The 135,004-nt window shown below is 54.6% G+C and overlaps 8 protein-coding genes across 27 annotated transcripts in view; 1 reads left to right on the top strand and 7 right to left on the bottom strand.

The window, feature by feature from the left end:
• SLC50A1 (solute carrier family 50 member 1) overlaps window positions 1–834 on the bottom strand; it is a 2,265-nt gene extending 1,431 nt beyond the window's left edge. Inside the window, 3 exon segments of the mRNA XM_069575972.1 lie at window positions 8–131; window positions 283–360; window positions 669–834. Of these exon segments, the coding sequence (XP_069432073.1) occupies window positions 8–131; window positions 283–360; window positions 669–748 (282 nt within the window). The 5' untranslated portion in view covers window positions 749–834.
• A 978-nt stretch (window positions 835–1,812) lies between these two features.
• Window positions 1,813–9,954, bottom strand: EFNA1 (ephrin A1). Its single transcript, XM_069575987.1, has 5 exons — window positions 8,205–9,954; window positions 4,195–4,490; window positions 3,119–3,184; window positions 2,902–2,952; window positions 1,813–2,726 (listed from the first exon to the last, which is right to left on the bottom strand). Exons 1-5 carry the CDS (start codon window positions 8,294–8,296, stop codon window positions 2,614–2,616), a joined length of 618 nt encoding a protein of 205 aa, XP_069432088.1. The 5' UTR covers window positions 8,297–9,954; the 3' UTR covers window positions 1,813–2,613.
• Window positions 9,955–47,781: 37,827 nt separating this feature from the next.
• Window positions 47,782–56,568, bottom strand: EFNA3 (ephrin A3). 2 transcript variants are annotated; one of them, XM_069575890.1, is made up of 5 exons: window positions 56,338–56,559; window positions 49,910–50,223; window positions 49,383–49,448; window positions 49,119–49,196; window positions 47,782–48,904 (listed from the first exon to the last, which is right to left on the bottom strand). In XM_069575890.1, exons 1-5 carry the CDS (start codon window positions 56,463–56,465, stop codon window positions 48,774–48,776), a joined length of 717 nt encoding a protein of 238 aa, XP_069431991.1. In that variant the 5' UTR covers window positions 56,466–56,559; the 3' UTR covers window positions 47,782–48,773. The 2 variants fall into 2 exon arrangements, with proteins under 2 accessions (XP_069431991.1, XP_069431998.1); XM_069575897.1 differs by lacking the exon at window positions 49,119–49,196 and having other exon boundaries at window positions 56,338–56,568.
• Window positions 56,569–65,603: 9,035 nt separating this feature from the next.
• EFNA4 (ephrin A4) lies at window positions 65,604–69,774 on the bottom strand. 2 transcript variants are annotated; one of them, XM_069575908.1, is made up of 4 exons: window positions 69,545–69,774; window positions 67,135–67,430; window positions 66,678–66,746; window positions 65,604–66,299 (listed from the first exon to the last, which is right to left on the bottom strand). In XM_069575908.1, the coding sequence occupies exons 1-4, from the start codon at window positions 69,655–69,657 to the stop codon at window positions 66,163–66,165; spliced, it is 615 nt and encodes a 204-aa protein (XP_069432009.1). In that variant the 5' UTR covers window positions 69,658–69,774; the 3' UTR covers window positions 65,604–66,162. The 2 variants fall into 2 exon arrangements, with proteins under 2 accessions (XP_069432009.1, XP_069432016.1); XM_069575915.1 differs by having other exon boundaries at window positions 66,678–66,743; window positions 69,545–69,740.
• Window positions 69,775–71,194: 1,420 nt separating this feature from the next.
• ADAM15 (ADAM metallopeptidase domain 15) lies at window positions 71,195–81,419 on the bottom strand. 12 transcript variants are annotated; one of them, XR_011254277.1, is made up of 23 exons: window positions 81,203–81,408; window positions 79,909–80,015; window positions 79,210–79,286; window positions 78,701–78,779; window positions 78,450–78,526; window positions 78,165–78,357; window positions 77,312–77,377; window positions 77,161–77,229; window positions 76,917–77,086; window positions 76,689–76,773; window positions 76,110–76,258; window positions 75,859–76,033; window positions 75,525–75,617; window positions 75,091–75,395; window positions 74,803–75,004; window positions 74,470–74,547; window positions 73,934–74,006; window positions 73,655–73,793; window positions 73,209–73,278; window positions 72,836–72,930; window positions 72,038–72,109; window positions 71,675–71,799; window positions 71,195–71,515 (listed from the first exon to the last, which is right to left on the bottom strand). XR_011254277.1 is itself a non-coding variant. In XM_069575797.1 (23 exons), exons 1-23 carry the CDS (start codon window positions 81,279–81,281, stop codon window positions 71,473–71,475), a joined length of 2,601 nt encoding a protein of 866 aa, XP_069431898.1. In that variant the 5' UTR covers window positions 81,282–81,419; the 3' UTR covers window positions 71,195–71,472. The 12 variants fall into 12 exon arrangements, 11 of the variants coding, with proteins under 11 accessions (XP_069431898.1, XP_069431975.1, XP_069431878.1 ...); XM_069575797.1 differs by lacking the exon at window positions 72,836–72,930 and adding an exon at window positions 72,516–72,590 and having other exon boundaries at window positions 81,203–81,419; XM_069575874.1 differs by lacking the exon at window positions 72,836–72,930 and adding an exon at window positions 72,516–72,590 and having other exon boundaries at window positions 71,919–72,109; window positions 81,203–81,413.
• Window positions 81,420–81,762: 343 nt separating this feature from the next.
• DCST1 (DC-STAMP domain containing 1) lies at window positions 81,763–97,534 on the bottom strand. The gene is made up of 16 exons (XM_069575930.1): window positions 97,477–97,534; window positions 97,011–97,136; window positions 96,868–96,942; window positions 92,077–92,205; window positions 91,588–91,727; window positions 90,629–90,842; window positions 90,399–90,542; window positions 89,621–89,742; window positions 89,092–89,249; window positions 86,961–87,060; window positions 86,739–86,834; window positions 86,471–86,597; window positions 85,746–85,862; window positions 85,112–85,254; window positions 84,884–84,997; window positions 81,763–82,079 (listed from the first exon to the last, which is right to left on the bottom strand). The coding sequence occupies exons 1-16, from the start codon at window positions 97,532–97,534 to the stop codon at window positions 81,828–81,830; spliced, it is 2,115 nt and encodes a 704-aa protein (XP_069432031.1). The 3' UTR covers window positions 81,763–81,827.
• A 307-nt stretch (window positions 97,535–97,841) lies between these two features.
• On the top strand, window positions 97,842–112,429 carry DCST2 (DC-STAMP domain containing 2). The gene is made up of 15 exons (XM_069583319.1): window positions 97,842–98,109; window positions 98,278–98,448; window positions 98,726–98,827; window positions 99,065–99,262; window positions 99,817–99,882; window positions 100,372–100,585; window positions 100,762–100,919; window positions 101,659–101,823; window positions 102,896–103,063; window positions 103,196–103,296; window positions 104,217–104,347; window positions 108,610–108,737; window positions 109,085–109,178; window positions 109,283–109,423; window positions 112,266–112,429. Exons 1-15 carry the CDS (start codon window positions 97,842–97,844, stop codon window positions 112,309–112,311), a joined length of 2,151 nt encoding a protein of 716 aa, XP_069439420.1. The 3' UTR covers window positions 112,312–112,429.
• A 42-nt stretch (window positions 112,430–112,471) lies between these two features.
• On the bottom strand, window positions 112,472–128,317 carry ZBTB7B (zinc finger and BTB domain containing 7B). Of its 7 annotated transcripts, XM_069575624.1 has the most exons (6): window positions 128,212–128,248; window positions 127,936–128,036; window positions 124,306–124,405; window positions 121,818–121,857; window positions 115,116–116,275; window positions 112,472–114,765 (listed from the first exon to the last, which is right to left on the bottom strand). In XM_069575624.1, the coding sequence occupies exons 5-6, from the start codon at window positions 116,267–116,269 to the stop codon at window positions 114,300–114,302; spliced, it is 1,620 nt and encodes a 539-aa protein (XP_069431725.1). In that variant the 5' UTR covers window positions 116,270–116,275; window positions 121,818–121,857; window positions 124,306–124,405; window positions 127,936–128,036; window positions 128,212–128,248; the 3' UTR covers window positions 112,472–114,299. The 7 variants fall into 7 exon arrangements, with proteins under 7 accessions (XP_069431725.1, XP_069431686.1, XP_069431707.1 ...); XM_069575585.1 differs by lacking the exon at window positions 124,306–124,405 and having other exon boundaries at window positions 128,212–128,261; XM_069575606.1 differs by lacking the exons at window positions 121,818–121,857; window positions 124,306–124,405 and having other exon boundaries at window positions 128,195–128,317.
• Window positions 128,318–135,004: the final 6,687 nt, after the last annotated feature.

Raw genomic sequence — 135,004 nt, 5'->3', positions numbered from 1 at the left:
CCTCTACCTTCCGATGGCAGTAGTGCAGATACACCAAGATATACAGAGTCTGAAGCACAGCACCCACGGCGTTGACGACGATTAGCGTCCAGTTTCCCTTCAAGGCCCCATAACTCAGCCAACTCAGGTTGCTGCAGGGTGCAGGGGAGGGACATTGTCCCGCGGGGTTGAGTGTGAACGGGGTGGGGGGGGGGACCCAAGGGGCCTCGTCCACATTCCTCCTCACCCCTCCCCAGCCTCCCTCAGACAGCCTTCCCCCCAGCAGGCATCGCCCCCGCTCACTTGACATCCGTGGTGAGAAAGGGCAGGAACTGGACACTGTCCACGCTCCGGGTCATCCGCATGTGCTTGAGGTCCGAGCTGTAACGGGGCCCCGAAGGCAGGGGGGAGAGGTGGAAAGGGAGAGCCAGGCTGCTGGGGAGTCGAAATCCCCGATGCCTGTCATCCTTTCCGGGCAACCGCAGATCCCCAGCCCTACCCTCAACTCCCTGGCCTTCTCTCTCAGGTCAAATGACCAGCCTTGCCCTTGTACCCCGTTCCCCTCGACCCGATTCCACTTTGATCCTAGGTTCCAGATGTAACCTGACAGAGCGGCCACGTCTCTGTCCCCTCTCTCTCCTTTCCTGACTTCCTGGTCCTGCCCCAGCCCAGCCCCTCCGCTCTCTCACAGGCCGGTGGAGAACATGCCGAGGGTGAAGAGCACGCAAGCTCCAGAAAGAAGCGAGTCGGCCAATCCGCCCGCCTCCATCCCTCCCCGAGTCGCAGATCCCGCTCTCCGCGCCCGGGGCCAGCGAGCAGGATCCGGAGCCCCAGACGCCGGAGCCCCGCCCCTTCGCGCCCCTGGCTCCGCCCCTGCGCGCTCGGCGGTCCCCCCGGAAACTGAACCGGAACCTGGCCCACCCCTAGAACGTCAAGCTCGAGCTCAGGCCCCGCCTCTCCGCGGGCCTGTCCCGACCCTGCGCCGCGTTTAGGGTCTTCACGTTGCTATTTTCCGTAAGGCCCCTTTCCTAAGGCTCCGCGGATTTGTCCTGGCATCCGCGGCTCCGCACTCTCTGCTTACTCCTTGGATCACCTAGACCCCTAGCCTCAACTCTTTCCCCCTGGCCAGCGGGCCCACGTGGTAGAACTGAAACGAAAGCTTGCTAGGCAGACTTCAACATGCTTCCGATGCAGGGCCCTAGCTCACAGCTTCAGGTTGGCCCGAGTTTGGGAGACTTTTCCCCGTTTTGCTGAAGCCTGTTTCCGGTTTCTTCCCTAAATAACTGGAACTGCCAGGAATCACTGAGTCTTTGTGAAATGCCCTCCCCCTGCAGCCAACACTGCCAACTTTCTGTGACTTGGCGAATCCACTGGCCAAATGTATCACTGACACCCCCCACCCCCCCGCCCCAGTCCAACCAGCTTGCTGCTGGGAACTTTCCCTCCCAGCCTCCCACACGTCTTTGCTGGTGGGGCTGTGAGGCGGGCCGCATGCCTCAGCTGGCGTTCCAAGCGGCTGCCTTGACTCACCCAACAGCGTGAGTACCTGAAGAGTAAGTATGCCGAAGCCCAGCGCTGAGAGGGTGGGAGTAGGGCAGCGGTTGGACAGAAGGAACTTCCAGAGTGGGGTGCAGCCTGGAACTGCTGTAGGGAGCACTCCTGTCCTAGACAAACCTCAGAGGAGGAAACACTCACCCTTATGGGCTGGTGAAAGGCATTATTTCTAGAGAGAGGAAAAAGACTTCAAACCCCCTTGCTACTGATATAGTGCAGAGCCTGGCAAGCAGCAGGACTCAATGGTCATAAATTAGGAAGGAGGGGCAGAAAATCATGTCCAAAAAAACAAACACATTCCTTTATTTTGAGACAAAGAACACTGTATAAAAAAAAACTCCAGTTGTAGAAATCAGCATAGACACACATCAAGTTCATATACATTCCGTACTTGTGGGCCCTGCCCTTCAGGCTACAGACTAGGCATAGACTCTGCACATGGGCACTGCCCTTACAGTTACACTCTTAAGAACAGGTTGGCACAGCCCCCCTGCTGGTGCAGCTCTGCGGAGTGATGTCCCAGGATGAGAGAGGATGCAGTGTCTGACTACAGACCTCCCTGTGGCAGCTCCACAGAGGCAAGTCCTGGGGGAGATGCTGGGTCAACCCAAGCAAGCATGCTGCTTCTCCTGTTCCTGGCTCCCAAGCAGGAAACTGTCTCTTGCTCTTCCTTCAGAGCCATCCTGGCTCTCCATAGAAGGGGCATCTTTGCCAAGCTCAGTGTCCATCTTGTGACCCCCAAGCCCTTTCCAGTTCGGCTCCCACGGTGCCCTTAGGAGGCCATGTCCGTCTAGCTTGTTTCTTTGGCTTAAGGGCAGGAACGGAGGGGAAAGGACTGTCTCCACTTCTTTGTCCATCCCTCTGATGCGGAGTGGGGAATGGCACTGTCAGGCTCTCTGACCTCCTTAGGGTTGAAACCCTAAATATCGACCCGTTTTGAGGCTGCTGGGTGGCAGCTTGAGCATGTGGTGGGAGTGGTTCCCAGGACTGGGGCCTTGGGAGGGGCCCCAGGTAGGTGAGGGAGGCCCGCCTGCCTCCTCAGCCTGGTTCCAATCCTTACAATAGATGTGGTGCACACCCTCATGGGATTTGCAGCAGCAGCAATGGCAAGAGCAGCACAGCCCAGGCTAGTGGGAAGAGGCGAGGGGCGGCGCTGTGACCGATGCTATGCAGAACCTGCACCTCCGGGTCATCTGCAAGATGAGAGGGCAAAGGCCTCCAAGGTGAGTGGCCCTACTGCTGGCACTGGCCCTCAGTCCAGCGAGGTTTCCCCTGCCCCTGCCTGGCGAAGGAGTCACTTTTTATACCCAGCCTCTTCAAGCAGACCCCCGTTTTGTGCCCCAGGCCCAATTTGCTCCAGCCACCTACCTGCTGGAAGTCTCTTCTCTTGTGCATTGGCATGGGCCTGAGGGCTGTGAGCTGAAAGATAAGGGTGGTCGTAGGTCAGGCGACTTGGTACACGCAGGAAGCAAAGGAGTGGGAGTGTTGGCTGGACTGGGCAACGGGATTTCCCAACCATCCCAGATCTTTCGACCTGGCCCAGGATAGGATGGAGAAAGAAGGCCCACAGGACCCTGACACTCACTGATTTTGCCAGCGATCATCACCTTCAGCCTCAAGCAACGGTCTTCCTGGTTGTGGATGGGCTTGGCTACAAAATAAATCCAGAGAGTTTTAAGGAAGGGAAACTTTGTTGGAAGAAAATATAATAAGTACAAATGCCTCTGGCCCTGCTTTCTTGGTCCCTACTCATTTTAATCCCTCTCTTCCCTCTGATCTTTGATTCTCACCTTCCCACTTGCCCAGAAAGTTTCTGCCCACGTTCTACCCCAAGTTCAGTCCAAATTCCCATTCTTGGGAATAACCCTTGACTTTCGAAGTGATGATAAAAAGAACACAGACACTGTCCCTTCCCCACAGTCCGTTCTCCACTCCTCCCAGCCTGAAGTTGGGGTGACCTGCACAATATGCTCCACTTCCCCAGCCACCATGTCCTTGCTCTCCCTAAGCCCCCTGATAGGGTGAGGCCTGGATCCATTCTACACAAAGTTGATCTTACAGTTCCTAAAATCTGCCCTCAGGATAAAGTCCTTAGCACTTCTTGGGTCCCCATGCCCTAACCTGTATACTTCTCCAGGCTCCTGTCTCCCCACTTCCAAGTGTCCCTCCTGCTCCAGTCAGTCTGAACCATTTGGAGTTCCCTGAGGATGTCATGCTGTCTTTGTACATGACCTCTTGTCTGCAGCTCCTCTGCTTGCCCTAAACTCTTGGGTCATCTTCCCCAGGAAGCCTTCTATGAGGTGCACCCCTCTCCCCCAGACTGGCAGGTGTTCAAGTCATTTTCTCAGGGCCCCTGAGCTCATAGCTACCATATCCCCCTGTTCTAATGGTATTAATAGATGTATGTCCCTGTCTAGATTCTGGAGGACAGAGACCCTGCAGTGTTTTATTTATCTCTGTGACGATAATGCCAAGCAGAGTGCCCAAGACACAGTAGAAGCTCACTCTGCATTTATAATGGGAATGAATAAAAATAGAATCCAGGATTGGAAGGGGCTGTCTGCTGCTTGCCTCCCCACTAAGCATGTACTGAAGTGTGTGCATCATGTCAGGTGTGTCCCCGAGTCTGTGGACCTGTGTGCTTGCCTCGCGGGTACTCACAGATGTAGTAGTAGTTGTGTCCCTCTTTGAAATCCTTGCTCAGGGTAAAACCTGTGAAGCGGTGGAACTTCTCAGACAGCTTCTCCGGGCCGTGCTTGGCTTTGGGATTCTTGCAGAACCAGCGGGCAGGGTCCTTGGGTTGGGGTTGGCACAGCTGGTATTGCTCGTGCTCCACCAGGTACAGTGTGTACTGCTCCATGGCCGCATCTGGCACAGAGTTATCCTCGTAATGAGGACAGATGATGTCCAGGTAGTCATCTATCCGCACATGCACTGTGTAGTCCTCATTCCAAAACCTGGGCATGCACAAAGGTGGAGAGAGTGGGTGGTCACTCAGAAGCCAGGCCAGAGCCTTTGAGCTTCCGAATATTTACATGACCCCTCACATTTCATCCTGGACCCTACCCCAAAGATTTCTTAAAAAGTCTTAACTCCTAGTATTTACTGATCTTGATCTCTGAAATATCTTTCCACTATCTCCAAACATTCCCCTCACCATCATTGTCTGCCACTAATCCTCTATAGCATCCACTTGGTATCTTGCAGGTACCAAAGCTCTTCCCATAACCTCCCTGATATTTACCCAAGGATGGGCTTCTAAATACTTGCTCAGCTTCCCCTTCTACCTATCAATATTTCTCCAACTCTGTTCTAGCACTTGTTCCTTTAAACGCTGTTAGACCTCAGCCTGAGACCCTCCTGGCCCATTCAGTAATCAAAATCCACGTAACCTTTTCTCTTTCCCATGCTAGTGCTTGGCACCCAACAATCTGTTTTCACTTTTCTTACTCCTCTCATTTTCCCCTTGACCCACTGACTATATCTCATATTGTTCAACTTAACTTTTCTCCCAATACCCAGGACATCCACACCCACAGATAATGCCCAGTCCTTTTAAGTTAAATTGCTTTCATCAGTTCTTCCAGTCCCCTGAAATCCCCCCCTTCTCAAATCAGTGCTCAGCTCTCCTGGTCCACTTCTCTCAAAGCACCCCAAAACCTCTCTTGTTCTTTTGTCTCCAAAAGCCATACATTCACCTCCTGTGAAATTGAAATGAGCTCTAGAGAAGGCCCTCCTTCTTCCCAAGGTGGGGCCAGCTCCCCTCCCCCAGCCCATTCCCCCCAGGCTCCACAGGCTCCAGCCTGACTGCCCACCGGCCCCTCCCCCACCCAGCTCTAGACACCTGGCTCCAGTCTGGGTGGGGTCCTAGTAGGGGGGGAAAGGGCCTCCCCACCTCCCTTTCCCAAACGGGTCAGCTTCTCCAAATCCCCCCAAGCACTGCCAGCTAGAGACTCAGCAGAGCTGGCTGCCAACTTGCTTCAAACCAAAGCCAGGGGCATGGGTGGGGGGATCGGGGCAGGGGTTAGGCCAAAAGGCCTCTGAGGTGGGCACCCACTGCCCAGTCAGCATGACCCTTAAGAGGGTCATGGCCCTACAGGAGCATGCTAGCGCATCGGCTAGGCTTACCAAGGCCCTTCCCCCACCCTGGGGAAAAGAGAGAGAGGAGCAGAGAGAGGCTTTTAAAATTCCTCTCTGGAGAGATAAACATAGAAGCCATTTCAGAACAGGTATTTCAGCTCTGGGCCTGGCGTCTTTCCTCCATTCCCGTGACGGGCACTGACTCATTCCTCATCTACCTCTGCCACCCGCCCCAGTATTCATGAGAACCTGTGAAAATTTCCCTCATCAAATGTGGTCAGCCTCCAGGACCCTCAGGATGGCCCAGTGCCCACTTCAGGCAAAGGGAGCTGACAGGTCTGAATCAGAGGGGGTGTTCCTGTCCCTGGAGTACTAAGGAGGCCAGTGCACAGTTCAGGCGGCACTGCCCTTCTTCCCACGCTGCCCCCTGCCTGGGGCCTGGAGATCCCAGGGCTGATGCCCACTGCCCTGAGTCACCCCTGCCAGCCTTGCGCCCGCCCAGCTCACTGCCACCTCATGCTTGCCCTCAGGCTGGGCTTGGCTTGGCTGCTTGTGGACTGCTCTGGGCTGCCTTCCCTTTAGTCCTGGGCATAGCAGTGTGTGTCCAGATGGACAGGGCAGAAGCTATGTTGGGTGGGAGCACCCATCACCCTCTTCCTGTGGGTACAATTGGCTCCACTTAGCACTCCTTTGACTCTTGCTCACTATCTGGGAAAGGGGGGCAGCGGCGTCAGGGAAGGCGGGGAGGGGGGGCAAGGAAGAGGCTCCTTCCTGAAAGAGAGGAAACCTGGGAGCTTGGGAACGGAAAAGGCCAGGGTCCTCCCCCTACTCACGGCTTCCTGTCCCCTCCTCCTCTTGCAGCCAACACCTGGCATGGGCATAAACAGGGACTTTGCTCCCTCCCTCTAGGACAAGATTGGGTCAAAGAAGCAAAGAACAGACCGCAAGAGGTGAGATGGGGGAGCACTGACTACAGTCCTATCAGACCCATGGGCAAGAGGGCATTGCCCCTTTGGCATGGCAGGTAGCTGTCTGTTCCTTCCCTTCCCAACAGACCCCCCACCAGGCAATGCTGCCCCAAGGTCAGAGGAAACTGGCACAATCTATTTCTCGAGGGGAGTGGGGGGTAGGCCTGCTAGGGCTGGGGGTGGCCCAGCCAAGTCGAGTGTTTTCCCCTGACCCCAAGTTGCCTAGCTCTCCTCTCCTTACTCTACCCTACCCACCTCTCCTATTTTCCCACAAATATTGTTCCCCTAACTTCAGAAAACTCAAGAACAAAGAATCCGATGGGAGCTTCTTCCTCCCGGTACCATTTGCCTCACAGCCCTAAAGCTGCCCAGGAGAAATTAACTCCTTCCTGCCCAGAGCCCTTTGTAACTCTTTTAACCCCTTCCTGTCCTCCGGAACCACCCCATGACCTCTGTCTCTCCCCTTCTTTTCAGTTTTACTACCTGAACCTCAGATACAGGTGACTCCTTCAAGCCTACCCACACACAGCATATGCCTCACTCCTGCCACCTCAGAAGACCCTTGGTTGGGGGAGGGGGGCATTCCAGGGACACCTTAAAATCAGAATAAACACTGCATTCAGGCAAGCCCAGGTCCTTCCTGAAGGGTCTTTCCAGGATTACTCTAAGAATTCTTCTTACTCCGGATGTCAAGACCTGTCAGCGTAGGTAAATGCCCAAATACATAGAGGCCTTTGTGGTGGAAGGGCTTAGAATAAGAGCCCTGAAGGTCAGAGAGAGTGCCCCTGCCAGAGACAGGAGGTGTTCAGCCTCAAAAGGACTAACAGTCTAAAGGGTGTAGAGCAACAGACAAGTTACAGCTCAGTTCAGCTCAAGCAGACAGATCTTTTACTACACAGACACTCCTAAGACATTGGAGCAGACTGATCCTCAAAAGAGCCTTCCTTACCCTTCCGGTAAGGCTTCCCCCTTTCATACGTCCAGTCTTCTCCTTTTGGTTATGGCGGGTCCAAAGCAGAGCTTGTACCCACCACCAGTGAATGAAAGGGAATGCAAACGGGCATACACTCAAGGCCGATTGACAATTGTAAGTCATATAACAGCAGGCTGTGTTGGTTTTGTCTTCCCATAATTTGGTCTGTTACACTTAGATGTAGAATATTCATGAGCTCTTACTGGGCTCCTAACTGCCTAAGGTTACTCGGAGAAGCCCCTGCGGTTATTTTGTATCCACTGTGTGCCTAGGGCGCATGTGCAGGCGTTGAAAGGTCTCTGTGGTTTTTTTGTAGCACATCAGTGAGCTCTCCTGGGTGTGTCTGGGATGGATTTTAGAGATCAGCTTGCATCCCTTTCAGCGAGGCCTCCCGTTGTTGCTCCTGTCTAACTTCCCACCTAACAGAAGTAACAGCTGTAGCAGAGGGAAGGAAAAGAGGGGCAGAGACCGTACGGTGCAAGCAGATGCGGGCAGGGCAGGTTATGGTCGAGAAGAAAATCTATGGGAGCCCTCCCGCCGCTGGTCACCTCCCCAAGACTCAGGTTAGGGGCCGGGCGGGACAGTTAACCTGGAAGGGGGGAGCGGTGCCAACCGGGCGTCCAGGCTGTCGGCCGGTGACTCGGGCTTACTTGGGGTTTGAACTGTTCCAGAAGACGGTGTGGCGGTTAGCAGCGGCCAGACTGCAGCACAGACCCAAGAGAGAGGCCCAGAGGAACTCCATAGCGCGGGGCCTGGCCAGGCCGGGCGGGGACGAGGGGCTCCTCCGAGTCTGGATTCCCGCAGGGTTTCTCGGCAGCGCAGTCAGCACGGCTCTCGCAGCTCTGGCCTCTCCGCTTCGCGACTCCGCCTTTTGGGCCGGCGCCGCCCGACACCCCGCCCCGCCCCCGCCCCGCCCGGCGCGCGGCTGCCCGGGGCCCGGGGGCTGGGGAGGTGGAGGAGGGGAGGGGAGGGCAGGGGAGAGCAGGGGGAGGGGAGCGGAGCGCGCACCTCGGCCCGGTAAATCTGCTGGGCGCTGTGTTTGCTCACTCGTGGGTCCGCGTGAAGCTTTGTGGGTCTGCGCGCGGGAGAAGGGAACGCATTCCACTTGCGGGTCTGCGAACTTGCGGGTGCTTGGCCTGGCTGGCGGCGCCGCGCGCCGATCTTGGCGGGTGCGAGGTTGTGGACAGGTCCCGCGCCTTTCCCGAGCCTTGTACGCCCGGGTTTGGGCGCCCGCGTTCCCACACTTTCCTCCTACCCACCCCCTTCCCGGACTCTCTGCTCGGCTGCCCCTCCCCACACACGAGGCTGTTTGTTTTTGTTGGGTCTGTCAATGTTGTCTTTGTTCGGGAGATTGTGTCATCGCCTAGATGCCGGGAATAAAGTGCGACCCTGTGTGTGATCAAGTGTGTAACGTGTGCGGCTAGGGCTAAGGGCGCCTCTGACCGTCAGTGCCTGTGAGAGGGAGGAACAAGGGTTCGTGGGCCCCCGAGGGGGTTCGCTCTTGTTTCTAGGGCTCCAAAGGGCACTAGTGACCTGTGGGTGTGAATGCGCGCCGACACGTGCGTACTATGCGAACAGACTTTGAATATGGACTGAGAATCTCGGCCTGAAGGGTGACAAACTGAACCACACGTGCATCTGGCATGTGTAAATACGTGTGATGGCGCGCAAGCGTGAAAGCATTTGTGAGTAGTATCACAGCCGCCTGTGGGGAAGCGTGTGAAACTTTGACGAACGTATGCTAATGTCTGTGAACAGTGTGTGAAGAGGAGGGGGAAACGTGCACTGGCGAGCTGGGGCTGCGGGCTGAAGGCCCAGAAGGGGTGTTTGTGCGCGGCGTCCCAGGCTGGGTGGCGGCTGTGTCTGGCCCAGTTTGGGCTGGGTCTTCCAGTCCATCGGGCCCCAGTATCCAACTCGGCCCTCTCCCCCCGAGCCGTGTAAACAAACCCGCTGGAATTCGCCTCTCGGGGCTTCTCTCTCCGCTGGGGTCTGCTGCCGTCTGGAGTGAGGGATTGGGGGGTGGGGTGTCTGCCTCCCAGCTCTCGGGGCGGAGAGGGCGGGCAGGTGTTTGATTAGGGGTGTGTGTGTGTGTGTGTGTGTGTGAGAGAGAGAGAGAGAGAGAGAGAGAAAGAGAGAGAGAGAGAGAGAGAGAGAATCTGGAGCTGGAGGTCCCAGTGCTGTGTGCCTGCGTGCCTTTGGCCGTTCCTGTGTGCGATTGTGTGACTGTATGCCCGCCCAGAGTTGATTTTGCGAGTCTGTGTGCACCCCTGGCCAGCCCTTCCACGCGGCTGCGCAAAGCGGGAAGCTGCAGACCCGCCCCCCCGCCGCCTCTCCCCCATTCTGCCCCTAGAAGCTCGGGCCCAGCTTCCCCAGTGCCCAAGCTGTTTCATCCTCTTCTTTTACAGGCCTGGCCACAACGCCTGTAATTACCTGGGGGCTGGGGGGGGGGGGGGAGGGGGCGGTGCCGGGACGCCGCGGCTGGTCGGGCGCTGACCCCTGCCCGGGAGGAGCCTGGCGTTGAGGGGGAGCCTGGGGTTGAGGGAGGGCCCGGGCGGGAGCGGGCCCCACCCCGCGTGGGGCTCAGGCTGCTGGAGGCCCGACTCGTTTCGATTCGTCGCGCGTAGGATAAATATTTACCCCCGCGCGGATTAGGTATTTGGCCGGGTAACCCTACGGCCAGGTCCGGGCCAGGCTTTGCGCGAGGCCCCCACCCCCTCGCACGCACCTGCCCCAGGCGACGTGCCCGGCCACGCGTTTATCCCAAGTGCAGCCACCCCTCCCGCCGGGGCCAAAGTCTACCCGCCGACCAGCCCCAGGGCAGTGCACCTCACGCGCGTTTTGCTCACTTGGGAGGACACCTGGGTGTCGTCCACTCACATGTCCCCGGCTAGATAACCCCATCCCCCTGCTCTTGTCCCGAAGGCTCCAAGTCCCACGAGGGCAGGGGTTTTTGCTTGTTCACTGCTGTATTGCCAGCGCCTGGCATAGCACCTAGCACACGTAGTAGGCGGTCAAGAAATATTTGTTGAGTAAGTGAAATCACTATTCAGTGTTACTTCTGCAAGACGTACTGCTCTGAAAAGAAACCGGAAGGGGTGATGGTGGTTCTTCAGAGAGGGTGGTCCACAACTGCCCCCTGGAGGAGACGGTTTGGGGTACATCCCCCCTCCCCAGTTTTTTTGACCGCCGGGATTTCTGGGCGGGAACGTGTGGGGTCCCTGGGCTGCGCCGCTCAGACCGGGCAGGTTCGGGCTCGCTCGGCCCAGCCCGGCGGGGCCACGTCCGTTCCCGCCCTGCCTGCGTCTAGGACTGGAGCAACTCGGGTGGAGAAGAGGTGGGGGGAAATTCTGGGCACACGAACGGAACGCGGAGCCCTCTTTCCCCAGCTTGGCACTGTCCCCAATAGTCTCTCTTAAGGCTTGGAGCTCATCACTCTTCTATTCCTGGGTTTGTGCGTACGGGGATCTTTCACGCAAACTAATGGGGCGCCTCTAGATCCTGGCTGTTGTGATGAACACCGAGGATAAGACTGCGTTTAGGATAAAACCCTTGCCCTTGGTTAATCCTTAGGCCAATAGGGGAAACAGACAAGCCACCATTTATCAACAAACTTGCTAAGTGGAAAAGCCGAGATTTCAGAGCCAAAATGCGCACTCGCGCTGCCTGGACACTTCGAGAGCCGCTGCGACACCTGGTGGACTGGGAGGAGAATTGCAGGCACTGAGCGATCCAGACCGAGACAGAAGGGACTTTGGCTCGGAGACGGACCTGCAGACCAAGACCAAGTTAGCCCAGTGCCTTCCCTCGTCGCAGCCCCCAGCCTGCCCAGGCGGGTCTAGTCTTGGTTCTTGCTTTGGGTTACCTCTCACCACAAAGTCGTGCGCCTTTGTTGGCTCTCAGCACCGCCACCCTCAGGCGAACATCTGGGCTCAGTGGCGGGGAGCTGTCTGAGGTGTCTGTCTGTCTGCCTGCCTGTCTGGGAAATTCCCCTTATGAGTCCTTTCTGGGAATTCCTCAGAGACAGATTAACTCTCTGAGTGCTCTGGGGGAGGCTTGGCCTCTGGAGGGAGGTGCTGTCCACCTATGGGGCACTGTTGGCCTGGAGGTACCATTTCCACTGTGGAACAGGCGGAGCTACTTGATTGCTACTCCCTTACTGAGCCCCCTGTGGTTTGGGGTGGGGAAGGACCAAACCACAAGGCCTTGGGGCACAGCTAACCTGGGCAGTGAGGTGATGGGGAGGGTGCAGGAAAGGTGATCCTGAGCTTGGAGCAGCCTCTGCCCAACTCCCCATATCTTTAAAAAAAAACAAAGTGTATGTTTCCCATTTTATTAGTGATATGTGCGTGTGTTTTTCAAAAGTTGAAAAAGAGGACAGGAGAATAAGAGGAGCTACCAGCCACTGTGAATATCTTCAACCCTTCCCTGCCAGCCTTTAGTCTATGAGGTTTTGCTTCTTTGTCTTTAGGAATTGTGTTAAATATGATTCACTTCTATTGTGTAATTCTTTTTCTGCCCTTTAACTTTATGACAGAAAATATTTTCAGGTATAACCTCTTTGTAAACAGTATTTTTAACCACAGCATAGTGTTCTTTGAATGATTCAGAGATTGCTGTTGTAATGGGGCAGAGTAGAGATAAATAAACACATCCCCACATTCAAGTAGTCCTCAGCCACTGAGCAATCGAGTTGACTGTTTCCTAGAACTTGCAAATAACTCTGAGGTTGACTTTCACTCAACAAGTTCTTGTGGCACATCTGCTCTGGACCAGGCTCTGAACTGGGGCTGGATCCTCAGTGGAGGACAGTCGGTGAGGGCCCTCTTCTACTGGAGCTTGCAGTTTCAGATGATACCGGGGCATAAGATTATCTGGATTTTGGAGAATTTCATGGATATGTGTGTGTGCTACGTCGCTTCAGTTGTGTCCAACTCTATACAACCCTGGATGGACTGCAGCTTTCCAGGCTCTTCTCTCCATGGGATTCTCCAGGCAAGAGCATTGGAGTGGGCTGCTGTGCCCTCCTCCAGGGGACCTTCCCAACCAAGGGATCGAACCCTTGGGAAATACTTCTGACACCGCCAAACCAAAACCAGATTCTTTCGGCTAGAACCTAATGGATCTATCTCTCCTCCACATCCAACTCAAAAGAGGGCCAAACTCTGGGAGAAGATGGAATCCTTCCCTTGGGAGTCCCCTGCAGGGAAAAGGAGGTTGGGCAGGATGGGGAGTGGGAGGGAGATGGGAGGAGTAGTGTTAAGGGCCGTAATTTCTGCCTAGAAAGCAACAGGAAGGTTTTTGTTTTTGTTTTTGTTTTAAATGCTGCCTCGTCCACCAAAAATTAATTAGTCACTTACATCAACTTCTGTACTGGGAAGTCCTGGGGGCTCTGAAACATATCTTTGTCCTAAAGGAATCTAGTCTGCTTGCAGATATATACTGAGAATATAAAATAAGGATTATAGTAGAGGTATAAATGGAACAACAGGCCGTGGGATCACAGAGGAAGGATGTTTCTTTGGGGTCAGGAGTGCTTCACAAGGAAGGGGATATATATGTTTTTTCCTCTGCCTGCCTTTGAGTCTTTGCCAGCCTGGCTGATTCTGGAGGAGATATTTGAAATGGGTTTTGAAAGATAAGTAGAAATTCACATTCAGGGATAAGGGAACAAGAAGCACAAGTAGAGAGGTGAGAGTTGTGCAGTGAATACTCTGGTATAGCTGAAATTACAGAACGGGTCTGGGGCAGCGTGGCAGGAGATGAAAGCAGAAAGTGGTTTGGGGCCATGTTGCCAAGGGCCTTAAATGCCATGCCCAGGATCGTGAGCATTATTCTGTAGTCCATAGATGCTTAAGTAGGAAACATCAGATTTGTGTTTTAGGAAAATCACTGCAGTTAACAGAATGTGGGTAGAAGAGGAAGCTCAGAGGCAGGGGTGCTGGTTAGGCCTGAGCTGCAGGAGTTTGGTGGAGTGAGGAGGGGCAGAGAGGGGAGAGCAGAGGGCAGACTAAACAGAGTTGGAGGAGCCACAGGCGGGAGATAGGGAGGAGTCTGGGATGCCCGGTGGGTGGGAGTGCCACTGACATACAGGACATGGAGGCCAGGGGCAGACCCAGGAGGGACAAATGAAGAGGAAAGCTTTGGACATTGTATCTTTAGGAGTGATTTCGGCTGCATAACAGAACGCCCAACTTCTAGCGGTTTAAACAAGAGGTTTGGGGACTTCTCTGCAGGTCCAGTGATTAGAATTTTGCGCTTTCGCTGCCATGGCCCAGATTCAATCTCTCATCCGGAAACTGAGATTTCACAAGCTGCATGGCGTGGCCAAAAATAATAATAAAAAGATGGTTTATGTTTCCCCCACACCAAATCTTTTGATGTGGGTCAGCAGCTCAACAGTGTCGTCAAAGACCCAGTGCTGTCTGCCTCTCTGCCCTGCTGTCCTCATGACTCTGGTTACGAGCTACATTCGAGCTACAGGAGCCACAGGATGAAGGCGGCGGGGGGGGGGGGGGGGGGGGGGTGGCGGCGGTGGGGAGCAAGAGAGTTTCTCTTCCTAAGGAGCTCTTTTTATCTGATAAGAAAATCTGTCCTAGCAGCTTTCTAGACAGCTTACTCTCAGGGGACAGAGCTGTGTCCATGGCTACACCAGTATCTGTGAAGGAGAAGCGACTGTTCTGAAGGGCTGGGGATGAGCCTGGGGCCCCCTCCCCCAAATGGAATCTGTTCTCTTCCCCAAAGAAACAGGGGTCTTGTTAGCCTGGGAGCAGGGATGAGCACTGAACAGTGCCTGTGCAAACGTGTTGTGTTTGAGGGGTCAGTGGAATTTCCAGGTGGAGGTGTCTAAGGGCAGCGGTGGGCGATGGGAGCCAGGAATCCTTGCCATGTGATTCTAACCGGAAAGAAATTCTTCCTTCCCAGCTACTCAGCCTGGGTTCTCTAGGGTAGAAAAGCCAGGTGAGGGTGGGCAGGAAGACATTTACCCCAGGTTTATCAGCTGATGATAAACCTCATTTCTACTCCTCTGCCCGCCTATACCTCCCTTCTCCCCAGTCTTTCACTATAACATAGTGTAAAAGCGGGAGTTTAGACACTTTTATTTCAGAGGTATTACTTTTTTCTTTCCCCAGAGGTATTATTTTTATGTAACTTTTTTTTTCTAATTATGGAACAAGTACATGATCAATGCAGAAAACTTGGAGAAGCACAAATGAAAAACAAAATCACTCATAGAAGTTAAGCCTTAGGAGCAAGCACACTTCACAGTTATTTTCCCCATGGCTCTGGAAATTTTTATGGTAAATATCTTGGAGAGGTTATAGTTTAATGCCCATGTGACAGCCAGCTTGGAACCCCTTACGTTTGTGTAACATTTTACGATCTTCCAGTGTTTTCAGCTGTGTATTTTATCACGTACTATTTCACCTTTATAGACTCCTACACATTTTGAGGCGGGCAAAGGCCATCACTGACTAGTTGAGGAAACTGAGGCTCGGAAAGATGATGGTATTCAGCATCCAGAGGGCAGGGGTAGCCTCAGTAAGGCTGGGTTCACACCACCTTATTCCTTCCCCACACCTCACTGCCCAACTGTCCTGGGTATAAAGGAAAGGCCCTGGGCCCAAAGTGCTGAATTTGCTGTGGGCAAAAGGAGGGGAGTATGTATGGAGAAGGGAAAGGAAGAAGGTGGAGAGGGACAGCTCCTTCCCTCCCCAGAGCCCTTGGGAGAGATGGGGGAGAGGGAGGTGAGAGGGGAGGGGCCTGGGTCAGGCTGATGGGATCCGTCTTCCAGGGCTGCAGCCCGCCCTGGCCTGTCCCTGCAGGCAGTAGATGTCCAGAAAATGGCTCACTTTCTACTTCGCCAAACATTTTTTGAGGTCAGGTGTTTGTTTATTAGGTACTCTGTTAGGCACTGCAGGGGCTTCCAGGGTAGCTCAGTGGTAAAGAACTCAACTGCCAATGCAGGAGACACTGAAGATGTGGGTTTGATCTCAGTCGGGAAGAGCCCCTGGAGAAGGGAATGACTAGCCCCTCCAGTATTCTTGCCTGGAGAATCCCATGGACAGAGAAGCCTGGCGGGCTACAGTCCATGGGGTGGCAAAGAGTCAGACACGACTGAGTGACTAACCACCGAGGCACTGCAGGGAAAGCTGGGTAAGGCAACCTGTGAGCAGGAGAGAGAGCAGTGCCCTCGAGAGCTGGGTCTGAGTCCTAGCTGTGGAAACTTGGAAAAGATGTTTGATGACATGGAGCCTCCATTGTTTTCATCTGTAAAATGGGGGCAAGACTGCTTTTTTTCCTTTTTAAAAAAAAAAATTATTTGGATCAAAGGAAATGACAGCTGTGAGGGGCCTGGTGCTAAGCCTGGGGGACCAGACTGTCAGTAAGGACTGGTGTGTGTTTTTCTTTACCTGGGCTGACTGGTGAGAAATGTGCTGTGAAGAAATGGGGGTGAAGAGGGGGAGCCAGGAAAGGCAAGGGGGGAGGAGTCTTAGGAACACAAATATTTGTTCTGCCAGGCAGTACTTGATAAATGCCGGAGGGACACAGCAGCCAAGAGCTCTGAGGTGCAGGGGGCAGAGGTGAATGGGGGAAAAAATCCTTTTGCGGGTTCCCCAGGTAGAGATGGTGGGCAAGGGCATTCCATGCCCAGGGAGACAGTACAGGCCTCTCTCCCCGACCTGCAGGGGCAAGGGGAAGGAGACGGGGAGTGAATCTGTCCCCTTCCCTGTTTATTGCTCCCCCGGCTCCATCTTGTCCCCTCCTTCACCCTCTTCATCCGCTGACTGTGGGTCAGTCACTGCTGGGTCCTAGGGATCCTGAGCTGGGTCTTAAAGAGGTGTAGGGATTGATGAATGATGGGAGAAAGGCACGCAGCATGGAAGGGTGACACAGCTCTGGGCTGGGCACAGGGAAGGGGGCTGGAACCGCGCGGAGAGGAGGGGCAGGCGTGGGCAAATCACGGGAATACAGGCGGAAAGTGCTAAATACCTCAGGGTGTGCTTCCCTCAGGGTGTGCTTCCGGTGCCCTCTGACCCAGTGCTGTGTGACTGAAGAAAGAGCTGCTCACGTGGGTGTGAGTCCCCGTGTCAGGAGGCGTCTGGACAGACATCCTGAAGGAGGCCCTGTGGCGGTGTGGCTCATAGGGAAACTGCTTTTAACTGGACTGAGGGCAGTCCAGACTGGGCTGGAGCAGGCAAACCAGTATGGCCTCAGAGACAAGCGGAGGGAGGGGGTTGTGTTTCCTTGGGGAATCCACCCTAGCCTGAGGGAAGGCAGAGAGAGAGGGGAGGTTTGGAGACCTGGGAGTGGATAGTGGGCAGGGTGCCCTGGGAATAATATCAGCTCGCGTTTATGAACATGTTTTCCATCCCAGGCTCATTGGAAGCACTTTGCGTACATTAAACCCTTACACCTCGCAATCATCATAAGAAATCAGGAGTATTATCATCCCTTCATTTTACAAATGAGCGAAGTGAAAGCACAGAGAAGTTCCTAACTTCCCCAGGTCACACAGCTAGTAAGTGGCGAAGCGAGAATCTGAAACAAGGCAATCGGGCTGGTGGATCCTGATTTAACCACTGCAACATACTATCCCACTGTTTCTAGAGAGAGGCCACTAGTGCAGCCCACTGGGGGCACAGACCACTCTGGAAATTATCTCTGCATGACATAGCAGCTGTTTGGAGGAGGCAGAAAGACAAGAGTTGTTAGTTCAGCATGTGCAGCCCAGGTGGGAGGCAGGGCCATGAAAGTCTCCAGATAAAATCCTTGCTCTCCCAGTCTTTTCTGTTAGAGCTCAGTCAATCAGATGCTGCAACCCAGGGTTCTTGCTATGTCTAAAGGAAGGGCCCAGAGATGTGGGGAGTTAGAATTCATTTCTTCTTAGACCCTTCCTTTGATCCTGGCTGTAGTTCTCTACGTTGGGCTGCCCCATGTGCTTTGATCCCTGCCCATCTCCCAAGGTAGGTTCCCAGCCTTTCCGGCCACTGTGTGAACTACTGGAATTCCTTCCAATAAATCATTTTTTCTGCTTTAAGTAGTCAGTTTCTGTCACTGGCAAGCCAGAACCTGGATGGGTACAGAGCGAGTTGCTGATGATAACAAGGTCTAAAGCCTGGGAGACTAGAAGGATCATTTGCAGATGTATACTTTGGGAGATGCTCTGTTTCAGGAGGTTAAGTTTAAAGTGCTTGGAAAAACCTGGATATTGGATTGAGAAGTTTTTACTAGGGACTGAGCCTGAGGACAGTGCTTTGAGCTAAAAGTGTGGTGATGAAGCAGAGGATTAGGGTTTGAAGCCCTGGAATTGATGTGAGACAGTGGAGAGCTAACTTGAACAGTGCCTGCAGGGAGCCAGGCAGGAATCATGAAAGACTGAGGGAGCCCAGGTGTATTTGTCAGGAAGGCCAAATGCAGGCTTCAGGCGAGCATCCCATCACCGTAGTCATCCCCGAAGGAGAACGTCTTTAATGTTTCAGTAAGAGCCCAAAGAGAACTCGCATTGTCTCCATTGGATCACATTCCCATCCCCAGACCAATCCCAGTGGCTGGGGGCTACTGTACTGTGGCAGGCTGGGACAGGCTGGGACAGGCTCGAGACACTGGCTGGCTAACAGACCTGGGAGGTGGACTGAGGATGAAACAGGGGGTCCCACAGGAAAACTGGGCTTCTGTTCCCAGAAGGGAAAATGGATGCTGGGCAAGCACACAAGCAGATTTCCTCAAGAGGAGCTTGGTAGCTTGAGAGGTTTTCAGAATGGAGGGAAGGCTCTTTTTTGAATGGAGAAATCTGGGCCCGGTTATAGATAAAGAGAAGAAAACTGTTGGAGAGGGCCTGGAAATACATTGTGGAAACTGAATAAGCAGGCCCCAGGAAGGATGTGTGGGGATGGGGTTCAGGAGGGAGGGTAGGATTTTGTCTTGGCCAAGGGAGGAACAGCTATTTGTGAGTGGGGGCAGGTAGGGAGATGACAGTGGGAAGAGGCTGAGAGGTTTTGGAAGAAGTTGTGAGATCCTGTTCCCAGGCCTCACCCAAGCTAAGAGCTTGGGCTTTGGAGGCTGATTCTAGAGATTCAAATTCTAACTCTGTCACTTAGTAGGATATGACCCTGGTGCCTCAGTTTCCTCTTTTAATTCAATGAGGATGATAATAACAGGGCCCACCCAAAGGATCACGGAGAGGATTAAATGAGATAATGTATGCAAAGTACTTAGAAAAGCTGGTATGTCTGGCATATGGAAAAACCTCAGGATTAGCTATTATGATGGTAATTATTATGATTTTTATTACAGAGGGCTCACAGTGACAGTAATGAATTCCAACACAACTGGCTCTGGCTCCTACCTGCTGACATTGGACCTCCAGCCCCCTGCTAAGTCCCCCTCAAATATTGCTGATGGTGCCCACGGGGCGCTGCATGTGGGCTCGTCACCGTGTCTGTGCACGCCGCGCTGCAGATGTCCTGCTGGGTGCAGGGCTTTGCTACCTTAGGGTGTGGGGCGGCGGGCATCTCCCTGTCCTCTCCAGTGTCACCTCCATCAGGGGATGGGGAAGGTCCCTGAGAAAGGCCCCTGGCGTTTCCACATGATGTTGTTTGGTGAGTCAGTTCTTCACTTTTCATTCCGCAACTACTTCAGTGTATGAGGCCCGACAGGCTTCCCTGGGGCTAGGCTGAGGATGGTTGGCATATTTACCACCTTGCCATACGCCTCTCTGAGGACAGCAGCTTTGCCACAGAGCCTTTGGGGCGCTTGTTCAGCCCCTCCAGCAAGGGCCCTCCTGTGAGGTGTTCTTTCCCAGCTGCTTGGTGATTGCCAGCCCCAGGGCACACACAAGGCTCTTGGTGAGTGACCTGCTGCAGCCCCTCCTGCCACAGCAGCCCAGCCCAGCCCCTCAGCAGAAAGCTCAGGCAAAGAGATCTGCCCCAGGCCAGGGCAACCAAGGATAACAGTGAGGGGGCCGAGGACACAGCTGTCAATCCCCAGCTCCAGGCAGAGCTGGACCCCTGGCAAGGTGGGTGGGGGGTGGGCCCTCTCTCCAATTCTATGCTCAGCTTCATCACCAAAGGCCTGGAATCAACCCCGAGGCACCAAAGGCCCTTTGTTGTTGTTGTTCAGTCACTAAGTGTCTATGTCAGAAGCACACCAGGCTTCCCTGTCCATCACTATCTTCCTTATCAAAGCCCTTACCAAACCCAGTTATCTGTCTTCTGCCCCTACCCTTCTACTAGGCAAGGATGGACCCGAGACCTCCTCCTCCCTCCAACTAGTCTCTATCTCTTCCCACACTCCTGTTTTAAACAGAACTCTTTCCTCCTTGTCCTTCCAAAAAAGAAAAAAAACAACCCATGTGTCATTAGATGCACCTGGGTCCTCTGTAGAATTGGAGAAGGGGAGGGTGCTGGGAGGGAGGCAATGCCTGACACCACCCAGCCAGTGACAATGCCCCTCCAGAAAAGGTTAACTTTCAGCTCAGTTTAGTCCCTCAGTCATGTCCCACTCTTTGTGACCCCATGGACTGCACCCCAGGCCTCCCTGTCCATCACCAACTCCTGGAGCTTGTTCAAACTCACGTCCATTGAGTCGGTGATGCCGCCCAACCACCTCATGCTCTGTCGTCCCCTTCTCCTCCTGCCTTCAGGGTCTTTTCCAATCAATCAAGGTCTTTTCTAATTGACTTTAGAACTGGTAGGTAATCTACAGGGACAGAAAGCAGCTCAGTGGTTTCCTGGGATAGGGGCTGAGGGTGGGGCTGGGGATACTGACTGGAAGAGAGGCATGAAGGAAGTCTCTTGGGAGATAGAAATGTTCTTTATCTTGACTGGGTGGTGATTACAGGGGTGAATACATTTGTTGAGAAAGTCAATCATATGACTGTTACTGTGTGCAAATTATACTGTGTGGATAATAATAAACTGGAAAATTCTGAAAGAGATGTGAATACCAGACCACCTGACCTGCCTCTTGAGAAATCTGTATGCAGGTCAGGAAGCAGCAGTTAGAACTGGACATGGAACAACAGACTGGTTCCAAATAGGAAAAGGAGTATGTCAAGGCTGTATATTGTCACCCTGCTTATTTAACTTCTATGCAGAGTACATCATGAGAAACGCTGGGCTGGAAGAAGCACAAGCTGGAATCAAGATTGCTGGGAGAAATATCAATAACCTCAGATATGCAGATGACACCACCCTTATGGCAGAAAGTGAAGAGGAACTAAAAAGCCTCTTGATGAAAGTGAAAGAGGAGAGTGAAAAAGTTGGCCTAAAGCTCAACATTCAGAAAATGAATATCATGGCATCTGGTCCCATCACTTCATGTGAAATAGATGGGGAAACAGTGTCAGACTTTATTTTGGTGGGCTCCAAAATCACTGCAGATGGTGATTGCAGCCATGAAATTAAAAGACACTTACTCCTTGGAAGAAAAGTTATGACCAACCTAGATAGCATATTCAAAAGCAGAGACATGACTTTGTCAACTAAGGTCCGTCTAGTCAAGGCTCTGGTTTTTCCTGTGGTCATGTATGGATGTGAGAGTTGCACTGTGAAGAAGGCTGAGCACCGAAGAATTGATGCTTTTGTACCACGGTGTTGGAGAAGACTCTTGAGAGTCCCTTGGACTGCAAGGAGATCCAACCAGTCCATTTTGAAGGAGATCAGCCCTGGGATGTCGTTGGAAGGACTGATGCTAAAGCTGAAACTCCAGTACTTTGGCCACCTCATGCGAAGAGTTGACTTTTTGGAAAAGACTCTGATGCTGGGAGGGATTGGGGGCAGGAGGAGAAGGGGACGACAGAGGATGAGATGGCTGGATGGCATCACCGACTCGATGGACGTGAGTCTGAGTGAACTCCGGGAGTTGCTGATAGACAGGGAGGCCTGGCGTGCTGTGATTCCTGGGGTCGCAAAGAGTCAGACACGACTGAGCAACTGAAATGAACTGAAAGGTGATTAAAAGGGCTTCTCTGCTGGCTCAGTGGTAAAGAATCTACTTGCCAATGCAGGGGATGTTGGTTTGATCCCTGGGTTGGGACGATCTCCTGGAGAAGGAAATGGCAACCCACTCCCATATTCTTGCTGGGGTAATCCCATGGACAGAGGAACCTGGCAGGCTACAGTCCATGGGGTCGCAGAGAGTCAGACATGATTGAGTGACTGAATAAAGACAACAACAAGGGTGATTAAAAAATACAGCAGTTAACAGCCAAGTTAGCTGGAGACTCTGGTTTGTGAACCAGTGAGAGGGAAAGTGAATGAAGTAGCCAGGGGGGCTTCCTGAGGGTCTTCTGCAGATAAAGACACTGGGCCAGACGCTGGGGGGCTGAGAGGGGTTCGTCTCAGCCAGCACCCTCCAGGTGCCCCAGACTCTGCTCTGAGGTCCTCTCTGGCCGCAGCCACCCTCATTCTAGGAACTGTCCAACTCAAGGTAGGAAGCTATATCCTTGAGAAGTTTCCTCATAAGTCTACCAGGAGCCTGATTAATAGTTTTGTCCTAGGATGCTTGTGTGGCTCATGTCCTGAAAAAGGAACGCTGCTTCTGTCCCATCGGCTACTGGGGTGCCTATAAAATAAACACGACTGAAAAAGCCAGTGTTCACAGAAGACACAGATGAAATGAAAAAAAGAAAAATCAAAATAAACAAAACCCCCTACAGCCACCCTGAGCCTCACATAGAGCAAGCAAGATCCCCAAGCTGGGTGGGATGTAGAGCAGGCCTGTTTGGGGTGATATTTATACAAGGGTCTTGGTTCCTCCTTCGGGCAAGTAAAGCAAGTTGTAAAATTTGAAGGCACATTTTAAAATTGTTTAAAATCCTCCAAATGTGTTTCCTGTCTGGCACTGCGTATGGGGACTCGGTAATATGTGTGCCTGTGTGGCCTGGAGTATGTGTTAACGAGGGAGTTTAGAGGTAGTGATGCCGAGAAGCGACGAGAATCAGGGGCAAGAAAGGAGTCTGTTGTTGGTCAGGGTATGTGTTTCTCTCGATGGAATGTGTGTAAAGGGCCCAGGGACCCGGGAGGGTGGTTTAGTCTGGGAAATTAGCATCTTTTTAAAAAACCACCCTGCTTGTACATCATTAGTTAAAGGCCTGCAGGGGTAATCATGCAGGTATGTGATTTTTTTACTTCTGAAGCGAGTAGGTGTGATGATATTTGACAACATAGAATAATTAGAATGTCGCCCTACACATTCTGATCAATTAGATGACGATCAGTCCTCCTGCTCACCGTGGCCTTCTACGCTTGCTTAAGCTGTTCCCTCTGCCTGGATGCCTTCCCCAGCTGTCAGAGTCCTAGTCATCCTTCCCAGCTGGCTCGGTACCACCTCCCCGCAGTGTGAATTAATCACTCCCTCTTCTAGGCCCCCATGACATTTTGTCTTTTACAATGTTTACTTCGTTCCTTCCTTTCTGAAATTTAGCTGAATGTGTGTCCGTTCCCTGTCACGCATCCTTGGAGGGCCAGAACTGACTTGGCTCCCAGAGTCTTCCTTGCAGTCTGTGCCCAGAGTGGGCTCTCGGATAGTGTTTGTGAAATTAAGCTGCATGTTTTTTTGTTTTTTTTTTTTAAGAAGATTACTTTGCAGCAAATAAAGACCCTGCATTGACACAGAACTAATTTGGTAAAAGCCATCACACTTTAGGATATCTTTATTTCATACTCTTTGAACTTTGCCCCATTTAGAGTGTTGCTGTAATTACGCTGCATATAGAACCAGTGAAATTCAAAATCTGATTTAAAGAAAATATGGTATTAGGTTATTGTAGTTCTGATATATAACGTTTATCTTCTTAGAGAATCAATCCTTTGTTTTGGGATAGCTTTTGTGGGAGGGCAAGATGACCTGTGGTAAATTTGTCTTTATAATGAAATTTCCTGGCATCTGATTGATGAAGGATGGTGACACTCTGGCAACTGGGCACCATTCCCTGCTGTGGTTTCTGGGATGGATAACATGGAACTCAAAACTGAGAGTGGAAAAAACACTTGCTTCGTATGAATAATTGAAAGGCACCCCAAATGTATCCTGGTTAAATAGAAATGTTAAAGGGAGGGGCAATCTATAAGCCTAGCTGCTGTATTCAGCTCTCAAAAAAAAAAAAAATTACAAAAAACAAAAATTGAAGGCTCCTGACTGTTCAGAAATGAGGCTGTGTTGGAACAGAGCTGGAACAGATGCGTGGGGTGGGCTCTCTCATGAAGGTAGGTATTCACACTCTTTTTTCTTTGCTTCCTGGCTGCCCCCTGGGAGGATGTGGTGCTTGCAAAGAGACAGGTGCTTAGGAGCCAGGCAGACGGGGTGGGGGTGGGGTGGGGATTTAAGGGGTCTCAGGTCTCAGTCCTTGAGTCTTGAGTCTCAGTTCCCTCATCTGCAGCCATAATAGAATCTGCCTACAATACAGGAGACCTGGGTTTGATCCCTGAGTCAGGAAGATCCCCTGGAGGAGGGAACGGTTACCCCCTCCAGTATTCTTCCCTGGAGAATTCCATGGACAGAGGTGGGCTACAGTCCATGGGGTCACAGAGTCAGGACCGAGTGACTAACACTTTCACTTTCTTTACGAGAGTTTGGGATACTCCTGTAAATGGCTCAGCACAGCACCTGACAGGTGTAAATACATGTGCGGTAGTTCTTCCGCTTAACTTGTGGGGGTTCCCCATCCTCTTCTTCCATCCCATCTATGCCACCTTTTCTTCCAGATTAGGTTTACCAGATTTAGCAAATAAAAACGGAGCATGCCCAATTAAACTGGAATTTCAGATAAACAATGAAGAATATTTTATTATAAGTATGTCTTGTGTAATATTTGGGACATACGTACACTAAGAAAGTATTCATTGCTTATCTGAAATTCCAGTTCAACTGGGGGTTCTGTAGTTTATCTGACAACTCTATGTCAAGTTGCAATTTCCTTCACAAAGTCTTCCAGGTCAAGTTAGTAAGCCCCACCCTTTGAACTTCTGTAAACTTTCATGACTTTGATATTTGTTTGTCATCTAGGAAACAGTACCACTATTACTTATTATCCTTAATAACAGTGACCTTTTGCTGAGCATCTATAATATGTCAGGCATGTAGGGTTACACAACCTGCCAGATTAGCCCTCACACTAACCTTACATGGCTGGAATTAGCATCATCAGAGAGGCCTAAGGAGCATGAAGACCACCCAGCTGGTACACAGTGGCACCACCCTTTCAGTCCATGTGGGCAGGAATGAAGCCATGCCCATGCTGCTGCTCCCTAGGTTTATGCCAGTTCCTGGCCCACGACGGCAGCTGCCCACATTTATTGTTATGGACGGTGGTTCTCCAAAGGAGCACCAACCAGTATCAGAATTGCTTTGGGGCTGGACTTTTGCAAGTGCAGTGGTTAAGACTCCACATTTCCTTCCACTGGAGGGGGTGTGGGTTCGATCCCTGCTTGGGGAACTAAGATTTCCATGAGCCACGCCAAAAAAAAAAGAGTCCTAAACAACATCAAGATAGAGACATGGGTTTTCAGACAAGATCAAGGAAGTTTCTAGACTTCTAGAAATGTCTCAAGTGCCGTTTGCTTTAGTGTGTGGATAACTTAGCTTTGTTCATTCCAATACTGTGAAACTCATCAGCAAGCAAAATCCTCTCTGACACCGCCTGCCGTAGAGCGTGGTATAGGATGCTTAGTGTCTACCTAGCATGTGGCAGAGACCTGGGGCTGGCCAGGACTGAGGATACCCATACTCCTCTGGGGTTTTTGGTTTTGGTTTAAGCTCAGGAAGCAACTATAGGAAGCTACCAATGGCACCCCACTCCAGTATTCTTGCCTGGAAAATCCCATGGACAGGGGAGCCTGGTAGGCTGCAGTCCATGGGGTTGCTAAGAGTCGGACACGACTGAGCAACTTCACTTTCACTTTTCACTTTCACGCATTGGAGAAGGAAATGGCAACCCACTCCAGTGTTCTTGCCTGGAGAATCCCAGGGACAGGGGGGCCTGGTGTGCTGCCATCTATGGGGTTGCAGAGAGTCAGACACGACTGAAGCGGCTTAGCAGCAGCAGCAGCATGATCCTTTTTGCAAAGATGTTAGGCATAACTGAGCAGCCATTTCCGATATCCAATCTCCATGGGTGTTCTTCACCCAGACGCAGAGGATCTGGGAGTGGGGGTGAGGGCAGATAGATTTATGATCACCAAATGGAAATGCAGCTCCTTTGTGGTTTGGACCTCAATTATCATATTAATGTTACTTCCTCGCTTGTGCTCCAAAGTTAGACAAATGCATCATGGTCAAGCACATTTTGTTCCCAGGGAAGAAAGAAGTGACTGATGAGCGTGAATGGTTATAGCTGTGAATACATCTGAACAAGGGGGTGGACCTTCACCTTCATAGTCTGGCTGGTTCTTTCTTCTTATTCCCCTTTTGTCTATTTTTATTCCCATTCTAACATATGTATTCTGGGGAGCTGCTTTTTTTTTAATATAATTTTTTTAACACCAAAAATATTTTGTATTGGGGTATAGCTGATTAAAAATGTTGTGACAGTTTCAGGTGGATAGTGAAGGGACTCAGCCACACACATACATGTATCCATTCTCCCCCAAACTCCCCTCCCATCCAGGCTGGCACATGACATTGAACACAGTTCCATGTTGGGGAACTGTTCTATGAGGGGATGGGAGAGCAAAGGTACCAGTCTTTCCTCATGATTACCAAACATTAGGTATCATCTCCATACTAGAGTGGGAAGAAAGTGAAAGTGTCGCTCAGTCGAGTCTTTGCCACCCCATGGACTATACCCCACCAGGCTCCTCTGTCCATGGAATTCTCCAGGCAAGAATACTAGAGTGGGTTGCCATTCCCTTTTCCAAGGGATCTTCCTGACCAGGGATCGAATCTGGGTCTCCTATATTGCAGTCAGATTCTTTACCATCTGAGCCACCAGAGTGGGGATGGAGGGGGTTAAAAGCCTTTCCAGTCTGGCAGATCTGTAGATGGTGGAGCTGGGACTGGAACTCAGTCTGTCTGACCTTGAATCCTCAGCTTTTTCTGTAGTGACACACAAATCCTGTCCTTCAAAAAGACTTGTGGAAACATGAGGGGTTAATCACACATGTCTATTTCTTAAAACCATACTAGAATGACTGTGAATCATTATATAATAATAATAACATAGCTCCTTCAAGTATGAGAGGTTTAGCACATTTTGGAAGATGAGCAAAAGGTGAAGGAGTGGGAACTGATTTTTTGAGAAATGAAAAAGCTCTAAGGCGGATGCCTGCAGAATGAACTCTTGTCAAAGGGTTTTGGAAGAGTATGGCATCTCTCAAGGCACAGTCTGGCTCAGGGCTGGTAATGGAGATGGGTTTAAGGAAGGGGGCCCTAGGGCAGTTAGGCACCCAACTCTTTCCTGCATCCTCAGAAGTGAAACAACTATGTCTCTGCAAGCCCTACCCATAGACCGCCAGGGAATCCCTACTCACACATTTATATCTAACACAAAGCTCCTCTTAATCATCACGCTTGCAGATCTACTGCTTATGTGACATCTCCATCAGGATCTGACTGGCATCCCATACTCTTGGGATGGTCAAAACACACTCTTGATTTCTACCCCCAAACCCATTCCTCACCTAGCAACTCCTTCCTCAGCAAATGGCACCACCTAGTTGCCAAAACCGAAAGAAAGTGAAACAGGCGTTGTCTTCGACGGTCCTCTCTCTCATCCAGTCCTCATTGAATCTGGTCAGGTCTGCCTTCCAGAATCTGACCTCAACCACTTGGGCAGGGCACCGGCACCTCTCACCTGGGTCTAGGTCATAGCTTCCCCTCTGGGCTCCCAGCTTCCTCTCTCAATCCTATAATCCTGTTCTGTACACGACCACCAAGAGATCCTTTTCGATGTAAATTTTATCCTGGGCTCCCCTGGCCAAACCCTCCTGTGGCTCCCAGTCACACAGTACAATTCAGGTTCTCACTGTGGCCTATCAACCTCTTCATTATCTGACCCCTGGCTCCCTCCTCCATCTTATCTCAAACTATTTTCCTCCTTACTCACCATTGTCCAGCCACACTGGCTTTCTTGATGCTCTTTGACCTCCTTAACTATACTGTTGCCTCAGAGAATTTGTACTTTGAATGTCAGGCTGGAAAACTTTTCCCCAAGATATACACTTAGTCATTATGTTGCCTCCATTGAGATGTCTTTTATGATAACAAGCCTGCATGAGCTGGGAAGGTCACATACATGCATTCCTACTCATCTTCATCCTCTCATTTTGCTCCATTTTTCCTCATAGCACCTGTCATTATTTGACATTTATATACACACAAATATGTATTCTTATTTAAAACAGGCTTAATATATTTATTGCACACACACACACATATACATATATATATGGATCTTCCCTGGATTGGGAAGATCCGCTGGAGAAGGAAATAGCAACTCAACTCCAGTATTCATGCCTGGGAAATCCCATGGACAGAGGAGCCTGGCGGACTACAGTGCATGGGGTCACAAAGAGTCAGACATGACGTGGAGACTGAGCAAGCATGTATATATTAATGTATATATATATTCTTTTTTGCTTATGTTTCTTCTCAGTTGATTTTAAGTTTCATGAGTCAAGGACTCTTTCCCCTACTGTAGGGAACATTGCTGGGAAGATAGGATTTGGAAAAATAATCTAGCCTTAGGAACACCAGGCAAAAATAGGTAAAAGGAGCATATGAATAAAAATAATCTGTGTACTGAATGATGCCACCCCTTGCATCTTTCCCTACCTGCTTCCTGAAAGCTAAGGTTGCACTCCCAGGAACAAAATTAGAGCATTCTTTTCTGGAAAATGTCCCAGAGAATGGTCCCAAAGAAAAGGCTAACCTTTCAGAAAAGATCAGAAAGCCTCTACTTAGGGCTGTTAGTCACTCAGTTGTGTCTGACTCTTTGTGACCCCATGAACGGTAGCCCACCAGGCTCCTCTGTTCATAGGATTTCCCAGGCAAGAATACTGGAGTGGCTTTCCATTCTCTTCTTCAGAGGATTTTCCTGACCCAGAGATCAAACCCAGGGCCCCTGCATTGCAGGCAGATTCCTTAGGGCTTCCCTGGTGCCTCAGAGGTTAAAGCGTCTGCCTCCAATGTGGGAAACTCGGGAAGATCCCCTGGAGAAGGAAATGGCAACCCACTCCAGAATTCTTGCCTGGGGAATCCCATGGACGGAGGAGCCTGGTAGGCTATGGTCCATGGGGTCGCAAAGCGTCGGACACGCTTTTTCTCTCTTTACCATCTGAACCACCAGGGAAGCTCTCGATGTCCTTGTTTCCCTCCCTCTTTGCTTCTGTCCTCACTCCGTCCATTTTCCCCTCCCTTTCTTCCTTCTACAAATATTTGTTGAGCATCTACTAGGTGTCAGACAATCTACTAGGTGCTCTATTTGTAAACAAAGCTGATGTAGACTGTCAACTACAAATTGGCACTTGCCACGGGCACTTGCCATCTCCCTCTACAAGGACTAAATCATGTACTGCTGCAGCTGCTGACCTTCAACACCCGCTGGAAGGAGTTCAGGGTGGAGAGCAGAGATGAGGCACTCTGTGCTGGTGTGGGTGGTGGTGGGGGAGGGGAGACTGGCAAGACAGGTCTTCAGATAGTTAGATATTTTCAGGAGCCAGTTTTATGAGCCCAATTCTGGTATCTCCCTATATCTAGAAAAACACTAAAGTCCTTCATGGTGATGACTGTTCCTCGTGACTAGAAAAAGCTTCACAAGACTAGTAGAAACTTTCTGGAAAAATATGTGCTTGGTTCCATGTACTCCCCCTTCACCAAAATCACATATATACTGACCTTTCCCCTCCGCTGCCTCTTTGGAGTAGTTTCTCAGGGCTAAATCTGAGGTGCTATCTCCAGGCTGAAGTCCTCATTTTTTCCCAAATAAAAGTTATCTCACAACATTCACATTGTGCTTTTTTTTTTTTTTTTAGGTCAACAAGATCTTTGCCTTGAAAAGCTAGTATTCTGTTGGAGTATAGTCAGGACCCAGCTAGTACATACAGTTACCCAACAGATTTTTGTGTGCCTCATGCTGAAGTATGAATGGATATCCAAGCATTTGAGACATTTGAGGAGGGACCCAATGGGAAATAAAGCACATGTTGTTCAGTTGCTCAGTTGTGTCCGACTCTTTGTAACCCCATGGACTACAGCATGCCAGGCTTCCCTGTCCTTCACCATCTCCCAGAGTTTGTTTAAACTCATGTCCATTGAGTCAGTGATACCATCCAACCATCTCATCCTCTGTGGTCCTCTTCTTCTCCTGCCTTCAATCTTTCCCAACATCAGGGTCTTTTCCAATGAGTCGGCTCTTCGCATCAGGTGGTCAAAGTATTGGAGCTTCGGCTTCAGCATCAGTCCTTCCAATGAATGTTCAGGACTGATTTCCTTTACGATTGACTGATTTGATCTTGCTGTCCAAGAGACTCTCAAGAGTCTTCTCCAACACCACAGTTCAAAAGCATCAATTCTTTGGTGCTCAGCCTTCTTTATGGTTCAACTCGCACATCCATACATGACTGCTGGAAAAATCATGTCTTTGACTGGATGGATAGTATGAATGGATAGCTAAGGATCAGCAGGCATTTGAAGAGGGATCCAGTGGGAAAAAGAAAGAGATAAAGCACATAGAGAAAAAGAAATCACAAAGAAAATAAGAAATCTTTCAAAAATGGTAACTAATATTTTCCAGAAGATTCATGAAATAACAAGATCATATTAAAAACCAATTAGAACTTTAATCAGAAATTAGATATAAATTAGTGAAAACAATTAACCAAAGGAATGGAAAGTCTAGCTGAGGAAATCTCTAAGAAAGCAGAAGAAAACAAGGCATTGGGCAGTAGGGGAGGAAATATAAGAATTAGAGGGACAACCCAGGAGACTAATATATCCAACTAATAAGGGAAAGGAGATGGGAGGAAGCTATCAAAGAAATAATGGGGGCTTCCTAGGTAGAGCTAGTGATAAAGAATCCGCCTGCCAATGCAGGAGACCCAAGAGAGGCAGGTTCTATCCCTGGGTCAGGAAGATCCTCTAGAGTAGAAAATGGCAACTTGCTTCAGCATTCTTGCCTGGAAAATTCCATGGACAGAGGAGCCTGATGGGCTAGAGTCCATGGAGCCACAGACAATCAGATGCGACTGAGCACATTCTATCAAATAAATAATACTAGAAACTTTCTAAGAACCAAAATTTTGGAAGACTGAAAGCCTTAATCCCTCAGTCGCATACAACTCTTTGCGACCGCATGGACTGTAGCCCGTCAGGCTCCTCTGTCCATGTGATTCTCCAGGCAAGAATACTGGAATGGGTTGCCATGCCCTCCTCCAGGGGATCTTCCTGACTCAGGGATCGAACTGCATTGCAGGCGGATTCTTTACTATCTGAGCCACCAGGGAAGCCCCAAACTTTTAAAGGGAGAGTGATAAAAGATTTGCATTCACACAAAGGCTCAGGAATTAGTCTTAGATTTCTCAGTAGCAATGCTAGAAACTAGGAGACCTTGATATCCTAAGGGAAAATGTTTCCCAACCTAAGATTCTACTCCAGGCAAACTAGCAATTAAGGATGGGATTAGGATCATGAGCACTTCAAGACACTTAAATACAGAAAGCAAAACAAATGTTTCCCAGGAAGTTCTTGAGAATATGTCCACAAAGAAGAAGTAAACAGAACGGGACATGGGTTCCAGGAAACAGGGCTCTAACACAGGAAAAAGGGGAAGGGAATTCTCAGACTGTCGGTGAAGGTAAACTCAAAGGTGTAGCTGTGCAGCAGAACCAAGGGCCAGCCAACCCAGATTAGAGTAGGAGAGTGAAGGACTCCAGAAGGCTGTCTCCAAAAAAAAGGATGCTGCCAAGCTACTGGGTGAGTATGACCACATTGAGAGGAAGAGGGTTTGGGGATAAGTGAGTGATCAGAAAAAAAATAAAAATAAGTCCAGACAATATTTGAAAAGCCCTCCCAGCAATGAAGTCCCAGCACAGCCAAAAAAAGAGCAAAATAAATGACTTTATGCACATGGTTTCCTCCCAAATAAGCAACCATGTTATGTTAACTTCTCATAGACGCTTCCGATTTTTTTTTTAATTGTGGTAAAAAAAACACATGAAGAATCTGCCTGCAGTGCAAAAGACACAGATGTGGGTTCAGTCCTTGGGTCAGGAAGATTCCCTGGAGGATGAAGTGGTAACCCACTCCAGTATTCTTGCCTGGAAAATTCCATGGGCAGAGGAGCCTGGCAGGCTATAGCCCATGGGGTGGCAAAGAGTCAGACACAACTGAGTGACTGAGCATGCACGAAAAACCAAATAAAATTATTATAATAATCATTTTCAAGTGTACAGTTCAGTATGCTAATTATATTCATATTAAGTTCCAGTATTTTTTAAATAAGGTATGTGTCAATATGAATAGACTCTTATTTAATTTTTTTGGGTGCAACGCAGCCTGCTGGATCTTAATTCCATGAACCTGCACTGCCTGTGTTGGAAGGTGGACCACTAGACCCCGGGGAAGTCCTGATACTATCTTATTTTTTAAATACTCTATATACATTGTTCTACACTTTGCTATTTTCATTTTCCATTATATCCTGGAGACCTTTCCGTGGAAAGCGTCCTCATTCTTCTGTCAAGTGGCTTAGTGTTCCATTGTGTGGGTGTACAGTAGTTTATTTGACCAGCTCTCTTTACAAAGACGCTTGGTTTTTTTCCAGTACTTTACTGTTGTAAATGAATGCCACAATGAATAACTATATACACACATCGTTTCAAGTGTGCGCTGCTATAGCTGCCGGACAAATTCCCTGAAGTGGGATTGCTGGGTGAAAGGGTAAATGCGTTTGTAATTTTGCTTGATATCTCCAAATCCCGCTCCATGTGAGTTGTGCTGTTTTGCCATCCCACTGGCAATATATGAAAATGCCTGTTCCCTGAAGCCTCATTCACAGACTGTGTTGTAAACTCTTGGATTTTTGCCAAGCTGATAAATGAGAAATGCTATCTCAATGTAGTTTTAATTTTCATTTATCTTATGTGTGAGATTGAGCATCTTTTTAATAATTTAAGAGCCATTTGCATTTCTTTTCTGTGAAATATTTATGTTCTTTGGCCATTTCTCTACTGGGTTGTTGGCCTTTCCAGATAATTATTAACTACAAAGAAAATAAACAGTTTTTTAAGAAATAGAATGGACCATAGTATATTACTTGGCTCAACTGTGAATAATTACTACAGTTTCATAACTGTCTAAATACTTAGCATCTATCTAAATGCTAAATATTGAATTAACTTTAAGTTTGGATTTAATGATACTGGGAAAGTAGCAGCAGCGTGCATGTGTTTGTGCGCCGAGGGGTAAGACACGGAGAACTAAATTCTCACCTTCCAGACAAGAAAGTCATAGAGAAAGATTAAAAAACAGAAAGAGCAAAGAGCAGTACTCGCTAAATCAGATTGTTTAGAAATATGGAGGTGAATATCAGAGAAAGCAACTAGAAATTTTGAGGGCGGTTGCCCCTGGGCGTAGGGACTGGGAATTAGGGAGGAGTGTGACAGGGGCTATTGTTTTTCAACAAAGTTATTTAGTCCTATTTGACTTTCTAAACTACGTAATGCATTCCTGTGATAAGACAAAGTTAATTATACACAATTAAAATAGGTGGTGTGTACGTTACAATATAAAGCCTCCCCCTTTTCAGTAGGAAGATACAATGGAATGTGATACACAGGAGTGTTTATGCCGGTTATTGCAGCCAGAGAAGGCAATGGCAACCCACTCCAATACTCTTGCCTGGAGAACCCCTGGGACAGAGGAGCCTGGCGGGCTGCCGTCTATGGGGTCGCACAGAGTCAGACACAACTGAAGCGACTTAGCAGCAGCAGCATTGCAGCCAGAAGTGTTAAAGGGGACTGAAGAAGGCCCAAGAAGCAATCAAAGTCGTGTTTACAACAAAGTCTCAACTGATGCTGAAGCTGCAGCTCCAATACTTTGGCCGCCTGATGTGAAGAACTGACTCCTTGGGAAAGAGCCTGATGCTGGGAAAGATTGAAGGCAGGAGGAGAAGGGGACGACAGAGGATGAGATGGTTGGATGGCATCACCGACTCAGTGGACATGAGTTTGAGCAAGCTCTGGGAGGTGGTGATGGACAGGGAAGCCTGGTGTGTCGCAGTCCATGGGGTCGCACATAGTCGGGCAGGACCCAGCGACGGGACTGACCGACTTTCTGGCTCCTCCAAAGGCAGAGCACGCGTGCTCAGTCGCAAAATTGTGTCTGACTTTTTTTTGACCCCGTGGACTGTAGCCCAACAGGCTCCTCTGTCCATGGGATTTTCCAGGTAAGAATACTGGAGTGGGTTGCCATTTCCTTCTCAGGGGATCTTCCCAACCCAGAGATCAAACTCACATCTCCCCAGTTCTGCATTGGCAGGAATTTACCACTGAGCCACCAGGGAAGCCCCCCCAAAGTCATAGGCCAACTTCTGTTTCCATCCACAGAGGGATAATAGGGACTATCCTCTACTTTCCTGCATTAAACTAAAAAATGGACAAACCATATGAAACAATGATATTTAGACAATGGACAACGGCAGAACAGGATGGTGATCCCTGAGAGACAGAAAACAAACAGGATGAACTCTAAGATTTCCCCAGATTACTGCCTGAAGAGAATTTCCAGGCGGGGATGTGTGTGTGTGGCGGGGGGGGGGGTGGGGGGGTGGGGTGGGCGGTCAGGCTGAGCCTGGTGGTCTTCCAGAGTTGAGGAGAGGGAGCTGGGAATGTGGGGAGGCCACGGTGAGCAGTCCACAGGCCAGGACACTGCAGAGAAGAGAGCTGCGTGGAGACGGAGTTCTGGAGATCCGCAGAGCATTCGCTCCAGGCCGTCAGCTGTGTGCTGAGCAGTGTAAGTGCGCGCAGGGGTAGAGCCACAGGGAAGGCGGCCATCCCTTGAGCTCAGACAATGCCAGGCATACTTTGTGTTCCTGTTAACAGAACCAAAATTGGGTCTGCTTGTCTACGCAATGTAAAGCCAGTTGATTGACACCAAGTTGTGGTGAAAGAGGGGGCAGAGTTTATTGTAGGGTACCAAGCAAGGAGTCCAGGCATCTAGTTCTTAAAAGACCTGCACTCCTGCGTGCTTTTCTGAGAAAGGTTTTTCCAGACAGGGTTGGGGGGGGGTGGCGGTTGTAGGGTACGTGATCAGCTCATGGACATTCTTCTGCTTGGTGGGTGGTGAGGTAATCTGGAGTCAACATCATGAACCTTCTGGTTCCAGCTGGTCTGGGACAGCATATAGTTAACATCTTCCACCTGTGGGGATTTCAGTATCTGCAAAACAGCTCAAAGGATATAGCTCAAGATATTGTCTATAGCCCTAGAGGAGGAACTGAAAGTCCTGAACTTCATTTAATGGCTAAACTATTATTATTTTGTCTTGCTTGACTGTTTTCCTTTGTTTCTACATTTCCTCACTTCTCTGGTTAAATTTATTCTTTGGAACTCGGGGAAAGCCTAGGAGGCTAATGTTTTTCTACAAACAAGAAGGCAAGTGGAGCACGTGGGACAGGTTTGTCCTGGGTAAGCTCCAAAGCGTCCCATCAGCCAAAGTGAACAGAATGCCTAACAGTTACCATTCTGTGCCAGGTATTCATCTTATTGCCTTGAGCTCTAAATTGATTCTTCATTTCCTGCTCTGGGACAGTAGAGATGAACTCTTTAAATATATTTTGTTATTTCAAAATTATTTTTTCTTCCAGTTTTGAGATATAATTGACATACAGCATTGTATAAGTTTCAGTTCAGTTCAGTTCAGTCGCTCAGTCGTGTCCGACTCTTTGCAACCCCATGAATCGCAGCACGCCAGGCCTCCCTGTCCATCACCAACTCCTGGAGTTCACTCAGGCTTATGTCCATAGAGTCTGTGATGCCATCCAGCCATCTCATCCTGGGTCGTCCCCTTCTCCTCCTGCCCCCAATCCCTCCCAGCATCAGAGTCTTTTCCAAAAAGTCAACTCTTCGCATGAGGTGGCCAAAGTACTGGAGTTTCAGCTTTAGCATCAGTCCTTCCAAAGAAATCCCAGGGCTGATCTCCTTCAGAATGGATTGGCTGGATCTCCTTGCAGTCCAAGGGACTCTCAAGAGTCTTCTCCAACACCACAGTTCAAAAGCATCAATTCTTCGGCGCTCAGCCTTCTTCACAGTGCAACTCTCACATCCATACATGACCACGGGAAAAACCAGAGCCTTGACTAGACGGACCTTAGTTGGCAAAGTAATGTCTCTGCTTTTGAATATGCTATCTAGGTTGGTCATAACTTTTCTTCCAAGGAGTAAGCGTCTTTTAATTTCATGGCTGCAATCACCATCTGCAGTGATTTTGGAGCCCCCCAAAATAAAGTCTGACACTGTTTCCACTGTTTCCCCATCTATTTCCCATGAAGTGATGGGACCAGATGCCATGATCTTCGTTTTCTGAATGTTGAGCTTTAAGCCAACTTTTTCACTCTCCTCTTTCACTTTCATCAAGAGGCTTTTGAGTTCCTCTTCACTTTCTGCCATAAGGGTGATATCATCTGCATATCTGAGGTTATTGATATTTCTCCCAGCAATCTTGATTCCAGCTTGTGTTTCTTCCAGTCCAGTGTTTCTCATGATGTACTCTGCAGATAAGTTAAATAAGCAGGGTGACGATATACAGCCTTGACGTACTCCTTTTCCTACTTGGAACCAGTCTGTTGTTTCATGTCCAGTTCTAACTGTTGCTTCCTGACCTGCATACACATATCTCAAGAGGCAGGTCAGGTGGTCTGGTATTCCCATCTCTCTCAGAATTTTCCACAGTTTATTGTGATCCACACAGTCAAAGGCTTTGCATAGTCAATAAAGCAGAAATAGATGTTTTCCTGGAACTCTCTTGCTTTTTTGATGATCCAGAGGATGTTGGCAATTTGATCTCTGGTTCCTCTGCTTTTTCTAAAACCAGCTTGAACATCAGAAAGTTCACGGTTCATGTATTGCTGAAGCCTGGCTTGGAGAATTTTGAGCATTACTTTACTAACATGTGAGATGGGGGCAATTATGCGGTAGTTTGAGCATTCTTTGGCATTGCCTTTCTTTGGGATTGGAATGAAAACTGACCTTTTCCAGTCCTGTGGCCACTGCTGAGTTCTCCAAATTTGCTGGCATATTGAGTGCAGCACTTTCAGAGCGTCATCTTTCAGGATGGTGTATAACATAATGGTTTGACTTACATACATTATGAAACGATTGCCACAATGAGTTTAGTGAACTTGCATCATCTCGTACAGGTACAAACAAAAAAAAAGAAAGAAAGAAAAATATTTTTAACTAAAAAAAAAAAAAGAAAAATATTTTTTCCTTATGATAAGAACTCTTAGGATTTACTGTTTTAACAACTTTCATATATAATATATAACAACAGAATTAATTAGATTAATCATCTTGTACATTATATCCCTAATCTTAAATTCCTGGAGACCTGCTCAGTCCCCCAGGGCCTAAGGAATCTTATGACTCACAAGGTGAAACAAACAGCACCGTAAAAGTTAAAAACAAGGACTTCCCTGGTGGTACAGTGGATAAGAATCTGCCTGCCCATGCAGGGGACAGGGGTTCATTTCCTGGTTAGGGAAGATTCCACGTACCATGGAGCAACTATGCTCGTGTGCCACAACTGCTAAGCCTGCGCTCTAGAGCTTTGATTGCAACTACTGAAGCCTACGCACCTGGGGCCCGAGCTCTGCAACGAGAGAAGCCCCTGCAGTGAAGAGTAGCCCTCACTCGCCACACTAGAGAAAAGTCCTAATGCAGGAACGAAGACCCAGCACAATCCAAAATTAAAAAAAAAAATACTAAAAATATTAAAAAAAAAAAAAAGAAAGCATGTTGTCTACAAAAAAAGTTAAAGAATAATCAGAGCTGCATTGTTACGTTGCAGGGAACGCAGGTTGGATCCTTGGTTGGGGAACTAAGATCCTACATATACTGTGGAGCAACGAAGCCTGTGCGCTGCAACTACTGAGCCCACACGCTGCAGCTAGAGTCCGTATACTGCAGTGAAGGCTCCGCATGATGCGGTGAAGATCCTGCGTGCTGCAACTAAGGCCTGATGTGACCAAATTAATTAATTAATTTTAAACAGTGAAACTTTCGGCAAAACAGGTGCATAATACAGTGATTTGATATGTCTTTTTTGGTTAAGATTTGCTTATTTGGGGCTGTGCTGGGTCTTCGTTGCTGCCCGTAGGCCTTCCCTCTAGTTGTGTTGATGGGGGGCTCCTCTCTAATTGCAGTGCATGGGATTCTCGTTGTGGTGGCTTCTTTTGCTGCAGAGCACCAGCTCTAGTTGTATGGGCTTCAGAGGTCGCTGCTCAAGGGTTCTAGAGCACAGGCTCAGTAGTTGTGCGTGCGCTTAGTTGCCTCATGGCATATGGAATCTTCCTGGACCGGGGATTGAACCTGTGTCCCCTGCGTTGGCAGCTGGATTCTTAGCCATTAGGCCACCAGGGAAGCCCTGATATTTCGACACAGTCCGCAACGATCACCTTTGCTTTGGGCATGAGGTTGTGTGTGAGTGCTGTGCTCAGTCGTGTGCAGCTCTTTGCCACCCTGTGGACTGTAGCCCGCCAGGCTCCTCTGTCCATGGAATTTTCCAAGCAAAAATGCTAGAGTGGGTTGCCATTTCCTCCTCCAGAGGATCTTCCGGACCCAGGGATCAAACCCACATCTTCTGTGTCTCCTGTTTTGGCAGCTGGATTCTTTACCACTGCACCACCTGGGAAGCTTGGGCATGATGTTAAGCTCTGTCAATGGAGGAGCTGGAGAGACAACGCAGGAGGAAGAATTTTTCCTTCTGGATTCTGGTGTGCTGTCTCCACAGGCTTCTGTAGTTAATGCAGCTTCTCAGATGCAGCTGGGGGAGGGCTTATCCTTGGAAACTTTCTCTCAGCCCTAGAAGTGGTGGCTGTTCCTGATATCTTCTATTCTTGTATGCCTTTAGGAGAAGGCGATGGCGCCCCACTCCAGTACTCTTGCCTGGAAAATCCCATGGATGGAGGAGCCTGGTGGGCTGCAGTCCATGGGGTTGCAAAGAGTCAGACACGACTGAGCAACTTCATTTTCACTTTTCACTTTCACGCATTGGAGAAGGAAATGGCAACCCACTCCAGTGTTCTTGCCTGGAGAATCCCAGGGACGGGGGAGCCTGGTGGGATGCCATCTATGGGGTCGCACAGTCGGACACGACTGAAGTGACTTAGCAGCAGCAGCAGCATATGCCTTTAGAGTTCTGTTTGTTTCTTACTAGTGAATGTCTTGTTACAGTTATGTTCCTGGCTGATACATGGGCATCAGGTAGATTTCTCAAAAGAGTATTACCTCAGTGACCAGGCCAAATTAGCCCTAAATGAAATGCTGTTTTGGTCTTGACAAATGGCACTTAAAAGCAAGTTTTAAAAGGTCAATTTGTTTTCAAGTAACTTAACTGTGTCCATGAATGAGGCTAAAAAATATTCAAAGCAATTTAAACAAAAAAGTCCAGTACCAAACATCATAAAATTCAGTGTCTGACATCCAACTGATAATTACACACATGCAAAGAAGAGGGGAAATAAGACCCAAAATGAGAAAAATCAACCAACCAAAAATAGATCCAGGAGTAACACAGATGATAGAATTAGTAGTCAAAGGATTTTAAGTAAATATTATTAAATATATTCCGTGTGTTTGGGAAGATGAAGAAACACAGAAACATGATAAAGAAAGATATGAAAGAGGTAAAATCAGATACCAATTGAACTTCTGGAAATGAAAATTACAGGGACTGGGATGAAAAATACACTGGAGATATATATATATATATATATATATATATATATATATATATATATATTAGCTAAGAAGTGGATTTGTTCAGATTCAGAGAGAAGCACGCTCCACAGACAGAGTATGGGCTGCAAAGGGTGAGTGTGGCCTGGATGGAATTTAAAGCAGATTAGACACCACAGAGAAAAGCTGGGTGAACTTGAAGACTTAGCAATAGAAAGTAGCTAAAATGAAAAACAGAGGAAAAAGACAGAAGAAGAAAAAGGAGAGGAGGAACAGTAGTTGTAGAAGCAGGGATCAGAGAGCCCCGGAATAATATCTAGGAGCACATATACCTGTTTGAAGAGCCAGTAAAGTGGGGAGAGGGGTGACAGAAAAATATTTGAAGAGATAATGGTCAAGAGATTTTGCGCTATTGACAAAAACTATAAATGCATATATCTAAGAATCTCAGCAAACCCATACGAAATATGAAAGCACATCATAATCTGCCTAATCACTGCTGAACACCACTGATGAAGAGAAAATCTTAAGAGCAGCTAGAGCAAAAAACATATTGAGAGGAAAAAGAGAAGCAGACTTCTCGTCAGAAACCACACAAACCTGAGACAATGGCGCAATGTCTTTAAAATTCTAAAAGGTAAAGCTGTCAACCGAGAATTCAGGGGAGATGTCTTTCTAAACTGAAGAGGGAAAAAAGATGCATCCAGACATTCAAAAGCTGAAAGAATTCATCACCAGCAGACCTGCACTATAAGAAAAATTTTAAAGTCCTTCATGCAGAAGAAAAATGATCGCAGATGGAAACCTCTGTCTACACAAAGGAATGAAGAGCTCCAGAAATGATAAATAATACGGGTAAATATAAAAGACTATTTTCTTGCTTTAAATTTCTCTTTAAATGATGGTGGAGGAATTAAAACAAAAATATTAATATGGGTGGGATTTATGGGATATGTAGAGGAAATAAAGTGCAGGACAACATCAGCACAGGCTGGGAGGCGGGAAACAGGCAAGAGTGAGGTGCTTACATGATAATAAAGTGCACTATAAATAAAGTGGTCTAATATTACTTAACGAAGAGAGTCTATGATATATTAAAGATGTATTCTGTAATCCTAGAGGAACCATGCAAAAAAAAACCAAAAAAACCAACAACAACCCAACGTTTTAAAGTATAACTTAATAAGGTGGTTAAGAAGATAAAATGGAGTCACGGTCACAGGCACCCACGGCCTCGCTGGCTGCCCGCTCTGCGGACTGAGCTCTTGGGTTGGGTTCCTCAGGCCAGAGGAGCGGGAGGGGAGGCGGGTTGTCCCACTGAGCCTCCAGCTGTTTAGGACAGAATGTCAAGTGAAGTGAAGTGAAGTCGCTCAGTCGTGTCCGACTCTTTGCGACCCCATGAACTGCAGCCTATCAGGCTCTTCCGTCCATGGGATAATAAGTACTGTCAAAAGAGAGCTTTCTCTCCTGCCACCTTCTGGCAGTAAATCCAGCCTATTTTTAACTCAGGCCTCTGCTTAAGTGCTTTTGGCTAAAAGAGAACCTGCCACTTCTGGCTCCCCCGCTGTCCCCAGCCCCCGGAGGCTCACGGGCTCCTGAGATACGCCCAGCTGCCCCTCACTCGCTGCGGGTGTCGCTGCCAACACCCAGGGCAGGCGGCCCCTCAGCCCGGGCGCAGATGTGCGAGATAAACCTTTAGGGGGCGCCATGCACACGGAGACGATGGGCACAGAGCCCACAGGCTCGTCCTGGGAAGGAATGGGACCTCAAACTCGTGCTGGAGAGGGGCGCCCGCGAGCGCCCGCGTGTGCGCGCCCGCGCATAAAGCCGCTCTGTGTGAAAAGGCCGTGCTCCGCTGCGAATGTGAATGTTTTTGTGACTGCTTATGCTATGAAACGTAAACAACAGCCTCTGCCCTTTGGGGAGCCGCCCCCTCTGCCTGGCCTGTCTTCCCTCCTAGTCCGCCAGCCAACTCCCACACGCTAGCTGGCAATCTGCCACCCATCCCTCACGCCTCTTGTCTCCCCCAAAGCCTTCTCTGACAGGCCCTGCCTACAGGCCCAGCCAAATGGCCCTTTCACTCTGGGCCGTATACCAGAGTGAAGGGCTGTATACCTTGCATAAGGTGTAAGTGTATACCTTAGCACAGGGCCAGGGCGTGCTTAGCCCTCAAGGAATGAGGAATGCTCCCAAGGCGGGTTGTGAGCCCTTCCTAGGGGTCAGACCAGGTCCTGGCAGGCCTCAGTACACAGAGAGGTGCCAGGATAACCCTCCAGGCTTGGTCTGGGGTGTCTGTGCCCAGAGTGGAAATTGCTGGTGCCCAGAGAGGTGGATGTGGGGACACTGCCCCGCACAGAGTGGGACAAGCTCTGTTGGTCCATCCCCATGTTGGTCCCCCAGGCTCAGGGTCTGGTGTGTGTGTGTGTGTGTGTGCGCACACGTGTGCAAGGATGTCTGTGTGCAGAGGGGGATCCGTTTCATTGTTGTCTCCGTGTTGAGCAGCCTATGGCAGGAATGGGGGTGTTGCTCAGGACCCCCTGGGAGGAGCTGTGGTGGGCATCTGTGTCTAACGCCCACGTGGATGCGTGTCTCTGAACATATGGCAGAGGGTGAGGAGCCCCTCGCTCTGCGTCTGCCAGTGTGTCTGGGCATATCCTGGGGGTCCTGGGGTTTGTGTTTGTGTCCTGCGTGGCTGTTGACGCGACCTGTGGGTTCCAGAGGGTGTGGATGTGGCATTGCTCCCGCCCTTAGACGTCCCCGGACTCCAGACTTGGTCCAGTCGGTTTGGCTGCTTCCCTGCCCGGCAGGAAACACTGTTTGTTTAGCTGGGACTGTCAGAGTGGTCTGTGTTGGCAACTGTCCTCAAGTGTGTCACCCTGTGTGACCCTGGGTGCACGTGTGGTTTGCGTGCCTGGGAGCCCCTCCACCTGCGTGTGGGCTTGAGTTCGCTGAGTGTGTTAGACAGTGTGACCTTCCTGTGTGTGCTGGGTGCCTGTGAAGGGTGGGAGTGTAACTTGGAAGTGTGTTGACCACACACGCCTGAATGTGTGTGGAAGTGGCGAAGGAGTGTGTGTCAGGGGTCTGCCCACGGGGCGGGGGCAGAGGTGGGGGTGCCGCAGTGCCTGGGCTGTTCCCTCGGCCCAGGGAGGCCCCTTCCACTTCAGCTGTGTAAACAGAGGCCCTGCCTTCCTTTCTGAGGCCCCTGAAGGGTTGTCATCCCCCACCGCCGCCCCCTCCTGGAGCAGGGAATTTCATTGACTGTGTGGGGTCGCCAGTTTGTGAAGTTATATGACTGGGGGTGAATTGAAGTGTGCAAAATTGTGTGTGAGCCTGAACGCAAGGCTAGAGTGTCCCCCCTGGCCAACAGCAGCCTCTCAGGGGCAGGTTGGGAGACTCCACACCACTTGAACTGAGCTCTCTCCGGTTGCCAAGCCAGTCCGTCCACGGTTTTGTAGCCAAGTATGATAAGAGCCCCCTAATTACCCATGACCAGACGCAGTAGTGAAAGCCAAGTGTGTGATGCTGGCCTTCTGGAGGAGGGGCCGCATCTGCCCCTCCTCTCTTCAGCCTCTGTGGAAACCGGAGCCCAGGCCTCCCCGGCTCACATCTCAGGTGGCATCACTGGCTCTGCCTGCAGCTGCTCTTCCTGCTCTGGACCCATGGCGTCCTGGCTGGCTCGGGCCTAGCACATCTGGGCTGTTTCTCTGTGTCAGCATCATGCTTGCCAGTCGGACATCCGGGGTGAGCTACCCAGCCTGTGGGTCCCCAGCACTTCCCACTTTGTCCCTCCTGCTAGCCCTCGCCCCTACCTAGCTCATGTCCTTCACACCCCTGCGACCCCCATCCAAGTCACATCTCCTGGTCCCAGCTCATGCCCCTCCATTTCAACCTCTGCCCCAGCCCAGCCCATGTCACCGCCACACCTCCCCCATGACCCGTGTCCCCCCACCCAGCGCATGTTCCTGGGTTTGCCAACTGGGCAGAACAGGGAGGGTAAGGGAGACCACGGAAGGTTTCAGAGCTGAGTAGCTCTAAGCTGGACAGCTGTGGACGGGGCCCAAGTCCTCTTTCAACCCCAAAGCTTCTAGAACTGAAGGGAGGAAGAGAAAGGGGTCAGGGGTCAGAGAAATTCTGAGACGGAAGATGGGTGGGGAGGTATCCACCCTGCCCCAGACTCCAAAATATGCTGAGCCCAAAGCAGCCCCCAGGGCAGCCCTCAGGGGCCCCTCAAGAGCCAACACCCACGCTTGCAGGCCCCCAACCCCGGGAACAAGGCTTCGAGCCCAGCCTGGATTGCCAATGGCCCTGCTGACCTCACATCCAGAAGGGGAGGATGTGGCTGGCTCTCTAACCTCGCTCCTCCAGCCAGAATCTGTGTAGCGTTGTTAGTTGTGGCTGCTGTTTCTTACCCTGGGGACGGTAGGAAGGAAAGGATGTGTGAGCGTCTCTGTCTGTCCATGTCTTGGGATGTCCCTTTGAGGACCCTCTGGGAATCCCGGCATGTGTTGATATGACCCTTCTTGAGGTCCGTGTGGAGGCGACCAGAACTAGACATCAAGGGGGAGAGGACCCTGCAAGGGCGGGGGGTGTGGGGGAGGTGGTGCCCTGCCATCTGGAGCTGGCTTTGCCAGTCTAAAGCCAGCACAGCTCACTAAATTGAACTTCCCTGGCCTTAGGGCCCTGTTCTTTGGGGGTGTGGCCAGGACTCCAGTGGTATGTCAGGTCCCGGGGGCACCCTCTGGCAGCCATCAGTAGAATCTAGGGGCATCCCAGGTACTGGGGTGTGGAGCAGGAAGGAAGTGTCTTAGCCTGGCTTCCCCACGCCCTGCTGCTGTCCTTCCCCTTCCCCCCAGTATCCTGCTCAGTCCTGTAGCCCAGCTGTGCATGTGGTTCTGCGCTCTCCTTTCCTGCTTTATCTTCTCCATCAGCAGGTATTGAGTCTGGATCATAGGCCCCTTTCCTGCCTGCCTGCCACCCCTGCCCTCACTCTCACCTCCAGCCTTTGCTTTCAGGCTGGCCCACCATGGGCTTCATCTCACCTCGGCCTGGGCCAGGATGTGCTGGGCTATGCAGATCTTTGGGCCCCAAGGCAGAGGCCCTGTGCCCGGCAGGCTCAGGGTCATGGTACCTGTGTATCTAACTGCTGAGTCCTCACCCTCTTACATGCTCTGGAAACTAAAGCCTTGCCTGAAGGGTATCCCAGCAGCATCCTAGAACTTCCTGAAGCCCCAGCCTGGGGGAAAATGAAGAAATATTGATGTGTGTGGTGCTTCCTCCTTAATCCCTGCCTGTGGGGATTTAAGAGGTTTCAAAGACCAGGCCGCAATTCCTGGGAAGATGCAGATCTTCTCTTCTGGGGCATCACAGTCCTGTAGGAAAAATGGGGGCTCAGGACGCCTGAGTTCCAGTCCTGGGTCTGCTGTGGATATCGATGTGACTGTGGGCAACTCACTCGCTCTCTCAGAGCCTCGGTTTTTATGTATGTAAAATGTGGTCTTCAGATTGGCTCCTCCAGTCCGGATCTGAGGTCCTTTGATGTCTTTCCCCAAGAACTCTGAGTGACTTTGGTGGATGAGGTGGCAGGAGGCAATCAGGGTTTGTGGGGAAGGGCTCCAGGTGGTGGTTCAGGGTCCAATGTTCAGAGCACAGTGACAGGCAGCTCCACTCTGAATGCCAACCTTGAGGGACCTGGCCTCTTAGACCCTCAAGTTTTCTCATCTGTGCTATTGGTTGAGCAAGACTTCCAAAGGCGGTGCACGCAATGCGTCTAAAGCAATGGGCAGGGAGCTGGGCCCATAGTAGGTACTGAATGAAAGCTGGAATGAAAGCTGGCTTGGTCTAGCTGCTGCTCCACTGACTCGCCTTTTTACAGCCTTCCCATTCTTAGCCTTTTTTTTTTAAATTTAATTTTTATTTATTTACTTGACTGCTCCAGGTCTTAGTTGCAGCATGTGGGATCTTGAGTTGTGGCATGCAGGATTTAGTACTTCAACCAGGGATCGAACCTGGGCCCCCTGCAATGGGAACACAGAGTCTTAGCCACTGGACCACCAGGCAAGTCCCCCATTCTTGGATTTTTTTAAACCCACTGGGCCCTCCCCATCCCAAGCTGGCCAGCTCCTGCCCCATGTGGCCCTGGGGTTGGAGGGAGCCTGCAGCCTGGGGCCCACAGCTACAGCTCCTTTATGGGACAAACCCATTCTCCTCAGCCTTCAAGGTCCTCTAGACTGCCCAGCAGGGCCCCAGCTCTGTGTATCTGCTCCTCCTGTGTCCCCAGGGTAGGGTGTGTTTTTTCCTCCGGGTTCCTGTAGCCTCCTGGCATTTACCAGTGTAGCTCCTGATTGTGTGTTCATATGTGTGCCTGTTACTGATTCCTCTTCACCTATCATCACACACACATAACCCATGCTGAATTATGATCCTGAGGCTAAAAACTGTGTCTTCTTTGTATCCTCAGTCCCCAGGATAGGGCCTAGCGCTCAGCAGGTGCCAATAAATGTCTCTTGAATCCATGAACAACTGAATCGATGAGCCTAACTTTTCAAGTCTTGTCTTCACATCGGGAGCCTCAGACTACTGCGCTGACCTTCCCTGGTCCTTTCCCCACCTACCCTCCCACCCCTATTCCCCCAGCTCTGCTGGTGGAAAATCTACCCACTCTCCAGGGTCCAGCTGAAATTCCATTTTCTGTGTTGCGTGAGTATAGAGGGGGAGAAGACACAGTCCCTGCTGCCCAGAGACTCACAGTGTAGCTGGTAAGAGCCACAGCACACACAAGAGGGGCGCTCACCCACGACCAGCCTGCCCACATAGTGCCCTGGTTGGGATGGAGTCACAGCTAGGCAATGAAGAAAACGGCACCTGCTCTCAGGCCAGCGAGCTTGGCTGGGCAAGGGCCGCCTGGATAGATTTTAGCCCCTATCAGCAACTGCTCACTGCCCTCCCAAAGTGCCCACCTGAACAACCCTGACCTCACCTGGCTTGGGAGGGGCTATGACCTTTGACTCCTTCCACCGTGGTCCCATCTTTTTCATTATTATTATTCGGCCACACCATACAGCATGTGGGATCCTGTTTCCCTGAACAGGGATTGAACTCATGCCTCCTGCATTGGAATGCAGATTCTTATGCAATGGAATGCATTCCCTGGACTGCCAGGAAGGGCCCTGTCCCAGCTTTCACCTTCTGTCCCCTCACTCTCCTGATGGATGCAGGAGGCTGTAGTTATGTGCGGCCCCAGCACCAGCAAACTCTCAGCCTTTTGGCCATCATGTTTTCTGTTTTTGTTGTTTCTTTCTTTATTTCTGGCTGCGCTGGGACTTCATTGCCGCGCCCAGGCTTTCTCTAGTTGCAATGGGAGGGAGCTACTCTCTAGCTGTGTGTGGGCTTTTCACTGCAGTGGCCTCGCTTGTTTGCAGAGCATGGACTCTGTAGAGTGCGGGCTCAATAATTGGGTCACATGGGTTCAGTTGCCCCATGGCACATGGAATCTTCCCGGACCATAGATCTAACCCATATCCCCTGCACTGGCAGGTGGATTCTTAACCACCAGACCACCAGGGAGGTCCAGTGGTAACTTTTTAAATGGAAAAAAAAAATTGCAAAGGATTATAAAGGAAACCAATTATATTGAAACACAGTTATCAAAACATCTACATTTTTTGGTATAGTAATATATATGCTTCTTTATTAACACATTAAAAACAAGATCTAACAACTACGGTCATTTCAAAGTAGTGATGAGAGTAAATGATATTTTGCGATATCTTCAAAAACTATAACACATTCTGAACACATCTGTGATTTCTGTTGGTTACAAAGTCACAGGCACTCTTAAAACTACTGTGGCTTATTGCCCGTACATAGGAGAATGGTAAATTTCAGTTACAGGTGAGTAAAAGTAAAGATATAACTTTTTCCTATCTAGTTTCACAACCCCCTGAAATCCATAGACCCCAGTCAAGAACTTCTGGTTACAGAATAGAATGGGAAGGAAAGGAGAAAACCATCACCATTGAGCCTTATATTCCCTCTGCCATTTAATCTTCACACCAGTCCTGTGAGAGATATATTATAACCTAGATTTTCTGATGAGATAGTTGCGGCTCAGAGAGGTTGAATGTGTTGCCCCAAGTCATCCAGGCCCTGCTCAGAAGCCTTTATTGCTCCTCCACACAGAGGTGTCTCCTTAGGGCAGATGAGCTACAGAACAAGATGTTCAGCTGACCCTTTGGCCCTAGAGTCCTGTCCCCTCCCCAGGCCTTGTGACCTGTGGGGTTTATTTAACCAGCGTACAGAAGAGTGATGGCCCCTGGAAATCACACACACTCGGTTATTTTTATCTCCAGTTTATTTTTTTTAGACTAAGAGCAGAGTATGAAAGTCACAGCCAAAGCACTTGAAAAAGGCCCAGGAGGATGGGTGGGGCCACAGAGGATGGGCAGGGCAAGGTCTTGGGAGCTGGGTCCCGGCTCAGGGCTGGAGGGGGGCATTGTTGTCTCACGGTCTCCAAAAGTGTCTGTGCGTTGCATAGGTCCTGTCTTCACAGAAGACAAAAGAGGGGCCAGGGGGTCCCCCAGGGGGGCCTAGCCTGGTGGGGAAGGGGTCTGAAGCTGGAGGGGGAAGTCAAGGAAGGTCAGGGGGTTAAGGAAGGGGAGGGACTCTGTCCGTCTGTACATTATATATAGATATATAGAGTCTGTACATGCCTGCCTGGCACCCCAATGCCCACCCCTCGTCACCCTTGTCCACTGTCGGCGGCCCCCCGCAGTGGTGTCTGCTTGTAAACTTGGATTCAATCCAAACCACAATCCTGGGAGTGGGAGTGAGAGGAGGACGTGCTTATTGCTGTAAACAGGGGAGGGGCAGCCGGTGGTGCCACCCCCTCACCCATCTAGTCCCCTCCCTGTGTTCTGGCCCTGGAAGAGAGTGACTGGGGGTGTCTCCCACACTTCAATTTGCTCTCTCTGGGGCACATTTGTCTCTCGGAGGGGGACAAAGGGGGAGGGCACCAGGGGTCACAGAAAGGTACCAGGGGGCAGGGAGTCCTGAGCACTGCCCTTTACAGCTCCCGGGTTTGGTACCAAACATTACCAGAGCCACAAGGCCACTTGGGACCCGTGGCTGTCCCTGTGCCTGGTCCACTACAGTGCCCTACTTGGTGGAGAGGGGACAGAAGGGGTGAGCACAGATGTATGGTGCAGACCCCACTTCCAGCCGTCGGAGGAGGGGTCTAGGCCCCACGGCTAGGCTTCCCTGGAGAGGCCAAAGGCTCCCTGCTCTGTCCCAGCCCCGCCCCAACTCTCCCCTCCAAGGGAAGGGGCAGAGCTAGGAGGCCAAGAGTGTCATCAGGAAGAAGGCGATGCCCACCGCCAGGGGCAGATGTTCCCGCTTGGGGCTGGTACCGCTGATGCTCTTCTCAAGCTTGGGCACCTGGGGGTTCTCTCCCTCAAAGTCTTCTGTGGATAGATGAAGAGACAGACTGGTGAGAATCGGGCTGCGCGCTGGGGAGGGAACACGCGGCAGCGGTAGCAGCAGTGGAGCGGGGGACGTAACCACCACGGGGGTGGTGAGGATCGGTGCCCCCGGGGGAAAGACATGCAAGAGGAGCAGGCACCGGGGAGGGGGCTGCGGTTCCAGCAGTGGCCACCAGAGGGCGCTGCGCAGACTCACCCAGCACGTTGATCTTCACATTGGGGCCCATGGTGAACTGGGGGAGAGTGGGGACCGGCTTCTCCCCGGAGTGCGATGCTGCGGGGTGGGGTGCGGGTGGGGAGAGAGGAGGGGAGAGTCAGGGCCAGGATCCCCTCCCCCTGCTACAGCTGGGGAGCGAGTCCCCCTCGCCTGTGCCCTCCACCTCCACCCCCAGGAAGCCAGGGGAGCCCCAAAGCAGGGGAGCCAAGGGTGGGGTCGCGGCTGGGAGCCGATTATACTCACTGGAGGCGCAGCAGACGAACACCTTCATCCTCAGACACTTCCAGTGCAGGTTGTGGGTGGGCGTGGCTGGGGAGGAGACTGGGACTGAGTCGCTTTTTCTCCAGATATTCTACCCCGTGCCCTCCTCGCTCGGAAACTCTCCTCAGTCCCTCCAGACTGCCCCTCTTGCGCAGTGTCCTTCAGGACCTCCTCCACCCTTTGCGCATCGGTCGTGGTGGCTCTGCCGTTAGCCCTAGAAGCTCCTGGGGTCCTATCTCTCAATAAACTGAACCCGAGGTCCCTCCTCCGAAATGTCCCTCACAGAAACAGTGACTCTGTGACCTTTGGGAATGCCACTAGACCTCTTTTCTTAGCCTCACGACCCTGAGCTGGAACCCTGAGGGCCCCAGCTCCCACGCCTCATCCTGGGGTATCACTTGGAGCCACAGAGACCTAGCGCCTGCAGCGTTGGCCGGCCCCCGGCCCCTTGGGACCCCGCCCCCTAGCACTTAGGCCCCGCCCCGGCCCGCCTCCAGGCCGTCACTTACAGATGTAGTAGTACTCGTGGCCGGCGTGGAACTCGTAGCCCAGAGAGAAGGCGCTGTAGCGCTGGAACTTCTCCGAGAACTTGATGGGGCTGTGGGGGGCGTGCGGTCGGTTGCACTCCCAGCGCTTGGAGCCTTGGCTGGCGTTGCAGGTGCGGTAGCCGTCCCGGCTCACCATATACAGCACGTACTGCTCTGCCCCGCCTCCGGGCCCTGGCCCCGCCCCGGGGCCCACCCCTGAGCTGTTGTAGTGCGGGCAGTAAATATCCAGATAATCGTTCACGTTCACCTGCACCGTGTAGCCCTCTCGCCGCAGGCTGTGGGGGAAGGAAGCGGGTCAGAGAGAAGAAACCCAAAGCCAACTCGCTTTCCACCTCACCTCTCCGCAGACCTTCCCTAGGGTCCTTAGAATCTCCAGGCTTTCCTTCTGAGCTTCCTCTCCTCTCAGTCCCTTTCTCTCTCCCCAGGGCCCTAGTGCCATCAATCCCCGCACTATCTTTCCAGGCCCACTCCTGGTTCTGCCCTTCTCCTGGTAGCCACCGGAGGGTAGCAGAGACGCAGGGAAGCCCGGCCGGCCTCCAAAGGAAAAGAGGCGGGGGAGAAGGGTGGAGGGAAGAAGGGAACGTGTGCTTTGGTTACCACAGAAACGGCGCAGGTCCCTGCGACTCCCAGACCCAGGCCCGGATTTCCTCGGTCCATCCCCCATAATTCACTAGTGGGGAGGAGGAATGGAAGGAATGGAAGTGTGAAAGTGGGAGGGATCCCTTGGAGGGATGCGCACCCTCCATCGCCTCTCCCAGCATGCTTTCCTGATGCTGCCAGTCCACCCCCAAGGCGAGTCCGACAAGACCTGCCCTCACAGACATATGTATGCAGGCTTCATGCATATACATGCACAAGTTCTGTGGCACACACACAAATATGTCCACCGCCCACTCACAGGCAGCGTACACATAGAAAAACTAGGCGATATGTGTGCTGGACTGGCATGCCAGTATTGGTTGACCCCAGCAATCTTCAGCCCTCTCCCTGCCCTTCCTATACAGACACACACACTGGCACACGCTCTCTCTACAGTATGACTGGCCTCTGTACCTTGAGTCTCACTGACCTCCACCCTGAGGGTATGGACAATTAGGTCTCCAACAATGTGACAACACCAGGACTTCCCTGGTGGCTCAGATGGTAAAAAATCTGCCTACAGTGTAGGAGAGCCAGGTTTGATCCCTGGGTTGGGAAGATCCCCTGGAGAAGGGACTGGCTACCCAGTCCAGTATTTTTGCCTGGAGAATTCCATGGACAGAGGAGCCTGGTAGGCTACAGTCTAAAGGTTGCAAAAAGTCCGACATGACTGAGCGACTAACACATATACCAATGTGACACAATAGATCAGGGAGCAAGGGACTCAATACCAAGGCTCCAGGTGGTGTCATGCCAACACTGGTATCTCTATACCCCTCTCTCCTCCACCTGACACTAACTCCCCCTTAATGATGCTGAACAGAGTAATGGGCAGAGTGCCCAGACAAGATGGCTGGGCCTCTTACTTCCCTGATTCTTCTATGGGCAGAGAAGCAGATGCTGGGTCCCTTGTAATCCCCACCTGCCTTGCCAGTTATCATCAAAGTGTTGGTCTTAATGCTCTCTCCATGGTGGTATTGAGTGGTGTGGGGATGGGAAAAACATCTGAATGGAGAAAGAAACTCAGAGAAGTAGGTAGGAGTTTCCCCTAATTTTCTTTGCATAGGAATGCACACATCTTGGCAGTGAGAGGGGCGTATAGTGGACACAGGAAGGCATGGGATACTTGGCAAAATGTCAAACCACTGGGGTCTTTGGTTCCTGGGAACTCCCTGAGGGGAGAGACTCGCTCCCCTTGTCACCAGGCACCTCCCAGTTCCACAAACAGTAATTAGATCCATTAGGGAAAGGAGCTTGGAGGCCTTTGGATGGGGTGGGGCCTTGAGGGTCCCTCCCCACCTCACCCTACATCCTTGGCCTTGCCTGTGCCACCCCCTCCCCAAACACTCCCTTTCAAGCCTAGCAGTAAGGAAGACAGGTAAAAGCTGGTGTTTGAGCACCCCAGTGAGAATGGGCTCAGCCTCCTTGAGTCATCAAGAATGCCACCAGCCCCACTCGGTTCCCATGGGAGTGATGGGTCACTCTGGCTCCTCCCTGGCCCTGGCACCCAGGTGGGCAGGAGTCTCGGCCTGGGGCACTGGGAGCAGGAAAACGGGTTATACCAGGCCTAGCTCCCAGCTGCCACCCCAGCTTTACCTCTCTATCCACAAGCTCAAAGTCTACTGTTCCCACAGGCTTTGAGGAGGGGGTCCCCAGTGCCAGACCAGGGGCAGCTGCACAGCCACTCGAGGCCTCTGTCCTTGAGCCTCACCGGGTTTCCAGCCCTGAAGCAGTGCCTCCCTAGGGCACTGCGTAGTTTTCCTGCAACACACCCTGGGCTGAGTGGCGTGAATCGCCCCTGAAATGCCCCTACCCTTCCTGCTGGGCATGTGGGAGAAAGAACTGCTGGGGGAATGACTGTGCCCAGTTGGTAGCTGGTGGACTGGGGGCAAAAGGCTGGCTGCCAGGAAAACCCAGCCACAACTCCTGGGAGACCTGAGGTGTCTGCTTGGCTTGGGCGCTTTAATTGAATCTGTCATCCTCCCAGTTTGGGCAGTAAAGAGGGAGGTGCCGCTAGGCCCCGGCTTAGCTCCACAGCTAACCTCTCCTTCAGGGCCGCGCCTCCCTAACCTCGAGCCACACCCCGCCCCACCCCGCCCCCGCGGGAGAGCCGGGCAGGCTGGGCTCTGGGGGCTGGGTCGCGCCTGCCCCTTCAAACAGTTCTCTACCCTTCCTCACTTCATCCCCTGCTAGCCTCCCACTTCCCTCGCAGAAAGGCGAGAGTCAGCACACCCCACCTGGAGGGGTGCCCCTCAACCTGGCTTTCGCCGCCCCCAGTGCACATTCCGACCCCTCTCTTCCACTCCTTCTGTGCCCTGTCTGCCGGAGCCTCGTGGGATGGGCGGCGGGGGAACCGGGAAGGAGCAAACCTCTCCCCCCGGGGCAATTAGGGGCTGGTAAACAGGGTGTCTAACAAGACCAGGGAGTAAGGAAAGGATCCCAAGAGATCCTGAACTTGTTAAATCCCTGCCCCCCACCTCTAAACGCCAAGATGCAGAGCAACGGAAGTGGAGGAGGGAAAAAGACACCGGACCCCTGTTCTTCCCTCTAGCGCGCGCCCCCGAGGCTGCGCGCCACTCACCCCAGCAGGCGAGGCCGGACCACGTGTGCGCGGCGTGGGGTCCGCGCGCCCGGGCTGGGATGGGTGGTTGGCGAGAACGCTCGCGGGGCGGCGCGTGCACGGTGACACCCCCGCACCCCTCTGGCGCCCTGGGCCTCCGCACCCCACCGGACTGGGTCTCGCCAGCTAGGGATTCGGCTCCGGGCTTCTCCGGCTGGCGTCGGGTGGGAGAAAATCAGCGCGCCCCACATCCCCGCCCCTCCTCCCTGCGACAGCGGCGGCGGCGGCGGCGAAGGTTTATTGATCTGCAGCGGCGGAGAAGCGCGAGAGACCCGCCGAAAGCGAGACATACAGAAATGGAGTGAGAGGGAGACGCACACCGAAAGGGGGGATGAACAGAGACTGGATTCACCGAGAGGTGAAAGGGAGTGAGACAGTGAGAAAGAGAGGAATCCAGAAGCCGAGAAAGAGATGTTAGAATGAGATGGGAGAGAGGCTTGGAGAAAGGGAGAGCCATAGAGGCCGCTCCAGAGAGGCCCACAGACAGCAAAGACGGAGGCAGGGACGCAAAGGAGAATATCAGGGACAGGGAGCTGGTTCAGGGCAGAGACTCGGTGACAGGAAGAAAAGAGAGAGAAAGACCAACAGGGACGTAGTAGAGCCTCAATAAATATTTGTTGAATGTATGAATGAAAGAGAGATAAGCAACAGAAACATTCAAGAGATAGAGGGACAGGTAGGGAGACAGCTAGAGAAAGATATTCTGACGCTTCTTGAGATAGGGGCGAATGTCAGCACCCTTGGACAGTTCTGCAAAGAAATGAAGCACAGACCTGGGCGCTTCCATTTGGCCACTGGCCGGTCCCGCCCCCCGCCATTCAGTTCCGGGCTCATGGGACCCCTCGGCCTCATACTCTCATGCTTTCTTCCAGTAAGGTTCCCCCATGCTCGGTTTCTGGGCCAGACTGGGAACAGGTCTCCTCTATTCCAGAGGGCCAAACGGAGGGACTGAGTGCGGGACAGGGGCAAGATCACGGTCGCTGTGCAGGGTACTGCCCCCAGGTCTGTCAAAGAGGCCACCGCACGTGTCCCACCAGTACCCTCCCACGTGACCCCCAGGAGGCGGGGTCGCAAGACCCTCTTCACGTGACCCCAGGGGGCAGAGACCCTTGCCACGTGATGGGGGGGTGGGAGTCAGAAGCCCAGCTCACGTGACCGGGGGGAGGGGACACGGGAGCCTGTGGCTCGGCCCGGCCCCGCCCCCAGCTCCCTGGCCCTCTCCACTCCCGGCTCCGGAGCACGTCGCTCTCACGATTTATGGGGCCGCGGCTGCCGCAGTGAGGGAGCCGGGGAGCCCGGGCGCAGCGGCAACAAAGGCGGAGGAAGCGAGGCGGGGGCGGCGGCGGCCTCCCGGCCCGGTACGCGCCCCCTCCCATCTCTACCCGTCCAGACCTGCGGAGGAGCAGGGAAGACAGAAAGGAGGCTCTCGGAACCTGGGCTCCTCCACCCCCTCCCAGGGCTTTCACCTGCGCCCAGGTGTATGCGGGGGAGGGGAACCTGATCAACAACATCCCCCCTTCAGCCCTACCCCCCCGCCATTCCCGCATCCCCTGGCTCCGGCTTATCTTAAGAACGTGAGGGTGCCCTGACCGTGCTGGGGAACCCGGAGCCCCTCACCTGCGTGCTCTCCACTCCCTGCCAGACTCTAGCGGGGCGGGGGGCGGACGTGTGAGTCTGGGGGAGGGAACGAGCTAGATAGAGAAGGGGAGTCAGCCCCTAGCGGCCCCCGGAGTTCTCCGAGTCCCGCTGGGGGGGGGAGGGGCCGTATCCCCACCCCCGAGGTTTCCATGGGAAGCGAGAGGGGGGCGTCGTTGCCTCATCCCCACCCCCAGTCTGACACTCCGGGCGCGAGGAGGGAGAGAGGGGGAGGCGCAGAGCCCCAAACAACAAAGAGCAGGAGCCGCGAGCGGCAGCCCCTCCCCCGGGAGGTTGGGGGTCGCGGCCGCCCGGCCCTCCTGGTCCCCTCTCGAGGGGCCTCGCCATTTGCTCCCGAGTCGCCCCCTGGGATGGAGAGCCAGAGACAGTGCGGCCTCCGCCGCCTGGGCAGGTGTGACAGTGACCCCCGTGTCCCCAGGGATCCCCCCAACACACAGACACACGGAGGCGGCAGGGGTGATACACACGGCGGCTCGGCGGGGAGGAGAAGACAAGGGCAGCAAGGACTGAGCAGAATGAGAAACTGGCCCCGCAGCCGGCACCCAGCCGCCGCTCCACACACCCCGGGAAACCACACGGCCGCCCTGACACCCGCCCAGACCGCGGCGGCGCCGACAGCCACCCTAGCCCAGACGCGGCCGGCCACGCGGACAGCGACCGCAGCCCCCTCCTCGACCCGTCGCCCGCTCCCACCCCCAGACGATCGCCGACGCAGACACACAAATCACACACTCAGACACACACGCACACTGACAGCCGCGCACGCCCGCTCACACTTGGAGCCACACGCTGTCCCCAGCCCGGGTGTGTGTGTGTGCGTGTGTGACACGCCGACATCTCCTTGCCTTCCTCCCTTTCGCCGGTACCCCACGTTCCTGTCCTATCCAAGCGGCACCTCCAGAGCCCCCCAACTTGGCGACCCAGCCCCAGCTCATCCCAGCCCCGCTTATCCATACAACCAGGGTAATCCATTCACCTTCCTTCTGAGGAGGTGCTCGCCCGGACTCCTTGCCTCAGCTTTGGACCCCACTTGTTAAAGCAGGAGTCATGCCCAGAACCCCTAGAAACGCTCGCCACTGAAAACAGGTCATCCCTGGGCTCCCCAAGTGCGGCGGCCTATCCCCAGCATGCTCGTGCTCCCAAACCCCAGGCCGGCCGAAGGGGGTGAAGATGGGGGACTGTCAGTGGGGGGTAAGCTATTCCAGAGGCGGCTGTGGAGAGAAGCCAAGGTGGGGTGGGGTGTTCCCAAGCAGCTTCCTCCGCTCGGCCCAAGCCCTGGTTACTCTACCTTAACAGCCTCTTTCAGACACCCGCTGAGTTTCATAGACGCCCACAGAGTGTGTCCCCCTCTCCCTCGCCTTCTAGCCCCCAACTGTGGTTTCCCAGGACTGCCACCCCAGGTTCCCCCAGGACTTCCCAGGCCTCCCCCTCTCACTGACGCGGGACGCATGGGCTCCCTGGGCCCCCGACTCACTGCTGGTTGGAGCTGTTCCAGTACACCGCATGCCGGTTTCCTAGCGCCCCCCCGGGCCCCTGGGCCAGCAGCGGCAGCAGCGGCACGGGCACGAGCAGCAGCAGCAGCAGCAGCGGAGCCGCCGCCATCCCCGGAGCCGCCGCCGCCGCCGCCCCCCGACTGAGCCCCGCGCTCCCGGCTTCTCGCTTCCCAGCTCCCTGCCGCCGCCGCCGCCGGCCCCCGAGCCTTAGACCACGCCCCCAGCCCTTCCCTCCGCCCTCCCGGGCGCGCCCCCAAGGCCCCGCCCCTGGCGCGCTCCCGCCAGGCCCCGCCCCGCTCGGGCCTGGAGCGCGCGCGGCGCGTGGGAGGTGAGAACCGTGCTGCCCCCTCCGGAACAACCGGAGCGCTCCTCACCTCTCCCTCGTAGGTTTAATTTGCTACCGCCAGTCCCGTATCTTCTGCTCCCCAGTCTGGAGAAGAAGACTAGGGAGGCCAAGACAGGGATCTCAATCTCTTGTCAACATTCATTTCTGGGATGGGAGACTTGAGAAGAAGCTTGGGGTCCAGGATCCTTTAATGAGTAACACTAGACCTCCCTCCTTTCTGAACAGTCAGGTCCTCTGCTCCCTTCACATCCCTGTTCCCATATGCGTGAGGAGCCAGATGGGATCTAGAGGGTGGCTGAGAAGCCCTTTAACTGCCATCAAGGACCTTATTGCTGTTGCCCTGACCCCCCAGCTGAGCAGGAGGCTCGTTTTTCCTGGCGGTAGTGTAGAGGAGCTCGGCGGGAGAGTGTCAGGGCTGGGTGCTGGGAGGGCCTTAGGCAGTCCAGGGCCCAAGGCAGAGGAGGGACTGAGGAGAGTCAGCTAGAGCCAAACCGGCTTTCCTGGGACACTGACAAAGGATTCTTCACTCACTCTCAACCAGAGATCCCTCCCCAAACAGCCAGTGGCGTCCCTAGGCAGTCTCACTCCTACTCTCACAGACGTTGATGAGAGCGCGTACAGGCAGAGCACCTTGTACTCCAGTTCTCATCACAGTCATTGTCCTCACAGTGACACCCAAACACAGACATTACATCCACACATTCAGAAGAGGCACAGACACCCAGAAGCAGAGAACACAGAAACACAGGCATATAGACACACAGATAACCCTTCAGAGACATAAAGGTATAGGTGTCACCAGGTACCTAGAGATCTGTAGAAACACAGAGATTCAGTACACAGAGACATTGGAGCACACACACCTAGACACACACATGCACATCCTCTGACATACACACAGTTCTGTACTCTCCTCTCTTGTCCTATGAATTAGAAATTCAAGGAAAGAAAAATCTAGAATCTAGAAAGTGTTAGTTGCTCAGTTGCGTCTGACTCTCTGCGACCCCCTGCCAGGCTCCTCTGTCCATGGCATTCTCCAGACAAGAATACCAGAGTGGGTGGCCATCCCTCTCCAGGGAATCTTCCTGACCCAGGGATCAAACCCTGGTCTCCCACATTGTAGGCAGATTCTTTACCATCTGAGCCACCTGGGAAACCCCAGAGATTGAGGGAAAGGGTCTCAAATCCAGACCTAGGGATTGTCCACCCCTCATCTCCTTTTGTTGGGGATGCTCCAATTAAAAATGATCAGGAGGACCAGGTCTCAGCACAGACTCTCAGAACCCAGTCCAACCACCTGAGCCCAGGGTGACAGGAATGATGTGCTTTTCTTCTTACTGCAGGAGAGAAGATATACAAGCACCCTTTATCTGCTTATTGTTGGCAGGACAGGGGTCTTGACCACAATTTGGCCTCAGATGCTGGGTTTGGGGGAGGGGCAGTACCATCCAGAAAAAGCCCTGTGCCTAGCTGCTGTCAGGAGAGAGCAGGCTGTGTCCTCCCTGGGCTCTTCTCCACCCCAGGAGATCTCCTCTCCCTTCTCAGGAGCCAGAAAATAAATTAGGCCCCTTGAGGTGGGAGTGGGGGACATTGCAAACAGCTCTCCCTCCCCTCAGACACCTCAGCCCGAGGGAGATTTGTTTCACCCAAATGATGCTGACCTGCCTACTCCAGGTGCCATGCATCGCAGCCTCCTCCCCGCCTACCCACATTCCTATTCTGCAGAAGCAGCATCTCTCTGTAGGTCCCACAGTTGGCAGAAAGGCTGCCCGTATTCATAGGGAGTGGGAGCTTGCTGGTTTGGCCTAGGACTTTAAATTCCATTTTAGAAGCCCTGTTTATAGAATCTGGGTCCCACTTAAGGATTTGGGCTCTTTTCCGTAGGGCTCAGATACTCCTCTTTAGAATCTGGCTCACTCCCTCCCAGCCCCCCAATAATAACTGAGCTGTCTTCTCTAGAATTTGGAGCCCTCTCTTGTGGATTTAAGCAGCTCTCTCTATGGGATCTAAACCTCTGGCTTTTAAGTTCTGAGACACTCTCTAAAGAGCCTAGGCCTCTGACCATGGGATCTGGTGCTCTCTCTATATCTAGGCCTCTAAATCAGCTGCTGGCTGATTTGGGTTTTTGTGTGAATTAGCAAAACCACCCCTCTCTGCAGACCCAGTCCTTAGGGTGCATCTCTTGGCAAGTGGTACCTTTGTGCCAAAACAGAGGTGCCGCTCTTTCCAGTGGGAAGTGGCCCCATGTGTCTCCCCATCTTAGTGAGGGAGCTTGGACTGATTGTCTCTACTACTCATTGTGGGGCTCCTTTATGGCAAGAACAAACAGCACTCCCATATGTGGTGGTTCTGAATATAGGAGATGTGCTTCCAGCTGTAATTTTTAGGCCTGTTGATAGGCCTCTATTCGTGGGGTCTGGGTGTCTCTAGGGATGGGGTCTCTGTGTATAAGATCTGGGCCACTGTCTACAAGCTGGGATCTGATCTGAAGCCTATGCCTCTTTATGTGACATCTGGGTCATTGAAGAACCCAGGCTTCCATCAATGGGGTGTAGGGCCTCTCTTTATAACTGTGACTCAAATCTTTCCTGTGACCCACAATAAGATGTATATTTTCCTTTTGCCATACAGCAGACACACACATATTCACACATAATTGAAACAACAAGTTTCGTGAAACAATACTTAGCCTTATTACAGAGGCTGCACTCTGATATTTTTCTTCTGTTCTACTCTTAAAAAAACAAAAATACGAAGCTCGTTCAGGCCCAGAAAATTGATTCCTTGGTTGTATCACCCCTAATGGGTTACAGTCTACAGTTTGAAATGCTCTAAGGCCTGGGCTGTGACTGCCACCTCTCTGTTGGCTGAGGGCCTCTGTGAAAGCCGAGGTTCTCTCCATGGGGCCGATCCTCTCTCTCTAGGGCCTTGGGCTGCTTTCTCCTCTTCTTCAGGCTCTGCCTACATTTCCCTCTGCCCTCAGCTTGCCATGTTCTCTCCAGGGGCACTGAGCTCAAGCCCCTGGGAGTTATCTGAATGTGGTGCCTCACCCCGCCGCCCCCCCTGCCCCCTGGGGTCAAGGAAGCAAGGAGCTGAACAGGTCGGGGGCAGAGGGAGTACTCAGGCTGTGTGGCCAAAGGCGGCTCCTGGGACATCGGGTGGCAACCACAGAGCCGAGCTATGTTCAATAAATCATGGAGGCTAGGGCCTGGGGGAGGGGGAGGCCAGGAGGGAAGGGGGGCCGTGGATAAATAATTCATTAAACAAACAAACAAGGAGCCTGTAAGAGGGAGGATGGGGCATGCGTGTGAGCAGGAGAGGCAGCCGCCAGCTCCAGACATGAAATATTCACAGGTTCCACACCTTGCCTAGGGCCCACGTGTGTGTCCTGGTGCAGGCAGCCTGTTGGCATGGTCCTAACATGGGACCCTGGGTGCCAACAAGGAGGGTGATGTATGTGTCTTCTGACTTCCAAGTGTGACGTGTGCATCAGCATGGCTACGTGGTTCTTTAATGCCCTTGAGTTGACATGGAACAACACACATGACTGACAGTGGGGAACTTGGTGCACGGGACACAGGAAGTTAGGATTCAGAGCTTGATGGGTGGGATCAGAGCATCATAACCTCTGATTCTAGTTATGCCCTGACCCCTCAAATGAGTCCAGCAGGCTAAGAACCCTGAAGTGGAGAGGCATCTCTGGGGTGTTACACTGGAGGTTTGAGTGCGTCCTCTGAATGTGCTTGTTTCTAGAAAAGCTGAGAGGGAGGCAGTTGGGCTTGGCAGTTAACAGGATTAGATTGGGTTCAAATTCCATTTCCACCATTCACAGGCTGTGCTGGTCACCTTAGTTCTCTGAGACTGTATCCTTATCTGTAAACTGGGGATAATAACACCCTTCCTTGAAGAGCTGGTTGTTATGAGGATAAAGATCCGTGTCTGGGAAGCATTGGGCACAGAATTTAGGACCCACAAGGTGCTTGATTGATGGAGGCCTCATCATTATTGTTATCCTGAGGTCTGCCAACCTAGACTAGCTCCAGACTCTCTTTTTCATCTTTCTTCCCAGCCATTTCCAAACTTCTCTAATAGCCGTCATAGTGGGAGAGGTGACCTTGGGTTTGGGGAATAGCGATGGGATAGGAAAAGCTCAGATAGAATGAGGGGGAGTAGAAGTTACAGCCAAAGAGACATTCACATTCTTGAGAGTGTGAAAAGAGAGGTCCTTGACCTTCTCCTCAGACCCCAGAGCCTCTTTTTAGCCCCTAAATCTCTCCTTCAATCCACAGTCTCTTCTCTTTCCTGCCACCAAACTTAAGCTTTCTAATAAGTGGCTGCAAGGGGACAGAAGGAACTGGGATAGAGTCTCAGAGGAGCATTGCAGTCTCCTCACCCCACCCATCTCCAGGCCAGTCCTCACTGCCATAGCTCTAGCCTCTACCCTCTGCCTACTGGTTGAGCACTTCCCTGGCAAAGATGGCTATGTCTGGGCAAAACCCAGAGAAGTGGCACCCCATAGTGGGTGGGGAGAATCCAGGCTGGAGAGAGCTGCAGAGGGCCAGGGTGGAGTACCTAGGGCCTCCTAGTAGGCCCTAGCATTCCCCAGCCCTCTCGTGTCCCCTGGAAAGGATCCGCTCCCAGTGGGAGAGAGCCAGCAGACAGGTCTGAGCTGGCCTGCTCCTCCACAGACAGAAGAAGAACAGGCTGGGGGAGGGGGCCTGAGATCTTGGTGGGGAGTGGTGGCTATAACCCCCACATCTATGGGGAGCTGGGGCACAAGGGACTGTGGCCTGGGCACAGCTTACCATAGCCTGGGGGCCCAACTCTTGTCTCCCTTGGCTAGCCTGCTGCTACTTGGGGTGTCAAGGGTCTGGGCCCCCAGGTGGTGAAGGTGGTGCCTGCCCACCTCTTCCCAGAGAGCCAGCACTGGTTCTCCACTTCCCCTCCCCTGGGCTGGGCAGGTTCAGGCTAATCTGCGCCAGAGCTTCACAGCAAACATTGATCTGTAATAAAACCACAATGTGTGTTTGGGAGAAGGGATTCCAGACACAGAAAAATCCAGACACACATACACACTCACACGCATACACGTGGATGCAAAACATACAGCTCTGAGGAGTGCAGACACCAGCGGTCCTGAAGACACAGCTAAACATGGACCTCTATGCTGAATCAAAAGCATGATTAGCTCTACACTTCCCCTCCACGCCATAAACTTTGTCCTTCAACACCCAAGCCTTCTCTGACAGTTCACTTTCCCTGTGTTCCCACAGCACATTCTGCACAGCTCCATAACGGCATTTGCACTTGGCATTCTAATTATTTGTTGGTCAGTTTTTTCTCCTCAAGTAATCTGAAGATTTCTTAAGGGAAGGGATCCTGACTTAGGCAAGTGTATATCCTCAACATCTAGCATGAAGCCTGGTATTTAGCTAATAGGCATAGGTGAGGTGCTTAATAAATAATTGTGGAATTGATGAACAGAAGAATAAATGGATTCTGATAGTGAGTCACCCATGCTGAGAATCCCTCAGAAGCACACAGCATAACTAGTACATGCTACTCAGGCCTGTGGTCCCACCTTCTTGTCTCCAGCTCCCCTGACCTTACTGCCTCTTAGGTTCCTCAAAGGCCCTCCTTTTTCCCTCTGCTCAGTGTGAGACCATGAATTTGAGTACCACCTGAGGGCTGGTAGGCAAGGTAAGGGTTAATGACACATCATTAGTGCTTAATTGGAGGAAGGAAGCTGCCCTGGCACCAGACAGGTGGGCAGGCCTGCCCCTCAGCTGGAAGCAGGCATCCCTAGTTCCAGCACCCTGCCGGGCACGTGGGTGATTTGGCCCTGGAGACCCTCAACTCAGCCCAGGGCACCTCCCCCAACCATTTGCTTTGCCAATGTAGTCTCCAGGCAGTACAGACCAGCCCTCCCCATCTGTCACCAAACATCCAGAGGGAGAGGCAGATTTCTTATCCTTTCTCCTTTAGCTAGGCTGTGCCCTCTCCCTCCCCTGGAGAGACTGGAGGCTGGGAGCAGAGGTGGGGTAAGGAACTGGACTACTGAGAGGTAGATTAGAGAGCCAGGGAGGGAGAGATTTGGGATACAGACAAGCTACAGAGCTGGGGATGTGGAGATGTCTGCCCAATTTGACCTTAAATGAAGAGAATGCAAATGAGATGCAGGCGATATGCAGATGAACGCTAGGATCTCAGAATTAACATTCTGGGTGGCGGGTGGCGTAAGCTCTGTACCCAGGACCCCCACGCTTTTGCCAATATTCTCCTCCTAACTTCCTCGGCTGAGTGAGTAAAAGGATCTCAAGAAAAATAAGAGCTTGGTTGGGCTAGGACTGCAGGACCTGGGAAGCAGGGCTCCGCTCTCTCTTCCCCGCCCCCAACCCAAGCACCACCCAAGCTGCCATTGAAGCACAAGCAGACCACTCTCCAGGTTACGCTCGGACGCACCGTCGGTTGCTATGGGGACCCCCTCCACGTCCAGGCCTGAACCAATGGGCACCACCGCTGATGACCTCATGCCCTAGGCCCAAGGATTCTATTGGTTATTTGGAAGTCTGCGTGCCCCTCTCCAACTGCGTCACCGCTGGGGATCCCCCGACGACCCCAGCTGGTGTGGCCGACTGTAAGAAGAACGCGCTGGGAGCTCACAACTTGCCGAATGAATAAGGAAAGGAAGGAATTACTGAAAAGGAAGAAGAAAAAACAGTGGGGCTACATAAAAAAGACCAAAACTTTAGGGCTTAGCCTCTGGTGAAAGACTTATAACCCCAGAAAGTGGGGAGCAGGATCGAGGTCAGAGGCTGGGGCTCTAAGGTTCTCAGAACAGCGACATAGCTTGATGCGAAGATGAGGGGTTTTTGCATCATTCTGGTGAGACTAGGGCAAGCCCAGCAAATTGAGGGCCCCACCCTTGGCCATCTAGCGCCGCTGAGTTTAGGGGAGATCGGCGACGCCTCAAAACCTGCAGGTCTGCCGAGCCTCCTGGAACCACGCCCGGGAACACGTCTCGTGGACTTCTCATGGGTAGGGCCCAGTCCCGGAAGACCGCCCAGAGTCTTCGTCCTGTCTAGGCCCCATGAGCGGACTTGGCCCTCGCTTTCTTTGGAGACGCGCCCCGCAACTGAATCAGTTGTCCACACAAGGCCCAGGCTGGGCGGAAAGTGAGTGTAGGGAGGAGCTGGCTAGAGGCCTGCGGCCGGCGGGCCTGCGTCTCCCCCGCCGCCTCCTCTCCCTCCCCAGCCCAAGTGCGTGGCGGCCCAGGTGTCCACCCTCACACCTGCAGGGAGCTAGGAGCCGGCGAGGGCCTGCCTGTGTCTGTGTCAAGTGTGCGCGTCTGCCTGAGAGAGAGGGCGTGTGTCTTGAGTGTCGGGAAAGCCGGTTTGGCCCCGCGTCTCTCTCGCACATGCGTTATCAGCGGCGAGATCCGCGCGCCGGCTATAGGCTCGGGAGCGAGCGCGCCGGGCTTGGTCCGCGAAGGGAGGGTGTCTGCGGCCGCTGGGAGCAGGATGAGAAGCCCGCAGTCCTTAGTGCTGGTCTAACCAGTCATCCCCGGCCTGCGCCGGCTCTGGCTTCACTGGAAAGGGGCGGAGGTAGCAGTACAGTCGGTTTCCAAGGCGACAGGTAGACACCCTTCTGGTTGGCATAGAGACTGAACTCGAACACAGGACCGAAGACCGAGTCCCTAGCTCAGGCTTCAGCTCAGACTTCACCCTCTTCACTCTGGTCTCTCGCCCCCGCTAAGAATCGTGTTTTGGGGTGAGGGCCCTGACACGAATACGCCAGCATGCACCTACAGATACGGCATTTTGAAAGTGGCCTTGAATCAGGGGGCGGGTCAACTCATGTAGGCTTCGTCCTGGGTTCTGTCCTCCGCCCCAGGCCTCAGCTAGAGTGATGGAAACAACCCAGAGGGACGGGGTGTGAGCCAGGTGTGCAAAGGGGTGGGGCAGGGGTTCGAAAACCTCCAGCGTTTCGGCCTGGTCATCAGTCTCTGGACCTCTAGCACCCTCCGCCCGCCGCCCCCTCCACGCGCATGTTCACACGCCGCCTCTTGCCGCCGCAGCCCCGCCGAGCTAATCAGCACAACATCCACCTATCGATCGTTGGCTGGGTGCCAGGCGGGCCGGCACCGTGCCAGGGGAAGCTGTGGGGCACCGGGGCGGGTACAGCATAGCACCGGGGGAAGGGGCACCCCTTCTCTGGCTCCCCCCAGGTCACTGGTCACTGGTTAGTCTTGGGGGGGCGTCATAGCTTTGCCTGCCAGAGGTGATAGAGACAGAGTGGGGCTGAGAGCAAAGGGGGCCCTCCCTCCTCGGCCCCACCCCCTCCTCCTTATAAAAGCGAAGAACAAAGAGGCCGCTGGGGAAGGAGGCTTTGATCTGACCCCACCTTCTCAGTTCTAGGGTAGGCACCGCCCAGGCTGCCCTTACGGAGTGGGGGGACATCCAGCTCTCAGGGACCCAGGCATTCGGAAACCCAGATGCTCTCTTTCTACTACCCCTTGCCTTTGCCCCAACATCCTGTTTGGTGCTGCCACAGCTTGAGCAGTGCCCCGAGAGTGTATGTGGGGGCTATCAGGAGCACCTGTCCCCTCCCCAGCCCAGGAAACCAGCTAGAGAGGTGGTAGAGGGTGCCAAGCTCCACAGCTGCTGCTGGCACCAACCCCACACTGCCCAGAGGGGTGCCCACTGAGGCCTGGCATGGATGGCTTGGGCACAGCTGGCATGGGGGTCAGGCCAAGCCATGCTGAGAGCAGAGACTTCAGGGAGCTCCGCTGCTGTGCCACCACCCACCCTGCATCCCGCTCCACCCCCTCCACCTCCGGGGCCCAGTGTCAGGCAAGGAGCTAGAGGGCAGAGGGCGGTAGGTTGGAAAAAGCAACAAAAAGATGGGTAGTTGGTTTATTGAAGTCCAGACACTTACAAAAATACAAACTGGCATGAAATTCAACCTCATGGTAAGTCCGTCTTCACAGAAGACAAGTGAGTGATCCTCTGGGGAGGTGAGGTGCTGCCCCAGGGAAGAGGCCCACAGGGCACCGGGGACAGATGGCAGGCCTGGGCTTCTTGCCTGACCTGGTCCAGCAATCCGCCTGTCCCCAAGTCTTCGCCTTGGCCCCCAGCAGGCTCCAGGATGCCATCCCATCAAGTCCCAGCCTTCCTGAGGGCAGGGATTTGAGCATCAAAGCTGCCGATGGAGACCTTATGTTTGTCTTGCCTCTGCCCCAAGGTGCCCAGGGCTGTCCGCTGTTCCCCTGTGGCTCCTCTTCAGCCTGTGATGATGAGGAGGCCAGTACCTGGAAGGGTCAGCTCAGACCTCCCCCATCACTCTTCTATCTTGTCTGTCTGGCTTGGCACTCCCAGCTCAGGTAGGGGGCAGGGGCCCCTCTCCAAGGAGTCTTGGGAGGGCTCTGGTTCCTGGGGGTGTCAGGAAGGGTCCGCTTGGCTCAGAGAACTCTCAGGAGTCGCAGAATTGGGAACAGCAGCAGCAGCAAGAGACAGAGGGGACTGGGAGTGGCCCCTCCTTGCCACCCTGACGTGCCACTCTCTCCATGGCTCCCGACAGGATGGGCTGACTCAGGCTCTGTGAGGGGAGGGGTAGCACCGATGGGTCCTCCTGCTTCCGCAGCCTCCTTCTTGCTCTGCCCGTTAGTTGGTCACTCCCACCCCTTTGTTCAGGGTCTCTCGAACTAGCCAATCCCTCCCATAATCTGCCACCTCTAAGCCCCGACTTGCAGGGCTCCTCCCAGGTGCCATTAGAGGCCACCAGTTCAGTGAAGGCCTTGGAGGGCCTTGCCCCTGGAGATGCCATTCCCACTGTGCAGCGGAGGCTCCCAGAGGCTAAAGGGGGAAGAAGAGGCCCCCCAGAGTCTAATGCTCCCAGACTCTTCCCACTGCCCCCCCCATTCCCGAGGGCCCCACACTAGCCAGAAGGGTTGCTCCCCTGCCCCAACCCACTCACTGTCCTCCTTGCAGCAGATAGACACCTGGAGCCTCAAGCATTGGCCAGGACTCCCCGGAGCTGGCACTGCTGGGTGGTGGGAAATTGGGAGGAAGAAGTTAGCATGGGCTAGTTTGCATGCTTCAGAGTCACTTAAAAACCCTCCCAACTTCTCCTCTCTCCAATTCCCTGGAAAGCTTTTCCTTATTTGGGGGCTATATCTAGGTGCCCACTTGTATCCCTCCTCATGTCACCTTGCCCAGCTCCTCTTCCTTGCCCCGTCTCTTTATCAGCTCACTCTAGATGTCCCCCTACCATGTCCTGGACCCTTGCCCGCTCCCCCCTCCGAGGCCTGGCCGTCCTTTCGCTCCTTTCCCTGCCCTTCAGGCTCTCTGCCTTGACTGCTGGCAATGGCAGGTAGTCCCACTCCCCTCCCTGCCTTCCCCAGGAGGTGGCCAGGGTGCCCCTCCTCACTCACAGATATAGTAGTAGGTCTCTCCAGGCAAGAACTCCATGCCAAGGGAGAAGGGCGTGAAGCGCTGAATCTTCTCTGGAAATCGAACAGGGCCAAAGGGAGCGAAGGGGTGGGAGCACTCCCAGCGCTTGAAGGCACCCGGCCCTTCAGCCTGGCAGGCCTTGTAGCCTGCCCAGTCCACTACGTATAATGCAAATGTCTCGGGGCCCTCAGGGGGCCCTGGACTCTCATAGTGTGGGCAGATGATGTCTAGGTAATCCTTGAAGCCCAGCTCCACCACGGCGTCTCCTCGAAGCAGCCTGCAGGCATAAGGTAGATGAAGGCAGAGGGGCTCCTTGGCACAGCACACCAGGGGCACGAGGGTCAGAGATACCCCTTCCCAATGGTCCCTGCCAGCCAGTCCCCCACCCACTGGAGCAGGAGCAGCTTGGGAAGGTCTTTGAGTTCCCCAGACTGACAACTCTTGAGAAACAAAGAGAGGGCCAGAAGTGGATGAGGTAACATGCACAGTTTCAGAGAGGTTAAGGGACTGCAGGGCCTATAACCACGTGGCTCAAATGTGGGAAGGCACTCCCACACCCTAGCTTTTGTGTGGGAGCTGCCACCCCTCTCTAGCTCTAATGCCCAACACAAGGCCTTGGTGTAGTACCTGCGCTTGACAAATGTTAGGTGGATGGCTGCTGTGAAGAAGCTGGGGCACAGAGGCAAGGGGCACAGATCTGGGCCCACAGTGCAGTCAGCCTAGAGATGGAGACTGGGAACAGTATCCTCTTTAACTGATTCACAAAGAGGAAGGCTGCCTTTTTAAGATGTCAATTCAATGCCGAAAGAATGCCATAGTAAGAAAGAAAGAAAAAGAGTGGATGGTGGGAACCTCCTCTCCCCCTCCTTTTTTTGCCAGGACAACAAAGTGCCAGACTTGGAGCCCCCTCCACATATCTCCCACTCTTTGGCCTCCTCAGGACTCCTTTCCACCTCTTGGGAGACCCTGGGGGAGCCAGTATGGGTGGGAGGACCTAGGACAGTCAACCCCTCCTGCATCAAGTAAAGCACGAACGACTCCCACCCCCATGCTCATCATACACAGAGCCCAACTTGACTTACGAAAGGCCCCCAACTCTCTCTCAATGGGTGGTCTCAAGACCACCTGCATCTGTAGTTGTGATTAGGAATGCAGATTCCTGCAGATTCCTGGGCTCAGCTCAGACCCGCTGGAACACAAGCTGGGCCTCTGTTTAGTTCCACGGCATCCCTAGTGCCTGGAAAAGTGTCAGGCACAAGGAAAATGCTTAATAAATATTTGGGAATGGAATGAATGAGTCAGAAACCTCAGGGTTAGGGGTAGAAACCTGAATTTTTAACCAATCTTCCAAGTCATTCAGAGGCACTGGTCTAGAACACAGAGAGGAATTCAGAGGTAGAAGACAACAGCTCTCACCATACAGCATTGGTATTGTAATGACCTGTTCTGAAGCCTGCTCACCCGGGGATCCTTCGGGATCCCAGGGGGCAGAGCCTAGGTCTTATTTCTAACCCCCAGCACCCTAGCACAAGTCCGGGCACATGTTACACGCTTAATAAATGTTAGTGAGTGACCAAATGAACAGAGTCACAGATTGTTTTAAGTAGATAATCAGGAAGGAAAACATGGAGAAAGCAGAGAGAGGCAAAGAGAATTGGGGAGGAGCATGGAAACAGGGAAAATACATACAGGTTCCAAAGCAGGCAGATGAGGAAACAGAAAATAGTTGTTTATATCTGTATAGCCTTTACCTCTTGGACACACATGACCTCAGTCTACCTGACTTCCCAGGGTACTAGACATTATTACCCCATTTTACAGATGAGATAACTGAGGTTAGGGAGGTCAGATGACTTGCCTAAAGGTGATTCAACTCTAGAAGGGCAGGGCCGAGACTGCACAGAAATAGAAGGACTAATAATGTCTGAGATGAAAGCGTTCTAGAATGAGCTCAGGAGAAAGAGCGAGCGCCAAAGAGGAGGCCAAGCGAGCAGGAGAGTAACCCTCTTTCCCAAGAGTAACCACCCCCTCTCCGGCGCCCCGCAAGTCCGCTCGCCCCAGCTTCGGCCGGAGGAACGCTGGGGATCCCCAAGACAGAAGCGAGGGGGGCGGGCCTCGGAGTGCAGGCTGAGGTTCCCCCAGCTCCCGGCTCTGAGACCCCACCGATTGCCTTCGGGACTGGGGTCCGCCGCTCGCCTCCAACGCGTGCGGGCGGGCATAGGGGACCCCAGGCGCGCCTCGCCCCTCCCTCCTCCCCCGCCGGCTCAAACAAAGGATCCCCGGCGCGCGGCCGGGTCCAGGCGGCGCCGCGCACAGAGCGAGTGTCGGGCGCGCGCCCGGCCCGGGAGCGTGCAGGCCCGGCTCGCCGCCCGCCGGTTTCGGCCCGGCTACCTGGGGTTACTGGAGTTCCAGTAGACCGCAAGGCGGAGGCCACAGCCCCCTCGCAGAGGGGAGCTGAGGAGCACGGCCCAGAGGACAGTCTGCAGCAGGGGCTGCAGCCGCATCGCCCCCTAGGTCTGGTGTGGTCTGGCCCGGCCCGTCCCGGTCCGCTTCGCAGTCGCGACGAGAAAGGTACAAAGTGCAGAGGAGGTTGGGGTGGGGTGCAGAGACTCACAGGCCACGCCCCTGGATAACTTTTCACCAATGGGGTCGCGTCTCCGCCTCTTCATTCAAAGCCAACTCTTGTTAACCTTCTGGGCGCCGCAGCGCTCTCCAGCTTTGGCAAGCTGTTGCTGAGGTTGGGCCCGTTTCAAGGAGGCGGCGAGGAGGGACACAGTCCCCTGTCTAGGAGTTGTTTTAGAGAGGTCTTGTCTTTCGTGCTTGTGTTAGTACAGGGTGCTTCCCTGGTGGCTCAGCGGTAAAGAATCCGCCTGCAGTGCGGGAGACGCGGGTTCGATCCCTAGGTTCGATCGCTGGGCACTTGGCGGGCTACAGTCCATGGGGGTCGCAAAGAATCGGACTGAGCGACTAAACAAAAACAATGAATATAGGGTATGTGTGTGTGTGTTCAGTTGCTCAGTCGTGTCTGACTCTTTGTGACCCCATGGACTGTAACCCGCCAGGTTCTTCTGTTCTTGGGATTATCTCGGCAAGAATACTGGAGTGGGTTGTCATTTCCTTCTCCAGGGGATCATCCCGACCCAGGGATTGAACCCGCGTCTCTTGCGTCTCCTGCATTGGCAAGTAGATTCTTTGCCACTGCACCGCCTGGAAAGCCATAATGCAGGGTAGAAAGCCTTATTAAATCTTTGGAAGACTTAAATACGGGCCCACGCCTCTCACCCAGAAAGAGGCAAGTGAGGTGCGGGGCGAGGATCCATGAAGTTTATCCAGACATCTTAGGCACATTGCTCCTTTTTTTTTTTTTTTTGGACGTCTAGAGATACAGCGAGAGGAGGACAAATCGCCTCCTGGGGACCCCTCTCCCCACCCTTTACAGAGCCTCAGGTGGCAAGCTTGATGCTTACCTTGGGATTGGCGCCTGTCCCTTTCCACCCCACACCTTCGTTCTGGGAGAACGAAGGCCACAGTCTCCAAGACGAAGTAATGAGGTGGTTGCGGGCCGGTACAAAGCATCTTTGTTCCCAAACCCTCAGGTGGGGTGGGGGAGGGGGGAGGCAGGTGTGCCGCCTCGGAATCGTGGGAGCCGCCGCCCCGCCCTGCCCCAGCTCCGGGGCTCTGAGAACACCAGCTGGTTCCCTTTTCCCCAGCCACTGGTCAGAGGGTGGGGAAGGCGAGTCCAACAGCTTGACGGATTTGTCAGTGGCCGCCGCTAAAGGGCCGCGCAGCGTTGGGGGCGAGAACTTGGCGATTGCGGGTGGTAGAGGTCATATAGAGTTCTTTGTGGTACTGGATTAAGCGGAGAGACATCACAGGCTAGGCAGAAACAAGCCGCGAGCATCCCAGGGATCCTCTCACCCAGCCTGGGACACTCGCCCTCCCTATCCTGTCTTCGTCTGAGGCGGCAGCGTCTCCTGGCGGCCAGACCCGGAATCGCAACAGGGGAGACCCTCCTTCCCAAAGCAAACTTTAAAGGCGTGCTCCCAAGACCTCGCTTTTATTGTAATTCAGCAGACAGGCTGTGCGCACTTCCTTCAGCTCCGTCCAGCTCCCAGACCCTCCCCAACCCCCAGATGCCGCGGCGTGGGCCAGTCCCCAGAGTGCTGTTTGACAGCAAGTGAAGATACCCGGTGCCTTAAGACTCCTGCTCCACAGCGTCCAGGCTCCGGCTCCTTCAGTCACCGTGGGGGGTTTCAGGGGTCAGGTCTGCCTATTTGCGTCCTAAGTCCAGGCTGGAGGCAGCAGAACCTCAGGAGAAGTTAGAGGTAGAGCGAGGACGCTGCTGGGGGCGGCGGCGCAGGCCTGGGATGTGGAAAGCGAAGAAAAAAGGTCAGAGGCGCTGTTTCCCCAGACCACTCGCCCAATCCACCCATCCTCCGCCCCTCTCCTCTCCTCTCCTCTCCTCTCCTCTCCTCTCCTCTCCTCTCCTCTCCTCTCCTCTCCTCTCCTCTCCTCTCCTACCTGGAGGGTACCACTGGGGGCGGGTTTCCAGCTCCAGGGCCAGGCAGGTCACCAGAAGGGCGCCGGCCATGAGGGTCAGCAGGCAGTGGCTTTCTCGGGGGTGGGGGCTTGGTGGGCCCCTGTGACTGAGAGAGAGAAGGCCAGCTTGGGAGAGCATATCGTGTTGTTCACCTCTGACACACTGATGCTGGGGAGCACCAGCTTGAGAGGTGGCACCCTAGGTCACCTGTGTCTCCAAACGAACCTGTCACCATTAAAGATGCCACCGGCGTATGTGGCCTCAGGCACAAAGGGCGTCTTGCCACCAGCACCACAGCCCTGGGTGGGGGGAGAGGCTGTGCCCTTCTCTCCCCCCACGGTTACCTTTGGGCGCCTCACCACCGGGTCAGCGGGCAGAGGGCGGGTGGGGGGATTGGGTCGGTCTGCCAGCTCAGCCTGAACAGAGAGAGGGGCAGTGGCTATGAGAGCACAGCCAGGGGCAGTGGACATGCGATGGGTCTCCCCAAGGGTTCAGGTCAACATGCAAAGTCAGCCAGGGGGGCAGGAGAGAACTGGGGCATGCGCATGGGGCTTGAGCGCATGCCAGGAGAGGCCTCAGGGGAGAAAGGTGGGGGTCACTGGGGGTGTCCCTGGCCAACTGCAGTCCCACCACTGACCACTAGATGGTGGTAGAAACCAAGACAGGAGGCTCACCCTTTGCTGCTTCTGGGGTTCTGAGGGCTGAGGGCACCCTGGTCCCCTAATGATGAGTGCTACTGGCAGGGAACAGGGATGAGAGCTGCGGTTGGGCACCAAGCCTCCCACTTGCCCTGGGCCAGGGCTGGGCCTGGCCCAGATTTACCTGGAGTCTCTTGGGCACAGGGTCAGGAGGCAGCGGCCTGGAAGGAGGGGCCGGGAAGCCAAGAGCACTAGCCTGCTGAGAGAGCAGGAGGAGCAGACAGGCAGGGGAGGGGGGAGGGACCAGAAAGACAGATGTGGGCAGAGAGGTGTTAGTGCTCAGGGATGGGCAGCCAGGGCCCCAGGGGCAGTGGGGGCTGTGCATGCATGCGGTTATTCAGTTGCATGCAGAGGGGGTGACAAGTGGTGGGGCAGGCATGCAGACCACCTCCACACACGCACTCCTGTCATCAGATCCAGGGGGCTCAGGGCAGAGGCACTCACCAGCCCTTCTACACTTGGTGACCAGGGCCTCATCAGGTCCTGGCACACTGAAGACCACTCTGAGCACCCCCTCATGCCCTCCTGGGGCGCCACTGCTGGGAGCACAGGTAGACCCGCCTTTGAAAGCCACTGGCTTGGCCAGCTTACAGAGCTCAGTGCTCCTAGGTGATTGCCCCTCCCAGTCCAGACTGGACTCTGCTTCTCAGCCTGCAGCAGGGGAGGTGGCGGGAGGGCTGGCCCTGACTCCAGTGACTGACTCCTGGGCGATGCAAGTCTTATCTCTGAGTCCAGAGCCTTGGACACCCCCACCCCAGGGCCCAAGCTGGATTCCTGGCTGGGTTGGGGCCCTCTCTGCTCTGGCATACAGACTTACCTTGGCACCCGGCATCACCAGGGCCCTCTGTGGGGGTCCTGGGCGTTCTGGGGGACCAGACTGGGCTGCCCTGAGCATGGAGAAAGGCAAGGAGGACGAGGGCTCAGCCTCAGACCATTTTGTGCCCATAGGCAGCCCTGGAGTGGGGTTAATCCTTTGTGGCCCCTTGAAGCATGGTTTAGGCCAAATCAGAGGTGAGGAGGGGAAGCTGATCAGCCTGAGGGAGGGCCCCACTTATCCAGCCCTGGGGCTCCTGGAGAGAAATGGTCCTAGCAGCGCAGTTGCCCCACCTGGGTCTACACGTGAGGTGAAGAGTTATGGGGCACAAGTAGGGAAGGGGGTGTATGGGGTGTGGTCTGGGGGCTGCCCAGGGGGTGGGGGCAGGGCTCTGGAGCTGTTATCCTTAACAGAAATGTTGAGAGAGTTGGGAACAGGGAGGCTGGTACCTGTATTGGCAGCTGGGTCCTTTGAGCTGGCAGAGTCGTTGGCGCAGGCGGGCTCGGTGCCAGTAGCTGGCACCAAGGAGCACCAGGACCAGCAACAACAGAAGGCTGAGGGGCAGCCCTGTGGTCAGGGAGCTGGTTGCTGTGGGTGAGGTCAGGTGATCAGCGAGGGTGAAAGGGTCAGGGGTCACAGGGAGTCAAGGAACCAGCAGTGAAGGGATCAGGAAAAGAGGGGCGATGAAGGACGCCCTCTCAGCTGCCCCTGCCCCCCAGCCCCGCTACCTCTGATGTGGGTGGTGCAGTCTGGGGGTGCCCAGCCCTCCTCACAGTGGCAGCGTCTGTTGCTGTCGCAGACCTAGGGTGCACAGGTTGGACAGTGAGGAGCTGGGCCCTCTGGGGCCGTGTTTCCCTGTCCCCAGCTTTTCAGGATCTCAGATGTCCTGTCTTCTCCCAGCACAGCTGGGAGGTGTGCTGAGGATGAGGGGGTGGAAGGTGCCACCGCTCTGGAGAGAGGGACTCTATCGGCGCCAGCGGCGGAGGAAGTTAGACTGAACTCACACTGTGAGTGCCTTCTATCTGCCGGCCACTGTGCCAGAAGCTAGGGTACTCATCTCGTGTGCCTCAGGAAGTGGGTACTACTATTATGCCCGTTAGATGAGGAAACTGAGCTCAGAGAGGTGAATAACCTGCCCGGGTCCCATAGTTAAGACATGCTAGAGCAAGGATTAGAGCCCAGGTGTGTCTGTTTGCAAAGCCCACTGTTATTTTCCTTCCCAGAGGCTCCCTGCGCCCCTTCATCTCCCCCCATGCCAGCTCACCCCATGCCCGTGGCATCTCCTTCGACATTCCTGTGCTCCCAGGACCTCTACTGGCTGGCACTGCTGCTCAACACACACCTGCCCAGTGGGGAGAGAAGAGCAAAGATCACCCTCTCACACGCTTTACTGGCACTGGGAGGCCGAGGTCCACCATGCTTTTACATGGGGACACCAAGGCTCACAGGACCACAGCACTCTGCTCCATCTGAAGTGAGAATCTGAACTCCCCTCAGAGACTGCACTGTTTGCACTGGTGGTTAATGAGGCCTGGGCACTGCTCACAGCAGTTCAGACATCCCTCCCCACCTGGCCCTGCCCACCGAGGCTGCTCACCAGGCCGGGGCCACAGGCTGTGCCAGGCAGAGTCAAGAGGGGCTGGGCCACGTCGTTGCCCAGGTCCAGGTGTACCCAGCTGCAGTTCAACTTCAGCTGGGTCCCGTTGGCTTCTAGCATCTCCCAGCGATGATCCCGGGCTGAGCCCAGCAGAGGCTGGGCCCTCCCGCCCTGGCACTGGAGTTGCCCGCACACGGCATCTCTGGGGTGAGGGAGGAGGTGCAGGGTCAGTGTGGTGGAGCCAAGATGCCCACAGACCTAGAGGAGGAGCCAGGTTCCCTCACTTACCGAGGGGCACAGGACACATAACTGCCGTCAGCGTTGCGCCCGCAGCTCCCAAAGGCGTCCCCTCTGGTATTGGCAGTAAGGAGGCAAAGTGGTGCGGCGGGCATGGCCCCAGGCCCCCAGAGAGCCCGGCACTGCTGGGCATAGGAGGCACAACGTCCTTGCATGCACACAGCCTGTCCTCCAGCACAGGGCTCACCATCCCCCATGCTGACATCCGGGGGGCACTGGGAGCTGTCTCCTGGGCAGAACTCGGGCAAGTCACAGTCACCTCTGGTGGGGCGACACTTCCAGCCAGCTGGACGCAGCTGTGGAGGGTGGGTGAATGTCAGTGTGGGGGTGGGGCAGATCCAGCCAGGCCCTGGGAGTTAGGGTGACCTTTTCCACCCTGGCCCCTGGCAGGTGGGCTCTGGGTGGCCAGTCCAGTCTGTGCCCACCTGGCAATTGTGACAGCAGAGTCCATCAGATGCGCACTGGGCCCCTGGCCTCAGCTGGCAGGTGAAGTAGTCACAGCAGGGATCAGTGCAGTCCTGTAGGGAAGGGCACCGACGGCCAGGCATCAGAGCGGGCTGGGCCCGGGACCCCGCCCCAACTGCCTCCTGGAGCCTGAACCCTAGGCATTTGCACAGCAGATGAGAGCTGGAGCCCCACAGTCTGCCTGCTGCCCCCAGACAGGCAGACGGGGAGAGGGGCTCTGGGGGCCGGAGACAGCCGATGAGCCTGGGTGAGGGCACAGAGGTGCAGGGGCAAGGCTCTGGGGGAGGGGCTTACACCTGGGAAGCCACAGTCACACTGCTCGCCGGGCTCCACCAACATATTTCCGCAGACACTGGCCATAGAAGGCAGACCGGACAGCCGTTCAAAGAGGCAGCTGCCCATCCCACCCAGGAGGGCTTTTTCCAGGGCCTGTCGGCTGCAGTTGCTGAAGTTCAAGCCTGGCAGGAAGCTGGGGATGACAGCAAGGAGGTTGGGGCTGCGGACCTGCCCCTGCCCCCTTCTCTCTCCATCCTGCAGCTACTCACTCTGTGGAGGCCTCCATGATGCAGCTCTTGGCTGGGGCTGGACCCGGACAGGGGCAGCTGTTCCCAGGGGAGTCATGGCCCAGGCCCAGGCTGTGTCCCAGCTCGTGGGCTATTGAGGAGGCGACTCCCAGGATGCTCGTGGAGTGGTCCTGTCATTGGGGAGGGGATAGCCCAGGTCGAGCACCAGCCTGATTGCTCCTGTTCTCTCTTCATCTGACCTCTTGGGCCCTGAGCAGGTCCCGCCTCCCTCCTTAAGTGCTTCTAAACCAGGAGAGCCCAGGCCTGGGTGGTAGGAAACCTGGGCTCTAGCTCAGCTCTGTTCCCCATATCTCACACTGTATGGCCCTGGGAGAGTACCACTGTCCTCTGGGCCTCAGCTGTCTCCCCCGCCCCCAAGAAATGGGCAGAGCTTCTAGGTGAAGACATGATGAGCTGGCCACAGGCGAGGGGCACCTTTCATGTACCCCTGCCCTCTATACCCTCAGCTTGGGGCTGGCAACTTTGCTGGGGGTTTCCATGAATATATGGCACCACAGCTGGCAGGACCTGGATGGGGAACAGGGAGGAGATGTAGCTCACCATGTTCACGCCTCCTGAAAACTCAGGAGAACAGATGGAGTTCTGAATAGCCATGCCCACCATGGGCCCAGAGAATGAAGTGGCACTGTGGGATTGAGAGGTCAAAGGTTAGGGCTTCAAAGTAAAAGTGGCCAGAGCGTCAGGCCCTCAGGGAGGGAGTTGGGGTGTGAAATTGGCCAGGCCAAGGCAGAGCCAGACCCTGCTGGCTGATCCTGGGGGAGGCCTTACGTCACCAGCTGGGCGCTGTCGTGGGGCAACCGAGGCAGCAGGTTTGTCCGGCGCCAGTGGAGGAAGCTGTCTAGTGTGAGACCTGGGTGCTGGCTTATCTCTATCAGGTTGTGCTGGGTCCAGGCCTCCAGGCCCACCAGTGCCACCCGGACATTCATAGGCCTGAAGAACTGAAGAACTGGGACTCAGGAGAGGGGTTCCCAAGGTTGGGGGCCATAACGATGCTGTCAGGCCTGACACTCACTGTGTCCAGGAGGAGGGCCACTTCCAGGGTGCGGTTCAGGAGGCTCTGGAAGCCCCGGTGCCTCTGGACCTGCGGGTCAAGAAAGGTAGCCAGGAAAGGTAGCACGGCTGGCAGAGGCCAGGGGAGGGCAGCCGGGGGCCGGCCAGCTCACCTCGGCATGGTCAGCCACAATCACCAGCTCAACAATCTTGGTCTCTGTCACCACATCCCGCCTCCACTGTGGACAAGAGGAAGGAGCATCAGGCACACCCACCAGTCACCACCCGCAGCCACGCCCACCTGGCCAGGCTGTGTCCACACCCACCCTGTGTGGTCAGAGCGAAGAGAGTGAAGAGTCCATTTTACAGAGGACCACTGAGAGCCTGGGAGGCCGGGGACTTGCCCAAGTGGACTAAGAATAGGTTATGAAGCTGGGAGTAGAGCCTTGGTTTTCTGGCTTCAAATTCAGTGCTTTTTCCAAATTAGGAAAAAAAAAAAAATAGCTGACACCATGAAATACTTAACATATGCCAGACAGATTGGAGTTCTAAGCATTTACATACATATATATATGTATGTAGATTCATTTAATTTTCACAGTAGTCCTATAAGGTAAGTAGTTCCATTATCCCCATTGAATAAAGTGGGTTCTTATTGCTTGATGATCAGTAACTATGTATTTGATATCCAAGTGAGAGCTCTCTGCATTTGGATCATAAGACAGATGAAGGGTTTGAGTCAAGTGCCTGCATCCAAATCCTGGAAATACCATGTATTAGTTGAATGGCCTTGACCAAGTCACTTAACCTCTCAGAGCCAGTTTTCTCACTAAAACAGAGCTATGAATAGCACCTATCCCCCAGGGTTGCTGGGGTGACTGAAGGAGTTAATGTTTGCAAAGTGCCTGGTACTGCGAAATCACTCCATGAACAGGAACTGTCGTTACTATGAGCCAATAGTTCTAAGGGCCAGGGGGCCAACCCCGGGAACAACAGAAGCCCAGCCCTACTGCCTTCCCTCCTCACCCGGCGAGTGTGACGCCGTCCCAGGGGGTGCTCCGGTAGAGCCTGAGTGAGCACAGATGTAGGCCAGCTCAGGGCACAAGTGTGGCGTGGCAGGAGAAGGTCTTGGATCCGGGAGATAACTGGGGGACCCTGAAGGTCCCCGGGCCCCAGCTCCACAGAGTAGCTTCTTTCTGGGGACAGGATCACTAAGCCCCTAAGCAAAGATGCAGGAAGTCAGAAGGCTTACCGACTCCATGCCTCGTTTACCCTCACTCTCTCCACCTTCACGGAATCGACCCCTTGTACCTGAGCCCGGAGCAGGTGCAGAGAGAGACCCAGGAGTGCGCGTGGCCACGTACTCTCCCCTCGTAGCAGCAGTTCTCCTACAGCAGAGAAACACGAGCGCCAGCCTGAAGGCCAGGCCAGATCTGAGCCAGGAGGCTGGCTTGTTGGTGAGGATATGCAGTGTCTTCCCATCGTCTAGGGATGGCACCTTCCAGTTGCCCCTTCCGTTATCCCCTTGGGCCAGAAACAGGGTACAAGATGGCCTGACTCACCAGAGTATGGCCCTCACTGACCACTCGGGTGCCATCAGGCTGGTACCACACCAGGGTTGGGCGCCCTGAGACTAGCTCCCTGCAGAATGAAGAAAACGGGCAGGGTCAGCTGCCTTTCAGGGTGGTGCAGTGACAGCTTGAGGCCTGTAGGTGGTAGAGGGGCAGCTGGGGGCCAGGCAATCCCCCTGACCTTCCTGCTTCCCCTCAAGTAGCAGAATATGGTGGTTGGGCCATAGACTGGCTACAAACCCAGGCTATCTGGGTTCCAATCTAGTTTTTAGCACCCACCAGCTGTGTGACCTTGGGGGAGTTATTTAACCTCTCTGTGCCTTGACTTCTTCATCTCTGAGGCCAATAATAATACAAATAGTATCTACTTTATAGAGGTTGTTACCAAGATTTAGTGAGTTCAGGCTCTTAGTACCTAAGTACCACATCGTAGTACCACATCATAGATGCTATATGAGTTGTTAGTAGTGTTATTAGTACGTTACTGCTATCATTATTACCTATTCTGCAGCAGCTCCAGGATGTGACTCTCACCATCCAATTCCAGTTTGATCCGCAAAGCCTCAGGCAGATTGGTCTGTGGGCACCAGAGGGCATGTCACCTCCCTGGCCCTGTCTGTAACTCCTATCTTCTCTAACCAGAAAACCTCAGGCCCTTAGGAGAGCACCGACGATTAGATCATTGGTGGGGGGATCCCGAGGGAGGGGCCAGGAAGCCCTGCCTGGCCTGGGGCATTGTTCTGGGGGGTTGTGTGGGGAGGTCAAGGAAGGTATCTGAGCCGCCCCTTCTCGGCTTCCTGCCCAGAGAGGAAGCATCATGGAGGGCCCAGTGCAGGCCCCAGCCCTTCCTCTGACTCAGCTTTAGAATTGGGAGGGGAGGGTATCTAGTGGGGCCCGACCCTCTCCAAGTCCCCCCACTGAGAGAACCAGCAACATGAGACCAAGAGATCAGGTTTGGCCTCAGTGGAGATGGATGACTTGGGTGGGGCTGAGGCAGACAGATGTGTGTGTAGATGCGAGGGGGTGGATAAGTGAAGCCAGGTGCTGAGGTGTACAGGGAGTGGCGGCAGACCTGGGATGGCCGTGCTGCTGTGGAGTCCACTCACCCGCTCTCAGCCTGTCTCTGCCTGGAGACACCTGATTACTCAGGGTGGTGAGGGGGTGCGAATGTATTGCTTTGAGGGGAGAGAGAGGCTCACCTGAAGCGCTTCTGCTAGGCTGAGCGTGAGGTTGTCCTGAAGGATCTGGGGCTCCAGAGGTCCATTCTGGGCCCTCTCTGGCCTTGCCTGCGTCTCCTCAGTGACACCTGCAGGGTTCCCAGGACACCCCAAAAGAGTGCTGAGAGAATCAGCGCCAGGGCTGGAGGTGGCTGCTGCCCTCTGACCCACCTGGCTCCCAACCCATCAAGGCTCTTTTCTGCCTGAAGGACTCCTACATTGCATTCTGGGACTTAAAGGAGAATACTGGAGGGTGCGGGCCTCTCTCCAGTTTCTCCCTTTGATCCCACCGACCCATCCACAAGTCCCCAGAGAAAGAAGTTCAGCTTGCCCAGCCTGTTGTCCTTCCCTGTCCCCCTCAGACCAATCCCAGATTCTCACAGGGACCCTCCCCCTGTTCCCACTCCCTCCTAACCCCCTTTTCCCCTGGAACGCCCCCTCTCAGGACTGGGCGAAGCCTTGTGGCCCAGTGCCCACTCACCCTCCCTTTCCTCACATCAGAGATGCGGGGAACGCCCATTTCTGGGTGAGCATTGCAAACACCCCCCTCCCTAAACACCCCTCATGCCCAGTTAGGCACACCCGCTCCTCACAGCCTCTGCTTCCTCCCGGAGTCCGCCCCCCGCCCCCAGTAGCCCGCTCTCCTCCGGACACTCCACCCCCGCCTGCCCTCTCGGCCCCCAGCCCAAGACAGCAGCGGGAAGTGAAAGTTCCAAGGAGGAGTTGGTGTCCCAGCCTCTTTCCTGGCCAATTCTCCCATTCCTGGCTCCTCCCGGGCCCCCTCCCGCTCTGCGAGCTTTCTGGTGGGATCAGCACCAGGGTGAGGGGTGCCAGCGTCTCAGGCCTGGGATGAGGGGCCAGGAAGTATCCTCTTCGCCAAACCCTAGGAGCCGTGCCTACTCGGGGCCCTGGCACCGGGTGGAACAATCAGCTAGGCCCCAGAGGAGCGAAGACGTCAGTCCCGGGGAGCAGAGCCCCACTATCGCGATCCTGAGGGGGTGCTGGGCGAGGCCCCGCGGTGCCCGGTCCGGGAGCCTGAAAGTGTCCGCGGGGACCCTGCAGAGGATGACCGGCCCGGGGGCACCCGCATCCCTCCACCTTCCCTCCCCACTCCATCGCCCCGTCGCCGGGTCCTCGGCCCAGAACATCAGAGGGCAGGCTGTGCTTTGGATGGGGTCTCTCGGGGTCTCCGGCCGACCCCAGGACCCCAGGGCCTCCCGACTTCCCGCGCGTCCTCCCAGGGCGACCCCCGGCCCACTTCTGGCCAGGTACTCACCTATATCTGGGAGCGGCCGGGAGGGCAATGGGCTGCCCGCGCCCAGGAGCCCCAGGGCCCAGAGCAGCGCCAGGCGCATGGCAGCGCCGCCCGGGGCCGGGCGAGGGCAGCAGGTGCTGGGCCGGGCGCCGAGGAGCCGCGGCTGCCGGGTCGGCTTCTCGCACCTCGCAGCCAGGCGCAGCCACAGGCCCCTCCCAAGCTCCTCCCACCTTGCCCAAAGCCCGGCCCCGCCCCGAAGCCCCGCCCCTGGAAAGGCTCCACCCCCACAGTGCGCCGGGTCCCGAAGAAGTGTGGATCCAGCCCTTGACCGCGACTGCCGCACTGCTCACCCTGCTCTGCACAGCCACTCCAGGCTGCTGTGCAGGATGGGAGCCGAGGCCCGGTCCGACCGGCTTAAGAGTCGCGCCTCCACCCGGCCCTGGGTCAGGAAGTCTTCGTAGCAGCTTCACTGCCCTCCGTTCTCACGACCGCAGCCGGGTTCTGCCGGATCAGGTGGGCTGGTTCTCCCGACTGCCCAGCTCACCCTCCGGTACCGGACGCCTGAGAAGCGCGGGCAGCAGGAGTGTATAAAGGATTTTATTATTAAACAGGAAGCAGCGGATGGGAGAGCGAGCAAGACGCCCCTTCACTCCGCGTAGGTAGCATCATCGTTGCTGTCGCTGTAGGCGGAGGAGGAGAGCTCCTCGCGGGGTGTGCAGACCGGGCACCGCTGCCGCATGTCATTCCAGCACGAGTGGCAGTACACTGCCTCGCAGTTCGGTGTAGGGCACAAGTAGGACTCGGGCGTCTCAGGTGCTTGGCACACCACGCATCGGCGGCGCAGCCAGGGGCGCAAGAGCGGGCAGCGGCGGTGCAGGATGTCAACCAGATGGCGGCGCTGTTGAGAGACGAGGCGGGTTTAGAGCCGGTTGGGGAGCAGGCGAGAAAGATGGGGAGCTGGAGGGCAGCGCTTCTTTTTGGAGAAGCGCTTCTTATCTGAAGTCTCAAAACCTGACTATGCCCATATGTTGGAGGAAGCTGGATTTGGCAAAGAAGAGCCCTGGAGGGCAAGGGTTCTATGGAAGTCGGTCCTGGAGAGCCTCCCTCACTTCGTGGTGGAGAGTCAGAAGATGCAGCCGGTAATAGCAACAACCATCATCACATGTACTCTCCCGTAAATCGTAAATCGTCTTATTTGATTCTCACCGTGAGGCTGAGAAGCGAGTAGGGCAGATAAGACTATCACTACTGTGTTTTCCTACTTTACAGATGAGAAAGCTGAATCTCATAAATGTTAAATGACTTTCCCAAAGGCACAGACTGAACAGTAAAACCTGTCTGGATCCAGGTACCCTGATTCCAAATCACAAGCCTGGCTCATTATGCTCCCTCTGTCTCCCAGCCTCTCTCCACACGTTTCCCAGGAATTCTCAGGCCACCTTATCTGGTCACTCTTTGCTCAAGAAACTCCAGGGCCCCCACTGCCTGCCAAGCAAAGGCAGGACTCCTGGCCTTGGCCTTCTGAGCCTTCCACAGTCTGGTCCCTTTCTAGCCTCTGCTCCAGCTTACCTCTCCCTGAATTTTACATGTTCTGTGCCAGCTTCTCCTTAGACTTCAAGCCCTGGCACTTGGTTGGCATTTCCTTTGGACTCTGAATCCTTGCACATTCTGCTTCCTCAACTGGGAATGAATGCCCTTCACATTTCCATCTGCCCATCAAAATCCAGTTAACTCCATGATCTGGTCATGGAATCACTTTATGTTCATTTTGAGTGAGTTTCTTGGGAGATCTGGATCAAGACGATGGACTAGAAGGACATGGAGCTCACCTCCTCCCATAGTATCAGTATGTTCATCAGACATTCATCCAGCCTCTACTGCATGTCATGGGAGCGGGGGAGGTCTAGGAGCTTCCCTGGTGGCTCAGAGGGTAAAGTGTCTGCCTGCAATGCAGGAGACCTGGGTTTGATCCCTGGGTCAGGAAGATCCCCTGGAGAAGGAAATGGTAACCCGCTCCAGTACTCTTGCCTGGAAAATCCCATGGACAGAGAAGCCTGGCAGACTACAGTCCATGGGATCGCAAAGAGTCGGACATGACTGAGTGACTTCACTTTCACTTTCAGGAGCTGGAGGAAAAATGTAAGCAAACATGGTCTGTCACTTTTATGAGTTTTTTAGGGCTGATTAAATAAGAGTGGCTGCTCCTTGTGTTTTTAAATGATATTGGGCCCCATACCAAGAAACTGTAAGTGAATTAATTCAATTCAAACAATAACTATGTAAGGCAGATCTCTTTTCAGCTGAAAAAATTGATGGCTTGGAGAGGTGATCATTTTCACACGATGACAACTAACACATATATAGAACTTGCTCTGTACCTGCACTGTGATTAAATGAAACTCATTTAATCCTTACTACAATAGATGGAGTAGTAAAGTCCATTTTACAGAAGGGAAAAACCAAGGCTCAGCATTTAAGTCAGTGGTCAAGAGCACACAATTGTCACAGTGGTCTAGTGGTCCAGTGGCTAAGACTCCGAATGCAGGAGGCCTGGGTTCCATCCCTGGTCAGGGAACTAGATCCCACCACTGCAACTGAGAGTTCACACACCGCAGCTCAAGATGCTGCATGCCGCAACTAAGACCTGTCACAGCCAAACAAGTAAATATCCTTTTTAAAAAACGACCTGTTTACATTAAAAAAATAAGCTCTCTGGCACCAGACCCTCACACCCGACCACCACTCTATTACTGATCTCTAGTGACCAGGCCTCATAGATTTGTTCAATCTCCCCATTCTTCAGAGGGAAAAACTGAGGTCCAGTGAAGACCATGGCCAAGGTTACAAAGCTTACTGAGGGCATGTGGACTGGAGCCTGGGTCTGCTGACAGTGTGCCCTTTCTGTATACCACATGCCTCTTCATGAGGCCTCCCCGATCCCACAGCCCACCTGAGTCCCCTCACCTATGCCACCTCCTCACACCCGCCACACCCCTCCACCCCTCTGCTGGAACTGCACTGAACTTCTAATCTGAAATCCTCTCAGAAGAACCTGTGGCTTTCCCTTGGGCCCCTTGTTTCTGATGAACCTGTCTTGCTTTTCTTTGACCCAACTATATCAAATCTGATTCCTCCTTTTTGCCTGCTTCCCTATGGTCCAGGTGGCTCAGTTGGTAAAGAATCCACCTGCAATGCAGGAGACCCCAGTTCGATTCCTGGGTCAGGAAAATTCCCTGGAGGGGGTAGTTTACCCAATCCAGTATTCTTGGGCTTCCCTGGTGGCTCAGATAGTAAAGAATCTGCCTGCAATGGAGGAGACCTGGATTTGATCCCTGGATTGGGAAGATCCCCTGGAGGAGGGCATGGCAACCCATTCCAGTATTCTTGCCTGGAGAATTCCATGTATAGAGCAGCCTGGCAGGTTACAGTCCATGGGGTTGCAAAGAGTCGGACATGGCTGAGCGACTAAGCACATCACAGCCCTATGGTCCACTTAGGATCTCAGGCTGGGCTGAATACTGGGTGCAGATATGGACACAGCCTTGACCTCCAGGCACTGGATGACCAAGGCCTTTGCATGCATCCCATGAGAACTCACTGAGTGTCAGTAGACTTGGGACCTTGGTAGAGACTGGATGGACTAAGGGGAGATGCCCCCCTCCACTCCAGTTCCTAGACCCAGAGGTGCAGGCCTGGACTTACCGGAGCCCTCTGCTGTCTTGCCCGCCTCACGATGGTAGCCCTCCTCAGCTGGGTGAAGGCTGCTCTCTTCCTCAAGAGATCATTGTAGAGGAACAGGATCCGCTTCTTCTCTCGCTGGGGCCAAGGAGACAGAACAGAGGAGGAAGACATCCCCCAAGGTGGGGCTGATGGGGAGCTGGGTGCAGGCTGGTGTGTGCACACCTGAGGGTGGAGAGGCTGGGGGCACACCTTGGGGAAGTAGAAGGCTGTGATGACCCTCCGGAGCCGGTAGCCGAAAGCCTGGAGCAGGCAGAGGCATGTTAGGAGGCCACTCGGTAGAGCTGCTTTCAAATAGGCCCTGGTGCTCAGGGGCACGGGCTGGGGCAGGCAGGCTGCGGGCGGAGCCAGGCCTGTCAGGGGCATGGCCCAGTCCGGCTGGCCGCAACTCTGCATTGAACTCCCCATGTTCATGGGATGTGGGTTAGGTCTCTGATTACCCTGTTATCTTCCTGCCTGCTCCTCACCCTGCAGAGCTGTGTTGTCAGTATTGTAGCCATTAGGCCCAGGAAGCTACTTGTTCAACATGGCACAGATGTAGAAATTTTCCATCATGGCAGAAAGTTCTACTGAACGGCATTGCTCCAGAGGGCTGGGACCGTGGGTGACCCTCTGGACTCCTCTGACCCAAACCTGTCATCCTCCAATCCTTCAAGCTTGACCTGATGTTTCCTACTCTGATTCTCTAATGCAAACACATTGACCCCCATTTCACCATAGCCAAGGCCCAGTCCCCTAATTCTTTGTCTTGGAAACACCCTGCCTGCCTCCTCTCCCCGGCCCCCAGCCTTCAATTCCTCTGATCCAAACTTTCAGCATCACTCACGCATGTTGTTTGAGTCCACCACCATCTCAGAGGAGGTGTTCAGGGCTCCGATGGTATTCCGAAGAAGCCGGGCAAGCATGGAGTCTCCCCCAACTTTCACTTCCAGTTTATGACTGCCTGATGCCAGGATAGGGGTCGTGGTGTGTGTGGGGAGTGGGGGAGTCAGGAGAGAGTTGGAGTTAAGGAGATGGGGCAGGATGGAGACTGGGTGGAGGGGAGAGGTCAAGGTATAGCAATACTTCTCAACTGCACAGGACTTTCCATCCCTTCACTGATTACTAATGCCTCCTTTTGACAGATACAAAGGGGAGTGGCAACTGAGGCTCCCAGTGACAGCTGTCAAGTTGCAGGGCTGATATTTGACCCTAAGGTGGGCAGGTGGGGGCTGAGAAGCAGAAGGAAATGACAGAACTGGGGACTTCCTTTGTGGTCCAGTGGTTAAGAGTCTGCCTTCCAGTGCAGGGTTCCATCCCTGGTTGGGGACCTACGTGTCCACATGCCGTGAAGTAACTAAGCCTGAGAGCCATAGCTACTAAGCCCGTGCTCTGGAAGCCCTGCGCCACAACTAGACAGAAGCCCATGAGCCACAACCAAGACCTAAGCAGCCAAATATAATAAACTTTTTAAAAATTGGAAGAATTGGGGTGGGGTGGCTGCACAAGGGTGGGAGTTCTCCAGGGGGTTGTCTCCTTGGGCCTGGAGCCTGGAGTGGGGGCTGGGCTCACTGCGGAAGGAGTACTGCACGAAGGAGTGGTGGCGGATAGTGTCGAAGATGGAGTAGAGAGCCCAGTCCAGGCCACAGAGCAGCAGCAGCAGCAGCAGCACGGGCAGTGTCTCCACGAGCTCCCTTAACTGGCCAGGGAGCAAGAGGGGCGGAGCTGGGCAGTGCCACTGGTCCAGGCCTGGAGCCTCCTCTGAGCCCCCTCTGCCCTCCACCCCTCAGATCCCTGCCTCTAGTAGGATCTGGGGTCCTGCCCTCCGTGCCATCCTCACCACATTTCTCATTTCTGCGGCCTGGATCGTGGGGTCCCAGGGGAAGATGACGGTTTTCTTCTCGGCTTTGCGGAGTGGCAGCAGCGTCTGCTTGCCCTGGGAAAAATGTCCCCATGGTGAGAAACACTGAGCACCCTCTCCTCTTCCCTTCTGCCCTCCTGGAGCAGGAAGCCACCCAGGGAACAGGACAGGGCACTCCTGGACAAGGCTGCGCACACTCACTAGCTTCTTCCTGCGTTCATCGATCTGACAGAAGTAGGTGCTGATATAGATGTTGTCGAAGCGAATGTCCCCGTTATAGCTGTCCATGTAGGAGAAGCACCTGTGGATGAGGGCGTCTCCATTGCCTCCAGGTTTACCCACCCTCAACCACGGGCTTCCCTACTGTGGTCAGTCAGCCGACCACCCAGCATGCACCAAGCACCGTCTATGTCCTCGGAGAAGAGAGCCCTGCCCTGCCCTCCAGCAGCCCCACAGTCCAGTGAAAACCATGCACACACATTCTGCTGAGACACAACAGAGGTGAGGAGGGGAGGGGGGTGTGTGTAAGTGCATGTGTGTGCCTGGGAGTCTAGGGGAAGCCTTCCCAGGCATGGAACTTTCAGGAAGAATATCAAGCAGAGGAAACATTAGGAGCAAATGAGGGAGACAAGGAAAATCCCTCAAGGATGCAGAAATCGCCCGATCCACTGACTCCCACATCCACCTCGCACGCCCCGGCCTCTTGGCTGGGCCCTCAAAAGATCTCCTGGGAGCTCACTTGAAGCAAAACTCATTTCAGCCATCATTTCCCTTCTCCTCTGATACACCCCTGAGTAAAGCGATGTTTTCTGTGTGAGTGTGTGTGCACACGCAAACGTAGCTTTTCTGTGTGTCTCTCAAAGTCCCACATAATGCTTCAGTTTCCTGAGGAAAAATGTTAATTGTTGGAAATGTGTTTAAAACTGTAAAAGTACATTAAATAAGCTCTGTAAACTGTGAAACAGGATTTCCAATGCTATTGGTTCTGGGACCCTGTAAAAATCCACATCTTTGCCTTTCAGATAGAAATGTCTGTAAGTGCAAAGAAAGACTGTGAGCGCCCCCTTGTGGGGAGCCCTACCACTGCTGGGTCTGGGCCTGCGGAGCCGGGTCTCCGCCCCTCCCCAGCTCAGACCCTTCAATGAGTGACCTCACCCAGGTTGAAAGCCTGGAAGTGGCTTTTGACTCTGTACCTCCTTCCTTCCCTCCGCAAGCTGGCTCTGCACCTTCCCCCACCTCCCTCCATTTCAGGCCAACTTCCTGCCACGCCCCCCACCCCCACCTCCGTTCCAGCCTGGCTCCCTAACCTCTGACCCACCTTGGCCTCCCTGCCTCCAGGCTGCTCCAGTACAGCCTGCAACCTTGCCACTGGGGGGCAGTTCAGGGCCCTCCTGCAAGGATTTCCAGACTGTTCTGACTATGCCGGGTCCTCAACCACAGCCTCTGCCTGCCACATCCCATAAATGCTGGATTCCTGACCCAAGAGAATACTTTCCCGCTTCTTGGCTGTGGCTCCCCATCTGCAGCCTTTGAAGCTCAGTTATGGCCCTTTCAGCGGCACTTCCTCAGTTCCCATATCTGTCCATCGTACAGCCTTTGAATCATCTCTGTCTTGTGGACGCCTCTTCTACCTCCCCTCAACAATGAGCGTCTTGAGGGCAGAACTATGGCTCATTCATCTCTGTCCTCCCACGGGGCTCTGGACATACACATAAACACTCACTTGCAGTCTAGGCCCCACGGACAGGGGCAGAAGGAGCAAGAGCCCCTGAAAGCCCCTGCCCATCTCAGGCACGTGGGGCTAGAGACAGGAAACAGAGGGTCCAGAGGTCGGCAGGGAAGCAGAGTGAGGCCCAGGGCAGCCCAGCTGGACGCCAGGCTGGGTGGGGTTGAGGACTTTGGTCCAAATGGAGGGAAAGTAGCTGCCAACACAGCAGGCGGGAGAAAATGAAAGCAGAATTGGACGATAAAAATGGCACAAAGTCAGAGCCAAGGGGAATATGAAGGGCAAGAAAAAAAAATCAAAAGTCAAAGCTAAAAGTTAAAAAAAAAAAAAAGTCAGCGTTGGGATAAAGGCCGGAAGGAGGTAGATAAATGAAGATGGTCACCCTTTTAAGGTGGTGGGAACATGGGGTAACGTTTCTTTTGACAAAATGTCCACATTTCCTTTAACTTTGTGTAAACAACGAACCCAGCTTTGTAAAAAGGCAAAGTCAAAGGCGAAGAGCGTTCAGATTCAGTCGGAGGAGGGCTCTGCAGCTCCATTCCTAGGCCCTCCCTCAGGGCGCGGCCAGGCGGTAGGCCGGGCTCCGGGCAGAGGTTGAGGACTCACGCGTGGAGGACCAGCAGGAAGGTGCAGGAGAGCAGCGCGTGCAGCAGCCCCAGGGTCCGCTCGAGCTGGGCCTCCTGGCGCCTCACGTAGTCCCGCACCTCGGTGCTCACGTGTTTCCAGCTCGTGTTGAGGCCCAGCACCCCAGCCCGCCTCTCCTCCTGGTGGACGGCATGGGTGCCGCCTCAGAGGCCCAGACCCAGCTTCCCAGGCCGGCTGTGGCTTCTCCCCCTGGGGTGCTCCCTCGTGCTCTCCTCCTCCCAGGAACTTCAGGGGGGCTCTGCCTTCTGTTCGCCACCCTCCTTGACGCCGTGTTGCTCCTCTGCCGCTCTGTGAGCTGACACCCTCTCACACCTGGCTGCCCTTCCCACAGGCTGGACACCCTCCCCACGCCCGTCAACCAGCACCTTCACCACTCGCCACCTCGTCCCCTCCCTCGCCAGCCACCTCTCCTGGGTCCTCGCATCCTGTGCCCTGTGGCCTCCTCCTCCCACTCCCTACCTCCCCCCACCTCACACTGCCCGTCTCTTACCTTGAGGTTAATAGTCGCTGAAAATTCCCCCTCCAGGCCATGAATAGACTGGTTGAGGGAGTCATAGGTTTGCCCAAAGTTGCCTTCCACTGGGATACGACTGCGGCACCAAACTTCCATCACTGCTGGGCAGTGGGGCCAGGTCAGGGGGCCTCCCTGTGCCCGGCCTCCAGTGCTCCCTTTCCATGATCCTGTTTTTGTCTCTCTGCCCATGACTTTCTTTCTTTCTTTTCATTTTTTGGTGTGACTTATGGAATCTTAGTTCAGAGGCCGGGGATTGAACCTTGGCTCTTGGCAGTGACAGCTCGGAGTCCTAACTGTTGGAGTCTTAACAACTGGACTGAAAGAGAACTCCCTGCCCACGGCTTTCTACCACCTTGAGTTTTTCCCTTCTTCACTCCCCTTGAATTCTTCCCCCCATTTTTTTCACCTGTCTGTAACTGTACCAAACACTAATTTGATAGCCAGCACTTAACAGAGCAGTTCCTCTGTGTGCTGGCTCTGTTAGTTGCTTTATGTGTATTATCTCCTTAAATCCTCAAGACCCCTAATGGGATAAGTACTATCATGATGCCCATCTTTCAGATGACGAGACAAAGCAGGAACTTACCTGAGTCACAAATCTGGTCAGCTGGAGGCGCTGGGCCCTAAGGATGCTGTGTCCTCAGAGCCCAAAGCCTCCCCTCCTGACTGCCTTCCTGCCCGACACCTTCCCAGGGTCCCCCAGGACTCAGATCCCTAGCCCTGGTGCTCCCCACCCTCCTGCCTGTGTGCTCACCCTTGGCAATGCTGCAGAAGAACTTGAACTTCATGGGCAGGCAGAGTAGGTGGTTGAGGAGGGGCACCCAGACGCGCTGCATACACACTCCATGCTTCTGGTCAAACCAGCGGCGGCAGCTGAACATGGCCCCGTTCACCACATCTGCAGGAAGGGCCACCGGGGGTCTGAGGTCCCCAGCCCCTGAGCCGACACCCGGGCCCCTGCCCTGCCCAGGGACCCTCGCTCACGGGAGCAGCGCAGTTTAGTCTTCAGCTCATACATCTTCTGTGTAGAGAGGTGGTGTCTGAAGGCTGAGGCAGCGGGGGCCTCCTCACCTGGGGCTGTCTCTGAGCCCTCAGCATCCTTGGGTGAGAATCCGCTCTCACTGTTCACCTGGGCATCCAGTTCCTCAAAAGAGTTGGTGATGTTCTGGGTCTCAGCTTTCAGCGACTCTTTGCTGCTCTGGGGTTGGAGGCAGGAAAGGAGTCAGGCATGGCAACTTGGAGCTTCTGTGCCCGACAGCCTGTCTGTCCCCAGCAGCCCAGCCTCGGGCTCTTACCTCCAGCTATAAGGAGCCGAGGCCTGGAGATGGGCTCTCAGCTTAGTTTCTCCACTGTTTGTAGTCCTTTGGAGCCCTCTCCCCTCCCCAGGTGCCACTGTTCCACTCACCTCCCAGGCTCCCAGCTCCTCCCAAGGCCTCCCATTCCAGATCCTTGCTAGTTGAGGAAGGTTCCCCAGGTCCTTGACTTTACCCCTCATTGCTACTCAGGCCACTGTGCCATCTGCATTCCCAACTCTGAAGCCCCGAGGTCCTTGTGTCCCCAGCTCCTCAACTTTCCAACTTTTCCAGACCCCAATCTTCAGTTTTCCAGTACCCTATTCCCTCATCCCCTGACCCTCAAAGTTTCCCAATTCCTCAAGGCCAGGGCCCCCAGTTTCCTGCCATCCTAGCTCAGCCGCCCAGAGCACTACCTACTTGGGTGTTTGGGAATGCGTGTGGGATATGCCCCAGGGGCCAGGGGGTAGGAGCTCTTCTGCCATTTGGTGCCCAGAAGACCAGGGCAATGTTTGGGAACAGTTCTGCCCAAATGCCAGTACCACTGGCCCTGTTGTGAAACTATATGTCCAGGATCCCAGCTCTCAGCTCAGGTCATCTAGGCCCTGTGGGGAGAGGGACCCCTAGACCCTGCCGGTGTAGGGTCCTGACCAGCAGGTCCTTGAGCACTGCCCGCAGAGGGGCTGTGGAGACACGCCAAGCTGTGCGGGTGCTGTTGATCTGCAGCTCCACGGTGCAGCCGAGCGATGCTATCACCTCGTTGAGGTTGTGTCGCAGGTTGGCCACTGGTCCTGGGGGAAGATGCCCTGGTAGATTACCTCCCTCTAGAGCCAATTAACTTTCTCCAGCCCATCCCGAGCTCCCACTCTGCGGGTGGTGACCACCTTCTAGAACTGTACATTGATGGGGCCCAGAAGCTGGTGAGAGGTCATCTCATTCAACCGCTGATTTTTTTTTTTCCTTTTGTAAATGAAAGAGGCTCAGACACTCAGAGGAACTCTCTCAGGGGACACACAAGTCAGAACAGCTGGGATTAGACCCCCCGCTCTTTGTTCTTCACCAAGCCTGGCTCTCAATGGATAGCCCACCCAGAGTCACTGCTTCAGGGTCACTAACTGGTACCCAGGGGAATACACTTACCCTCATAGATGGCGGCCAAGGCATATCCCAGTACAAAGAGCCTGCCCTCTTTGCCCAGCATCTTGGGTATTAGCAGAAGGCTGGCACAGCGAATGTGAGGCGAGGTCCCCCAGCCTACGACCCCCAAGCCTATCAGGAGAGCCCAGCAAGTGGTGAGGCAGAGTAAGGAAGCTGCCTCTCCCACCAAGTTTAGCAGAGCACCCACCTCCCACAACTCCTTTCTAGAACCATCACCGTACTGCCCTTGTCCCATTCACTCTGGCTCTGATAGGCCTTCAGGCCACTCATGCATTCATCCATCAAACAGCCATTTATAGAGTTCGACTGTGTGCCAGCCTCCGGAAGGGCTTGGAGAGGAGACCAGAGATTGAAAAGCCAGGGTCAGTGATTGACTTGGTGCGTATATACGAGTGTGTGTGTTTGTGTTAGGGAAAGGGGCCAGCACTTTCCCTTTCCAGGCTGGACTCACAGGTACCCTAGGTACTGAGGGGGCAGAGAGAGCAAGAGGTGAATTCTGGAAACAGGCATTGGTGCTCAGAGCAGTCGGAAGAGAGGTCACAGCCACCCCGATATCCCCTGCTCTCTGACACCTAGAGCTCCGTCCCTAATTTTAGCCTTTAGTCATGTACCTCCTGGTGTGTTTTAGCAGCTCCACATGTGTCTCCCTGTGGTCTCTGCAGGGAGACAGTGAGCTCCTTGAAGCTCATAATCCGGGGAGAGAGACAGACGGGTAAACAGATGACTGCAACACCGAGTGCTAAGTGCCCAGGGAGGCGCTTATGGAGAGCTGTGGGAGCCCGGGAGGGAGCGGGCACTGCTGTGGGGAGGGGTGGGGCTGGGAAGGCTGGACAAAGGCGGCGATGTGACAGCTGGGCCTGGGCAATGAGTCAGTGTTGTGAGGCATTCCAAGCCAAAGGAGTAGCATAAACTGGTCAGAGAACCCAGAAGACTCCTGTGTGGATGGAGTGTTCTCCCAAAGATGGCCAAGGCAGATCCCTAGTCCGTACCCTTCTCTCCATCTGCTCTGCCCTCACGAAGTCCCCAGCGTCTCTCATGGGAGCCGCCTCGTCCCTTACTTCCTCTCTTGCTAACCTAGATATCAATTTTCTTTAGGCAGCCAGAGTGATCTTACAGAAACAAAAATCTCGGATTATGGTCCCTGCTCTGCTTGAAACCATGCAATGACTTCCCATCTTTGCTTGGGATCAAATCCGGACTCCTCTAACACGATCACCAGACTCTCGTGATCTGGCCCCTTCCCACCTTCTGAGGTGATCTCATCCTATTCAGCCCCTCGCCCACCACGTCCGCCCACACTGGCCGTGTTGCTGTTTCTGGAACTTGCCAAGCTCGCGCGTCCTCCCAGGTCTTGGCCCGGCCGTTCCCGTGCCAGGAGCTCTCCTCCCCTGGTCTTCACCTGGCGGCTCTACCTTGCCATACAGGTTTGCTGCAAACCCTGTCAGTGCCACCTCATGGTTTGTTCTCCCTTCTTCCTTGCTAACACAACTTGGGTTTTGTTCCCGGGCAATGGCCTGTCCCTACCCTGGCCCTGGGGGTAAATCTGGATCCATCTAACCCAAGCATGCTATAGCAGGACATTGAAAGGGAGGTGATTCTGTGGTCTTGGCCTTTTGGCCAAGGCTCAAGCTGAGGATGATAGTTGACAAATAGTTGCCCTACTTTCTGAGGGTGATTGTTGACCGAGGGCTGCTCTACCTTCTAAAGAGAGCCTCATGGAGTTTGCTATCTGGGCATTCCCCAAAGAGCAAAAGTGGTGTCTCAGCCCTCTACCCCAACCAGCCTAGACAAAGACAGGGCCAGAAATCGGAATTATCTGGAAGTAGAGGGAAGTGGTTAGAGCAGGCAGACATAGGAGGAGAGGCTGTGGGGAGGACGGGTGTTCACTTCCCCATGGCAAGTGACAGACTCCAAGAGCACCCTTCTGAGGCTGGTGTTGCAAGAAGGGGAACCCGGCTGACCCCTCCCAACTGGACACCTGCTGAGCTGCAGAGCCTGGCAGGGCCACCCCAGGGCTGCCCCAGAGCAAAGAAAGGGAGGAGCGTTCACAGACGAGGCCAGCAGGGCCTCCCAGGAGTACAGGGGGAGCAGGCACACGGAGCATGGTATTTCTCATCATGACAGGGGAGGGCCGACTTCAAGGGGGCCTGTGTTCCCTGTTTGGGAGGGCAAGGACGTTTTCTTTGGGACAAGCATACATATAGAGGGCATGTTAAGTCGCCTCCGTCATCCAGACTCTTTGCGACCCCATGGACTGTACCCCGCCAGGCTCCTCTGTCCATGGTATTCTGCAGGCACGAATACTGGAATAGGTTGCCATGCCCTCCTCTAGGGAATCTTCCCAACCCAGGGATCGAAACTGCTACTCTCCTGCGTTGACAAGTGTGTTCTTTACCACTAGCGCCACCTGGGAAATAGAGAGGGCAGCAGGCCTCAAAGCCATCTGTGTGGGTCCCATCTCCGAGGGCTGCCTGTTTAGGAGGAGGCATCCGAAAATAAGAGTCTGCAGGTGGCCTGTAGGAACTACAGGGAGCTTCGTTCAAGGTCAGTCAAAGAGAACCGCCCTCAGCAGGAAACTGGGCCCAGCGCTGTCCACACAGAGCCTCCAGCCAGACCATGAACAGGGCCCCCTGAGACGACCGGGGTGTGAGGGAGTGCTGCACAGAGGCGGGGGAATTCTAACAGTATCGATGACTTCAGACTTTTGTCCCTTTTCCTCTAATTCTTCTAATCCCCTTTCTGACATCAGAAGAGCCAGAAAGGGAAGGAAGTGGAAAAAAAAAGTGAGTGAGCAGGCTGTGCCTGTTGTCCGCTGCAGGACCCCACTCCACGGATCAGGTCTGCGCTTCGGGGCAAGGGCGTGGTCAGCAGGGAAGATGTTTGAGAACGACGTGAGATTGAAATCTTTGACGTAGAATGGACTGGACTGGACCTTTTAAGCCCCGAAAATAGTCATAATTACTGAAGCAAGACTGGATCTTCTAGATTTAAATCACCAGAAAGCTAAGGGTCTGTGTGAGAGGTCATCAGTGGGGAGAAACGTTGGAAAACAGTGGTCAGAGAGAAAGAAGTTTCCTGTTGGAGCCGCATCGAGGCGGTTGATTCCGTGAGCTCAGGATGATGCCGCGCCCGTGCCCCTTGCCTGGGAGACGGTTAGAAAGGACACGTGCTGCAGTTCGGACCAAAGAGGTGTGGGGGAAGTCGGCCAGGGGGTTACAGGAAGCTCTTTGTTCTCATAGGAGAAGCGGGGAAGGAATGCGCTCGGCTTTTGAGATTGTCACGTGGGGACGTGGCGTCTGGATTTGCTGCAGCCATTTTGTGACCTGAAGAGGGATGATCTACAGGCCAAAAATGGCAGAGAAAAAAGTCAAAAGGAAGCTTGGTCCTTGGTGGGTTTACTGAGCTGCCAAATTATCCAAATTCCAAAACTATTGTACCTAGAAACTTGTTAAATGAGATGATCAATTTCCTCTATGGTTAAACCACTTTTAGGTGGGTTTTCTGCTCCTGTGGCTCAACGCATCTTGATGCAAGGCCTCTCTTCACGTGTCACCTTCTCTAAGAAGCCTTCCCTGACTACTCCCCAGCTACCTCCCAATCCCTTTCTATCACATCCCCCTGGTTTACGTTTTTCATACCACTTGTAACCATCCAAAATGCTCTCGTTATTTCTTCATTTATTGTCTAACTCTTTCCACTAGAATGTAAACTTGAAAGAGAATGTAAACTGAAAAAACTGGGTGTGTGGTGGGGAATAGTTAAAACGAATTAAGAGGTACAAGCCTCCAGTTATATAATAAATAAGTCAGAGATAGATAACAAGGAATTTGGTCAATAGGCAATATGGCCGATATTTTGTAATAACTTTAAATGGAGTATAATCTATGAGGATACTGAATCAAAATGTTGTACACCTGAAACTAATATAACATTTCAAATTAACTGTACTTAAATTAAAAGCAACATGTTCAAAAATATTGTAAAAACTTTGGACAGGGAAAAATGGTTCTTAGACTTATTGTGGTGATCATTTCATAATGTATGCAAGTGTCAAATCACTATATCATACACCTGAAATTAACATAATATTGTACATCAACTATATGTCAATTAAAAAAGAAATCATTATAAATGTATAGCAGTCACTGCACATACATACACAGACACACATGTATGCACTATACGCCATGATGCGTGTATGTGTATGTAATGCATGTTCTATATATTATAAACTCTAGGGGACTAAAATGTAAAAAGTGAGCTGAGTGCTTGTCAACCTTGTTCACTGCTGAATGAATCCTCAGCAGGTGCTCAGTTAGTGCTAAATGAATGAGTGAATGAATGAATTGAATTTATCAGAAGCAGGAGGAAGCAAGATCAGAGAGGTCAGGAGAGACGGGGATTATGAATGGTTTTGGGGTTTATCATGGGGGCTAATCTCTGGAGGAGGAAATGGCAACCCACTCCAGTATTCTTGCCTGGTGAATCCCATGGACAGAGAAGCCTGGCAGGCTACAGTCTGTGGGGTTATGAAGAGTCGGACATGACTGATCACACACATAGGGGTTAATAGGGAGTCCCTCAGATTGGGGAGACTCTTGTGGGCAAGGACTGTGTCTTCTGTAGACTGGGGGCTCTTCCCTCTCATCTCCCCTCAAAGCCCAAGATGAGGCTGAAATTACAAGGGACACTTGGGAACAGAAGAAACAAGAGGAGATTCCTTCCTGGGCACCCAGGGCTGTACTGCATCCCCGCTCTTAGCCCAGCACTAACCCACCAAGCTGTATAACGTCACCATCTTCTGATCTTCATAGATGTTCATAGGGTTCACCAGAAGCTGAAAGAGACCTGAAGATACAGGGTTCAGCCAAAGGTCGAAAGATGCGCCCCACCTCTGACCTCTGTTCTGTACTCACCTATGGCCAGGAGCCCTCCGGTGCCTGCCCCCAGCAGGAAAGCGCTGATGGGAAACTCACCCGGCTGGCGCCAGAGGAATTGGTTACAGGATCTGGGCAGCCCCCAGTTCAGGAACCCCTGCACCGCTGAGGGGTCAAACGGTTTAGCCCAGCAGGGCCAACATACCACTCTTCTGGCTGGGACATGGTTCATTAGGATTAGGGGTGGCAGAGAGGTGGAGGCTGGGGGAACCTGGATGAGGGTGGCCAGAATGCAAGGGACCCTGGGGAAGTGAGGCAGACACGAGGGAGGGAAGAAGAAAGGGCTAGGCCAGCAGAGGGTGCTGGATGAGAGGGGTGGAGGCTGGGGGCCCCCAAAGTGGGGGAAGGGGCAGGAGTCCTGGAGGAGAGACTGGGTGAGAGGAGTAGGGGCCAGGAGTTGCTGGAAGTCACTGGGAAGGGTCAGGGTCTCTGGTGACTGACTCACTGGTGTGGGGTAGTTTCCTTTGCCCTTTTGCTCCATTCTGATGAGGTCTGATGGCCATGAGTCTGCTATAGGGAAGTCTCTCTCATTCCAGAAAGCTCCTCGAGGATATCTTTGGATCAGAGGTTCGGCTTCTGTCTCCACCTCACCCACAGCCTGTCTGAGGGCTGTGTCTTTTAATCCCTCAGCTGTGAAATGTTGGTTAGAGACCTACCTATCCCTTTGCAACTAGATAAAGAATTCCAAGACACACACGGTAAAAGCCCTCCGGAACCTTAGAATATGGTGAGAAATTCTAGGGCCTTTAAAGAGCCACAGAACCTGGTGGGCCTCACCTGGAGACAGGCAAACATTTGGTCTCCTCAGCCATGTCCAAGGTCACGAAGGATGCTGCGCAGCCCTTGGAGGCAGAGGAGCCAAGCATGGCGCGGGCTGTGGTCCGCAGCACAGGGGGCTTTATCCTGGGCTTGTCCCTGGCCACAGCCTACGGGCTGCTGGAGCTGCTGGTGGAAGGGCACAGCCCCTGGGGCTGCCTGGTGGGCACCCTCACTCTGGCCGCCTTCCTTAGTCTGGGCATGGGATTCTCCCGCCAGGTCAGAGTCACTGTCCTTTTGCTGCTGCCCCAGGCCTTCTCCAGTGAGTTTGGTGCCCAGCGCAGGGGGTGGGCCCAGTGGAGGGGCTGGAGCAGGAGGGATCTTGTGGGAGAGGGCAGTCGAAGGAAGCCCTGCTGCCTTCCATATGGCACTTGTATATGCTGCCATGGGCAAGGCTGCTGGCTTGGTTCCCATGGTGCTCTCTCCCCAGAGCAGGGCCGGACACTGCTGTTGGTGGCTGCCTTTGGGTTGGTGTTGCAAGGGCCTTGTGCCAACACCCTGCGCAACTTCACCCAGGCCAGCGAGGCTGTGGCCTGTGGGGCAGAACTGGCCCTGAACCAGACCGCCAAAGTGCTGGAGAGGGCCAAGCAGCCCCTCATCAGTAAGGCCACCCACCTCCACGGGCCCCCGAGCTCCCCTCAGCCTGCGCGTTCACAGCCCTCTGGCTCCATTCCTCTCTGTGGTCCTGGGCCTTAACCTCTAAGCCTCCAGCAGGACCCCCTGACCCTCGCTCTCTGGCCCGCTCCACTGCCAGATGGACTGTCTCCCAGACCCCAGCATCTGGGCAGCTCCCCCGCTCCACTCCTTACTCCAGGGCAATGGTTAGAGCCAGCTTCTAGAGGAGGAGACCCGACCGGAGCCCTGCCCCTGCCTCTCAGGTGCTCTGAACAAGATTAAAGCCATTGCCCAGAGAGCCAAGCAGGTGGCTGACCGGGTCCGAAAGTTCTTCCGGTCAATCATGGATGGTGTGAAGCACGTAGGTCAGCACGTTAGCATGTCTGTTTTGGGGGCCAGGGTTTACCCAGTCTCCTCACCCTCACCCCCGTCCAGGACTTCTTGGGCCCTGCCAGAGTGCTAACTAGACCCCACTGGATAAAGCAGAGCCCGGCCCCTGACCACGGGCCTTTCCGGGTCCGGGTGCTGCCCTGGTGTTCCCCCCAACCCCCCTGAGAAGATGCTGCAGGACTCCTGGGTACCAGCCCCGCAGCCATTCCCAGCCAGGGCCCTGCGGAACGTGTGGTATTGGCTCCTGCACATTGGCGATGTGTGCAACTCGGAGCTGGGCAACCCCTACCTGAAGTGTGCTCGGGTCTTTGATGACGCCAAGGACAGCTGCATGAAGGTCATACCGCAGGCCTACCACCTGTGCTTCGTGCTCATGCCCTTCAAGCTGATGCTCTGTGGACTTGCCAGTGGTGAGAGAACATGGACTTACTGGTAGGAATGGGGGCCTGGCAAACGTAGGGACCAGCTGGGTGAGTGGGCCTGGGTGACCAGTAGTGTAGCAGCAGCGTGTGTGTGCTTAGTCGTGTCTGACTCTTCACGAGTCCATGGACTGTAGCCTGCCAAGCTCCTTGGTCCATGGGATTTCCCAGGCAATACTGGAGTGGGTTGCCATTTCCTTCTCCAGGGGATCTTCCTGACCCAAGGATCAAACCCACATCTCCTGCTTTGGCAGGCAAATTCTTTACCATTGGGCCACCTGGGAAGCCCCCTTCTGGGCACTAATGAGGGGCAATAAATACGGGACCAACAAGGATGCTGGGCTCCATGCAGGATTAGGGAGCAGGTAGGGGGAAAACCAACGTGGAGGGTGGGGTAGTAAGGAGAAGCCAAAAGGTTTTGAGCTGATGTGGAGGCCAGCAGGAACAGTGAAAAGTCGGGAGGCCCTGTGAGAGCAAGGTCTCTGGAGATTGGAGAGACAAGCTGCGTGTCTTTGCCCCTCCTGACACTCCGTCTTGGCTATCAGTGGCCCAGGTGTTCTGCATCATTCCTGGCTATATCCAGACCTTCCTGCGAGAGACCATGAGCACCCGTGAGTGGTCCCCGCCTAGCCCTACTCATGCGGTGCTCCTCGGAGGCCTCCCTCCCTCATCCTGGCATGTGCCAACCCAGGAGCGCTCCCTGTCCACAGATGAGAATTCAGGAAAAGACCTCCGGAGGTTACCCAGGCCAATGTCCACGCCATACAGATTAGGAAATTGGGGCCCAGTGAAGAGAGGGTGCTTCATCAAAGCCTGACTTGAGAGGAGGAGCTGGGGAGAGAAGCAGGGACCCCAGCAGCCAAGGCAGGTTGTGGAGATGCTCCCTGTGAAGGCAGAAGCCTGGTGCTAAGCGTGCATCGGCCATGGCATAGACTGTGGAGGCTCTGTCCCCTCCTTAGTCCACTGTAGGTCCCAACACTCGGGGTTTCTAGCTGACCCGGGAGCCACGGGGCCCCTGGGCTGCCCAGGCCCCTCCAGGGTGCAGCCCTGCCCCCTTGTAACTCTCCTTGCTTGCATCTCCCCTGGACACGGGGCCTCAGCTGTGAGGAATTTGATTAACCGAGTGCGTCAGGAGTTTGAGTTCAACATGACAGCCACCCATTACTTCTTTGTGGATCTCAATGCCTCTCGGAGCCTGTCCCAGGTAGCTCTGGACCTCCACGAAGCCATCAGCATGAAGCTGTACCGCGTCCGAGAGGCCTTGGCTCTGATGGGCTACACCACACCTCTGCTGCTCCTGCTTCTTTACCTCCAGTGAGGCACTGGAGGGCCCCGCCAACGCAGGGGTGGGGGCTAGGGCTGTTGGGGGCCAGCTTGTCCCCATGGCATCCTGGGAGGCTGGAGCTTGTGGGCAGGGGTGAGAGTGGGGAGTGTGGTGCCCTGGGATGTCTGGTTGGGGCTGCTGAGGGGCCTCATGTGTGTCCCACCAGAGCCCTGTATTACCGATACGGTTACCTGAACTGGGACAGTTTCGACAACATCTACATCACCAGCCGATTCCTGCGCATGGAGGCTGTCCACTCCAGGGCAGGATTGCCCACGGTGCTGCCGCTCACTGCCCATGAAGCCAGACACTACATCCAGCCAGGCGAGGGCCCCGAGGACCCGGAGACAGGGTCCCTGAGTGGGGCCAGGGCTCCCTCCAACCGCACTGCTCTGCCCAGAAGTGCTGGGCACAGGCCTGGCTCAGGGCAGGGCCAGAGATGGGGGATGACACAGAAAAAGGAAATTTCAGGCTCGGGAGGTGGGGGAGACACAACCCTGTCCTTGGGAAGCCTCAGCCTAAAAGGGGGATTGTCTCAGAGCATGGAGACAAAAAGAAGAGTGGCAGGTGATGCTTCTGGGAGCACCCTGGATGTCAAGACAGAGGGAAGGATGGGTGGAGAGTGGATGTGGAGCAAGGGAAGTGAAGCTGGGAGGCTTTTGGAGGTGGTGAGCAAGAATGTCCATGCACACTCATATGGAGGTGATGCAGCTGGCGGGAGGTGGGGAGCAGTGCTGTCTCTGAAGTGGGAAGCGGGGAACCACATCAGGGTATCAGGCATGCCTTAGAAGGGGGGATTCCTGGAGAGTGAAAACTGGCCACCAGGTCAAGGTGGAGATACTAGGTGTGTATCTCGAGCCACGGAGGCCCTGCCCAGGAAGAGTGCTTCCTTCCCACTCTTGCACAGGGGTCCTCACAGCTTCCGCATCTTCCGGGTGAGCAGACAGGACCCGGTCTGATGAGGGTCAGGAGCTGCCTCCAGGAGGGAGGTCTCTCTAGGGGCGAGGGTCTGGTGGGAAGGAGAATTGCGGAGAGTCCTCCTGACCAGCCCTCCCCGATGCAGGCTCCATCTTCTTGTCCCGGTGGGAACAGATTTTTTGCATCCTGGCGATCTTCCACCTTGCCCAGCACCTCCTCCTCGTGTTGTTCCTGGTCTTCCTGGACTATGCCGTCTTCTGGGTCCTGGACCTGGCTCGATACCACCTGCAGGGGGAGGTTGTGGCCCGAAGTGAGTGCCCAAACTTCCCTAGCTTCCTCAGTCCTGTGGGATGGCCTGAATGTCACTGCTACTTACCAGCCCCTGACATTGCCCTCCTCCAACCCCATCCTCTGCCTGGTAATCCCTGTGTCCAGTTCAGTATTACACCATAACACAGTAGAGGAAAACACAAGCTCTAAAGTCAGACTGGCCTGGGGTCAAATCTCAGCAGTGTCCTTTACCAGATGGTGACCTTGAGCAGTTTGCTCAACCTCCCAGAACTTCAGCTGCCTCATCTGAACCGTGGGACAGTAATGGTAGCAGCTTCTCTGGGTGGCTGTACATAGATGAGACCACATGCGTGAGTGCCTGGTGGACCTTGGATTGACGGTGTGCCACAAACCACAGAATAGAGTTAATCTAATCCTTTATACCAGAGGCCCAACAGAAAAAGTAACAAAAAACAAAACTCGAGACAATCGATAAAGCCCTTAGTTCAACACCTGATGCACAGTCAGTGCTTAACAAATGCTTTATTTTTGAAAAAATTTTAAAAATTTGATTGAAGTACAGTTGACTTACAATGTTTTAATTTCTGCTGTACGGCAAAGAGATTCAGTTATATGTATATATATATGTTCCTTTTTATATTCTTTTCTATTATGATTTATCATAGGATATTGACTATAGTTCCCTGTGCCACACAGTAGGACCTTGTTTCTCCATCCTATATATAATAGCTTGCATCTGCTAATCCCACACTCCCAAACCTTCCCTCCCCTCAACAAATGCTTTAGTAGTCATGGAGTCTGGGCATGGACCCACAGGCTATCAAGGTCATTTCAGATCTGGTGGCCTGAGAAGGCAGACCACATAGGTACCAATGCCAGCCAGCTCTGGACCACGGAGCCAGGCCTAGTTTCCAGGAGCTGAAGCCGGGGCCTGGAGCACCACAAGGGTGTCTGGGGCCTCCGGGGGGGCCTGGGGGCCATCTCTATCCTTTGCACCATCCACCTGCCACCTTCCAGAAGGTGTGGTCTTTTGTGCATGGTGGAGTGGGCAGCTTCCAAGAACAGCCCTCACACAGGGTCTTGGCTCCCAGGCCCCGTGTTCGTATCCATAACCGTGGAAGGCACTGGCTCCACAGGGAAGATTTACCGCGACCTGGTGTCTGCATTCGATGTCCTCCAGCAAGGCAACATCACTGTCCTGTCCCGACGCTGCCGTCTGCATCCCTCAGAGCCCGACTCCACTGGTTACATAGTCATCGGTATCCACACCTCTGAGGGCGCTGGGGGGACAGACACAGTTCAGGGCATGAGGGGCACAGTCTGCTGAGGGTGAGTGTGGCTGGCACCTGGTGCCCCCCAGCAGCAGCTTACTGGGTCTGCTGTGCCCCCAGGCATCATGTATGGCCTTTGCTTCTTTGTCACTTTGTTCGGCAACTATGTCAGTCGGCTGCGGCGGCTCATCTGTGCCTCCTACTACCCATCTCGGGAGCAGGTGAGGGGGCTAAGCTCCTGGCTGTCTGTCTTGGACTGGGGGAGTTCACAAGCCTTCTGCAGCCCAGCTCTCTCCCTCTGGTTGAACCGCTGAACCCCAAAGCAAATGACCTGGACCACAGAAGGGAGAAATGGTGCCTCTTGAGATAAAGCTTGCTTCCAAAGATTTGTTAAAACCCTGGGGAAGGGGACTTCCCTGGTGGTCCAGTGGCTCAGACTCCATGGTCCCAATTCAGGGGGCCCAGGTTTGATTCCTGGTCAGGGAACTGGACTCTACATGCCAAAACTAAGGATCTGATGCAGCCAAATAAATAAATTAAAAACAAAACAAACAAACAAACAAAAACCCTTGGGGCAGGAGCCATGCTGGTGTTGAGGTGGGAATGAAAACCCTGCCATTTGTTTACTTACTCATGACTCATTGAGCACCTACTGTATGCCAGTTACCATGCTGGCGGCTTCAGGGATGCAGAGATGAACCCGACACAGTCTCGAGGCAGGTTTTAACAAGACTGCTACAATGAAAAAAGTATTTTTAGGAAATTCCCTGGCCATCCGGTGATTAAGACTCCGAGCTCCCACCGCAGGGGGCGAGAGGGTGAGGGGGCAAGAGGGTGAGGGTACGATCCCTGGTTGCAGAATTAAGACCCCACAAACCTCAGAGCACAGCCAAAGAAAAAGAGAAAGAAAAAAGTGTTTTTATTAAGGAATAAATAAGTGCTAAGGAAACCCAGAGGAGGGGATGGGTGCGTCCACCTGGGGAAGCCCTGAAGTCTTCCCCCAGGAAGGGGCATTGAGCCAAGCCTACAAGGAGTCATAGGAAATGGAGAGAAGGTAAAGGTAAGGGGTAGGAGTGAGTGCAGAGGGCATTCCAGGCAGACAGGATCAAGGGGACCCCATCCTTGACTTCCCCTCCACCAGGAGAGGATCTCCTACCTCTACAATGTACTTCTGAGCCGCCGAACAAAGCTGCTGGCTGCCTTGTACCGATCAGTGAGGAGACGGGCAGCTGACCACGGCCACGTGAGCGTCCTCCAGGTGCTGGCTGGACGGTAAGCCCATAGTCTTTCCTTTTAGGGAGTGGAGTGAGAGGGAGTAGAAAAAGAGCCAGAGGTCAGAATGGATCACTGTCTTTCCGAGGTGTCCAGGGATTTGGTTGAAGAGGGTGCTCATTCATGAATGGATTGGGGATGACACTCTGTAGGGGTGGGGAGTCAAAGGAGGAGGAGGACAGGAAGAAGGGAGGATCTTGCTATAGTCAGAGGGATGGAGGTTAGACTGTAGGGAGACTTACCTTTGATTTGGAGGGTGATACTGGAGAGGATGAGGGTTAGTTAGGCGGACTGGCCTGGCCTGCTTTTTAAAAAATTAATTTAAAAAGTGTAATATAGCTGATTTACAATTATGTGTTAATTTCTGCTGTATTATAGCAAAGTGATTCAGCCATCCACACATATACACTCTTTATAAAAAAAATATTCTTTTTTGTTATGGTTTATCACAGAATCTAGAATAAGTTTCCCTGTGTTTTACAGTAGGACTTTGTTATTTACCATGCTATATCTACTAGTTTGCATCTGCTGACCCCAAACGCCCACTCCATCTCTCCCTTCCCCCTCCCCATGCAATCACAAGCCTGTTCCTCCATGTCTGTGAGTCCGTTCCTCCATGTCTGTGAGTCAGTTTCCACGTCTGTGAGTCTCTTCCTCCACGTCGGTGAGTCCATTCCTCCATGTCTGTGAGTCTGTTATCCATGTCTGTGAGTTTGTTCCTCCATGTCTGTGAGTCTGCTCCTCCGTGTCTGTGAGTCTGTTATCCACGTCTGTGAGTCTGTTATCCACGTCTGTGAGTCTGTTCCTCCATGTCTGTGAGTCTGTTTCTCCATGTCTGTGAGTCTGTTTCCACATGTCTGTGAGTCTGTTCTCCACGTCTGTGAGTCTGTTCCTCCACGTCTGTGAGTCTGTTCCTCCATGTCTGTGAGTCTGTTTCCACATGTCTGTGAGTCTGTTCCTCCATGTCTGTGAGTCTCTTCCTCCATGTCTGTGAGTCTGTTCTCCATGTCTGTGAGTCTGTTATCCATGTCTGTGAGTCCATTTCCACATGTCTGTGAGTCTGTTATCCACGTCTGTGAGTCTGTTATCCACGTCTGTGAGTCTGTTCCTCCACGTCTGTGAGTCTGTTCTCCACATCTGTGAGTCTGTTCCTCCATGTCTGTGAGTCTGTTCCTCCACGTCTGTGAGTCTGTTCTCCACGTCTGTGAGTCTGTTCCTCCATGTCTGTGAGTCCGTTTCCACATGTCTGTGAGTCCGTTCCCACATGTCTGTGAGTCTGTTCTCCATGTCTGTGAGCCCATTTCCACATGTCTGTGAGTCTGTTATCCATGTCTGTGAGTCTGTTATTCATGTCTGTGAGTCCGTTCCTCCATGTCTGTGAGTCCATTCCTCCACGTCTGTGAGTCCGGTTCTTCATGTCTGTGAGTCCGTTTCTCCATGTCTGTGAGTCCGTTTCCACATGTCTGTGAGTCCGTTTCCACATATCTGTGAGTCTGTTTTTCATGTCTGTGAGTCTGTTATCCATGTCTGTGAGTCTGTTCCTCCACATCTGTGAGTCTGTTTTCCACATCTGTAAGTCTGTTCCTCCATGTCTGTGAGTCTGTTCTCCATGTCTGTGAGTCTGTTCCTCCACATCTGTGAGTCTGTTTTCCACATCTGTAAGTCTGTTCCTCCATGTCTGTGAGTCTGTTCTCCATGTCTGTGAGTCTGTTTCCACATGTCTGTGAGTCTGTTCTCCATGTCTGTGAGCCCATTTCCACATGTCTGTGAGTCTGTTATCCATGTCTGTGAGTCTGTTATTCATGTCTGTGAGTCCGTTCCTCCATGTCTGTGAGTCCATTCCTCCACGTCTGTGAGTCCGGTTCTTCATGTCTGTGAGTCCGTTTCTCCATGTCTGTGAGTCCGTTTCCACATGTCTGTGAGTCCGTTTCCACATATCTGTGAGTCTGTTTTTCATGTCTGTGAGTCTGTTATCCACGTCTGTGAGTCTGTTTTCCACATCTGTAAGTCTGTTCCTCCATGTCTGTGAGTCTGTTCTCCATGTCTGTGAGTCTGTTTCCACATGTCTGTGAGTCTGTTATCCATGTCTGTGAGTCTGTTCTTCATGTCTGTGAGTCTGTTCTCCACATCTGTGAGTCTGTTCCTCCATGTCTGTGAGTCCGTTCCTCCACGTCTGTGAGTCCGTTCCTCCACGTCTGTGAGTCCGGTTCTCCATGTCTGTGAGTCCGTTTCTCCATGTCTGTGAGTCCGTTTCCACATGTCTGTGAGTCTGTTTCCACATATCTGTGAGTCTGTTCTTCATGTCTGTGAGTCTGTTATCCATGTCTGTGAGTCTGTTCCTCCACGTCTGTGAGTCTGTTTTCCACATCTGTAAGTCTGTTCCTCCATGTCTGTGAGTCTGTTTCCACATGTCTGTGAGTCTGTTATCCATGTCTGTGAGTCTGTTCTTCACGTCTGTGAGTCTGTTCTCCACGTCTGTGAGTCTGTTCCTCCATGTCTGTGAGTCTGTTCCTCCATGTCTGTGAGTCTGTTCTCCACGTCTGTGAGTCTGTTCCTCCATGTCTGTGAGTCCGTTTCCACATGTCTGTGAGTCCGTTCCCATATGTCTGTGAGTCTGTTCCCACATGTCTGTGAGTCTGTTCTCCATGTCTGTGAGTCCGTTTCTCCACGTCTGTGAGTCCGTTTCCACATGTCTGTGAGCCCGTTTCCACATGTCTGTGAGTCTGTTATCCATGTCTGTGAGTCTGTTATCCATGTCTGTGAGTCCGTTTCTCCATGTCTGTGAGTCCGTTTCCACATGTCTGTGAGTCCGTTTCCACATGTCTGTGAGCCCGTTTCCACATGTCTGTGAGTCTTTTCTCCACATCTGTGAGTCTGTTTCTCCATGTTTGTGAGTCTGTTCTCCACGTCTGTGAGTCTGTTCTCCATGTCTGTGAGTCTGTTTCTCCACGTCTGTGAGTCCGTTCCTCCACGTCTGTGAGTCTGTTCCTCCACCTCTGTGAGTCTGTTCTCCACGTCTGTGAGTCTGTTCCTCCACGTCTGTGAGTCTGTTCTCCACCTCTGTGAGTCTGTTCTCCATGTCTGTGAGTCTGTTCTCCACGTCTGTGAGTCTGTTCTCCACCTCTGTGAGTCTGTTCTCCACGTCTGTGAGTCCGTTCCTCCACGTCTGTGAGTCCGTTCCTCCATGTCTGTGAGTCCGTTTCCACATGTCTGTGAGTCCGTTCCTGCACGTCTGTGAGTCCGTTCCTCCATGTCTGTGAGTCTGTTTCCACATGTCTGTGAGTCTCTTCCTCCACGTCTGTGAGTCTCTTCCTCCATGTCTGTGAGTCTGTTATCCATGTCTGTGAGTCTGTTCCTCCATGTCTGTGAGTCTGTTCTCCATGTCTGTGAGTCCGTTCCCACATATCTGTGAGTCTGTTCCTCCATGTCTGCAAGTCTGTTCTTCATATCTGTGAATCCGTTTCCACATGTCTGTGAGTCTGTTCTCCATGTCTGTGAGTCCGTTCCCACATGTCTGTGAGTCTGTTCTCCATGTCTGTGAGTCTGTCCCTCCATGTCTGTGAGTCCGTTATCCATGTCTGTGAGTCCGTCTCCACATGTCTGTGAGTCTGTTCCTCCATGTCTGTGAGTCTGTTCCTCCACATCTGCGAGTCTGTTCCTCCATGTGTGAGTCTGTTATCCATGTCTGTGAGTCCGTTTCCACATGTCTGTGAGTCTGTTATCCATGTCTGTGAGTCTGTTCCTCCATGTCTGTGAGTCTGTTCCTCCATCTCTGCGATTCTGTTCTTCATGTCTGCGAGTCTGTTCTTCATGTCTGTGAGTCCGTTTCGACATGTCTGTGAGTCTGTTATCCATGTCTGTGAGTCCGTTCCCGCATGTCTGTGAGTCCATTTCTCCATGTCTGCGAGTCTGTTTCATGAAAGTTCCTCTGTGTCATATTTTAGATTCCACAAATAAGCGTTATCGTATAGTACTTGTCTTTCTGTTTCCGACTTCATTCGGTATGAGAGTCTCCTGGTGCATCCACGTTGCTGTAGATGGCACTATCTCGCTCTTTTCCTGGCTGAGCAGTACTCCACAGGATATACGCGCCACATCTTCTTTATCTGTCCCTCTGTCCATAGACAGTTAGGTGGCTTCCACGTCTTGGTTGTTGTGAATAGTGCTGCTTTGAGGACAGGGGTACATGTACCTTTTTGAATTATTTTTTTGTCCAGATATATTGAGCTGACCTACTTAGTGTCTGGGACCCCTCTCCTCAGGTGTTCCTGCCTGGTTCCATTTATCAGCCACTTCAGGCAGCATCAGACCTACTGCCTGGGCTGTGGGCAGCTGCAGGACGAGGGGGACACAGAGAATTCGGTGGCTTGCAGTACCCCAGGCTGCAGAGGTGAGAGTTCTGAGGAGGATGCCTCTCTGCTGGGACTCTCACCATTTGTATATGACAATCAGCTTTTATGGACTTCTGTACCTCACCTTTTGTACCCCTCCCTTCGTTATGACGCATGTCCTCTTTTACACAGAACCCTCAGGTAGCTCATTTTCTCTGTGTGCCTTAATCCTCCAGTGCAAGTAGAATTCCTATGCAAGTGGTATTGCAGCAGTTCCCCAGAGTGCATGGTTTGATGAATGGTCTCCCCCTTGGGTGGAGCTGGGGAGGCAAGGGCTGAAAGCTTGGGAGCACAGTGCCGGGGTGGGGGTGGGGAGTTCAATTCCGTCCCTCCTGGCCTCCTCCAGGTCTCTTCTGTCTCACCTGCTTCCGTCTCCTGGGCAACACCTGCTCCGTGTGTGCGTCTCCCCTCTCCTGCCAGGAGAAGCTGGATCTAGAGCTGTGAGTCTCAGGCAACATGGGGTGGCTGGAGACTGTGGGGGCAGTAGGAGCGGCCACCCCTCTGCAGGACCTCTGTGGGCTACTGAGATGGGAGGCTTCTCCAGGGACTCCAGTGATGAGGAGGGCCCCCGCCTATGGCTGGCTGCCGCCCACCAAAAGGGTCCTGAGCAGGAGGCGCTACTGCGGCAGCAGCTCCAGGAAGCGCTGGGCAGGACCCTCTCATCGGACTCCATGTCGGAATCCAGGTGAGTGGAAGACTTCAGGCGTGGGGAGTGGGAGGCCTAAGCATGTTCGGTCACATTTATCAAGGGTTTCTTGGCTGCCTGGCCCTCTGCTAGAGCTGGAGAGATAAAAGGGGTAGTGGGGAGGGGGGTTTGCCCCATGCCTGCTGTGTCAGCACCCCTGCCCTGGGGTGAGTGGGGGAGAGTGACATCAAGCAGATAAGTGACAATGTAGAGACCACCCCAAATGAGGAGTGAAACAGGCTCTGGGAAGCACAGAGGACAGAACACCCGGTTTGGGATGGAGGTATATTAATGAAAGCTTCACGAAAGAAGTCAAAAAAATAGGTGGGCTTGATTTTTACTCACAGAGAGCCAAGTATATCAAATGCTGTGAGATTATCAAGTAGGATGAAGCCTGGAAGCCAGAGGGTTTGTCAGGCTAAGGAGTGCAAGAGGACATTCCAGGGGGAGGCTTGTGTGAGTCTGGAGAATATGGGACACTTAGAGGTGAGGGGAGGGTCAGGGAGGGGTGTATTTGTGGCTGGGTGGAGACAGCAGAGCATACTGGGAGATGAGGTTGCCCATCAAGGCAGGGAGAGGTGGGAGAGGGCCTCAGTTTACCATCTGAAGATCCTCAGTCAGAAAGTGATGTATTTGTCTTTTGGGACAATAAGCTAAGAAGGCAGAGTGGAGGCAGGGTGGGAGCAGGGAGACCAGAGAGGAGGCTGTCTTAGCTCAGGAAAAGTTGGTGACAGCCTCAGGATTGAGGTGCTGAGAATGACAGGGAGCTTGTGTTTGGAACTGGGTGGTGGTAGGGCAAGAGGAGAAACAGGTTCTGCAGAAACAATGGCCCAGTTCTAGACCTTTCTGGTATCTGTAGGGAATCCACTGGGAATGCCCAGGGGACAGTTAGAAAAGGGCAGGGCTCTGGGCCAGAGGTATCTTTTGGGGGGTTGTTGACTTGGAGACTGTGAGAGAAATGAGCTGGATCACCCTGGTGGAGGGCAGGGCAGCAGAGGAGGAGGCAGGGACATGACCCTGAGGGGCTCCATCACAAACCAAGGAGGGGAGAGACTCAAGAACAGAGAGCCAAGCGGATCCAATGTTGTGAGATGATCAAGTAGGATGAAGCCTAAAGACTGGTCATTGAATTTGGTGGTCGAGAGATCCTTGGAGTGGCTTGTGGGACTATTTCTCATGGTGTGGGGAAGGCCAAAACCAGTCCTCGTGGGTTGAGGGGGTGACTGGTAGAGAAGACTCAGAAATGGGGTACATGGCTCTGTTGCAAGTTTGGAAATTATTATTATTTTTAACATCACTGCTGTAGTTTAAAAAAGGAAGCTTGATGGTAAAGAGGAGAGAGTTAGCTTCATAGAACAATAGAGTAGCTTGAAGGGAACCTAAAAGATTTTTCTTTAGGTTTTTTCTTTACCCAAGTATGGGGAGATTTGAGGATTTCAGAGATGAAAAAAGTGTTGAAGAGTGAGAGATGCCGGAGAGATGGGATCTAGGGCCAGGTGAACAGGGTGGCCTCAAATAGGACCGGGCTCGCCCGAGGCAGGAGGGGAGAGGGCATGTTCCTCCCAGCAGAGCTGAGCCTGCTCCAGTCTGGTGGCCTTGCTTTTCTCAGGGTGAGGGGGTGGGGTTGGGGACTGGGGGTGGGGATAGGAGGCATGCACACCTGCTGAAACAGTAAAGAATGGGGTTGGGAGTGGAATAAAGGTTTCAAGGAGTGGGTGGTGGAGGTTGAAATGCCTGCCTTGGGGAGTGTGCAAAGGAGCCAACTGGGGAGGTTAAGAGATTTCCAGGGAGCGTTAAAGGCTCAGATGAAGTTGAAAATCATCACGTGTAATGACAGACTCCAGCGTGCTTGGTTACGTGGTTTTCTCAAGCAAATGTGGTAGCCATGAATGGGCTTCCAGGGTTGAAGGCTTTTTCTGGGCAGGTCAGGAGATGATGGGGTGAGAATTGGGGTGCTTTAGTCAGAGTATCTAAGATGACTGGGGAAGAGAAAGGGGTTGAGATCCCAGGGGGCAGTCCAAGGTCTATGTGTTGCTGGGGTATTAAAGCAGAGGCCAGGAGGGATGCAGACAACGGGCCAGGCCCAGGAAGAATCCGGGGGATAAATCCAGAGAGTAGCCAAGATTGAGGGTGATGTCCGAGTAGGAGCAGAGAGGAAGGTCATTATGGCCAAGGAGGCTGAGGATTGGAAAGCCAGTGTGTTGGAAGAGCCTGCCCACCAGCGAGAAGGCAGCTGGGCCACAAGAGCAGCTCAAGTCTGGTACCAGCTCCCTGGATGGGTATGGCAGGATGTTGGCAGGGCCTGGGGAGATAGGCACAGCCCAGGAGTGTAGCTTCCATGGGAGCCAGGGGCTTTGCAATACGCCACAGGCATGCCAAGTCTGAGAAAGACAAGCAACCTCCACTTGGGAGGACTGAAGAGAAAACTGTCCAGTGGTCACATTCCAGTGTGAATGGGGCACCAGAAGTTAGTAATGAATTCAGAGGTTGAAGGGGAAGGAAAGTTTTATTTTGAGTGGTTCCAGAGGGCTCAAGGAAGTTAAAAGCTGGGCAGCCAGGGAGGTACCCTACAGCCTTGCGTGAGTATTATTTCCGAGGTCACTACTGGTTCCTTGCAAAGCACATGACCTTGGGCACATCATTGCCCACTCATCTCTCAGCCTTAAGTCAGACGATATCTACAGACACACGCTGGCTTGCCTTGGAGGGGCCTGTGAGAGCCGCAGTGGCTGGAAGACAACAGGAGCCAAATCTGAATAGACAGGGCAGGTGCAGGAGGAAGGAAGTCACCTGTGAAAACAGAATCCTGGTGACTGGGCCACCCTCTTCCTCTCCTCACTAGTGACCTGGATGAAGAAAAGGGGCCTCGGGAGAGAAGGCACAGGTAGCCACCACCACCTGAGGCCCTGTCTGTCAGCAGCCCCCTCAGCCCCGCTGACTGCCTCAGAAATCCTCTGCCCTCAAAGCAGTCCCATCTTTCATTTCCCCTCTCCTCCCCATCCCGCCCACCTACCTCCAAAATAAAGAAATCAAAGTTGGACACAAGCGTGAATCTTAAATTATTATTATTTCTTCCTGTCGCTTACACCCGAGGTGGGGGGCAAGGGAAGGGGAGGGCACAGGAGAGGGGGGACCGCCTCCCCCCTTAAGGCACTGAGTGGAGAAGCCGCAAGGGGGGGGAGGCCACACTGTCCTCACTCCCCGGGGCTGGGCCTCCCATCACCTGAAATGCAAAGAGGAGGCCCAGAGCAACCTGGCCTCCCTCTACCCCAATATATTACATCATCACTTTTTAAATAGAGACAAGGACTGGTCCCGCTACCCCCTCCCTGTAACCCCCCCCACTATTGGGGGTACCTGGGCAGCTGTGCAAATGGGCATGGGGGTGCATGGGAGGGAGGGAGAGCACCGGGCCCCTGAACCTGCCCCTTTTAAGGAGGGGGGGGGCCGCCAGGCCAGGGAGGGGAAATAGTGCAAGGCAGAGCCCAGGCCCGAGCGGAGCGGGGTCCAGCACCCAGCGAGGAGGCGGGGGAGATACCCCCACCCCCAGCAGAATTGGGTAGTTAAAAATCTGAAACTAGATTTCAACAAGACCAACAGAAAAGGCTATGTACAGAACGGGGGCGGGGGGGGGGGGGGTGGATTCAATCCTAAGGGAAGAGTGAGGGAATTACTCTCCCCACCCCAACAGGGAGCCCTGGCAGGCAAGGGTCTGAGGGTAGGACTCCTTTCCCACAGGGCCGCAGCCCACTTTCCCTGGGGGCGGGCGAGCAGTTCCGCGCCCCGGCCTTGGCAAGGGGGCGCGGCTCACCCGCTGGGGTGGTGGAGGTGGAGAAGGCGGCTCCCTGGCAGTGGCCGCCAGGGGCGCTCGCCCGCGCAGGGCACAGCCGCCAGATGGCGCCGGCCAGCCCGTTCTCCGCCAGGCTCCCCGCCAGCCCCTCACCCGGTCCCACACCCAGCACCGCGCCAGCCCGGGGGCGGCGTGAGTCAGGGGCGGCAGCAGTGGTGGTGGCGGCTCGCACCTGGGCGGGGAGGAGGTGGGGAGGAGGAGAAGAGGGTAGGACACCGCCCGGCCCGCCCTGCCCTCTGGCCCCGGGGAGGGAGCGGCGGGAACAAGACATTCCCTGCCCGGGGACGCGGGAGGGGAGGGCCGGGGAGGAGAACCGGCAGCGGCTCCCCTGGCTGGGCGGGGCCCTCCCGCTGCCCCCAGGGGCGGGCGAGCCAATCAGGCCACCCCGCCCCCTTCTCCAGGACCCCATGACTCAGCGCTGGGAGAAGGGCGGAGGGGGACTGGGATGGCTCCTTCCTTACAGGCCCAGTCCCCGTCTTCCAAGCTTTTACCTTGCTTTCCCCCACCTACCCATCCTTTGCCGCCCCCCTTTGCGTAATTCACTGCCAGGAAAAGGGAACAGAAACCAGGAAGGAGGGGTCTCGAAAGGGAGGGGCAGTCCTTCACCCCCTAACACAGCCAAAACCCCAAGGGGCATGGGGGTGGGGCAAGGCTTTGGTCCCAAGCCCCCCACCCCCTAGAAACCCGCATAGCCGAAGAGGGACCCCACAAATCAGAAATACATTATTGCTTCTACTCCCCAGGAGCAGCTGGGGACAGGGACCCCACCTTTACAATGGAGCTGTAAATATATACATAATATCATATGTATCACTCCGTGGGAGAGCACCCCAATCTGGGGAGACTCTGCCCCAAAACCTTCTCGGCTTGGAACTGGAATGAGGGCTCTGAGGGAAGGAGCCTATTTCCGATGCCAGGGAGACTCAGGGCCTGACCCCCAGCGCCGTCTCTGCTGTGTACACTCCCACTGCTTGGCATGGGCCTCCCCGGTCCCCGTGCTGCTCCAGCTCGGCCACTCGCCCCTCTTTAAGAGGTGTCCATGGCACCTTCAGCCTGAGGTGTGGCGGGTGCCCCCTCCTCCTCCTCGTCATCAGGGGGCCCTGGGGTGGAGTCTGGGGGCCCGGTAGGGGCGGACGTCTCCCAGAATCGAGCCAGAGACAGGCGGAAGGTGTCCAAGTGACCGTTGGAGAGGTCAAGGCCAGCAGGCGACGAGGCGGCGGCGGAGGGCGGGGGGTAGTGAGGGGGCGCATCGTCCTTGCGGCGCCGCCGGGTGCGCACCTCCAGGCAGTTCTGGCCCTTGAGGTGGCGCTGCAGGTGGTCCTCCTTGGCGAAAGCCTTGTGGCACAGGTGGCACTCGTAGGGCCGGTCCCCTGTGTGCAGGTGCATGTGGTTCTTGAGGTCGTAGCTGTGCAGGAAGCGGGCTGGGCAGTGTGAGCACGAGTAGGGGCGCTCTCCGGTGTGCTTCCGCATGTGGATCTTCAGCTTGTCGTTCCTGGCCCGGCAGGGAGAGGGCGAAGGGAGCCGTCACAGGGGGTCCTTGGGTCGCCGGTCCCGCCCCCTAGCACTGTTCCCCTATTTCTGCTCAGGGAGACCCTTGATGACTTAGCCCCAGGTTAACCACCTGCCTCCAGCACAGTCAGATCTTTAAGGCCCCAGACCCACCTTCCTTGACTTTCTTTCTCCTGGTCTCTCGCCTCAGCCTGGGGACCACCCCACAGTCCCTCCAGGATCCTCTCCCTCCACACCCCCCACATGGAAAGGGTCTCACAATCCCTTTCTCCCTTGCGCCACCCCCCACCCCCCACATGGCCCCTGCTGGGCCTCTTCCCCCCTGGTGCTCACCGGGTGAATCGGACACCGCAGACTTCACAGGCGAAGGGCTTCTCACCCGTATGGGTCCTCATGTGGCGTGGCAGTTTGCCTGCCCCGTGGATGATCTTGTGGCAGACTGGGCACTCCTGGGGCATCTGGGAGCGGCGTTTGCGCACCAGCTTGTCCTGGCTGTCCAGGCCTGGAGGCAGGGTGTCCTGGTGCAGGGAGCTGAGGTAGGCCATCAGGTCGGGGTCGATGGCATCCTCGTCTGAGCCCAGCTCCTCTGGGGACAGCGGGGGCCCGCCGCCCTGTGCCAGCCCGTAGGGTGGGGGGTACACCAGCTCCTCCTCTTCTTCCTCACCCTCGCAGGCCTCGTAGCTCAGGGGCCCCTCGGGGGGTGAGGCAGCCCCTGTGGGAGGGCTGTAGCTGTCTCCCAGCCCGCTGCCCACTCTGCTCGCCTCCTCCTCCTCCTCGTAGGTGAAGGGATGGGTGGGCACCGTGGGCACCTCGGGCACCAGGTGGTTGGCCCGGGCCCCCTTGGTCTGCAGGAAAGCTTTGCGGGGCTTGCGGCTGCGGCGGGCAACAGGCCGAGGAGGCGGTGGTGGTGGCGGCGGTGGGAGGGGTGCCTGTGGAGGGCTGTCGTCACCGTTGGGGACTCCCGAAGCTGAGGCGCTGGCTGTACAGGCGAAGGCTTCCAGGTACTGCCTCGCGCGCTCACAGTCGTCCTCGTCCGGGCTGGGCGCCTCTAGTCCGCTGCCCTGCAGGATCTCCATGCAGGCCGCGATGACACAGGGGATCTCCAGCAGCCGCGCGGCCTGCAGTACGGCTGGCATGTTGGCGCTGCTGGTGGTCAGGGTGGCTGTGTAGGCAAACTCGAGCAGGGCACCCAGTGCCTCCGGCCCCACGAAGTCCAACTCGCACACGCCGGCCCCTGCACCCCCAGCAGCTGTCCCACCGCCCCCAGCACCCGAGAGCGCACCGCCACCACCCTCGGTGAAGAGCTTCTTGAAGTAGTGGCTGCAGGCAGCCAGCACAGCCCGGTGGGTGCGGTACTCCAGGCCCTGCGTCCGGATGGTGAGGTCACAGAGGTGGCCCAGCTGGCGCTGCTCATTGAGGCAGCTCAGGAGCTCACTGCTGTGGTCTGGGAATGGAATCCCGATCAGGTCATCCTCAGGGCTCCCCATCTTCTCCTGCGGAGTGAAGGAGAAGGGGAGGTTAGGAGCACTCAGCCCTGCCAGGGCGCCCAGAGACGGAACACCAGCCCTGGCCATGAGCACAGGCCCTTCAAGTGCTTTATACCCATTTCATCTTCCATGACCTTCTAAAGTAACAATTATCCATTTCACAGGCAGGAACCTGAGGCGCAGACATGTGAAGTGACTTTCTATGCTAAGTGCAGAACAGGTTCAAAGCCAGGAGGCGGCCGAGCCCTGTTCCTAACCACTGTGCAATGTTCTGCCTCAGTGAGTGCAAGAGCTCTGCCTTTCTGGCCTTTCCTAGAGACCCATCTGCTTCACCTGCCCGTTCCCATCCCTTTGGAAGAAGCACTGGTCTGGGAGAAAGGATGCCTGTGTTCTGGTTCAGGCTTCATGAAGAACTGGCTGAAGGACTCTGGGTGCCTCTTGCAGCCAGCCTCAGGCATCTGAAAAGTGGGGTGACAGTCTCTGTGATGGAACCTCCTCTCACCCCAGAGAGAGGCCAATGAGAGAGTTCAGATTCACTTTGGGCCAAGGTCTGTTCAAGGCAAGGTCAGGTGCTTTAGCTCACATTATCTCCCTAAAGCGTTTGGTGCACTATAAAAACACTGCAAACCTGGGAGGTGGCTCCCCAGGACCCACCTTCTTTCCCACCCACTAAAAGTTCATCTCCCCTTCTAGGTCTCCCCCTTGTAGAGGCCAAAAGGGAAACACAGCTCCCAGCATACCTCCCCCCACATCCTCCCCTCCCCCATGGGGCCAAGGAGCAGCCACCCTTTGCTGGGGTGTCGCTGGCGCTGGCGCGGGTGCTTCCTGCCCCGCACCGATAAGCATCGTCCCCACCCCTCCCCCCTGCCAATAGGCCAAGTTCCAGCCCTACCCCTCCTCCACCGGGCTGCCACTGCCAGCTCTCCCTCTGCATTCCTGGCCAGTCAGGAGAGCCCCCCTCTCCGGAAGACCTTCTTCCACCCTCTGTGCGAGCCTTTCCAAGGCACAGCCACAGAAGGCACAGCACTCCGGCAGTCCCAAGGCTGGTGGAGGAAGGCAGCTAGCAGAGTGAGTCTGGCCTGGAAGTGAGGAGATCAGCTTCTAATCCTGGCTCTGCTACTATCTTGCTGAATGACCTTGGCCAAGTCATTTCTCTCTGTGCTTCTGTCTCCTCATGGTACACAAGGAGCGGGCGGGGATGAAAGCCGCTCAGCCCTTCCACCCTGACGTTTGGTGGTCTGGAGCAACTGGAGACAGAGTTGAGGCCTGGAAAGAGCTGGGCTCTGGAGTCATCCAGGCTTGAGTTTGAATCCTCACTCTGCGGCTGATTAGCTCTGTGATCCTTAAACAAGTTGTTTAATCTCCGAACCTTCTTTTCTATAAACATCCCATGTCTATAGCATGGGATAACTCCACCTGATTCCTAGGGCTGTGGTGAAGGTTAAATGAGCCCGTGGGGGGCACAACGCCTAACACATAGTAGGGGCTCAATAAAAGTTCTGGCCTTGGGAGGGAGAAACCAAGCCTCACCCGGAGGCAGACTGCGCTATACAGATGGTCTCTGCTGGGAGAAAGGTCTGTCTCCCTCCGTCAAATCACCCAGGGGGAGTCTGGTTACTACTAGCTACATGACCCTGAACCAGTCACTTTCTTTCCCATTTCCTCATCTGCAAAATTAAAGGCTGACCGGATGATCCGTAGGGCAAGTCTCACTGACAGTTTGCCAGTCTTCTCTGCCACTCCCACCAACTGCTCAGTCTCGGCCACTGATGGGGAAGGGTTTTGAGGGGGCTGGAGGAGTCGAGGGCTACAGGTTTCCTTTTGAGGACACAAGAACTGCATCGTCTCTGCCTGCCTCCCTGTCTTCCCTATAGCATCCGGATGCCTGCGTGGAAGCCTTGAGTGAGTAGCACCCATGTGCTGGCTCATAAGCCACAGTCAGGCACCCTCAGATAGCCCACCCCTTCCCACCTCAAGTCCACAAATCACTTCTCTCCCTGAGGGCCAAGCAGTCTGGGAGCACTCCCAGTTTCCTTGGGTTTTCCCACCTGTACTTTACAAATAGTACAAGTGGCAAATGGCCCCAGGACTTAGGAACAAACAAAACCAGGTGGGCAGCAGCAGTGGCCACTCAAGTCGCAGTGGGCACCCTCCTGAGCCCAAAGTGAATCCTGTCCCTCCTGAGGGGGATGGGTGGGGCTGTCCTCCCTGTCCATTGGCCCGGAGCTGTGCACCCGCAGGCACGTGGCTCACCCTGTCCCTCTCCCTTCTTCCCTCCCACCCCACCCATTCCCGCTGCTTAAGCCCGCCTCCCTTCTCCCACCCCAGGGCCATCTCTGTGGCAACTTGGTGTGGCGGGGTTGCTGATTGGCTGACCCTGCTGTCAGGTCACAGGCTCAGGCTGGTTCACGATGCAGATCACACGGGGCTTGGGCAAGGGTAGGTGTTTAACCCCTAGGGCCTAACTCCAAAGCCCACGGCCACGCAGTAGCAATGAAGGGAGAGAGAGGCAGAGGACCCATCTGGGAAGGGGAGGTGTTCCTATGGGTCTCTAGCTTCTGGGAAACTCCCCTAGCCCTTTCTCAGGGCTCTGGCACCCATGCTGACTTAGGTGCCACCTGGAGCTAGGCTGGTGCCAACCAGGCCAAGGGGGCACTTCAGGCCCCATCATCTGGGAGGGACTGATGGGGAGGAACTCGCCCCTTCTTTCTGCCAGGGTGGGGCACTGATGCCAGGGTGCCCACCCCAACTTGGGCACCCTTCCCACCTCTATATCCCAGAGGGCCCAGCCCCCCGACGCCCATGAGGACGGCCCATCCCCACCCAGCCTGGCATGCCCCCTCTTGCTAAGACCTTGTGGGCATGGGCGTGTGTGGTGGTTGGTGGGGGGGCAGCTGTGCCAGGGAGCCAGGCAAGGTCTGTTTGCCTGGTAGGGGGAAGAACTGGGGGCCCCGCCCCATCTCTCCCCCCTTTCCCGTCACCCCCCCAGGCTCCCCTCACTGTCAGGCCTGCTAGACCGGCCAAGCCGGTGGGCAGCTCTCTTGAAACTGGGCCCTGAGTCAAGCTTGCCCCATCTTTGGTTGGGGGAAGACTTTGGGGATAGAACAGTATGGGAGGGGGCAAAGGTGGGAGCCCCTATCACCTACCCCTCAGTGCCCAAAGGCACCTCCCAAGGTGTGTCCACCACCAAGAAACCAAAAGGTAGAGGGCACTGGCCCTGGCACGGGAAGGAAAAGGAGGCTGAAAGTCTTTCCAGGTGCTGACCTCAGGCAGTGTCCAGTGAAGGGCTGGGGGAATACCAGGGCCAACACTGCCGGCTTGAGCCAGCTGAAGAGCTGGGATACGAGGCCCTGAATGGGGCAGCTGAGTAAAGCTGGCCCCCCTTCCCCACACCCTGGGGATTAGGGGAGTGAGGCTTAGTGTGGGGGGCAGCAGGCGGAAACAGGATTAGTGGCGGAGAAAATAGATATGGGCCTGAGACTCAGGCACACAGAGCACCCCCTCCTTAGGCTCAGAGGCCCCCACCTCCGGGCTCTGCCAGAGAGCCCGAGAGGGACCTGGCCAGCTTCTCCAGGTGTAGCAGCTTGGGGTGAGGATGAGGGCCAGGCTGTGATGCCTCCTGCCAGGGTGATGGAGAGGCCTGACGCTCTTCCCACCTTGGCTGGCCACCCTTCCCCCTTACTTCTTTCTCCTTTCTCCCCCCCCCAACCCCCACCCCAACTCCAGCCTCAGGTTCTCTTCCTGTTTTTTTGGAGCGAAGTTTGCACGAAGCCAGGGCTTTGGCCTGTGGCTGGACCAAGGGCGGGGGTGGGGAAATAGGACAGCCAGTCCAAAGTCCTCAGGGACCCAGGAATCCTAGCTCCCCAGCTTCTTCCACCCTTTCTTAGGGCCTCTGGGGCCCAGGGCTGAAGCCATCTGGACTGCCCAGTTGGAAAGGCGGGGTGAGAGGTGGAGGTGAATCCCCTGGAGGACTGGAAGGGCTTTGAAGGAGAGGCCCTCAGCCCAGGATGCCCCAGACATGCATGGAGCCTTTCGCTCCCCACCCAGCCCCTCCAAGCTAGTACATGCCTTCCCCATCCCCCATATGTCGCTTCCCCCTCCTAACCTCACCACCCCAGCACTCACACTTCCTGGGGGCCGAGGCGGGGAAGAGAGACCGCAAGCCACGAAGGGGGAAGGAGGCAAGGGGAGTTGGCTGCTTCCCGGTGCTGTGGGGGTTAAGCCTCTCCTCCCTCAAAATCCCCAATTCCTGGTGCTTCAGCGTTTGACAGGAGGGAGACCTCAGTGTTCTCCCACACTTTCTTTCCATGACACCCGCCCTAGTCCACAGCCTCTGAGATCGCATCAGGGGAAATCTGAGGGAGATAAAAGATGGCGGGGAAAGGAATGGGGCAACTCCGTCTTCCCTAGTCTTCCCCTCTTTTCCTTTGGGGACGCCTGCCCTCAGCCCCTCTCCACTCTTGGCCCCTTGCCTTGGCCTCTTTCTGTCTCCTTCCTGCCTTCTCGGACCCTTGTCTCCTCTCTCCGCGGCTCATCCTTTGCTTTCCTCCCTTCAGCCCTTGCAAGGCTCCTGCTTCCTCTCTCTCTACTGAGTCCTTAAGTCCCTAGGTCTCCAAGGAACCATCCCTACCTCTCCTTTCTTTTGGCTTTTGGTTCTCTCGTTCAGGCCTCTCCCACTTCCTCCATTTCACCCTACTCCAAGCATCTCTTCTCTTCTCCCCAGGCCGATGGTTGGATGCGGGTGGAGAGGGGCAGAGGAATTAAATTAAGAAATCGGGCCTGCCCTCCAAGGCCTGGTCTTGCCATGAGATGGTTGCATTTAGGCACCCATGACCCCATTCTGGATGAAGCACAGGACCAAAATCGGGGGGAACAGTTGCGAAGATGGGTGGGGGGGTGTACAGTGAGAGCGGATGTGGGGTAGGGTTGGGGGACAGCCTAGGCCTCTCTGCCTGTCAGAGTTTCCAGCCCTGGAGCAGCTGGAGTTTCCCCAGAGGCTGCCCACCCAAGGCCAGGCAACCATGCGCCTGGACAGACCCTGGCCATCAGCGCTCCCAGCAGGGGTCTGCCGGAGCAGCGCCAGATCCCCTGAGGGCCTGAGGAGACCTACAAGGTGCCAGGGTCTGCCCTGTGCCCACCCCCTCCCCCCTAGCCTAGCGTCCCCGGCTGCGTAACCGAGCCGGCTGGTAACCCCACACCCGCCAAGCCGCCGGCAGAAACCTGAGCCCCCCAGCCCCAGAGGACACCCCAGCCCAATCCCCGGAGCCCGGCTCCCTGCCAGCCTGTCCAACCTCCTGTCCTGGCCCAGCAGCCCCTCGGCTCCCGTAGGCCCCTTCTTCTGCTCTCCTGCCCTCCTACGTCCCTCGGACACAGAGGTTCTCCCATACTCCAGCCCCTCAGCCCCTCAGTTCCCTAAACCACCCCCTGTGAAAATTTGGACACCCTCTTCCTAGCCTGTTTTTCAGTCCCTCTCTGACCCTTGGCCAATTCTAGGCCTCCGAGCCTCCCCTGGGGCCTGATCTCCCAAGCCAGAGCGGGGCCTACTCACCTGAACGCTGAGGGGCCTTGCCGGCAACTCCTCCTGGCCCCTGGGGGGAACAGGTTGGGAGGGGTGGGGGAGGGCCTGGCTGGGGGGCAGGCAGGGTGGCTGTTCCCCGCTCCAGCTCCCTCCTTCAAAGGGGCCGCCCACGACTTGGCCCAGCCCCTCCCCCCTACAGCCTTAACCCTCTGGGTGCTGCCCCCCCTCCCCCCAGATGGAGGGAGGGGTTACCAGAGGCCTGGCAGCGTGGGAGAGGGCCTAGAGTCTCTGCCTGTGGTGCCCGAAGCCCCAGCTATACCCACCCCCGCCTGTCCTGACTCAGTCCTAAAAGGGGAAAAAGGTGAGCGGTAGGAAAGGTAGGAGCTGGGACAGTCCAGGAGGACAGAGGTGAGGAGGAGCAATGGGAGAGGCTGCTGGAGGTGGGACCAGGAGAAGGAAGAAGGGAGGGGAGGGGATAGGAGGCAGCAGTGGCCAGAGAGGGAGGAGGGGAAGCCTGGACAGTCAGTGCCAGGGGTGACAGGTGCCCAGGTCCCAGCCCCTCAGGGCATGTGGACTAACAGGGGACCACAGGGAGGCCCTTCAGACCCCCAGTGGGGCCCTCAGCACCCTTGGGAGCTGGCCGAATTTTCCCCACCCCGTACTGGGCTGGGGCCCTCAGGGGCTGGGCAAGGCAGCACCCCGCCCTCCCCATGCCTCACCCCAAACCCACTCACATACCACAGTTCTTTGCCCGGGCGCCAGCCCCTGCCAACCAGGCCAGGGGGCAGCACTTGTGCCAGCCCCCAGTGGCCAGGGGGATCAGGGGGATAGAGGTGGCCTGAGGTGGGGTGGACAGATGGGGGGAGCTGTGGGCACCGAAAGAGGAAGGAGCCGAGAGGGGGCATCTGCTGGGAAGCGCCTAGCCCCACCCCTTGCGTAAGCTGCTGCCACCCTGGCCGGTTGGGTGGGACCCGCCTGGGCCTGAGGGGCAACTCAGGAGGGCTCTGAGCCCAGAGGAGGGTGGGCCACAAAGTTCCACTTAAACAACTCTGGGGGTCTCTTATTCCTGTAACGAGGCGGGCCCTAGGTCCCCCAGCCACTAGGCCATCCCATGTCCTGCTGGGCTGGGAGGGGGTGCCACAGAAATGCCCCCTAAAATATCCCCTCCCCTTTCCCCCCAACAGCTGCTGGCTCAATGCCGCTGGCCTGCTGCCCCTCACCAGCTCCCGGCCCGGTTGGCACCTACCCACCAGGATGCTGGCAGTCCTGCCCTCCTCTCCCTCCTACCCCCCTGGCTCCCAGCGCCCCATGCCAACTGTGGGCCTGGGGTGGGGGAGGGTCACCCCTGTGCCTTGGTGCCAGCTAGGCGGGCCCAGGCCCCTAGGTCCTACAGATAAGGCCCAAGACCCTGTTCTCAAGCCATCTCCTCAAGAGGCAGTACACAGTTTAGGGCCTATACAAAGAGAGTCCAAGGGGGCTATGGACAGCTTGATGAACAGTTATTGAAGGTTCTACTCCCCAAGATGGGGGCCAGTGTCTCTCTGCTGCCAGGTGCTGGCCTCCCGGCAACCCCCTGCCCAAGCATTTGCTTGGGCACCAGAGTCCCTGCAATTCCTGATCACCCTAGTGCCCGCAGCCTGCCAGGGAGTGGGGTGGGGCTGCTCTCTGCCCTTTGATCCCTGTAAAGGGAGGGAACCAGCCTAGAGGGCACGGGGCAGGGAGGGAGTTCATGGGGCCCCTCCATTCCACCCCTGCCAGGGGCAGCAGGGCAGGGTGTGGGCATCACTTGGGTGGAGCCCTAAGGTGAGAATGGGTAGCATGTCTCAGCTGGGGGTGGGGTGGATGACAATCATGGATACATGGTGTCCTGGGGGAACAAGGTGATGAGGACAAGCTGGGGGGATCCATCGGGTCCCCAGGTTCCAAGTCATCCCAGTCCACTTTTAGTCCCATCCAGAAAAATTCCAACTTAACCAAACTGAGAGATCAAGAAGGACTACAACTCCCAGTATGCACCACAATTGCTTTGCATGTACCTTGGGAGTTGTAGTTCCCTTGAGAAGCCCTGTGCTCTTGCCTTCCCCAGAGCCTCACTGCTGATGGGGTGGGGAAAGCAGAGCAGGGGATGGGAGGTGGTCATGAATCTCCAGGGGGACTGTGTTTAGAAGAGGTAAAAGGCAGGAGGTCTATGATTGGGGGAGAGGACCCCTGCTCCCAGGCAAAGCGGGAGGAAAGGAGGAAGGAAGGAGGAGAGGATGTCTGTTGAAAGGGGCATATGGGTGGGGAGGAGCTGGGGGGGGGGGGCGGTGGAAACAGGAAGGAAACTGAAGCCAGAGACATGAGGTCGAAAGTAAGGGCCTGGTGGAGCCCCACTCCGAGGCCGGCAGGGACTGGGAAGGCATTTCCCCCTGCCGGGCCTCGGGACCATTCTGGTGGCCTAGGGAGGCCTAAGAGGAATTAGTGATGTCAAGTAAAAAGTCAGTTGGCATGTTTGTGGGGGGTCACTGGCTCCATTTACCTGCCACCAGCCCTCTTTTGTCTGGGGCACCGTCAGCCCCTGGATCTGGCACGAGTATTTCTGGCTGGAGAGCTCTGAAAGCTGACTCGGCTCTGTGATGCTAGCAAGCAGAGGAAGGGGTTGGGGAAGATTAGGGCTAGGCCTGATGAGTAGTATGGTGGAGAGAGATATATATAGGGTTAGACCCAGGGGTGAGGTCAAGAAATTCTGCTGGTAAATGTGGATTCCACCCTCTAGGGCTGAGGCCATGGCAACTAGGAGGCCTCAGTGAAGAGAGGGCTAAGATGCCAAGGAAGGCCACTAGCCTCCCACCTGCTCCAGGCTGTGGGACAGAATGAAGAGGGAACCATTTTCTGGTGTCCCTGTGGAATTTGCTAAAGGTAGCTTTTCCCCTTGTGTCCCATAGCCTGTGAACATTAAAGGTGGCAACTCAGGGGACCAGAGGGTAGCTGGGTGCCTTTACTTAGTGCGGGTGGAAGTCAGAAGTGGGCAGAGGCTCTGCTTCCAGGCCACTTTCTGTAGGCTCCCCAATGTTCTGGGACAGATGTTTATAGGTCCCAGCCAAGACTCTTGCCAAGACCTGGGTCTGCCTGGGTGGGGGATCATTTCTGCCTCTCCAGGATCTGTGATGGTGGACAACAGTAGCTCTAACCCCTTCCCCCTAGTCCCCCAGGCCAGCCTTGGCGCCTGGCCGCCTGTGTGTTGGCAGGACCGGTGGTGGTGGGGGGGCGGCGAGGCAACTTCAAACTGTCCGGGCAAAACGTCAAGTTTACTCACGAGTTTACTCAGCAGAAGGAGGGGGAAGAGGCCAGGGCGGGCACACCCCATGCCAGGGTCCTATCCCTCTGCCTGTCCCCACCTTCCTCCCCCACCCTCCTCTTCAGCTCTAGGCCAAAACAGGCATAGGCCCTAAGGCCTGGTAGCAGGGCAGTCTTAACTCTGAAGGTCAGGGAGCCAAGCAGGCTGGAGGCAGGAAGCCCCAAAGCAGTCCCAGAGGCTTCTATCAGAGGGCAGTGCCCTGCCTGGAGCCCAGTCACTACCCGTCTTGGGACCTCGGCTTTGGGCCAGAACTGGGTCTCTTAGCCACCAAGAAGGAGGCAGTACAGGCCAGGCCTCCTCTATCTGAGCAGTCCCCTGGGCAGTGACTTCTGACCCCAAATGCCCAGTCCTAGGCTGTGCCCCAGGCAGCATGATGCCATCTGGGCAGCCATAGGATCGGGGGCTGGTTCTCTCTGCCCTGGCTTGGGATGGGGGGCCAGCACCCTAGCTGACCTACTTCCCTTTCCTCCCCACCTGCTTTCATTCTCTGCTTCTCTCCCCCAGCCTTCACTGTCCCCACCCCAGAGGCGCTCCGCCCCCCATGCCCGCTGGGCCCCCTCCCCCACCCTTCCCCAGGGTGCCAAGTGCAAGCACACAAAGGGCCCGATGGTGCATTGTTAGCCCAGCCCCCGCTGCCCGCCGCGCCCTCCCAGGGCAGGCACTAGGCCAAGGAGGAGCTGGGGGCCCTGGGTGCCAGGGGGCACCATGGGGAAGGGGAAAGAGGTCAGCACCTGTCTCCCAGTCACTGGGGTCCATGTCAGCCGGAGCTGAGCAGGGATGAGAGTGCCCCAGTGGAGCAGGCCTCCTTGACACCTGAGCCTAGTGGGCACTGCCTGCTTTCTTCCCCAGAGCCCCTTTTGGATGGTATTAACCCCTTCCTGACCCCTGTACTAAGGTTGAGGGGTGTGGTACCCAAGGGAGGGGACAGTGTCTGGGGGTGCCAGCAGGCTGCGTCGTGCCCACAGCAACCATGTAACAGAGGCACGCTGGGGGAGCCGGGGTCCCGGGGGCCAGGGACAGGCAGCACTGACAGAGATTTCTTCTTGTTTCATCAGCTGCTCCAGGGGGAGCCCCCTGCCCTTCTCCCCAGTCACCACCAAGGAGGAATACTAACTGCTACCCAAACTCAGTCACAAATATGTCCCTCTCCAGCCAGCACAATACTCCATATGCCCACTCTCTCTGCCCAACCTGATGCCCACTCCATGCCAGCTCTCCCAGCAGTGCCAGACGGGTACAGGGGTGACCAAACCAGTTGGTGTGTGTGGGGGGAGCAGGAGGCAACCCCATAATCCTCCAGTCCTCACTCACCCACCCCCTACACACATGCACCTTCAGGGAAGAGAGAGTTCCTATCCCAGTTTTACCCCTCACTGCCCAATCTGGCTCCCCCAGCGCCTTGATAAACTGTCTCCCTCCTCCAGGAATAAGTTGAGGGAAGCGGGAATAGCTGCGCTGACTCATTCTCATTCTCAGCTGCAGCTCGGGGTCTTCACTGCTTTCGGGTGGGGGTCAATTCAAGAACGCCTTCCACCTGGCCCGGAAGCCAGGACAGCCTGCTGGTCTCCCCCTCTCCCCAGCACCCACTTCCGGTGTCCCAAACTAGGTCAGCAGCGCTCGTTTCCTGTGGGTCAGCTAGCACCCGCGCCTCTGCCCCTCCCCTGCTCCGGACCCAGGCTCCCTGCCCCCCCCCCCAGGGCGCCCCGAGGTCTCACCACGTCTCAGCCGCCCTTTGATACGTGGGGGTTGTGCGGGGCGGGGGGCAGGGGACCCGCCCTCTCTCCAAACACCAGCAGGGCCGGGGCGCCTGGGCAGGCACGTGTCCGGGCACAACCCGCTGCCCACGCCGCCCCCCCACTCCCGGCCCCCCCTCGCTCTGGCCGGGACACGTCGCTCTCTTACTTCGGGTGGGGTGGGAGGAGAGAGAGAAAACTGGAAATTGAAAGCAGCGCCCCCCACCCCTTTGAATGGCAACCCTCTGCCAGCCGCGCTCAGACTAGGTCCTACAACAACACAGTAGCGACCCCCACTCCGGGTAGGGGCAGGTGCGCCAGCGCCGGTGGGGGACGGATGATAGGTAGGATTCTTCCTAGTCGCCCACACTCGCTCTTGGGTTCTGGGGGCAGGAGCTGGCTTTGAAAAGGTGGCGGCAGTACTGGAGCCCGAAAGAAGAGAGTGGGATTGAGGGGCGGCGGAGAGAGGGGTCGTTCTGTATCGCTCGGAGGTCGTCGCTGAGCCCCACTACCGGCGAGAGAGCGCGGCTGTGGAAGCGCAAGAAACCAAATAGTCCAGCCGGTAACTTTCCCCCAAGCCGCGGCTCCTCCTGTGCTCCCCCCACCCCCCATGCAACTGGCCCGAGTCCAACCCACCGCGCCAGGGGGCGCGGAGGAGGTGGGGGGAGCGTTGTCCTAGTTAGAGTCCGTCAGCGTTTCCATTCCCTCAACTCGGTCGGGTCGGGGGTCTACCTCTAAAGTCACGAAGGAGACTAGGGGAGCGCTGGGCGCCGCCTCGCCCTCTCTCCATCCCGGAGCCGCCAGTCTGTCTGATCCCAGAAGTGCATAGAAAGTTTCTGGGGACCCTCCGCCCTGGGTTGGGGGAGGCTGTAGTTCCATCTCTACCTTTCCTCCCCGTTAAAATCAATTCCCAAGACCCGGAGTGTCGGGAAGGCACAGGAAAGGGGAGTGGTGGGAATCTGGTCTGCATGCGCGCGTGTGTGTGGGGGGGTCCCACTTACAGGACAGACGAAGGACACTGCAGTAATCTCGAGTATGGGGGACCCCTAGCCAGGAGGCAAAAGTGGGGTACACTCACCTCTCCGCCTTTGGGTCCGCTGGCTGGAGCTGCTGAGGCTCCGGGTGTGGGGAGAAGCGCGTCCCCCGCCAGGCCCGGGGGCTTGGGGCCCTGCTCCGGTCCTGGTCAGAAGGCCGCGGTCAGTGGCTCGCCGCTCTCTGCTGGGGGGCTCCTCCTCCGCAGCCCTCTGCCTCCTCCTGCCGCCCGCCCCCCCTTGGCCGCCGAGAACCGTACATTCACCTGGCTCCCACCCGCCCCCCCCCCTCAGGGCCCGCCTCACCTGTCCTGCTGTCTCACCTGTCCTCCTGCTTGCTTTCCCCCCATCCCTCCCCTCCCTCCCCCCGCCCCCTGCCACCCCCCAAACTCCCCCTCCCAACCCTTAGCAACACCCTCTGTCACTTCCTGGTTTTTCACCCGCCCCCCCAGGCCCCCCTCCCTCCGCCCAATAAGGACATAAACTTCAACCCCTTGGTCCAGCCAGTCTCTGCAGGGCGCAGATGGATCCCTCCCTCCTTTTTCGCTCTTTTCTTCCAAGCTCTTACTTTGCACTCTGAGCTTTTCCCACCCTCCTCTTTTCCCTGCTTCTTTCCTTGTCTCTCTCTTTCTCCCTTCACCTGCCGCGGTCCCGTTCCCCCTCCCTCTCCTCTTTCTCTCTCTTTCTAGCCCCTATCTCTCCCAGTCCACCTTAACTCGAGCTCCGCCCTCGACCCCCATCCAGCCCTCCGCCGCAACTCCGCCCCGCCCCCTGCACTCCACCGCCCTGTTCGCCCATTGGCCTCAACACCCGCCCATCCCAAGTGGGTCCCGCCTTGCGTTGGGCCAGGGAGGGGGCGGAGCCGAGGGGGCTGGCCTGAAACCTGGAGGAGGGGAAGAGGAGGGGGCAGTGTCCGCAGCGGCCGGGGAACCGAGCACCGCCCCCGCTCCCCCGAAGGGCTCTCACTTCTCTAAGAGGGTCTTCTGTAGGGTCAGCACCTCGGGAGGGAAGGGTATGAGAAGGTCGAAAAATAGGCTAGGTGGGGGTGAGGCAGGGACTTAGGGGGTTGAGGGAGGGGGTCCCGTGAGGGGCTATAATCAGGTCAGGGCCCCTGGAGGTAGGGGGAGGGGAGCCCCCCGGCCATCAACTCCACTCCTACGCCCCACCCCCAACCCCCTTAGAAGGAGCGGGGGAGATGAGGCTGCAGGCACCCTGCCTCCCTCCCCACGCGTGACGGCGCCCCGCGGGGAGGGAACGGCGCCCTGGGCAAGCAGCCTCTGCGCTCCAGCCGGTGCCCGCTGCGGCCTTGGCATTGTCGAAGGGGAGGGGCCAGGTCCGTGAGGGGGGAGGGGAGGAACGCTCAAGCTCCTGCTCCCCGCCTCCATCCCGCTGTGCCATAAGTGGAGAAACTGAGTCTCCGCCGAGAGACATCTGGACTTGTATTCGCTCAGAGACCCAAAAGGCGAGGGGGACCTGAGTGTTTTACGATGTATATGTAGGTTTAGGAGGATCGAGATATGTGCTTCAGTGCCCCCCAACTGAGGAAGGTAGCCCGTTTGGGACGCTTCCAACTGGGCCTGCGGCGCTACGTACCCCAAAGAGCCCCTCCCACTAGTGTAAAACTGATTCAAATCCGGCTATCGCGGGCCAGGTTCCGCTCCCCGCGGCCTGCCGGGCCGAACCGGGTCGAGCTCGCTTTCTCCTACCCCAGCCCCCTCCGCAGGGGGCCTCCCTCCCTTTTCAGCAGGTGGCTCCGCGGGACACCAGCTCAACCTGTTGGACCACAATAGGCGGCGCCAGGGGGGCCCTAGCCCTCACCCGGGCTGACCCGGGATCCCCGCGCAGGGGGAGGGGCGGAGTGCTGGTCCCTCCCTCCCTCTCCCTCCGGCCGTGACTCAGCCTCGGGGCTGCTGCCCTGCTCCCCAGCCAGGGGCGGAAAGTGTGAGGCGCCCCTGAGGGCCTAGGCCAAACCAAACAGCCCCCCACCCCAGACATTATCTCACTGTAGAATTGGGGGGGCTCTAGGAAGGAGGGGTAGCAGCAGCAGGAACGGGGCGCTCCCGATAGGTAATCCGCTCCGGGTTTTCTTATCGTCCCTGTCCCCCATGGGTCCCGAGGCTGGTCACTGCTCCGGGTTTTCTTCTCGGCCCCGCCGGACAGATTCTGGTTCGTCAGGGCCCGGAGCCGGTGGCGTCCAGGCCAGGGTTTTCCCCTCCCTCCTCCAGCTCGGGGTCGCGCTAGACTGGAGAAGGGCTGTGCCAGGGGCAAGGCGACAGTGCCAGAAGCACAAGTGAAATGGAGAGGGGGCTGCTTCGGGCTGGAGAGGGCATGGAAAGTGGCTCGGGGAGGGCAGAGCCAGAGCCTCTAGAAGCAACAGAAAGGAAGGCGCCTTGGCATCAGCCCTTAGGTATAGAAAAATGAACAGCGGCCTCGCCATGTCCCCCGTTCCTGGGGGTCGCGCCAGGCGTCTTGTTGGACCCTACCTGGATCTTTTAGCAGCCAGAATGCATTTCCCACTTGAGTCTGGACAGTCCTGGAACCCCTTGTTAGTTTTTTAGTGACCACCTCTTCCCACCCCCCACCCCCCCCCCCCGCCCCGCTCCGCCCCCAGCACACACATTCTCGGCTCCCTTCCTCGTTCAAAGGGTGGAACCCCCAACTTGAAATTCCTGCCGAACCCCCAACTCCAAGCCTTACTTCGCCAAACAACTGCGGCTATTTCAGCCAATAAAAGCTGACTGGGCCCCCTGCCCCCTCCCAGGAAACCCCCGAGGCCTGCGACCACCCCTGCCCAGCTACTAGGCCTGTACTGGAACCGGGAACTGGAGGGCAAGTGTGGGATCTCCAAGGGGCTTCCTGGGGATCTGGGCACTTCCAAAATCCACACTTTCAGACATACATTTTCAGGCAACCAACTAGACCTAAATTTGGGGGCAAATTAGCAGGAGGTCTGTAAATACCCGGAGGATGAAGTGGTTGACCAAAGAGAAGGATGAATGTCCAGGTCTGCCCGGAGTTAACCCCCTTTTTAAGGGGAACTGCACACCTGGGGTTGGGGCCACGTGCGCCAAGGAGCAGCTGCAAGGGACCTGGATACTTGCAGAGCCCGAAGAAGAGAGTACTTCTGACGGGAAGAAAGGCAAAACTGGGCCTGGGCGGGGTACTGAAAGAGTGGGTCTAAGGGCCTGTTTTGGAATGTGGAGGGGCTGAGCTGGAAGCGGAGCTTCAGCCTGCGCCGGGCGCCCACCTCTTCCCCACTCTCCGCCTTCCCCAGTCTGCCTCCGCTTCCCTCGAAAAACCCGCCGCCCAGGAAACCGCTGGGGGCGCTCAGACCGCAGCCCCGGCGCCCCCACCGTGACCGCCCAACCCACCTGAAGGGACCGTGGCTGCCAGGGTTGCCCCCCTCCCGCCGACTCCCCCCACACCTGCGGGCTGCTCTATTTATAACTCGGCGCCTATTCCGGGCCTCTGGGCGGGAGCGCGCTGCCGCGCAGCGCTAATCGTCGCCGGGATCTCTGCGCCCCCCAGGGCAGGGGGAGATAAATTTAGCCTCAGGAAGTTCGGGGGAACATTTTCCAAAACTCCACGTCCCAGAGAAGGCGAAACAGAACCGCCTTGCCCTCAGTTTCCTCCCTCCAGCCGCCAGGCGGCGCAGGTCCCCCGGCTTCTCGAGCCGGGTCGCTGCCTTGAAGCTGGGATAGGCAAAGGATTGAGAGCGAACGACCTAAGAGCACGAAGGGGCGCCCGTCAGAGGAGACAGAGAATGGCCAGAAAAATGGATATACCCCTAAGGTTGGCAAAGACGGGAGTAGACAGCTTCAGCTGGGAGTAACTAGAAAGGACTTCTGCCTTTTGAAGGGGAGATAACTCATGTGCAAACGAGATGCAAATAGGGATGCAAATAAGAGCCGATGCCCTTGGAGGTCGGCGCTCCGGCGCCAGTGAAACAGCTGCCACACTGCCTTCTGCCCGGCTTTCAGTGTTGCTGGGAAAACGCGGGACTCTCCCAAGAGCATCACTATAATATCTAGTTAATTGCGCACGGCTCCTCAGACCACTTTTCTCGATCCCTCTCCACCTACTTTCTGCACACCATTGAGGGTCATGCCCGAGGTAATCAGCTGGGAGTCCTGGTTATGAATAAGGCCGCTTTTCCTCCGCATGCTGTCGTATTTGGGGAGTCACTTCCAGTTCTGCCAGTTCAGTTCTTCGAGTTCCGACGAGGAAACTGAGATAGAGTGAGGAAAACTGACCTCACCAGAAGCACCAGTGCAGGTACAAAGCCGGTACTGGTAAAACGCTTCCTAGGTGACGCAGTGGTAAAGAACCCGCCTACCAACGCAGGAGAAGCCAGAGACGTGGGTTCCATCCCTGGGTCGGGAAGATCCTCTGGAGTAGGGAATGGCAACCCACTCCAGTATTCTTGCCCGGAAAATTCCATGGGCAGAGGAGCCTGGCGGGTTACAGTCCATAGTTTCTCAAAGAATCAGACAGGACTGGACACCGCGGCTTTACCTTTTACCCCTTCAGTTCTGCCTGACTTTCCTCACTTTACCGGCCTAGTCCTCTACCCCTTGTTGCCACTAGGGGGTCCCGGGGGTGGGGGACGGTGGGTAGAAGAGCTCTTACCCATTCCTCCCTGTCTTGGTCTTCCCTATCCATCTTCCTTTATCCCTCCCCTCATCCCCCTCCAGTGAGTTCTGGAGAGAGTGGTTTGGACATTCAAAACCGGAGCTTATTCTAAATGGGAAGAGAACACTACCGGGAAACTGCCACTCACTTTCCCTTCTAGACCAGTAGGGAGTCTCCTGGCTCTGTGGCTGACATGGAAAGGGCATAGCTGGGCCTCCCAAATGCCCCCAGTAGGAAATGAAGAACGAAGGGAGCTTAGGGTTGAGGTCAAGCGGGAGATCATGGAGTGGGTGTAGAATAGAGTTGATTGTCCCCTCCACCCTTTTGCTTTCCTGGCCCTGCCTCCCAGGCCACTTAGACCACCATCCCAAGCATGGGTTCAGGAGAGGAAGGCAGGCTAATTGAGAGAGGCTCTGAATTTGAGATGAAAAAAATCTGGGTTCACCAAATGACTACCCTACTGCAGAGTGCTGTTTGTGCGACTTTGGAGGGGTCACCTCAGCTCTCCGGGCTTGTTCCTTCATGTAAAGATATGACAATTACTCTTGTCCTACCTACTTCTGAAGTGGACTTTTGGAAGGCTCAGAGCACTCTAGCTGAACCGGGCTTTTGGAATGGTGTATGAGGTTTCTGTTATCCTCCCCATCTCTCTCTCCAGTCTTTCCCCTTTCAGAGCTCTGACTCTCTTTCCAGCTCTGACACTCTCCCTGGGCTACTGGCAGTCACTACTTGTCTCCCTCCTTCAGCTCCTACCACGGCCCACAGCCCTGGGCCCTGCCTTCCTCTACCTACCACTTCCCCAGGGGCCCTTGCCAGACATCCCCTCCTCTGGCAAAGCCAGAAGCCTCAGACTTTAGGATCCGCCGCCAGCACTGCTGCAGCTTGGTGGGAGTGAGGTCTAAGAAAGGAAAAGGAGGCAGACTTCTCCAGCTCGAGTGAGGCCATGGCTGGAGCCTGCCAAGCAGGGTGCAGACTACAGTGGGGAAAGGGAACTCCAAATTCAGAGGCGAAGGCGAATTCTTTATCCACCTCTACCACTAACCTCTCTCTGGGTGGATTCAGGACCTTCTCACTGCTGGGTCCTGGGGCCCTGGAGACACCAGGGAAGAACACTGACCTGCATTTTGTGGATGTGGGGCTGCCAGGGATAGGAAATAACCTTGATTTGGAGTACTATAGAGTACCATGCTACCATAAAAAAGAATGGACAGGTCGTAAGTATACTGGTATGAAATCCTTTACAAGGTATGTGAAGCAAAAACAGCAAGGTGCTGAGCAGGGTGTAGAGTATGTTATTAACTAGAAGGACAAATATATGCAGAATGCAGCCGCTTCTCTCCACTGCTATGGCTGTAAGCCTGCTATAAGCCACCAACACATCTGGCTCCAACTGTGCCCATTACCTCCTAAGAGGTCTATACTGTTCTACCCTTGGTCCCCTAACGGCTATTCTCAACCCAGCGCCAGTGTGAACCTTTTAAATAAAAAAAATCAGTTCATGCTCAGCTGCCTGCAACAGTTCCTTATTTCACTCAGCATACAATCTCAAATTGTTACCATGGTCTACTAGGCTTGCTCCAACCCCCATCCCTATCTCAACTTTCTCTTTTTCCATAGCACCTATCACCTAATAACATCAATGTGCTTGTTTTTATATTTTCTGTCTCTACCCACCAGCACCTAAGCTCTGTAAGTACAGGGATCTGTTTTGTTCTCTGCTGTATTCAAAGCAGCCAGAATGGCATATAGCAGATGCTCAATAATATGTTAAATGAATGAATGAATCTTTTGCCATTTCCAACAGCATGGTTGAACCTGGAGGGTATTATGCTTAATGAAATAAGTCAGAGAGAGAAAGACAAACATGGTATGTTATCACTCACATGTGGAATCTAAAAAACAAAATGAATGAATATAAGATAAAGAGAACAAATTAGTGGTTACTAGTGGAGAGGGAAGGGGGAGAGACAAGTTAGATCTAGGGGATTAAGAAGTACAAACTACTATGTATAAAACAAATACGCTACAAATGTATTTTGTACAGCACAGGGAATATAGCCAATATTTTATAATAACTTTAAATGGAGTATAATCTATAAAAATTTTGAATCACTGTGCTATACACCTGAAACTAATATAATATTGTAAGTCAACTACACATCAATTTAAAGAATTAAAAAAAAAATGCTGTCCAAGAAACAGGTCACCATAGTTACCTCTGGGGAGGAAAGCTAGGGGATAAAGAATTATCAAAGTTCTTTTCTCTAGGCATATGTTACTTTGACAAACAAAAAGAAAACAAGCCCAGGGGAAAAGGAATTAACTAAGAAGTCTGAGGAAGAGCTGGTCCCTGGCAGCTGGAGAGGGTCACATATACCACCTCCAGGCCAGTGTCCCAGGATAGAATGGGGGAAAGGCATAACTGGGCCCCAGAGAATGCTGGCTAGAGATCCGAGGGACACTTTGGCTGGCTTTGAGGTTGTG

This window comes from Ovis canadensis, chromosome 1, assembly GCF_042477335.2.
Source record: "Ovis canadensis isolate MfBH-ARS-UI-01 breed Bighorn chromosome 1, ARS-UI_OviCan_v2, whole genome shotgun sequence".
Lineage (NCBI taxonomy): Eukaryota > Metazoa > Chordata > Mammalia > Artiodactyla > Bovidae > Ovis > Ovis canadensis.
The sequence above is the reverse complement of the archived record's forward strand: the minus strand, read 5'-3'. Positions and strand labels throughout refer to the sequence as shown.

What these genes read in the sequence shown, in the direction of transcription:
- ADAM15 (XM_069575874.1), bottom strand. Translation starts at nt 81,281, where the DNA reads ATGCGCCTGGCGCTGCTCTGGGCCCTGGGGCTCCTGGGCGCGGGCAGC. An exon ending in TGGCCCTCCTCCTGGACACA is followed by an intron (nt 77,087 to 77,160) that starts GTGAGTGTCAGG and finishes CCAGTTCTTCAG; the next exon opens with TTCTTCAGGCCTATGAATGT. An exon ending in GACAGCGCCCAGCTGGTGAC is followed by an intron (nt 76,774 to 76,916) that starts GTAAGGCCTCCC and finishes TCAATCCCACAG; the next exon opens with TGCCACTTCATTCTCTGGGC.
- EFNA3 (XM_069575890.1), bottom strand. Translation starts at nt 56,465, where the DNA reads ATGGCGGCGGCTCCGCTGCTGCTGCTGCTGCTGCTCGTGCCCGTGCCG. An exon ending in TGGAACAGCTCCAACCAGCA is followed by an intron (nt 50,224 to 56,337) that starts GTGAGTCGGGGG and finishes CTTCCCCCACAG; the next exon opens with CCTGCGGCGAGAGGGCTACA. An exon ending in GTTCGTCTGCTGCGCCTCCA is followed by an intron (nt 49,197 to 49,382) that starts GTGAGTATAATC and finishes CCCACCCCGCAG; the next exon opens with CATCGCACTCCGGGGAGAAG.
- DCST2 (XM_069583319.1), top strand. Translation starts at nt 97,842, where the DNA reads ATGTCCAAGGTCACGAAGGATGCTGCGCAGCCCTTGGAGGCAGAGGAG. An exon ending in CAGACACTACATCCAGCCAG is followed by an intron (nt 100,920 to 101,658) that starts GCGAGGGCCCCG and finishes TCCCCGATGCAG; the next exon opens with GCTCCATCTTCTTGTCCCGG. An exon ending in CACTGGTTACATAGTCATCG is followed by an intron (nt 103,064 to 103,195) that starts GTATCCACACCT and finishes CTGTGCCCCCAG; the next exon opens with GCATCATGTATGGCCTTTGC.
- EFNA4 (XM_069575908.1), bottom strand. Translation starts at nt 69,657, where the DNA reads ATGCGGCTGCAGCCCCTGCTGCAGACTGTCCTCTGGGCCGTGCTCCTC. An exon ending in TGGAACTCCAGTAACCCCAG is followed by an intron (nt 67,431 to 69,544) that starts GTAGCCGGGCCG and finishes TTATGCCTGCAG; the next exon opens with GCTGCTTCGAGGAGACGCCG. An exon ending in AGAGACCTACTACTATATCT is followed by an intron (nt 66,747 to 67,134) that starts GTGAGTGAGGAG and finishes CCCACCACCCAG; the next exon opens with CAGTGCCAGCTCCGGGGAGT.
- EFNA1 (XM_069575987.1), bottom strand. Translation starts at nt 8,296, where the DNA reads ATGGAGTTCCTCTGGGCCTCTCTCTTGGGTCTGTGCTGCAGTCTGGCC. An exon ending in TGGAACAGTTCAAACCCCAA is followed by an intron (nt 4,491 to 8,204) that starts GTAAGCCCGAGT and finishes GTGCATGCCCAG; the next exon opens with GTTTTGGAATGAGGACTACA. An exon ending in GATGATCGCTGGCAAAATCA is followed by an intron (nt 2,953 to 3,118) that starts GTGAGTGTCAGG and finishes CTTATCTTTCAG; the next exon opens with CTCACAGCCCTCAGGCCCAT.
- DCST1 (XM_069575930.1), bottom strand. Translation starts at nt 97,534, where the DNA reads ATGGCCATCAGACCTCATCAGAATGGAGCAAAAGGGCAAAGGAAACTA. An exon ending in CAGCGACTATTAACCTCAAG is followed by an intron (nt 89,250 to 89,620) that starts GTAAGAGACGGG and finishes GCCGTCCACCAG; the next exon opens with GAGGAGAGGCGGGCTGGGGT. An exon ending in CCGCAGAAATGAGAAATGTG is followed by an intron (nt 86,598 to 86,738) that starts GTGAGGATGGCA and finishes CTCCCTGGCCAG; the next exon opens with TTAAGGGAGCTCGTGGAGAC.
- ZBTB7B (XM_069575585.1), bottom strand. Translation starts at nt 128,238, where the DNA reads ATGGGGGGAAAGCAAGCAGGAGGACAG. An exon ending in CAAGGCCCCTCAGCGTTCAG is followed by an intron (nt 116,276 to 121,817) that starts GTGAGTAGGCCC and finishes TTCACTCCGCAG; the next exon opens with GAGAAGATGGGGAGCCCTGA. An exon ending in TGCGGTGTCCGATTCACCCG is followed by an intron (nt 114,766 to 115,115) that starts GTGAGCACCAGG and finishes CTGCCGGGCCAG; the next exon opens with GAACGACAAGCTGAAGATCC.